General features: G+C 40.0%; 1 protein-coding gene across 2 annotated transcripts; it reads right to left on the bottom strand.

Moving 5' to 3' along the window:
• Positions 1-50,150: 50,150 nt before the first annotated feature.
• Positions 50,151-143,525, bottom strand: ANO6 (anoctamin 6). 2 transcript variants are annotated; one of them, XM_032688515.1, is made up of 20 exons: positions 143,371-143,525; positions 108,586-108,662; positions 99,856-99,984; positions 92,092-92,157; positions 90,192-90,470; positions 89,748-89,861; positions 87,819-87,934; positions 87,253-87,387; positions 85,844-85,949; positions 84,553-84,613; positions 80,941-81,086; positions 79,386-79,463; positions 77,702-77,927; positions 76,630-76,799; positions 75,982-76,079; positions 74,176-74,306; positions 73,176-73,381; positions 67,251-67,450; positions 66,691-66,796; positions 50,151-52,787 (listed from the first exon to the last, which is right to left on the bottom strand). In XM_032688515.1, exons 1-20 carry the CDS (start codon positions 143,447-143,449, stop codon positions 52,752-52,754), a joined length of 2,559 nt encoding a protein of 852 aa, XP_032544406.1. In that variant the 5' UTR covers positions 143,450-143,525; the 3' UTR covers positions 50,151-52,751. The 2 variants fall into 2 exon arrangements, with proteins under 2 accessions (XP_032544406.1, XP_032544405.1); XM_032688514.1 differs by lacking the exon at positions 50,151-52,787 and adding an exon at positions 61,226-65,774.
• Between the last annotated feature and the right edge of the window lie 654 nt (positions 143,526-144,179).

The following is a 144,179-nucleotide window of genomic DNA, read 5'->3' as shown; positions in this document are numbered from 1 at the left end:
ATTTGTTCCTCTGCTCTGCATAACTCTGCATAATTCTGGATGCCCTTTGCCTGGAGGAAGTCACAGCCCAGTTGAAGGTTCAGAGGTTTCCTTAGCAGTGTGGGAGAAGAAGTGGGAGTGGATTTCACAGAAACCTCTGATCAGGAAGCTGCCCCAGCAAGCTGGTGCGGAATGGCTGCATTCCAGGGGAATTTCTTAATTGCTATGCCACTGGGGCATGCTGGGGAGCATATTCTGGCCAATGTCAAGTACTCTTCTCTTCAGCTGCCTTTGCCCAAGCACTTGATGGAGGGCTTGTGCTTCAGCCCACAGGTGAGGCAGGTAGGGGGAATCTCATTCAGGCTTAAGGGGTGAGCTAGCAGGTTTCAAGGGCTGTCAATAAGACTATGATTCCTTGCCTTCTGGCAAAATTTTAGGTTCGTAGGAATGTAAGTAAGTGCCAACAAGTGCCTCACTCTGGAGATGGCGAAGCTCTGTGGTGCCTTTGAACCTTCCAAGAACTGGTGCCAAATAACGAAAAAGTTGTGTATCTACCTTGTACCCAAATTCATAGACTAAAGCAGGTTTTACACTTGCAGGGATATTTTTTTACTGTGCAAATTCAGTAGTCTGTTTTTGCACCTGTAAGAAGCTGGTGCGCTACTTGCCTTTTCCTTAGTCTTTAACTAACTGCAATTTGAAAAATATTGTTGTTCAATGTCCTTAATGTGGGCTTTATAGTGAGTAAGCATTACATCCTGTTTACATAGTAACATCCAGTAAAAAACAAATATTGAAATTTTTACAAATTTGTCCCACATTTTATGTAGTTGCATTATATGCATTCAATGTACTTAAGATTATTTAATTAAAATAATTTGTTACTGTGATTTAAGCAAAATTCATGGATTCTTTGTCCAGAATCTTTGTCTACTTTAGAAATGTGTCCCATTCCAAGAAATAGGTTTGAAAGCAAGAAAAAAATTGTAGAAAATGTGTTTGCATCTTTGCTGACTGTCTATCAATAGCTTTATGAAATTAATTTTATGAAGACAGAAGCTTGCTTACACCAAGTAAACAATTTTATGGGTAGAACAGAACTGTTATATACATAGTAAAAAAAAAGGCATGCTAAGTGGAGTGTTTTAAAAGTATAGTCAAATTCAAATAGGAATTGTGTCAAAATTGTGTAGTGTAACTACCAATAGTATGTGCATCTTCAAATAAGATCTCAAACTGCAGTTATTACTGATAGTCTGTGGTGTTTGTTAGATGTGAAATGAAAGTGGGTAACCCAGCCTACTTCTAACCTTTTCTACTTCTAGAAACTTTGACTATATGCCCAATTAAGGCCTATTGAAAGGAGAAAGTTCTCATGGCAAACAAGCTCTGCTTTGCTGGTTTGTTTGCGGAGACACCACACTTCTGCTCTGTGATGGATGTGATGGAATAGCTGATAAGTAGGCTACATCAGCTGTGTTGAAACGTGCATTTTCTAACAGTTAATTAATCTTGGGGCTGAGACACCGTTTCTACCTTTTTCCGCCAGCTGTGTATTCATCTGCCACAACCTTCCCAGCTTCTCTCAGTCTGCTCTAATACCAGTTCCTGTCCATGTGTCTTCCTCCAGTTCTCCTCAGTTAACCAATCCTGATTTAATTTATGATGTTGTTCATCTGGGCCTCTGTTTAACATCTTGTTTAGTAAAACCTTGACCTAGGAGTTCAAGGCTCCCATCCTTTTGCCAATCACTTCCAGTTCCTCCAGTAATATCCCAGTCCTTATCTCTGTTCTTAACCTAGCTAATTTTCTCTTTGCTTGCTATCCTATCTCTCTCTCTGCATGGTCCATTCTCCAGCCTGTCTTAGCAGCCTTGGCTCTGGTCTTTTTCTGACTTATTTGTCAGGTCAGTCACTGCTTGCTCTGTAGAAAATCTTTTCGTGAGATTTTATGCCTCTTCTGTTTTGTCTCCTGTCTACCCTTCACTGATTACATTAAGTACTGTGTTTTGAATGTCTAACTCTGGTAAAGAAAGAAAGGGAGTCCATGTCAAGTACCTAGTGTTGGATAGGCGATGGTGGGAATAATATCCAAAGTTCCTCTATAGTCACTGGTGGAAAAAGTAGATGCCTTTTAGATGTGGTTCATAATAGCAAAGACTGCTGCTTGAAACAAACAGTGTATATAGTCCTTGGTATCAAAGTTATCAGAGTAACCATAAGCAAATATGACATTTCCTCAATAGACTGAAGCAGATTCCTAAGGCTGATGTACTGTTCAAGTTTTACAACATTGTTCCTGACATCCACAGTATTCAACTTAACCTGAAATATCAAACACATCTTCAAATAGCAATTGTACAAAATATTGCCCGCTACAGAAGTTTTTCAAATTAATGCAAATAGAAATGCTACTACCCTCTTACTTATTTATGACCAAAATCCTAGACTCACAGTCATGAGTCTTTGCAATGGAATCACATCATTGGTGTCACAAGTAGTAGTCCTCAAGGAATGAATAAATAAACTGACCTTTTGTCACACATAATGAATATCCTACATAATCCTTGAGTGACTCCACCTAAATACAGCAGAGTTTATTACTTAAATCACTGCAAAACCAAAATAAATGACAGTGTGTTGAATGTTGGGATCCTGCTCTCAAGAGCATGGATCTTCTCTTGGGAGAAGAGTAGAGCAGTTAAATGAGAGAGGACAGAAAAGAAGAAAGAAAGGGAGCAGATGTTCTCACATGCATGTCTCATTTAAAACTTTAATATGTTTTAATAAAGTAACTTAATAAAATCAATACAGCAAGATTGTATTAAGGCATCGTTTATATAGTGCACAACAGTAGTAGGGAAACTATTTAGCTTGGTCTCTTTAAGAAGTAGGGCGGAAATCATGCTGTTCAGAATAGCTGGTGAGGTGGGCTTATGGTAGGGGCTGTTTTGTCAGAATCAACAGAAGTAGCTGTAAAATCACAGCCTAATTCCGAATGAGCTATTAAAACGTGCACCAGCAGTGTTTGGCCCAGACCCTGTCACCTCCTGGTCCTTCTTACACCCTCTACTCTAGCTGTCATCCAGAGGCTTGTACCTGGGCAGTTTCCCTGTTCGTGCATTCATGAATCTGGAAATATGATCTTACAAGCAGATAAATACCACTGAGGGAAAAACTTCATAGGAGTTTCATTCTTACTGGACACCAGAAAACTCATGTAAGTAGTATGATGCAAGTAAACTTAAATCAGAGTTTTTGTTTTCTTAGATGTTCAGTCAATCAAGCTTAAGACACAAATGCAAAAGGAAAAAAAGTTTCCTTAGATTGATTTTCACTGAACTGTGCTTTAATTAATCTAACTTTCAACTTGGATTTCCAGGAGGACAATTACTAGAATGACACCTTTGGTATCTTTCTCCTGGGAAATGATTAGCTTCATTATTTAAATAATCAGATGAAATCTGGGACTAAAAAAATCTTAATTTCATACTGAATTAGAATACCATGTCCAGTTTTAGACACCAAACTTGAAGAAAGAAGGGTATCAACTGGAGACAACCCAAAGGAGAGTAACAGGAAAGATCAGAAGTGTAGAAAAGAAAGAAATTGAATAAATTATGTTAGTTTAGTCTGACACAGAAAAGATAGAACAAAGACATTAAAATACAAGAGGTTGCTCCAAGGAGGAAGAGAACAATCTATTTCCTTTACCTGTGTTTGATAGAACAAGAAGTAATAGGCTTAAATTACAGCAGGGAAGATTTATTTTTAAAATTACAGAAAGCTTTAATGGTGAGGATAGGGAATAGATTGCTTGGCAAGCTTTTGGAGTTTCCATCTCAATTGGAGATCTGTAAGATCAGAGTACTTGAATAACTACTTCCTGCAGGCAGAAGGATGGATTAGGTGTTGTCTTGAGCTCTCTTCTAGTTCTTCTGTATATTTTATTCCTGTAGTAAAACTGTAGTTTAAAAGATAGAATTCATGTACACTTCTTACACTATCTCTTCCTGGTCTTCAAGCAGTGATAAAATCCTTCTGTAGAAGAGAGAGTAAACAATGCTATTACTCCAATGATATTGTAATGAAAAATGGAAATACATCTTGGAACAAAGTACTTTTTGATATACCTTCATTTAGATAATTGCACAGAAGTACTTGGAAAGTTGGCTGTAATAGGGGGAAGGCAGATAATGTGATAAAATTCATTTGTTTAAAATTACTTTTTCAGCACCTGTTACCGTTGTACTGAATGATATCACTGTAGATCACTCATGTGGGAAATTCAGAAATCAATTGAATAAAATTGCCCTAATTGCATTCAGAATACTAAATATAGTTTTAGATTTTTATTTTATCATTCCTTCTATTTTAAAGATTTCATTTAACTGGAAATATTAGAAGTAGCACTTCAGTTCTCAAAAATTGTATGTATCTGTGAAATCCATTAAAAAACTAAAAGAATAAATGTTAGACATTTCAGAGAGAACTTTAAAAGTCCTTATTACTGTCTCTGTGGTTGAATCTTCCAGAATAAAACAGTTGGGCCAGGGAGAATGACTGACAACTTGTAAATCACAACTCTCAAACACATGCTCCTGACACAGAGTTTAGAATTTTTTTATTTGTTTAAGTCTGGGCAGTCTTTATTTTTCATAGTTTACATTATAACTTCAATGCAGTTTCTTTACATTGTCTGTAATATGACTGAGGCATAGCACTCCTGCTGCAGAATGTCACAGAAATTGGACTTGACTGTTCTGTTTCTTTCCCCTTTAGCTGCTTAGACCTGAGGAGATCTTGATCCTGAAGAAGGACACTGTCAGCCATCAGACCTGAGCAGCAAACTGCCCCTGCTGCCACTGAGCCGTGTTCAGCTAGATCTTGGGTCCTGGCTTATGGGAAACACTATTCTTCCTCGGGTTTTTCAGATGCAGACCTTGGGAGACCACTGTGCCTACAGGTTCCAGATTTTCCAGAATCACAGAATATGCCAAGTTGGAAGGATCATCGAGTCCAGTTCCTAGCCCTGCCTAGGATAGTCCCCAAGGGTCCTACCATGTGCTTGATAGCACTGTCCAAATGCTTCTTGAACTCTGTCAGGCTTAGTATTGTGATCACTTCCCTGGGGAGCCTGTTCCAGTGCCCAACCACCCTCTGGGGGAAGAACCTTTTTCTAATAGCCAACCTAAATCTCCCCTGACACAACTTCAGGACATTCCTTTGGGTCCTGTCACTGGTCACCACAGAGGAGAGATGAGTACCTGTTGTAGAAGGAAGTTGTAGGCTGCAATGTCTCCCCTCAGTCTCCTCCAGGCTGAACAGACCAAGTGACCTCAGCCACTCCTTATACAGCTTCCTCTCCAGGCCCTTCACCACCTTCATTGCCCTCCTTTGGACACTCTCTAAGAGCTTAATCTCTTCCTTATATTGTGGTGCCCAAAACTGCACACAATATTCAAGATGAGGCTGCACCAGTGCAGAGCAGAGCGGGACAATCACCTCCCTCGACCAGCTGGTGATGCTTTACCTGATGCCCCCCAGGACATGGTTTATGGCACATGGACTGGACACTTCACCTCACCCCAGGCTTACATCAAACCTCCTTCGTCTCTTCCATTTTCTCATCAGAGACACAGATACATATACATACAAGGGGACCAGAAATGTGCCATTGGTACATGTATTTGCCATTATAATAGCTATGTTTGGGTACAGTGATATCCAAATTTAGGTGATTTTGTAAGCTGCAGCAGTAGAAATTGATGCACTGGAAGGATGTGGCTACTTGCTCAGTGAACAGGGAGCTGTGCCAAAATTTTGGAGGCTTCACCAGAGAGTAAATGTTAGACTTGGATACCTATACTCCTGCATACCTGCCCTGGAGATTTCAGCACAGGGTGGGGTTATCTGAAGTTAACTTTAAATAAAATTGGTCAGTTATTGGAAGGGATCTGGCCTCAGTAACAGGCTACTCTGTCCACAGAAGTTACTAAGTTACTAAGATGCTCTGCCTTCTCAAAACCATGTAGCTTCTACTGATTGAAGTGAATTGCCTAAAACAAACTCAACAGGACCTTGCCACTGGTATTTTTCAAACTTTACCCACAGCAAATTCCTGGGATGTGTTAAAATGTGGAGTGTTAGCAAGACAAGAGCTTATGGCTATCCATAAAAAAAGGATAAACGGTGGCCCAACCCACTGGCAATCTCTGCACTATTCAACAACTTGCTGACATGCTTGAATTTCCCATGACTGTAACCCTTGAGAAAGTTTTCATATGAAAAACACATGAAAATGAAAATAAGTTTAATAAATAGTCTTTTTTTTAATTGAGAAGCTCAAAAGGAAGTAGATAGTCATAAGAGGCAAGAATCTTCACAGATTTTTATTATATTTTTAAAACCAGTACCTCTATTCATGTTTTCTGATGGAGATAAGGCACATGTTCAAAGGAGTTTTACAGGTATACTTCCTTACATTCAATAGACACAATGGATTTTGAACAGTTTCATAGCAATGGATGGTTCATTATGACCATTAACCTAGATAAGGGAATATCAGTTTGGCACATCCATAATGGTCCATAATGGTCTGTGGGTAAAAAATTCTTTCTCTTCATCTGTTCCTAAGCCATGCTTTTTTGGTTTTGGTTTTTGGTTTTGTTTGTTTGTTTGTTTTTATTTTTTTTCCCCTAGACTTTGTTTTACAAATCAGGTTCATGTGAATTCTTGCATTCAGGAAAAAAAATTCGTACCCAAGAGCATTGTGTTAAGAACATTTACCGCAAAAAAAATTTATGTTTCTCTGGAATGTAGCAGCCACAGTTTATCCTTCTAGATAATCAAAACTTTTTAAAGTTGAATATATACCTTGACAGCAGCTAAACGGATATTCCTGAATTGCAGAGATTTTTAAATAACTGTTGCTATACCTGTTGAATTCAGAAAGGAGGTTTAACATACTGTTTTTAATATTAAATCCCGTTATGCTGCTGAGACATATCATAGTTCTTCTGTGAGACAAAATACTGCTAATGCCATGGTAGAGGAGGAAATCACTGCAATGCTTGATGGTGGAGCCAACACAAAGCCGTGGGAAGAGCAGAACCCAAGCTCTCCAGGAAGTGCAGATCTGGGATGTAAGGATTAGTGGTGGGATGTTGTGTTCCCCAGAGACGCAGGTGTCTCAGCACAAGAGCAGTTGTGTTGGCAGAGGCTTCTGGTAGAGGCATGGTGCTTGCTGTGGGAGGAAGACAGTACATCTTGGAGGAAATTACACCACCTCTCAGAATGGTGTAAGTTTGGCATAAGAACCTCACCCTGCCACTCTCACAGAGCATTGTGTCAGGCCACAGTTTGTAATCTAGGGCTCACGATTTACTTACCCCACACATGTGCCTTCAGTGAGTGGCTATGTAGGCAGACTTTTGCAGCACATGCCTATTTCCATCCCTGAGACTCTACTAAGGCTTACTAGATAGTAACATAAACACATGTTTTAAAAATAACGCTTTATAATATACTGTGATGCCCTACTTGATATTTCAGACTGATTCTATGCTGATGCATATTTGCATAAACCTTAGTGAGACTTACAAAAGTAAGTGCAAATTTTAGAGAAAATTGGATTAAATGGCTTAGTTCTCCATAGTAAAGACTTTAAATTATAATCAAATTTTCAGTTTGAGACTAGTAACTCTTAGACTGGATGCTAAAAATTACTAGAATTCCAAATAGTGCTCATTATCATCAATGTATTTGTATAGCAGTGAGTCCTAGAAGTATGAAACAAATTTCAAAAGTCAGCATTTTCCTTTCCCAAAACTCCAGGTTGGATTTTGTTCTATATTTTTTTTTCCCAGCTGTACCTAGAGTGCTACCCTGTGGTGCTGCAAACCCAGTCACCCCTGGGCAGACTTCTGTAAGACACCTGTGATGAACTGTATTGGTGCAGATCTTCCCAGTGATAGGGCAATGCAATACCAATCCTAATCTTGCTTAATATGTGGAACAGGCAGCAGGATGTTTGATTCTTTATTATCTGCCTGATATGCAATCTTTACAGAAAAAATGTGAAAGAGACAGGTTTGGATTCTGGTCTGTTATTCCCCATGACTGTGGTCACAATGCCTTCCCACTTCAGTGATATTCAGAACTTCATAAATACTACAAAGTTTATGGATTTCAAATTGTCCTCCAATTTGGGGTTTATTTTCCACATGGCTCTGTGGAACTCTGCATTAAATGGAATAGATCATTTATGGGTTGTGGAACTGGTGAGTCCCAGACCCTTTCGGGTTGTTCCAAACACTATTGAGCTATTAAGCTCTTCCTTAACTCACAAGGAGAGATTTTCACATCATATTTCACAGGACCGCGTAATGGTTGGGGTTGGAAACGACCTCTGGAGATCATCTAGTCCAACTGTCCTGCTAGAGCAGGTTCACCTTGAGCAGGTTGCACAGAATTGCATCTAGGCAATTTATGTATCTATAGAGGATCATGAGAATGCTTCAGTCATAAACAGTAAGGAGCTTTCAGTAAGACATTTTTGTAGTTAGGCAGTTTTGACTACAGTTTTAATAACCTTAGTGCAAACATCATATTTTTAAAATAATTAATAAATTTGTTGTGACCTTAACACATGACTAATATAGAATTATTTTAAAATAAATTCATTTATGTTGGACTAATGAAATAAGATATTCTGGAAGTGCTGTGGAATACCCAAGTATATAAGCAAAACAGTTTGAGTTTCATTATGCCTAAGAAATAATTCTCCAGACAGTTTCCCAAGATGACACCTTTACTTTCTGTGGATCAACTTTCCAGTCAGGGTGAAGATGCTGTGTCTATAGTGGTGTCATGGTTTAGGAATCCTATTCCCTAGCTTAGTGTTACCACTGAAACACTCCAAACCACATGGCACTCACTCACTCCCCTGTCCCCTCTCCCCTACCCTGTGGTGGGATGGAGAGAAGAATTGGAGGCACAAATGGTTAAGATCACGGGTTGAGATAAGAACAATTTACTGAAAACAACAATGAAATTAAAAAATGAATAGTAACAGCAGCAATATTAATAACAGAGTGTACCAGAGGTGAACGATTCACGCGCCAGTGCTCACCACATGGTGGTGCCATGGTGGTGACATGGAACCCCTGACAAAACCCAACCATGCCCTCTGCAATTCTGTGTGACCTGGAAGAGACCCCTTCCCCCACCCCCAGAAGTGATATGTAGTAGTATAGAATAACCTTCAGGTCCTAGCTAAGCCTCTTCTGGCTACTGCAAAAATTAGTCTTGGGCTGGCCGGAACCAGGACAAATGGGAATAAGAAACCTCTAGCAATTCCTTGCTTCCAGTCTACTTCTGGAGTTCTTTTTACTGAGTAGGGACGCATGCAACTAGCAAAGGCAGTAAGTGTCCATTAAAGTTCATATAATCTCAGTTGGATCTGGTGGTCAAAAGTCTTTAATACCTCTGTGACTTCCACTGTTCTTCTAGATTTGGTTGAAATTATACAAGAGATTGAAAAATTACCAGACAAATCAAAGTAACAGTTGAGTGAATGGATAATGAGCCTGCATAAACCTCATTTCCTTAGAACATTATACAACAAAGTGAACAATCTACTGGATGGGGGCATCTTCAATATTTAGCAGTATAGATGTTTTGTTTCCGTTGTTCATCTTACTGCCAGTTTGTGGAGAAAAGTTCTATTTGCTCAACAGAAAATATCCTAATCATTCTTCATCATCCTTGGCTTTTTCTTTGGAAAACGTGTAAGAGTTAAGCTGAAAATATTCCACCTCAAGTTATCTGTAGTTAGCATTTCTGATCAGAACATCCAGTTCTTTCTTCTCACTTTCCTTTTAAAATTATGTTTTTATTTCAACCACTTTCTAGCAGCAGGCAAAGCTGCTGTTACACTCTACCCAGCTGTGAAATCAATATGATTTTCATTACAAAGATAACAGAAACTCTCTTAGAAAGACTGTGAATTGCCAAAGGTCAAATAACAGTCAGTGGTAGAGCTTAGAATTTAGATATACTAATTAAAAAATCCTGTGGTATAAATATATTAATGAAATGCACCCTGAGAAATGTTTGCATTTAAGATGGCATCAATTTTAAGGTATTACAATGTTTCTTTATCTACCATAGTTCATGTGATTCACATCAAAATGTGATGAATTCTTTCTCTGGTTTATGATTATTTCTTATAAAAATAGGTATTAGCTCTTGTTTATTTTTTTAATTCACAAATATTCAAGTTTTGTTAGATTAGAAAGTGTAACAGTCGCAGAAAACAGAGCATATCTAATAAGATTTCTGTCATATTGAACTCTAAAAATTACCCATAAACTGAATGAATGGGTGTATCAGTTATTTTTGTGATATATGACTTCATTAGGAATAAGAGGAAGTGCACAGTCAAACTGAAAGCAGCACTTGAGTCTTTCAGCCAAAGCAGACAGTTCTATTTAAATTAAAATCAACATTTTAAAATAAATGTTATTACTCTTCCTAAGACTATCCTTAATCTCTTTTTTTAAAACCTTAATTTTTGCAGCAGTTAAATTGCATCTGCCTTATTATAGGTGAAAATAACAGTAAATAAATTATTTTGTTACTTGTTTGATATTTCTCTCTCATGTCTATTTTTATTTAAATTCTGTCTTTTCCATGCCATGTGCTAAAACTAAACTCAGATTGCCGAATATTGTGGATTTTAATAGAAAAAGTTCCTCACCTTACAGCTGAGGCTTTTTTGCGTTACCGTGCTCCCTCTGCTGGATAGTGCATGTTAATATTTTATTCCCTGAGCTGTGCTAGTATCCATGTTCTATAAACAAGCAATCACACTGCCTTAATGAAAGAGATATAAAAAGTGGGAATGCGTCATTTTTGTCTCAGATAACATGGAAAGTGACATCTGTAGGCTTGGAAAAATCCTGTTGTCTGGCAGCTCGAAAAGCCTTCAGTGGACATTTGAGGAAAAATAATTTACTATCTCTCTAAAACCAGATGGACACTAGATAACCTTCTTTCATTTGTATAACTTAGAGAGGATGATGTTGATTCTCATACCCTGGTAAGTACAACAGTATCCTCAGATGTCCCTGTAATGTTATTAGTGTCTCAGCCTTAGTGGCGTGTTTCTCATAACTTGCTTCACCCTTTGTTGAATCTTGCAAAGTAACTGGTGGGCGTTTGCTTCAATGGAGAAAGCAAATGTGCTCTCATGGTCAGTTCCAGCCCCATAGCAAAGTGGTGACAAATCAGTCCTTTGCCATCTCCACTGCAGTGAGGCAAAAAGGAAGAAGAGCAATACTAGAGGAGATTTTTGTTTCTAGAGGAGATTTTGATCTTTGTGGCCTTTGACTTCATAGGGTGTTTTGGGCTTGCTCTCCTGCTCACCTTTCTCCCACTGCTGTAACACAGTGAACCTGGCTTTGTCCTTCCTTCCTTCCTTCCTTCCTTCCGTCCTTCCTTCCTTCTTTCCTTCCTTCCTTCCTTCCTTCCTTCCTTCCTTCCTTCCTTCCTTCCTTCCTTCCTTCCTTTCGTCCTTCCCTCCTTCCTTCCCTCCCTCCCTCCCTCCCTCCCTCCCTCCCTCCCTCCCTCCCTTCCTCCCTTCCTTCCTTCCTTCCTCCCTCCCTCCCTCCCTCCCTTTCTTTCACCCTTCCTTCCCAGGGGGATGTGGCTTGGGTGGGCACCCTCAGCACAACTGATTCCATCTCTCAGCTCTCTCAAGTGGCCCTGGAACCTCCTAACCCAGGGGCCACCCAGGCTCCCCCATGGAGCACTGCCTGGATCAGCCAACTCCTGGGTTCCACAACCTCCCAGTTCTTCTCTCTGTGCTGGCTGACTCAAGAGGCCCTATGGAAAGAAGATGGAAACTCAGCATCCACTTCAGTTGCAGGTGATTTGCCAATCTAAGCTGCTCTTCCTGAATCTTGAGCCAAGTTTTTCCAGGGAAGCTGGATACCTTTGCAGTTTCCTTCAAATTTACTGTGATGTTATAAATGCCACTGCATATTAGTAATATCAAAATGGGAGCTTTTTTTCCAGCTTGGCTTGACTGCACTCACAGATTGGCCCGTTTGTCTCCCATATTTTAATATAGATCAGGCTAGTAGCATATTCTTGAAAATAAATAAAAAATTGCCAATTGTCAGGGGTAGTAACTTATTTTATAAAACCAGTAACTATTTGACTCCTGGTTTAACTGGGAGACTCATTTTGGGAAAAGGCATTATGGACAAATTCTAGTTAAGAATTGTTTTCCTAAGGTCGGTTTTATATTTCAATATCTGGATATGTAAAATAATATTTATTGTCTTTGATTGTCCTGAACAGTCCTACACTGAAGTAATCAGCATAATTATCTTCTCTATGATTCTCTCTAATAAATAAAACCAACTTCCATCTACATGTACATTTTCTTTTACAAAGGAAGTTGCTTTTTTAAACCACTTCTAAAAGAAAAAAATGGTTAAAAGAATAAATTTCCAGTTCCTAAAACCTTCAGTTCTTCCTGTTCAGAAGAAAAGACAGATGTTTAATACATTTTTCTTTTGTTAAAATAATAAAAGCTTATGCTGTTGAATAAATATTCTTCCTTAATTTAACAAGACGCAAATAGAATCAGTGTTACCATTTGCAGGGACAGCTTGTCATAGGGTGAATCAATGACAGTTCTGCTGATGCTGAGGCTAGGAAGGACTTCTGCAAAAGGGACCCTCCATGCAAGAGCTCCCAGGATCAGGATGAAAATCTTTTGCCTCAAATGTTTATTGAGTTATAGCAACTAAAATACTTGACAGTGCTTGTCTCAGCAAGAACACACACCATATGCTTTGGGAATATTCCCAAGCAGAATATTATCCTCCTAGTACCCGAGCAAGCTCATTAATACTCCAGTTATCCTGTTCAGTGGGACTAATCCAGCAGCCCTTGAAGTCAGTGAGGAGATTCAAGCTGTCTTTAGAATGCTTTGAATACAACCTTAGATGAAGTTTGTATGATTTAAGTCACACCAGTGGAATTATTTTCCAAAGTTACAAATGCCAGTTTCTTTATTCCAAGCTAATTGTTTTCCTCCATCTTATGAAAAGTAGTGATGTGAATTGGAAAAAGGAATGTGTTTTTATAGCCGGATTTGACTTTGTGTACATTCCAGCTATTTTCCTAAGTTTTTCCAGAGAAGGACTGGAATAAGCTTGTATTGGCATTCCATATAATACTAACTCAAATGCAAATTTATATATTGAGCAGGTCTTTTCTCCAAATATGTGATCAGTTCATGGGAAGAACTGTGGAAATTTCATAGTTGATGTCGATAAAGAAAGTGCCAGTTTAAGCTATTGTAGTAATTCTTTATTGCTCTCTGGCCACACAATACATTTAATAGAAAAATAATATTTTGCAAAATAACTTATTATATGTAAGAGAAGAAGAATTGAGCTTTGCCACTGCCCCCACCCCCGAGGTCTCCATATTTTGCCAGACTATATTTCCTCATTTGTTGTAAAATTTTCACTTCCATTCATTTTAACAGCAGATTTGAATTTTAATTTGGGGGGGAAAAAAAAGAATAGAATATGTGGGAAGTGAGAAAGAATGAAGTTAGAAAAAAACAGACAAAAGATACTATTTCAAATAGTATATTTGTGGTAGTGGGAGGGAAACTTAGATCAAACAAGAAGAAAAGACTGGAGAGGATCTACTCCAGATTCCACTGATGTGGTAACAACTGCTATTACAGTATCCAGCTTTTTGAATTAAATATTGCTGAAAATAAAGGAATAAAAGACTGAGTAAACAGAAATGCATATTCTGCCTTTGTAAAGCTTTTTTTTTCAGCATCTGGAGTACTACAATCAACACCCTTTTTACAATTAATAGTACTAAATAAGGACATCAGCTGACAGGAAATAAGAAAGTTCCTATGGCAACTAAAAATAAGCACAGGAGGAAAAATGCATCAAATGCTGTCAGCAGACAGCATAAAAGGCGGCTGTATGTAGATAATAGACCATGAGCATACACAGAAATAAATCCCACTTGTAAACATGAGCATTTTGATTGCTTTTACTGGCACTTTTTTTTTTGTTTTGTTTTTTTCTCCCCAAAATGGGAACGTGATACCTTAGTTACAGCGTCTACTTACCAATATCTCAGATTGTTTTGCTGAGATAGGCTCCTGGTTTTACAGCCTATGAAGCACAGGGATAGAGCCCTGCATCTTCAGGAGAGCAGCTATATCCCCTTGGATTTGTATGCTGTTTAAGAAAGCCTTTGGATGCTTCAAATCTCGTGCACTTCTGGCACTTTGTCTGCACGTTACTCTTTGGTTCCTGCGTACAAAATATTTGAGCAAACTTTTTGATAGAAGCCGAACGTCTGTTAGAGATGTGATTAGTGGAAGAAGCAGGGCTGTACATGTCATGTAGACATTACTTACATTAATTTAAAGTTACACTGAGCTTGAAAAGCTGTAGATGATAAAATTCCTGGTGGAGAGGAAACCTGAGGGTGCAGCTGCACTGCTGAGGCCACGTGCGTGCGAGCTGCTCCTTTCATCTCAGTGGTAGAACTAGTTTAGAAGAGAGTTTAACTCTTGAAATTCCTGACTTACCTGCTTTTCCTTCCTGTCTGATCTTCATATCTTCACCTCTTTCATAAAAAGCAAAACCAACACCCCTCCCACCCTTACCAGTCTTGTACATGGCAGAAAGCAATGTATCGCTTTCCCTTTGCTCTCCCTGTTCTGAAATTGTTGTTGCCCCTGCAGACACATCCAGGCTTCCCCTTCTGATGCACAGATGTTCAAGTTTTGGTAGTAAAACTCTTCTGCTGAGCACTATTGGACCCTGCCAGAGTGGCTCTGTTTGCCACAGGTTGGTGGGGAGACAAAACCACTGACTGTCTTGGCCAGCTCAGGAAGAGAGCGGAGAACATTCCACCCTGCAGGTAGCAATGGGACTGTATTTCTTCCCTGATGATTCTATCCTATTCAGTGATAAAAATGTGGAAGAATGCTAAAGCAAGACCAAAAGCAAGAACTGGAAGAAATGTGGTCGAACTGCCTTTATGCTAGTAGAGGCTCTTATCGTTATTCAGGGTGTTTATAATTTCTGATTTTTTATGTGTCTGTGCTGATTGCTGACCCAAATTTTGAATTCGGCGCTCAAATTGGAAAAGGAATTCCACTGTTCCAAAGACAACTTTGTTTTCAGTTTTAATATTATACAACTCAAAGGACTTTCTGGGGCAAGAAGGTCTCCTCAGCTATGGTGGGCAGCTTTGTCATATAATTGCTTCTATAAAATTAATTTGGATATGTTGCTATATATATTTATATATGCTTCCCAATCCTGTTGTTCCATGCTTATGTGATAGTGTATGTCAGATGTAACCCATCATTATGTGACTCAGTCTGCAAGTTGACACATGTAACCACAGGCATGTGAAGTATGAATAGATACCAGCCACTGATACTATTATAGCTTATTCTGCAGTTTGGGTACGTACAGGCTGTTCTGAACAATACCCAGCCCTGTTGGGACTATACTTGCACTGCCTGCAAGTCACTGCATGTACCACTCCAGAGAAATCTAGGAAGTGATCATTAGGTAGTCTAAACAAAACATCAGAAACTAGTTGATAGAGTCACTCAAAGGGAATCACTTTCTCAAACTGGCTGACGAGAACAAGCATAAGTGTCAGAGTGTTTGGCTCTGACATAATTAGCACAGCAAAGAAATTAGCTGTGTTCTGATTGAGTAAAGGTGTATACTACACGTAAGTACTCCAGCAAACAAAATGCTTCTGAAATTATCTGAACCAGGATGTCACTGTAAAGGGAAATTGCACATTATATTGTAGCAGAAATTCAGGGGATGGCAGCTGGGTGTTGTCAATTACCTTTGCATTCATAACAAACTCATTTTCATTCATGTCTTGTCTACCGGAGCAGAGCAGCCTGCGTCCGTGGGAGCTGCAGGTCTTGCGTTAGGGAACATTTGGTCTCTGAGCCACACGTTCCTGGTGGCAGTGTCAGGCAGGTACAGCCTGAAGCAGGAGGCAAGGCACAACCTGTTCTGTCCTTCCCTCCTGTCTGTGAGTACACTGTGCTCTTCAACAGCTAGAGGAACTTATTGACCACTTCCCTGGTGCTGCTACAGAGCTGGGTAATTGCAATGATTACAATGATTAGATTACAATGTAGTTTTTCCTACTGTGCTTGTGAAACACTGCAGCTCATCCCACCTTTTATTCGTGGCAGATGGTAGATTGGCTGAGTGTATGAATGGGTGCTGCAGGACTAATCCTCTTTTTCCACCCCCCACAGCTTGGTTATATTCTTCACCTTGTGTGAACTAGCAGGGCAGTAAAATAGACAGCATGTCTACTTTGTGCGAGTTGGACTTGACATTTAATTTACCCTCTCATGTTAAGTAGTTCTCTGATAAATGAATTGAAAAATAACAGCAACCAGTGACAAGCAAACAGAACATCAGTGACTTCATAATTTTTGTTCCTTGGATGAAGAGTTAGTTTTGATTGGCTGAAGAATCTAAACACAAGCATTAAGAAAGAATTAGAAGAAACTAAATATATAGTTTGAATATTGGCATTAAACAAGCCTTAGAGAAGACATTAGGACATTGGAATTAAAAAGTCTAAGTTGGGTTTTGTTTGTTTGTTTGTTTGTTTTAAATACATTTTTTCAAGTAGAAAATGCCAACGTATCTCTTACAAAATTAGTTTAGTTGTAACATAGAAGGAACTAAAGTATTGTACTTGTGCCTGTAAGACCTATACTAAAGGATGCTTTTAGTAGCTCAGAACATGATTGCTGAAATGCTGACTTCTCAAAATGCCAAAATTTATGTAGGTTTAAGTTTTAAAAATATCTACAAAGCACAAAAACCAGTTTTCATTTGAAAAATGTTCTTCAAACAATTGAAACACTAAAAGAATTTCAGAAGTCTTGTTTGTGGAAGGGATAAAAGAAATGTCTTTTTTCTCTGCTGTGATATTTGTCATCCTTCGCTCTAATAAAGTCCAGTTCCATTGGGCCTGGTGAACTTTTTGACAACAGTATTTGGCTTACCTACACTGACGAAAAATTTCTCCTCTAGCAACAGCAACAATTCTTTTGGCAAGTGCAATGCAGTCAGGTAAGCTGTTCAGGACTGGTGACTGGGTAGACCCAAAATATGAGAGGGCACCCGTGCTGATCATCACTATTTCAGCAAACTTGTTGAAACTGTGTGTCTGGTGTAGCATAGGGGAAGCAGAGGCACTCACACAGGGTCTGAAGTTCAGGTAATTCCTGCCGACCAAGAATGTGAACAACTTTCTAAAAGAAAAACACTTTTCAACTGGAAAGAAAAGTGAAAATGGCAAAAAAAGAAAGAGTAAACAGGAATGCCTTTGCAATATTAGTGTCTAGTGTAATGGATTTTTCCTTTATAGAATGACTACTGTTCTACTAAGAGCTTAATACTAACAGATCTCTTGTTTCGTGGATCACTTGCATATTATGAACGACAATTCTCTTTGCTTCATTGATCAAAATGCCAACAAACATTTTTGTTAGAAAATTATGTTAGTTTTTCTGGATAGTATACTCCAAATAAAACACTTTATGGTGACTTAGTGAGCACTCAGAACAAAAACTTCTGAAATAAAACAAAACTGGGCAGTGTACACAGAGCAAGTCAGTCTGTCTGGGTATGGGAGATTGCTCAGAAACTGAAGTAAATTCTGTGGGTCAAATGTTCTGTTGGCATAGTTATCCTATTCTGTTGGAAAGAACTTTTCTCATTAAAAACAAATGTAACATTTTTCATGAAACTGTTTTTCAGCTAATTTAGAGCAGGCTCTTTCATGTGCTTATTCCCAAGGGACTCAAAACACTCTTGGCTATTACTGAAATGAAAGTTAAAATTGTTTAGTACCTCACAGGACTGAGCTACAAGTAATCAGGGCTGATTGCACATTCGTGGGACCTCAGGCAATGATGTAATGCCATCTACTCAGTGACCTGCTATACTTCATAAATATAGCTGTCTCACAGGAAACTCACTGCATATATTTAACCTGAGAATAATAAAAAATATTTTATTGTATTAGTAAATTAAAAAGAAATCATTGCATCTTCAAAATTGAGAGTACTTTTTGCTTTGAGTACGTAGTTTTCTCCTTGTTCGATGTGTTTCTGTTTCTTCAGCAAGTGTAATTTGGAAGAGGAAAAGAAATATGTGACTGATGCATTAAAATCAATCATGCTAGCAACTGTAATAGTCAAAAAGTTCTTCAGATATTCTGGAAAAAACTCTAAGTGATGACAAAATGTAGCACGATGATTAGTAGTCATTGGCTATACTGAAGGCAGAAATATGTGGTAGCTTAATTTTGCTCATGATTATAAATGGCTTTTGACTTTACTGGAAAGTCCAAACTATACCACAGCTTTTGAGATAACCAGGTTATCTTGCACATGCAGCTTAAAATGCATGTGGCAAAAGGGCATGTGACATACATAAGTCACTGTCCAGAGCCCAGTGCTGTGCATAAATATCATTCACATTGCACAGAACATATTTATAATTTTATGCTAATATATGATAAAGAAATTTTTCAAAAAAGTCTTGCAGGAGTGTTTGAAATCTTCTTGTTGTAAGTCACAGGATTAATTTACTAAACACGGGCTCCAAATTCCTGTTCAAAGTTCGGGCCCTTCAGGGCTAGGCACACAGGGATGCTGAGTGCCTGGGAATCTCCTGATCACAATGGACCCAAGACGGAGGGGAAGCTGCCAGAAACCTCCTTTTTTTCGAAGGCTATGGTGATAAGAAGGATAAAAATCTTTGGGGCTTGTATTCATAATCAACTACTGATGGTTTGAGCTGAGGAAGGGAAGCTCCAAGGATGCCAGCTTGCCCAATGAGAGGCTTGAACTAGAGAAGAGGAGGTAGGAAGCCATTAGCATTCTGGTCCCTCGGATGGGTCAGGTTCCTTGGTTTTCCCCTGCACTGCTAAATGAAGCAAGATTAGAGAGGCTCCTCGGCCTGCTGGCCACCAGGTGCAGGCTGTCCATGTCCGCCCTGCACAGCCCTTGGCTCTGCATCTCTTCCAGGTGCCCAGTGGCATCACCATGACCCCAGCTGTCTGAAGTGATGCCGTTGCAGTGGTGTGAGGCTGAAGTTGCACCTTGGGTTCCCGAGGCCATGGCATGGGATGGGGAGGATGGCCAGGGGTTGCTAGTCTTCTGAGACAGTACTGGAGGTAGGTCTGGGAGATATTGGAAACATTAAATAGTATGGGTGATCTCCAGGCTGCTACCTTGGCCCTCTTATTTACCAGGCAACAGACTAAACCAAAGGACTGCTTTGGGTAAAGATTTAGCCTGACTCTTTTTCTCGGCTGTCACCCTGTGTTAATGGAAAACCTGCTGTTAAAGAGGACTGCTTTGTGAAATTGCATCAAAGAGGGATTTTTACTGTTTGTCATTGGATTGTATTTTGGTGCTAAATCACATCAATCCCAGAAGGAGGTCAGGAAAAAATGGAAAACATGTAGCTGCTGTCATCCCAAGTTTTGTTTACATTTCTTGACATTAAAGCTCTGATTTCTGTAAGGATTTTGAAATTGATCTCGTCTTTTCTATGTTTCTGGAATATATTGTTAGGTACTAAATCAAATCTTGGTGTTACTCGTAGTATGTTTTTGTATTGTAAAGTCATATGATATAAATGATGCTCCTAGAAAAGCATATCAACATTTAAAGCCATAATATTGTAATTTGCACTTCAGCCATTCTGCGTTTTGTTACTTTTTGCACGTGTTAACATTCTGTATTTTAAAAAATGTTAAAAGGACACAAAGCTTTGAAAGTCAAGCAGTAAAACATAATTCTGTTTCTTCCTAGCAGTAATCTGTGCAATTGTAACTAGCTTCCTTTGGATTTATACACTATGATCAGTCTTCAATTAAGAGAACGAACACTATTTTTTTGTTCTTATCAATAAACCTCTTCTGCTGAAACTCTTTAAAGTCATACACCTGGCATGGAAACATGCTTCATAGAGGTGGTACATTAATAAACTCAATATTTGATTTTATGCTTGTGTTAGCTGAGCATCCAATGCCTTATTCATTTCACAGTATGCAAACCTGCTGTCATGGCTAGGCTTCGCGAACGAAGATTTGAGAAACTTACTGTAATGTGGAATTATTTGTTTCCTTATGACTATTTGTTTCATGTTCATCATTAGTGTACCCAGCTGTTTCTTGAGCAGTAATGAACTTCTTGCCATACTCCTTTGCTGAAATGAAGAGTATTATTAGTCAAATTTTTCGGATAATAAGCTGGAGCAGAGGAATATAAATAATAACTTTAAGTACAACTTTTGGACAGTGAGTAAGAACACAGTAGACAACTATTCCTCAGAGTTTATTAGTTCATAGTGCAGCCCTCCCCACTGTCAGATGTGAATGTGAGAGCTCCACGCTTCTGCAAGACAACCACTGCCTTCTGCTCAATCTGAGCATGCAGCTAAGGGCCTGAGGAAGAATGCTTTGGAGAATGGCTTTGTGAAGTTAGCTAGGTAAAAGGTCTGGAAAGGAGACTAATGCCTTTCCCTTAGAAAACACAGGGAGTGGTCCCATCAATGCAGCCACCTTGTGCAACCTCCACCTTGGTTTTCTGTCTGGGCCTTGGGCCAGGACATCGGGGAAGAGCAATTGCAGAGACAGTTTGGACTTAGCCTCCTTTATCCCAGGGTCAGAAAGAAAATAGGCTTACCAAGGACAGAATGTTTGGAAATGCTACTTATCAACTGCTGCTAAATGTATCCAATCAGATATTTTCTGGATTATTTATAAATTGCCTACATTTGAGCATTATACCCCTCCACACACATAGATGCACAACAAAAGGCTTATCCATCACACAAAGACTATTCAATGCCAAATTTCAATTCCTTGCCTCAAGTCATCATACTGCCAGAAATTATTGACAAAACTGTTGTAGTAATCACTGGTAAATAGCCTGATTGGCAAATAATATATTTTCTGCTGATTTTATTATTGAAAATAACTGGACAATTTATGCTAATACTCTTTTGGAAAACAGACATGGAGCATTTCAGCCCCAACAGTTGAATTCTGGAAGAGTTTTGAACTACAGAAATGAAGGGTTTCTAATGGGAAGAGTTTGGCAGCATTAACTACAAAAGAGCCTTAGCCATTCAGTCTGCAATTGCTTCTCCCAAACCGTGAATTGCAAATCACCTCCACCCCTAATTCTTGCCAGAGTTACAGTACCTGGTAAGAACACTCAGGAGTTTTAATTTTTTTATTTTTTTTTTTAATTTGGGACATGGGGGTAGGGAGGTTCATACAAATACTATAGACAAAACTCTATAGTATTTCTATGAAGATCCCACTGCTAAAAGCATATATGGAAGTATATTAGGATAAAATAAGAAGTAGAAATTGTTTTTATGTACAACGTACACAATGCCTGTAATGAAATTTTCAGTTTATGCATCTTTCTGGAATGAGTAGGAATAACGTTATCTGTTATTTACATAGCTGATAACTTCCAGCTGTAGAATCCGTGTAAGGTATTTACTGTTTTGGTTTGGTTTGATTTTAGCTAAGTGAATTTAAAATGAGAAAGACACAGACTGTAATATCATTAAAATGATATTAAAATGTCCTGCCACAAATAAAAAAACCAGTGTGTACTTGTTAGGAGAAATAAGTTAAAAAGAGAGTGTACAGGGGGAGTATGTGTGATTATGGTACAAATGGGGTTTTTTTGACTTTGCTCATAGAAATCTCAAGTGCAACAATGCCATAGCTTCCTTTATAAGATTATCATTCTGGTAGCATGGCCTTAAGAAGAAAGCCAAAGGGCCTTATCTTTGAAGTGTTGCTGCAGCCTCAGGTAAAGACAGTACTATGTAGAATCCATGCAGGCACCCTTTTAACAGCATGGGGTTAAAATGTGCTTATTTTTACGTCTTTGGGAATTGTCAGTCATTTTGTACCTGTTTATTTCACAGTCAGATTCCAATTACAACCTGCTGCTAGGAAACCTGTCCTTAAAAGTTGGAAAATACAGCATGGAAGACTTTGTTATGTACTGAAGTATTCATCAGAATAGTTGGTATGTGTAATTGGGATGGGGTGAGGGAAAGCAGCAGCAAGGAAGTCTTTTTCTTACACTTGCTCGATGGGACCCAGTGAACTTCTTGTGACTGGGAAGCTTATGCCAGCACATTGCAGAAAACAGGTTTTCACTATGAGCACATTCATTCCCCAACTGCATGTGTTGGGGGACAATAGAGATTGACCCAATTGTTCCAAGAATCCCCAGATTGTTATGATTGATAATGCAGAGTTGATTGGACATGACAAAACCATAACAGTCAACATCCCGAGGCATGTTTTACCAATGTGGTCATAAAATTATTGATATTTAAGATTTGAGGGCTCTGGTTAAGAAGTTTATCCTAGCTAAAAGAACAGTCCTTTCAACTAGGAGCTTGCAGTCTCTGTTTGCTTCCCCTCCCTGCTGCGGACTGAAGGAAACACGAGGTTTGCCTCATCATACAGGCTCCACCAAGAGCCATCCCTCCATGTCCTCATCTATATGACGACTATATGAGTTCTTCTTGGAGCTATGGCAGCTAGCAAGCTAGTAAAGGAGTCTGTCACTGATGGAGATGGATACCTGGCTTTGTTAACAGTAAAATGACTATTTTTTCTCACCTCTTTTTTTTTCTCCAATTTTTTTTATTTCCTGACACAACCTATATTATAGGCTGCAATCACTTGGCAGAGCAAGGGGGAGCAGTGGGGTGATGCTGTCCAAATGTTCTCTCACTGTGATCATGGTTAATAAAGCTCCCATCTGACCTGTCCTAAATTGTACTTGTGTTATTACACACTTGGAATGCCCAGATCTCCCACTCCAACCTGTAGCCCCAAAATTAGATGATAGCAAGGTTCTTATGATAGGACAACAACGAAGTTACTTATGTATTAAAAAAAAAATCTCCTTTGTTTTTATTTTTTTTCTTCAGTTGTATGTCTTTTAGAGGTCATTTCAGTAATCTTTATCTTTAAGGATTCAAGCAGCTCTTGTAGCCCAAAGGAACAACTTTTAAAGATGCCTATTTTACTAGCAAGACCACATCCACTTGTAACAGAAACATATTATGTGGAAGTTATAATGTATTATTGTTTCTCCGAGTCATCATAATGAATCCACAATAGTTGATTATCACTTATGCTCAGTCCTGACACATTATCTAGATGATGTTGAGTAGCTTGTGTATCTGAACACTGAAGTCTACCCCATTGCTTCTATTGTCCTGTCCTGTGTTGCTTAAGGTAATAATTGCTGCTGCTGCTGCTGGACTAGTGCTGTTGTCGCTAGGCATGTACCCATAACTACATAACATCATCTACTCAGTGTGGAATTGGGTACATTTCAGATTTGTAGATATTATCACTTATGATTAAAATATTTATAATCTTGAGGTACAACCCATAAATGTCACAGTTTACGTTCGTGCTTACCAACAGAAAAAACCATCCTTTTTTCTTTAAATTGGAAGTTGTCAGTTTAAAATAAATACAGTTGTCTTTGAAAATGCTATTTATATTCATGGCAATGACAGTCTGTTCTAAGGCCTAAATTCACTCTTATTATTCTCAGATGTTAATGAGTTCAAAAGTGCATTTTGTCTTATAATATATGTTGCATTGAGTCTTCACGTTGTATAAGTCCTTCAGAAAAGAGGGTTTGTTTGGTGTGTTGTGGTTTGTTGATTTTTTTAAACTTTGGAGTTTTTTCAATTTCTGCTGTATTGGTTGAAGCTTTCCTGAGTTACTTCCAGTAGAATTTTTAGTTGTGAGATGCAAACATAATATTTGCTTCATTTGTGTTATTCCATCTAAAGCTGACAGACTGAGTTAAAAAAGCAGAAAAAAGTTTCTGTCTTCCAGTATACTAACCAGCTCTGAAATGGACGAGAAAAACATCAGTTGAATCTGAAAATTGAAGAATATCTGTATATATTTATAGTTATATTCTTGCACGTATGGCTGCTTTTCAGAAGTGCCTTGGCATCTTACTGGCACTGATTTTGACTGAGACAAAACAGCTGGCCTACTGCAGTAATTCTGAAATCCCTCAAGGTAATGAAGTGCTTTATTAGGCACTTTTGGAAGTCAGACCCATGATGACCAGAAGCAATATGTCAGTTCACTAACTACAATTAATATTTCTTTTGTATAATAATCTATTTTTAAATACAAAGCATAGTTCAAAAACTTCATTTCTGTGAAACAAGATTAAGGGTCATTTATTTTATTTGCAGAAACAATCTCAGCAAGGTCTTTTTCTGTGTTCTTAAAGTTTTAGTTCCAACTTTCATCTGTACTGCTTATAAAAATCTTAAGACAAAATTGATCACTGGAAAATGTGCCCATTGCTATTATCTGACATGTAGATAACTAATATCTGAATAACCAATTATCTGAATAAATGTATGTGGGACAGATGCAAAAAACATGAACAGGTTAAAAATAACAAGTTCAGCATAACTATAGCAAAAGTTGCAAATGATCTTGCCAATCAATGAAAACTAAACTTTGTGGTCTACTGTGGCACTACCCATAACTCAGAGCTGTTGGGGTGATGCAGAATGCAGCCCAAGCATGTTTGAGCCCAGCTGTGCACCCAGTGAGCCAGGACACTGCCAACTGCATCCTGCTGGGTACGAGGAGCACAGGCTGTCATGGGAAAGGGTGTGGGTGGTCTACAGTATATACAGGTCCACTGAATAACAGACCAGTTTTCATTTTTTTAGCTTCAAAAGGGACTTTCTTGTCAGTAAATCACTTGGGATTATTTTCAACATTTTATCGTTAGTGACATCTTTTTAAGGGGCGCAGAAAGGTAAAAATCAGAAGACATTTACCATTTATATATATACTCCATGCTTATTGCCCATAAGGAGCAATTGAAAGTGACAAATCACTATTATATAAATCAGATATAGACAGACAACTTGCTGGACTCCTTCCAACATACACTGAGACATGCACCAAAATACCAGAGTCTAATTACTTTCATTATGTATTCCAATTAATCTGAAAACAACTGAGACTGTAAAGATCACATCCTGCTAATTTTTACTCACATAAACTCCAATATTATTTATAGAATTGGTTGTCTTCTGTTTACTTGATTGAAATATGGACTAATCAAGCATTGCTTTTCTAGAAATAGTTCTTGAGTAGGATAAATTGCCATCTTTTGAAATTTTCTTTATTTAGCCAAAATACAAGTGCAATACTTGTGTTTGGCAATACTTTAGGCTTATGTCTTCTTTGGAACCAATGACTTAACTAAAAAAACTTAAACTAAAAGGCCATTTTTAACCTGTATCTGAAAGGCATATTCTCTTGCGAGCACCTTGTTCTACTTCTGATATTCCCAAGATGTTTTGTTGTTTGACCATAATGCTTCTCCAATTGGCATAAGCAATTTTTTAAAGTTGAAAATTATTTTGATAATGAACTCATTTTCACTTTTGATATTGCTTCATTTGGGGAAAGGATATATGGCAGTTGTGGGCATATAACTGTTTCTGACTCTGTATTGTCAATAATTTAGACATTCTTCTTTGTCTTTCAAAAGCAATTATTTTTCTGTCATTATTATTTGTTTCAAAACCTGTTTCCTTCTTCCTTTAAAATGGAGATTCATTTTTGTGTATCTAGAGTTCTCCATAAAGGGAAAAGAAATAGCATGAATCTTAAAATGTTGTAAGATATTAAAACATTAGCTAAGAAAATACTGTTAATGTAGCATATTTTAATAAAAACCCTTTAGCTCATAAAGGATTGGGAAGTTAAAGGAAAAAGCTTGATTACATCTCCTTGGAAAGGCAACCCATGTTGTGAGTGGATGGAGGAGAAATGTAAATCAAAACCTGAGTCCTGGAGTGTTCAAATTAGGCTGAGAACACTCATCCACCCTTGGGGCAGTTGAGCGGGTGAGACTTTCATGGAAGTTGGTTGCAGTGTGTGGGTGGGCTCACGGTGGCCCTGCTTTGGTAGGTCGGTTCTCCCTGGGCAAGTGTTACCTGTACAGAGATGAACACTGAAGACAAGGATGTCTTGCCTTGGTGGGCAGTGTGCAGCAGGTCCCAGAGCTCTTCTACAGAGGGAGGAAGGATATAGCTTTTGCCTACTGCTAAATTCTCCAGCTTCCCAAACCCTGAATTAATTAATTATGTTTGTAATCCTCTCCTCCTTTATCAGTTTAAGTCTTCTCTTCTGACAGTGTTCCTCCCTCTTGGCCCTTTCTTCATTGGCACCATTTTTTATTCAGTACTTAATTACTCCACTGCACTTCGTGCTCTCAAGCTTGGAGACTCTGCTTTTTGTTTTGTCATATTCTGGTAATGCAAATAATCCCCTTTCTTTGAAGGTGTTTATATTCTGTGATCTTGTCTCTCCTGAGCCTTCTCTTTGGCAGACTGTAGAAATTGAGTTTTGTCTGTCTAACCTAACTTAGCCTTTTAATGCTGTTTTCTCTGTGTGTGTTTTCTGTACTTTCATGGCCCTTCCAAGCTGTGGGGAGCAGAGTGGAACCAAAACAAGGTCACAGTGTACTTACCTACATAAAGCATGCCATAGCCTGTATTATTTTTACAAATTAGCAGTGTACAAGCACTCATCGCCCCTGAACTTTTTCTGTAACTCTTCACATGAAGGGAAGTATCAAAGAAAAGGGGTACCCATTAACTTATCAACAATTTGTCAGTTTAAAATCTGTGCCCAGTCTAAAACCCGTGAGTCTGTGATCCACCGTGCAAGGCAGTACTGAGACTGGATTACAGTTAAGAGTCTCCTTTTGGCTGTGCCTTATCTAAACTGCACTGACTGAATACATTGATTCTAATGAAGTTATTTGTGGCTTACATTGACTAATTTAAAGCCTTTGTCTTTCATAAATCTATTCTTACAGAGGTAAAGTTGATGGTAAGTCTTGTGATTAGTTGCAGTGGGGATACATTAGAGAAGATAACCAGAACTGCTGAGGATCTTTCACGTCCCAAAACCTCCTCAGCAAGGGATTGTGTAATGATTTACAGAAAGACTTAATTGAAGAAGCTATGGAAGTGCAGCGATCAGAAAATTTACACTGGTTTCTGATGCACAAAGGTACTGTCATCAAGCACTAATGCATCAGCTGGTTTTCCTCCATCATCTTATGAGCTATTTAATTCTAGACCCTGATGGTTTAATCAGTGCCATAAGGACTGAATGCTCCATGTGCCTGGAGCTCATGGAGGGTTACAACAGCAGGTTGCAAGAGCCTCATGGCAATGACTGTCATTCAGCCCTGTGTAATCTGTTTTTATTGGAAATTATTTGTTACAATCAGATATCTCAAATCCTCGAACATTTTAAATCCCTCTTGGTCTGAGATACCTTGCATCCACTAGTTGTGACTCCAAAAGTGAAAGAATAAAACCTATGCAGAAAAATACTTCACTTTTTTCTGCACACCTCTTGTTGTTTACCAAGTATCTCTGGAAAAACAGAAGTAAACTTAGAACAATGCTTTTTCCAGAACACTTGTTTATCTCAGTACCTCCTCTTTTTGCTTTAATATAATAAGTGATAATTGCACCCCTTTGGTACATCTTGGCTGATGTCTAAATCATATCTAGAGCTGTTTTCATATTACTATGAAAAACTCTGTGAGATGAGAGGCTACAAATGCTTTAATACCAGGACCACAAAATGAGCCATCAATAAACCTCTATCATTTAAAAAAGATAAGTTATGCTGAGATTTATTAAATACCAAATATAATTTCATTGGCACATAGCCTCATTCTGTTGCATTAAAAACAAAGGAGAAAATATAAAAACAATTAGCTTTATGCATTCAGAAATCTCATAGATCCCAGATAATAACTCCAGTCTTGACTTGGTAGTGCACAAAAGATCTACCCTGTGCCACAGAATTTCCCAAAAACTTGATGGTACTAATAGTGCCTAATGGCTTCAGTGGAACTAGAATTTCTCCTTAAGAAAATTACTTTCTCCTACTGTTATTGCAAAGGAAGTCCAAACCAAATAACTTAATTAAAATTATGTTGTGCTTTCTAGCACATATGGTACTATATTTTGTAGGCTTCTCCAAAAGAGGTAAGCAGCATGATGGATCTTACCTAGTACTTGCAGGAGAGACAACCTGGGAATTCCACAAGGTGCAATAGGCATAGCACAATAAACCATGACTAATCATCTGACAAACAGGAAGCCACAGCAGACAAATAAACTGGAAAACACCATTTGGCTGTAACACAGGTCTTCGGGGGACAAGAAGGGAAAAACAAAGAAAGCACAGCAGGTAAATTCATGTTTGCAAAATGATCCTCTTCCAAGCCTGGATCTCATGTCATAAAGCAGTTCAAGCTGCCCATAAGTGCCCCACAGGCTTTGTGCAGGCTCATCACAAGGATATGTCGAGTGTGAAGAAGATACCCTAAAAATATAAATACCAGTAATCATTCTCAGTCTCTGTCTTCTAAAACTATAGGCATTTCTAATTGAACAGAGTTGAAATACTCTTTACATGCTAGTCTAAATAAATTCAGATTTACTATGGAAAAATGTAAAGTAGCTTTTCCTTATGTACACAAGACCCCCATGGATTCCCAAGACAATGGTATCAAGTTCCACAGCAGTGATCTTTTAATTTCAAGATGACATTAATTTATTAGAAATACTTGCCATAATCTTCTTTCCTGGCCCAAGAAGAAGCTCATGCAACCAAAGTTTGTGGTTAAATGTGTTTGTTGACATGACATTTGTTAATGATTTTCCACCATCCTTCACTTTGAAGATAGTTTTTTCTTAAGATTTATGTACTACTTGGCTTCAATTCTTAGTTCTGTACAAAAGCAGGTATTTTTGTCAAATACCACCTGGCACAGTGGAGAAGAGCAATGGAGAGGAGCACGGGGTTGCAGCTATACAGACCACATCTCCAAGGTGTTTGGAGTCAAAATGCATGTTTGTGCTGTGCATGAAAGAGTGGGACAGAGATCCCTGATCTCCCTGGTCCCTCCAAAGACAATGCAGAAGGTGGCTGGGCAGAGTTATTGTCTGGGATATGGAAGCTGCAGACTGCATTTCCTGGTAGCACTGAGCCTGAGCCTGGCACACTTCCAGGCAACTGGGCATTACCTGGCACCATCCTGCAGTCCCAGCTCGGGATGTCCACAGGGAGAAAGCATCTCTGCTTTTTACAGCTAGTTTGTGCTTCTGAGGTTTTCTTTTGCTAGAAGGTCCAAAACCATTACAGAAAAAAAAATAAAATCCAAAACCACAATTAAAATTTTATATGTTAAACATTACATTTTGATACAATGAGTTAGCAGGAAATTTGTGGATTCTTGCAACTCATTTCTTATGCAAGAAGATGAAAACTTGCATGTATCTGATGTCAGCCTTTAACAGGTTGTTTAATGCAATGGGAAAACATTCTCAAGAATGCAAAGGGCAATGCCAACAACCTGCATTTGTAATGCAGCAGTCCACTATCTGTTTGCTAAGTAATGATATGTTGTAGAAACTAATCTCATGCATACATGCATACAACTCTAAGAGTACAAGAGGAAAGAAGCAAAACAGGTATGGGAGGAGTGGGGAAAATGTGAAAAGAAAATACAATTTTGTATTCTGTACATTGCAGTTCTTAAAAGCTGTCTGAGCAAAACATCTACTGTTAGCTGCCCTATGAAGAAGAATGGGAAATAGGTGGCTGAATTATGTGAAAGTAACAATAGTCTAAAAGCTAATTGCTCTTATTTCCATATAATTCAAAAATATAAAATTGTCTGAGGAATATGAAATAGGACAGAAGTAATTTACTCCCAGCCTGTGAATAACCTAAGGTTCACGTTTCCCTATTCTAGAAAAACTTGCATAGAAGAACTGAAACAGAGACCTCATGTATGCATTTCTTTCCAGGGTGAGCTTTGCTATTTAAAGATGGTACATAGCTCTCAAGCCTGAGCAGGGACAGGTCTTACCTGAAGATGCACCCTTCCCTTGCACAGGGTTCAGATCCCTTGCCACAGCTTAAAAGTGAGCGCACTCCCCCCTTTTATACTAGGAAGAACTCCTGCTGTCCCCAAAAGCCTCCTGGAGAGGGTCTTTGTGCCTGACTGTGTGTTGTACTGTCTCCCTACAGGAGTGGTATATAAGATGACTGTGAAGCTGAAGGTTTGTAGTGCCAGAGCTTCACTCAGCACTGATCCATCAACCTGAATTGCTGGATCTCTGCCTTGTCTTACGAAAGCAGAGGACAGCACCTCCTGCCCTAGCAGGAGACTCCAGTAACAGGAAACATTGCTGTAACTGTAAGTAGCAATTAAACTCGATTCTGGCAGTGTTACACAGCAGGACTTCAAGTTTAATAGCTAAAATATTGGGACAGTAAAAGTAATCATCACACATCAAAATGTATTTCTTTGAAAAACTAAATCAATTAATCTAAAATCACCAGGATAGAAAAAATAATTAATTCTATAGAACTGAGTGAAAAAGAAGTATTGTCACTACTATCATAGCATCATAGGCTCATAGCACATTTCGGGAGGAAAAGGACCTCAGAAGGTCACTAGGCCAGCTTCTTGCTCAAAGCAGGTTCACCTCTGAGCCCAGACCAGGTTGCTCAGGGATCTGACCAATTAGGTCAAACTATGACTTTGTCTCATAATGCTGAATCTGATGGTGATGAATGTAGGATGCCTGTATTTTGAGTTTTAGAAAGAATGCAAATGAAAAATTCTCTTGTGTGGAACATCTGGTACAACATGACACCATCTCATCTTCAGCAGTCATTGGGTTTGAGCTGTTGGGGCTATTGATTGCACCTAAACCACTCTGCTAAACAGTCCTGGTAATCCCATCCTTTACCAAATCATCTAAATTCTTTTATAGCTCATTATAACTTTGGTAGCAATAAATTACACAATTAAATTATATATTATGTTGAAACGATGCTTCCTTTTGTTTGTCTTAAACTTACAGTTGAAGCTGTCCCCTAGCTCTTGTGTAATAGGAAACAATGAACAACAATTCCCCACTCACCTTCTTTCCACTGTATGCAGTTTTCTTAGATCCCATAAAAGCTGCTCTCGAGCATTATCTTTCCTGAACTTCCTTTGGGATACATCTCATATGTCCATCTATCTCTCTTCCCCTTCCCACGTGTCTCTCCCACAAACACCAATTTGAGAACTATTTACAAAGCAGTCCACAGATCTCCTGGCAGACTCTTAAGCAAAACACAGTCTCTAGCCAAAGTCTGTGTTTTGCAAACTGTATTTCCTTAGTAAGTAGAGTTTCATTTTTATTTGGTTATCTCCATTTGTTAAATGGGGTTAGCTAGCATTTTGCAACAGCTATATTTCATCAGCTGGAAAGACAGGGAGGACTCTGATGCTGTATTTGGAAATGGGAGTGAAAGATGTCAGGAATGGCCTTCACCAATGTCTTTCAAGTTCTGTGTATACAGAAGACTCCGCTCATCCCACATCAATGTGACTGCCCTGTGGAGGTCACCACTGCCACTCAGGAATTCAGGTGGGAGACTTCGGAGGAAGAACTGGAGTTTGTCAGGGAGAGGCAGGACAGGGATGATGCGGTGTTAGTGCCTGCACACAGCACCTGCTTGCGTTTGCCCTCTGGGCTGTGGGCATCTTGCTAGAGCAGTGCCTGGGCCTGGCCACCTCATACCCTCAGGAGCTGGGCTTATGCCTTTTGTGCTACCACCGTTTGCCTCTGCCTGGGGCGGGGAGCAGCATCTTTGCCGTGCCAGCCCAGGACACAACCCTTCTTCTATGTCAAGGCTCCTGCAAAGCACAAGGCAATCTTAAAATATTACCGTCATTGCAGTCAGTATCTCAGCTTTAGTGACCTTAGGAGCAATAGTCATATCAATCAGAGCCAGAAAATTATTTCTTGCTCTGAAGGTAGAGGTTCAGCACACAGAGGTGATGAAGCAGCATGTTCTGGACCAAATTCCCCCACAACTCCCTCCACTGCTGTATGGAGCTTTACTATTCAATATATGGCAAAGCACCTTCTTTCCATTTTTTTCCTGTGGAGCTCGCAAAGGTGCAGGTCCACTAATAATTTTAATTCTCAGAAGAGGACTTACTTTGGGGGTAACTTTTCTAGTAATTCAGTTCAGAGCTGCATGTGTTGTCCTTAAAAAACAAACTCCTTTCCCTGCCTCTCATCCTCTCTCCTGTAAACACAAACCCCACCAACTAAAGACATTATTCTAAATAAAGTTGGGACAGGAAAATGTCTTGTTTTTTGCTGCGGCCAACAATGGTGATGGAGATTAAAAAAGGAAAGAAAAACAAGACAAAGCTATCGATTCTTTCTTGGGTGATGTTTGGCTTTAGCTAGGCTTTGGAAACCTACTGAAGTTTCCTCAAGTTTATTATATTTTATGTCTATCTAACTTGTTTCTCAGGTTTGAGTTTAAGCAGAAGTCTTGGCTGGCAGACACATATTTGCAGTTTGTGGATGGACAGAACCATTGGGCAACTTTGTCATATACAGCCTCTGAATTTTCAGTTTAAAGAGTCATACACTGTTTAACCTTTTTTTATGTAGTATAGTAGAGTAAAGCTGGGGCTGTTCAGCCTAGAGGGGAGAAGGTTGCATGGAGACCTCATAGCAACCTCCAGTATATAAAGGGGTCTACAAGGAAGCTGGAGAGGGACTCTTCATCAAGAACTGTAGTGCTAGGACAAGGGAGAAAGGCTTCAAACTGAAAGAGAGTAGGTTTAGATTAGGTTAGGAAGAAATTCTTTACTGTAAGGATGGTGAGGCAGTGCAACAAGTTTCCCAGAGAAGCTGTGGATGCCCCATCTCTAGAAGTGTTCAAGACCAGGTTGAATGGGGCTTTGAACAGTCTGGTCTAGAGGGAGATGTCCCTGCCCATGGCAGTGGCGTTGGAACTAGGAAATCATTGAAGTCCTTTCCAGCCCAAACCAATCTATGATTCTAAATCAACACTCCAACACTCATGTTTTCTTTTCCACAAATAAAGCCTTTTGTTTTCTAGCACCTGCTTTGCTGCAGCACACTGCACAGATGGATAGTTCTTTTTCTAACTATTTTCACACCACAATAAAAGGAGCAACCTGAAGGTACTTAATGAAGTTGATGGGCTTCCTTTGGCAGTAGTGTCAATACTTTGAAGATCCTTCACTTTCTTTTGATTCAACCATTTAGTACATTGTTTTAGTTTTCTCTAATACCATTATGTGCTAGACCTTTTCTTCTTATCTGTCCAGACTTCTCTGCTAATGGCCACAAGCCTTAATTGTGTAAAGTTAAGAAGAGAAAAACATAATGCAATACTTTTGCCAGAGCAGATAGCATGCAGGAGATAACAACATTTACCTATGACTTACTCCAGCATAATCTCTTACAGGCAATACTGAAAATACGCAGACAGGCAATCTGCTCAAAGTTTCTGTGAGTGTTCTGGACAATATTTCTGACTAGATCCTCAGCTAATTTAAGTTGGCATCAGTGTGTAGACCACACTTTTGAATTATTTCAGTTATGTGCACTGAACATGCTTATCTCAAATTTAAACAAAATTTAAAAGTGGCCAAAAATCACAATCTCTATAACCAAGAACCCATTTATTCCTGCTTGAGTGACAGAAATTTTAAAGCTAAAAGTTAAAACTGCCATGCAGCCAGACACTTTTCACTGGGCAAACCAAAAAACGTGGTTCAGAAATACTTCCAGCATATGCTTCAGTCTCTTTAATACTCTGTACAAAGAATTAATATGGTAGGAAAAGTTCCAGAAGTTTTCAGGAAAAAAATTCCCTATTTATTCCAGGGAACTTATGTGATGAAAAAAAAAAAGGAGAATTTGATTTAAAATAAATTTTCATGTGAACCATTAAATTACAAATTTACTGGTGAAAGAAACTGACAAATATTTTAAATGTGCTTTCTGTAGGCAATATTTCAGATTATAATACCTTATTTCAAAATTTATTGTTGTGGAGTTACACTTCCTATGTACTGTTACTCTTTAATATTATTCTATTTTAACTACATGATGATGAATACTAATAGGAATACCATGGGTATTTTGAAAAATGTTCTCTATGAAGGTCTGTGTTCCATGTTAAAAATTATTGATGGTTTCTGTTTTCAAATTTTTTCAAGAGATGAATCAAATTAATATACCTTAGTTCATAGTACATCTTCATCTCTAATACTAAATTTATAATTCATTAAATAGAAGTAATAATGTAACATTTCTTTTACGTACTATCTAATTGCACTTACTTTATGCTATCCAAATTACACATGCTATTTTTTTTCCTTTGAGATATACATAAAATTTAGTTTTAACTTTGGTTGGTTATATTCAGCAAGTAACTATTACAGATTTTATTTCTTCTCATCTCTGTTTTTTGGTGAGGGTATTTTCTTCTCAAAACTACACTCACTCACTTTTCCATGTGTAGCTGTAGATGGACCTGTACTGCTGGAGAGATCAAAAAAGTTGTGTTCTCCTTTATTGATGACCTTGGTAGTCATACTTTATTTTTATGAGATTTGTAGAAAATGTGGATATAATTTAATAGGAAACAATCAGTTTAGGATTTAGACTTTCAGTTAGACCTTGAAAATAGTTTGAGGAAACTAGAGTACTTAATCAAACTGCTTGAAAATTCTATTTCCTAAAGCATGAGGAAAAAAGAAATCAATATTTTATTAAATAAGCTGTTAACCACGAAGGTTTAGATCATCCAGCATGGGTTTCTGAATATGGGAGAGGCAAAAAAATAAAAATGCAGAGACTTTGTGCTCTGTGTTCCCATGGAGGGGATGGGCAAATTCCTGGGATGTGCTGAACGTTTCAGTGTCAGCAGCGGCATGGTGGGATCCAGGGAGAAATAGAGTCACCACAACCAATGCCACTACCATTGTTGTCCCTGCCCAGCCTCTGCTCTCTCTACTTCTCTGGGAACAAGTACTACAGGGTCCATAAAGAAAATTAAGCTTGTACCTCTTTCCAGCAAGGATTATGTCTGCATTTCTCCAATCTCTGCAAAGGTTGTGGTTTGCATATTATGTTTAATCCCACATTAGTACAGGTCTGTTGAATATTGAGTCAGCTCTGTTATTTTCTTTCAAGCAGGACAGAATATAATGTTTTTCTAAGTGGTTGCAACATCTGGAAATACATCTACTTTCTTTCTTGCATGAAGCTGTTGCATACCTGTTCTGAAGGGCTTGGAAGATGATTTCTATTTGGTTTTAATTTTTCTTCTGATATTTTTCATACTCTTACTCTGTTTGGAAAGTCTCCAACATGGAAACTGTTAATTCACAGTTTTTTTGTTGCATGTTGTTGGATTTGCAGTTTTGGCAGTTCTGAAGAATCTATCTTCAATCAACGGCTTAGACATTTTCCCAAATGCCTATATTCAGACTGTTAAAATATTCTATATTTATATATAAATATGTATTTATAAAACATAATCTAGTTTTGCAGGGTTTTTCTGAGGTCATTTGCTGTGGAAAGATCACAGTTCTGATCAATCTGTTAGATCTACAGTGTTTCCTACCCTTTGTCACAGTTTTCCATTTCAGTGTGCATTACTAGGACCCTTTTAAACTTTTCCCCTTAAATGATGCCCCAGGTGATTACTCACTGGCCAGGTGTTAAAGGTATCTCTGGACACTCTACCTCCATCAAGGGAACATGCTTCCCTGGGATTCACACTAGGCAGCTGGGCAAGTATGCTGTCTTTCTACTTTGACACTGCTATTAGAGGATTAAGAAACCATGTTTATTTGATTTATCTTCCATTACACACAGGTATTCTCTAAGGTCTATGTCTCCCTCAGCTCTCTGTCTAAATCCTTCACTCTGCACAGCCTCTCTCAGCTGTCCCCTGCCTCTCCAATTGCATGTTGTACGGTGAGTGACAACTCTTCTCTCTCTGTTTGCTCTCTCACCTCTAGTTTTCCCTGAAGGTCTTCCTTCTGATGTTCCCACCCACACTCACACCCCACCCCTCCTGCTGGGGGCTGGCTGCAGTGCAGTAGTGTTTCATGGCTTTTACTGCTTTAGGTACCGACTGATGCTGTTGTCCACATGCCTGTGATGACAAGCCAGTTCTAGCATGGAATTGCAACAGAATGAGTAAGCAAGCAACTTATCCTGACCACTCCTGATTTTATTGACCTTAAATGTCTTTTCCCACATAATGAGTCCGGCTGATTTGATATTTCCCCATTTGGAAGGTGTTCCCACCTTTGGACCATCCCCACTGTCTTTCTCCTACCATTTCTTCAAGGATTTTTTAAATAACGGGACCTGAACGGTCACCAGTGAGGCAGGGTTATTTCACACCATCATTACATTTCTGGTTTGATTTTTATTCCTTTCCTACATACTGACACAGTCTATAGACTGGATCTCTGCAATCACTTGGCAGCACACAGGGGAGCAGAGAAAGCAATGCTGTCCAAATGTTTTTTCCCTATGATCACAGTTAATAAAGCTCCCACCTGACCTGTCCTAAATTGTACTTGTGTTGTTAAGCACTCGATGTCCCCAGATATCTGACACTTGACAAAGCTGTGTGTCCTTCTGACCACTGTTAACAGTGAACTGAGAGCTTCCCACAAACCTACCAGCAGCGACTCCTAGTTCCCTTTTCTGTAAGGTAATAGCCAATTTAAAATCCATTAAGTTATATATGTCTAGTTAAAGTTGTTTCCCTCAATATTCATTACTTTACATTTATTGGCATTGAATTTTGTCTGTTATTTTACTACCTGTATACTCAGACACTGTTCATCAGACTAAATGCAGATAAACATCATCTGAGCCAGTCACCATGTAATCCCATTACAGGTAGCAGAGAGAAAGAGGCATCTCCAGGGCTATGATTCCTCCAAACAGACCAGGTGAATCAAGCCTTAAAAGTGCCTATTTCTCTCCACTGAATATGAAATGAGCCTCAGGTGGTTCTTGGTTTCTTTACCAGCTATGCTTTGGTTAGGTAAGATTAATCCCATGTGTGTTGGATGGCAAGCTGTCTCTGTCACATTGCAGACACCCTTTGTTTATATTACCCTAAACTATTTTGTATCATCCACAAACTCTGTCATGCTGCTATTCACTTTTTTCAGATGATTTATGAGTAAATGGAGCACACAGATTCATAGATGCTGGTGGAACTGCCCTGGAAATCACTTTTCTGAAAAAAAAAATTGAAAAAAAATGACCTTTTGTTCCTACTCTTCCTTTTTTACTACAGGAGCTTTATTTATTTAGGAATCTTTTGGGAGGGGCCTTGTCAAAACCTCTTTGGAAACACAAGCATGCTGCATTGACAGCACCACCACAGTTTGTGGTCTCAGTGGCTCTTTCCAAGGAGCTCAGTGGATATATGAGCTAAGATTTTCTCCCTACAGAAGTCATAGTATTTTTTCCAATTGTATCATGTTTGCCCAGTGTCTCTTAGTTCTAGGCTTTATCATAAGTTCCCCATGTCAGTGTTCCCAAATCAGAATTACAGGTCTATAGATCTCTGAACCTTTTCTAATTTTCTTTTCCAAAACTGAGTTCACATCTACCTTTTTATCCCCTTAGCACCTTTTAAGGGGTAGGTTGTGCCCTGCAGTTAGCAGTTCTTTTGCAATTGTGGAGAAATACCATACAGTCCCGCTGATTCATTACTACCTATTTCATTGTTTTGTCCTAAATATTCCCCTACTACATTTGAGCTGCTCCTCTTTGTTCTCACGAGGAAAGCCCATGCAGGGGGAATGTCCCTGAGATCCTGTTTGTGGCTACCATGCCCACCTAGCATGGTAGCCACATTTCTGTGGGCCTTGTTGAATCCCTGGCAGGCTGACAGCTCACAGCATGTTTGAGAGAGGTTTGACTATGTCTTTTGCTTCTTTTAGCAAATAGTCTTTTAAAATGTTTAGCTGACCTGAATCCTTATGATCTGATGTTCTGCTAACGAGAACCTAATCTTTACCTGCCTTCTAGAGATTTGTTCTTGTTTGTATTGATTTGATGTTGTTGACACTGGTAAAATTTTTTTTTTTTTGGTAAAAGAACAGTATTCTGATCACAGGGGATTAGATTCAGTGAAGCGATGACCTACATTAGGCACATATTCTTTTCCAGTCATTATGGTGAATATGTAGTTTGCCTATTTCTGCTCACAGTCTGTAGTTTCGGCAAAAAGAAAGAGAATAATTTCCATTGGTCTGCAATGGCTGAATATAGGCAGCAGAGGTATTTGTGCTCTGGTACCCTTTCTTTTCACACCATTTTTGGAATGCTTTCTGCTTCATTAAAAATAGAGGAAACACCTTCCATTTTTAAATTAACTGAGTTACTACTGTTTTCACAAGAGACGAGATTCCTCAGAGGAAGGTCAATAACATAATTAGCAAAGCATAATTAAGACAGTCATGCTGAAGAACCAAGTTGCTGGTCAGATGCTTCCCTCAATACAGCTGGTGGGCTGGGTCTATCCTTTGGCTAGGCTTGTGAATATCCGCCACTTGAAATTCAGCACATACTATGATTTGGTTTTCTACGATTTTTTGCAACTTTGCATCATGAGAATGCAAAAAAGGCATCATTTATGTTCTTTGCTTCAAAAGTTAATTTTACATCACATATTCATTTGTGATATTAAATGCTATCAATTTTCCCTTTGATATTTATTTGCAGATAGGAGCCTGACTGAAGCCTGAAACAACATATAGCCTACTAACGCAGTCCATACTCTCAATTTTTTTATCTTAATAAGTATTCTAATCTCTGGGAGATTTTTATAGAGGGAATAAAATCTAATTTTGAATAATAACCATATTTGAAAGTTTGAACTTTTGTCGGTGACAGTTCATAAAGATAAAAATCAACAGTTATCCAGCAGATTACTGGTAATGAATTATTGTCCTTGCTCTATTAGTTATAACAGGAACAGAAGAATTGCCATATTTTAACAGACCTCTAGTCTGATGAAGCTGTTACCATTTCTTGCACAGTTAGCAACTCCCTAGGTTCCAAAGAAATATTATATAGTGGCCCACCCACAGGAACAGTTCTTAATCTCTGGAAACTAGTGCCTGATTTATGGCCTAAACATGTCATGAAGTGTTTTAACACGTCTTTTTTCAAAACGACCCCTGTGAGTACCTGAAAGACCAACATCTGGGCTCCACCTGCACATTGTGGTTTTGGTTGTCTTTTTATTTTTTAAGGAAGAGTTAATGGCATTTCAGGTATTTACTTGGTTCTTTAGAAAAGGACATATGTATTTATCTCTGCAACAGACATTGGAAAGGCAGTGGCAGAAGGAATTTTGCCACTGTTCTATTGGGGCAGTTTAACAGAGAGAAGGAAATCTATCTTACCTCCTCAGTTTGGCTTTTCAAACTCCAGCCCTTGTTCCATAAGAACACAAGAGTGTTTAATAATACAGCTACTTTCTCACTGCTACTAACTGGATTAAGAGCAACAACTAATATTACACACAAGAATGTCATTTTCCAATTGCTAAACACTGTTATCTTTCAGTCACTACTATGATCTTTTAGTTACTACTGCGCAGAATTGTTTTTATTGAGAAGTGAAAATCTCTGGGTATTTTTTAATTGCTTGCGACCCTTTTTCTTCCCATGATCCAATTTTCCTTTGGTATGTAATACCAGAAAGACTGTAAACTCTAATGATTTCATCATGTGGTGTGCATCTTTAGGTGTTTGAATGCTCTAAGCATGGTTTGTCTGAAGTTCATTGACTAACACAGATTTTATTTGGTGGCCTATGATTGTTTCTATAAATACATGTTAGGGTATGGCTTTAATTCATTTGGAAACCCTATTTAGGCATGGCTGACTGATGGACCATGACAAGTCAATGACTGCGGAGGTAAATCAGATCTTCTCATTAACCTGAATCTGATCTCCTCCTTATTACTGAAAGCCAGATAATTTACATTTTCACAGTGAAGTTAAAGAATGAGTTATCATATTATAAAATATGTTTATATATTATGTGTGCAGTTTATATGAGAGCTTTATAAAATAAAGAATATAGTGCACAAAAGCATTTTGTTAAAGCTCTGTAATCAGAAAAAAACCCTAGTACATGGGAAGGAATAGAAGACAGTTCTTTTCCAGTGCATTAAAATGCTTTTCAGAGACATCTTTGCCTGCTGGTGACCTTGATGGCTCTTCTTCTTTTCTATATTTTTTCTATTTTCTGTGTTCCTTAATTGCCTTTTATTTTCATCTTGCCCACTTTTTAATTGTTTTATGTTGATGTTTTATTTTCTTCAGGTTGCTTACTTGCTTAAATACATGATTTTCCACTCCCTTCAGTGGTGATCCTCATATAATTTTGTCTAGTTTCTTCCTGATCTTGAACATGATCTCATAGGTGGCACAATGTTGTCTTCCAATCTGTTTACATTTTAAAACAGATCTGCCCATTGTGAGATTTATTTCTCAGACTAATAGGTAAACCCCTATTTATTTATCTTATTTGGCCAACATGCTATGCCAATATGCCATGGTGAGTGGTAGGTAGATAGCAGGCCAGCTCATTCCTCATGTCAATGACATACTTATTTATATAATTTTGAAATAAGAATGGTAGTATGCTACATGTGTGCCTCCATCTATATGTGGGACAGGGAACAAGACTAAATGAGTCCAGTGTATCCTCTTTCTTTGCAGTCATTGGACTTCCCTCTGGAATTTATGTCATAGAGAAAGCTGGGAGCAATAGTATCTCTAGCACATCCTACATGCTTACAAGGATATCAAACCATAATTAAATACTTAAAATTTCTTTTCTCTTGCTAGCTGACCCTTACAGGATCATAAGTCTCTAGGCATCTATGTTTCTTCCAGAAAAGTCCTTAATTTTTCGAATGATAGATTGGGAACATGACCAACACGATCTCCTTGCTGAGAGTAGGTAGGTATTTTCAGATATCCACTAAACAAGACCATTTCTTTTGTCAGATCAATGTTTTGATTTCTTCTCCAATCAATGTTTCATATCAAATAACCAAACAGTCTGTAATGAAATGCTCTTCCATACCTACTCCAAGTGACTAGATTAGACAGGCATTTTCTGGTTTGCTAGCCCAACAGACACGCAATCATTTCATAAAAACTGCAAAAATTAACCTGGAGACACTGGAGAGCAACATCCAATTATATGCTGGTAGCTACAAAAAGATGTAGGTTAAAATTGCCTTGGGCAGAGAGTGGTGGCCAAGGTTCCCTCAGACCTGGATGGGTATCCTCACTGCTCCTAGAAAGCAGGGAAACCGAGAAGGTTGCATCAGCAGCTTCCTGGGACTGAGGGTGAAAAGGTTTTCACCCCCAGCTCTTTAGTGCCAGCTAGGTGAGATGGTTCCCGTTCCCTTCTGGTGGTTTTCCTAGATCCCATTCAGAGGCACGTGGATGTCTCCACATATTCAATGGGGATCCTAGTATATAACCCACGGCTTGTTATTTCTCTGGGGGCCAAGATCTTGGATTTATCTCATGTAACAGTCAGCCCGAATTATTGCCTGGAGTTCTCCATTAACTTCAGAGGAGCTCTGCAAGATTTTTGTTCCTGGCTAAGGTTCCCAAAGTTAGTAGCATGAAGCAGTTGAAAGTGTCAAAAGTTCAGAATTGCAACACTTGATATTGCAACTTCTAAAACCTTTTGTGGAGTGATCTGATGGAGAAATTTTGGTGAGGTAAACGCAGTGCTGTTTTACAATTGACTTTAATAACCCTGGAAGTAATTTAAAGAATTCTGTAAAAAAGCTACTGTTCCTGCTCTAGAAGTAGGTATTAACTGCCTTTGCTCCAATAATATTGAGGGATCAAAGCCATTCCTCCTGGGTCTTGCTGTAATGAAAGATGGGGTTTTAACCATTCTTTAAAAGCAGTGAATCTTTTCAATTCTTTTTCTCCTGAAAGCTCTTTCTATCAGATGTATTTTGATAGAGTTAGAATCATGTCCCTGTTTTCTTACTAAATGTTCCTATTTATATGTTAAAAAAGCTGGCAGGTTTGCAAGTACTGAAAAAAAATCTCAAGGGGACAGCATTCAAAGTGAGAATTCATGAATATCCCTTTGGCTGGCTATGCCTGCAAATCTTACAGAGATCTGTGACACTCTTATTCAGAGGAGTCTGACTGGGAACTGGCATGTTCTGTCTGTGTAGCCCTTTGCTCTCTGCATCAGTAGAGAAGGAAGTCATCCTTGAGCCCCATGGAGGGGAAGGACGTGGGTGCTCTGGTGCAGTTAGGGGAGGAGTTGTGATTATAGCTGGAGAGTAGGCTCTCTGTAGGAATTCATAAAACCTGGATCACTTGCATGAAATTGGGCTACTGCCAGTGTTTTCATTGGTTCTTGATGAAGAAATTTAGGATTGGGGAAACCTTTCTGAGCTCAGCACTAATACAGACCACTAGAAATCTGTTTCGGCTTTTGCTGGTTTCTTCTTTTTTAACACTGACTTACAAAATACAAATCACCGTATTGCACTGTGCATCCTTAATACAGAAAGCAATTATAGTCGCTGCCAAATCAAAAGCATCTGCCTGAGGGAAGATCTTGCAGGTCCAAGCTGGGAAGGTGTTGCTGTGAGGTAGAGCAGTGATGGGTTATTCCAGTAGTGTTCTGTTATGTGGCTCAGCTCAGTTCACTACTTCTGATCATGCCTGTTTGGTTCCCTACACCTCCATCTTACATTTTTTCTACATTCCCCTAAATTCTTGGATGAAAAAGGCCTCAGAAGCTGAGAAGGTCTGGAAGAACTACTGTCACCTGTCACAGATCGCATAAAGCACTGCAAGGGCTGTAGGGTGTAGGAAGAATGGCACCACTCAAGATACTGATCCAAATTTTTTTACCTGACTGGAAGTCACTAAAGCCTGAGAACATACACAAAGAAAACTCATTATACTTAATGGGCAGTTGGTTTTGTATCGCGTCAGGTTTCCTTTATGTTACAGTGTAGTTGGACAAAGCAGAATCTTGCCATACCAACACACATCATCTAAAAGCCTGGAAATATTTCCATATAAAGAGAGATGGAGGGACCACAGCTGCTTGATTCAGAAAGCAAATAAAAAAGGTAAATGTATGAATAGAGTCAATAGGGAGTGGAAGATGCACAATATAATAAATGTTTTAGAAAATCAAGGTCTCCTATTTATTCTTGAGCACAATGCCAAAACAAGGCAATCTGAAATGGAAGTGAAAAGCAGCGTATCCTGAGTGGTATATTATTAATTTATGGTATTGACTGATGCCTCAAAATGAAGGATTTAGTAAAAATGAAAACAAGGAAAAATCTGTGTATGGAGAGCAAGAAGATCTAAAACCTGATAGACAGCACTGGATGACACAAGCCATGGGAACAGAAGGCAGGGCCCTAGTTAATTGGCAGTGGGTTTCTTGTCCCTTCCTTTTGGTAGTAATCTGAACAGGAGTCTGAGATGGCCAGTTCATTTCTCTGGTCATGTGTTGCAATGCTGTACAGACAGGTTTAGGCATGATTTTGCTAAAATGTTTAGTATGGTTTGTGTGTATCCACATTTCCAGCTAAAATATGTGTGATGTGACTTCAGTTGCATGCACTATGGACAAGGTGTTGTCAACAATAGTTGCTTTTCACAGCCTAAGCCGTACTAGGGAACATGAATTTGGCAAGAAACAACTGAAGAGGAGTATACTCATTCCTAAGGTAACTCCACTGACCTTGCTAGAGCTGATTCAGAGTTCAGTCTAGCCTTGACCTGTTTTTCTGTAGTTTGCAAGTCATGTGGCTGGAGAACTGTTTCTGCTGTTCCAACCATCTTTGTTCAAGGTAATAACAAAACAAGTAAAAATAGTATGGGGAAGGGTGACAAACATGTTTGGAGGAGAGAAAAACTCTCACATCAAGCGAAATTAATAAGGTTGGAGTTGTTTCCCTTAGAGATAAGTAAAAAGGAGACATAAAAAAGGAGAAAAAATAATAAGTAGTCTAGAAGGACTCATCCACGTACCCCTTGCGATCCACTAAAGGGCCTTTAGAGGTCCACAACCATATAATCAAAGGAAGTTGCTGCTACCTACAGCTCTCTGCCAGCTGACTGCACAGCTGGGCTCTCTGCCCTGTGCCTTTTGGGGTACAAAGGCTGAAAATCATTAGTATAGGGAAGGCCGGGCAGGTGCAGCTGTTGTCTGTATTTCCCACCCATGAAAATAGAGGTAGTCACAGAAAGTCTGAGAATATTCCAAGTCAGAGGAAAGGGAGATACTTTTCAACATAATTCACAAACATCCTTGGAACCAGGCAACAAATAACGTTTGAGGAGATCATGGTTTGCAACAACACTTTCCTGGGTTATAATAGTTGCTGGTAAAGCTGGGTGCAGCTGTGCAGGCTAGGGGAGGCTGCATGCTGGTTTCTCCATCCTGTGAGCCAGGCTGGGTACTCCAGTGGGTGGTGATAATTAGAGGGCTACTACCCTCAGCCTGATGCTGTGAATCTGACCCTGGTTATGCTAACAGGCATGTTAGCATGTTTTCAACGGCTTACAGTAGTTAAGGCTTAGGAGGAGTCCTGATGTGGCACATTCATTATGCCACCTCTGCTTAATGCAGGGATCTCATGCCTAATGCTGACCATCTGTCTGCTGTTAGGGTGGGATGGACAGGATGAGATGGACTGTGGCTGCAGCTCCTGTGCTCCTGGGTCTGTATCTGCAAGCACCAGGGCCCTATGACCACCCTGAAACAACAACAATTAATTTTTTTCCCCAACAGGGAAATAGCTCCTACCTTGACTCAAAACCAGCTATGTGTTATTCTGAAGAGAAGTTTTTGTGAATAATTTCATTTTAAAAAGGAGTCAATGCTCTTAAAAGGGATCCTCCCATGCTGTTTTAAACTCTATCCTTTCTTAGTTGCATCTCATTCCTATGGCTAAGAAGACCACCTAGTAGCCTTTCATATCAATCAGGAACGAATGTAACACCAAAGTCATAGAGGTCTGAAAGCTAGAAATGGAAATAGACTACAATTATATGACATGTATTGAACTTTTCTAGCAGTAGTTTATTAAATGAGTGAGTGCTCCTCAACCTGACATTCTCACCTCCTGCCTACCTGCCTACCCTACTGTTTGCCTTTGGCTTGGCACAACTTAGAATCTTTTCTATATCTGTGTTTTACAACCACTTTGATAAGCAGGTAGGTGATATGGCATTGTGCGATGCAGCTTTCCCAACTAATCCAGTCTCCCTGTTTAAAATTAGCATCAGTCTCACAGGAACACATACAGCCTAGAGCAGGCTGACTGTAGCTGCTGGCTGGGGCACTCAGGCTGGTGGAGATCTAGGCTATTGTTTCTGTGTCAGTGTTTCAATATTATATAGTAAGTTGCTTTTATTTGCATGAGCAGTTTGATAATTGATGAACTGAATAAGAATCTCCTGCTCTGTTGACGCTGCTTGCTTTACAAGAATGAAATTTGTAGTCGCTCGCTCTTTTACAGCTCTGAGTACCTTGTTTGACACTTATAGAGTTATAACACAAAGCTGGGAAGTGGAAGACCTGCCTCCACTGCCTTCACTGCTGAAGGACAACTTCATTTCCCTTAATCGCCTTTCACTGACGAAAAGCCTGAGCCAGCAGGTGGAAAGACGCCTGGCTGCTTCTGCAGGATGCACAGTTTACTGGATGGGAAACTGGATACACAAAGAGTGGCAGCAAGCATGCTTCCCAGGAAAAGGCAAGGCTAAGGTGACTGAGCCTTCAGCCATGCTGGGGAGTTAGCTGCCTGAGTCAAGTTGTTATCCTGCCATGAGAGTCAACCCAGCTTTTGTATGTAGCCTGTGGTCAGCGTGGAAAGCAGCATTCACAGAGGGGTGAAACTGGGTCAGAGTGAACATGGTTTCACATGGATTTGCAGTAGACAGGCAGCAGAAACAAGTAATCAGTTACCATGGTTCAACTGGTGTTTAGTAACTCTGAGGGTGATGGTGAGATATCATGAGACAAAGTCCTAAACACGTCACCTCATGCCTCTGTGTTTCACAGGCAACAACCATCGTAACAACCTCTGAGAACTCACCCAAACGAGTTCCCTAAGCAGCTGATAATAGTGGTGTACTTTCTCAGTAAATTAAATTTCATGTCAGTGTACCTCATTCAATGACTATTACTTTTTTTGCTGCACATCTTCATCAGCGGGGATGGAGACTGCCACGTCCCCCCTGTTTGCTCAGTGGTTCACTCACAGCACACCTGGGTTTGTAACCCAGCAAGCCCCAGAAATGGTAAAAATGCATTTATCGTGCCTGGGCTGAGTACTCTGGTGGGTCCCTTACTGGCCAGCAAACACCCACAGACATGTCTGTCATTTGGGATAATGGGAAGGACCAAGGCAGTTGCTGAGGCATCTCAGGGGCCAAGCCCTGGCGATGGCAGTGGATCCCTGCTGCCAAGCCTGGTAGGAGATCTGAGTCTCTGGGACTTTTTTTTTAACTTCTCTTTCTTCCTTATAGAGTATTTGAATTCCAGGAGTTTATTGTTCTCTTAGTATAAGGGAATCTACACAGATCATTCTTGTTAACAGCTGTTAATGGGAATTTTATTCTTAAATCTCCTGTGTTTGGAAGCACCATTTAGTTTTCAGAGCAAACTCAAATGTGTAAGCATTCATGGGGAGAAAAAGAAACAAGACCAGTCTCTGCACTTCCTAGCTGATATTACACAGCCTTCTCTGATTAGCTTTTAAAAACTATTTTTAGCTTAAGTATGTAGCATAGAGCCCTAGACACAAAGCTTGATGGTGCTTATCACTTCAAATGCAGTATCAACAACCTTCTCCCCAAAAGAACAGACTGTGGGTGTATAAGGGACTCCCTTTTTATATCAAAGGGTTTGACTGCAGCAAATCCCCCAGCTGCTTCAGCCTGACTCCAGAGATGGCTGAGGCTGCAGGTGAGCTCCCTGCAAAAACTGGGGCACCCCCCGAGTTCAAAGTGAAGCAGCTGGAGCTGGATGGAGTGTGCTCAACAAACGCTTTTCCTTTCGTTATTTTTTTGAAATTCCCTTTACTGTATTATATTACTATATTCCTGTTCTGTTTTACTTCTATTTTTTTCTGACCCAATTAATATCTTTTCACTTAAAATGATTTGTACAGTTGTTAGAGAGGATTTAAGGAAAGAGATAGCAGCTGTAATGCTAAAAAAACTGGGATGCTTTACCTTGTAGCCCTCTGTGACTGCCACTCTTTGTGTTCTCAGAGGCCTTTGTACACGCTAACCTTACTTAGGGGAGTTTATCTAAGGAATTTAGGCTGTCATACAGGTCTCAGTTATTAGGGGGGTTGGGTGGATTTGGGATAATTATGTGAAATTGAGTATATATGTGGGCAAAAATACTAGTAGAATAAAAGACTATGTAAAGGAATTGCTTTTCTAATGCCCAGACAAAAATAACAGGTTTGTTAAACCTAAAGCACATAGGATGAACTTTCTGATGACTAAGTGTAGGAATGCTTACTTAGGCCCCAAATATCAGGTTACCTTTTCTTTTTTTATTATTTTTAATGTATATGAACATCATTTGCAAAGTCAAGTGTTAAAAATAATAGTATTGTGCAAAAACTGCAATATTTTTTCAGGTGAGCTTGGAAATTTAGTGTTTGTGTATATAGTTAAGAACATATAAGTTTTTCCACCCCAGCCTCTGTCTCACATCTATTGAGCTCATGTCTTGCGTATTCACTCTTTTCTAAATTAAAAGTTGCTTTTAGACTGAGAAAAATTTTCTCGAGGGGTCTTCGGTAGAAAAATTATAGAAAAGATGGCATAATCATTTTTGTATCTTGGAGATTTTCCAAATTTGAAAAATTCTTAAGCCACACTTCAGAATATGGATGCAAAGGATAAATTATAGAGATATCTGGCAAATTATTTTTATAATAGCTTTAGAAAACTGCCCTGTGTTGCTGCAATTGAGGAGGAATGGCTATTTACCATTTCTGCCATACCAACCAATCTCTAGAAAGGAGTCTGGCTATTCTGTCTTCCTTCTTCTGACAAAATAAGGAAGACAAGTGTAACAATCTGTATTTGTATTTTATTAACATTCAGAGTGGATTGGCTTTTCATATTAATAGCCTTTTAATGATATTCCATGGGAGAATATCCTGTTTAAAGAAAGAGGGAACAGCTGATAAGTTCAAATATAGGAAAAATAATTTAATGTAACTCATGTAGCATGGCAGCATATTGAAATTTATAATGTAACTTGTGCTGCCTCAGTTGGGAAGTGCCCTCATCTTTATTCCATTCCATACAGTTTAGTACTCAGCTGAAAGACTGTTATTAATGACTGTTTATCTTTAAAACCTTCAATAACACTATTATTATGCAGCCCATTTTCAACATTAACTGCATTTTAGAAATAGACTCTGCATTAGATCCCATCAGATTGGCCTCTATCCCAGAGGGCAGATATAAGCTGCTTAAATAACTTCATTATTGCCTGTGTGAATCCTTGTGCAGGCCACTTTGAGACCTGTCAGATGATGGGGCTGGATTGCTGGAGCATGGGCAGGTGGTTGTGTCTGTTCACTGTGAGCAGCCACAATGGAAACTCTGGTGGAGAGGGTTTCCTCACGACCACCCCCCCCATAGCCCCTAGCAAGGTTTGCCCCACTGTCCTTAGCTCTGCTTCACTTGGGAACATGTTTATGGATGACAGCACATTTACCTCTGATGTATAGGCAATTTACTAAAGCTGCCTGTCACCTGAGCTAAGGGGAGGAAGGATTGAGAGCTGCAGGGCCACTAAATTCACTAAAAAGGAAGCACCTAAAAGAATCACAATACATAAATGAGTACAGAAAAAATAATTCAGTTGCTGCCTTGCTCCTGTTCACCCTGTCTTTCAAAAGAACAATGAAACGTCACACTGCATCTTCGCATGAAGAGCAAAGCTCTCTGTGACTTATGGGATTTACCTTACACGAGGAGAAATTACTCTCCTAATCCATCAGACAGATGCATTTAGCCAATAAAAGGTGGATATTGGAGGAAATAGCCCATTAAATTACCATTACCGTGTCCTAGAGAGATGTTTCTGAAGAAACAGATCACAAAGGTGTGAGAGAGCAACCAAGTCTATCATCAGCTCCTGGTTTTGAGTTTGGAAAACAGACAGAAGCAGTTCCTGTCTCTGGGTGACTCACTCAGCTTAGAGTAAGAACTTTTAAAATCTTCTTATCCATTACTGCACAGACGAGAGACACGTGTGCTACACCTGTTGTGTGTTATGTGCGAGTGGTATATTGGATGCTGCAGGGGACTTTTCCACAACTGAACCCCCCAAATGCCTCCTGATAAGTGGGATCAGACCCAAGGGCAGAGGAGAGGAGGCCTGTGCCCCAGGACAGCCTGAAGCATGTGCATCTGCCCTCAGCTGCCCCTTCTTCACACCTGGAAGTAAAATGAGGTCATTCACTCTCTACTGTTTTTGAGTTTGTGGTGTTTCAAATCCCAGCACAGGCTGGGTGAGGTGGTGGGGCTGTTGCGTGGTTCATTGAAGGCTTCAGGTGAGGTGCTGTGGAAGGGCTGGAGCTGGGCTGGCAGTGTGGGGCTGCCTTTCTGCCCCAGAAGTTTTTCGTCCTGGAAGCAGCCTGGCCCTCAGACCTGCTCAGCCTCACCTCGGCTCTCTCAGGAACCCCTTAACTCATTAATGTAGCAGAAGACTAATCAAGCAATTGCAATGCCTTCATATCTATCTGTAGGGAAAAAAAGCCCTAACAACTTAATTTGGATTCTGGTTTGGTGACTGGCTTTACAATGAAGAAAATAGGTTTTAAAATAAATTCAGTCTTTACAAAGCAATGAAAATCAGTACTTCATTTCACACAGTATTGTACATCTCATTTTATTTTGAAGCTAAACCATCACTAACAAATGTAAGCTAGATATCAGAAAATATTGCATACCTTTGTAACTGATGTAAACCCCGAGGTGTTGGGGTTTTGTTGTTTTTTAATTGCAAGATTTTTTGTGAACTGTGTCTTTTCCTAATTTAAAGTCACGAACATGACTAAATTTGAATTTGGTACATTCCTAGGATCCAGATCCAAAAGTACTCAGGTGTCTTAACTGAAAATTCCTCTAACACTTAAGTTTACAAACTGTGAATCTTAAAACCCACCTAGCACCTATGTAGCCTTTTTACTAATCAATACAAAAGGGATGGAACTTTTCCACTTCTACAAGTTATAATACACATACAGAGCTCCGATCAGGTTTTCATCAAACATCCCATCAAGGACAAAACCAAACATGCGTCTTGATAGATACAAAGCAGTGAAAACCAGCCTAAAAGCAAAATGAAAATAACCATAGAATCAACTCTGTTTGACAACTAAAATTTTCAGTCCTAGCCAATAGCAGCTTTTGGATTGCAAATGGTCTCAATACATAAATTGATGTCACTAAGTGGAAAGGGTCACATAAAAACTGGATTTTTTTTTATTTCCATCAAATTGCATGACAAAGCTAGGAAAACCTAGGCATCGGGTGTTACCTGCTGCATGTTATGGATTTAGATACATTTTAGCAGCTCTACTTCGGTCTTAGGGCTTTGAAAAATTACCTTAATTTTCACACAGTGAGATCTATAGATTGATATGAATTTATTTTTTTTTTTGCTCATTCACACACTTTCTATGGATTGAATATCTTTCAATTCTTTTCTTTTTTTTTTCATCAATTAAACTGATTATTCTAAATTGAATCTGTTAAGGAAAAATATTCCTTTTTCTGTGAGCACTTACAAATCCTTACAGAAAGGTTCTTGGCTAGAGTATGGTGTTTCTGGTCCAAGTTAGGAGGAAGAAGGAGGAGGAGTAGGGAACATTTCTTCTCTTCCTCCCACCATGGGGGAGTGTCCAGGGCCCATCCTAGGATAATGAAAGCTTTGACTCCAGTCAGGCCTCCCTGGTTTCAAACTTGGCAGTAGTGTATCCAGATACTGGATGGTAACTGGGATAAGACTTAGCTGGGAAGGACTCACTGAATTTCTTCTAATGAAATAATTTCATACTGTCATTTTATGTAATTACACACTGGCGTAGGGACCTCAGTCTGCTTTCCCCAAACCCCTGGTGAAAAGGCTTTACTCCATTCTTTTCTAGGCTTTTAAATACGTTTGTGGAAAAATTCCCAAGGTTTTGGGGTTGCCTTTGGTTGCAAAATAGAAAAGTTTGGATTCTTAGAAACTACCTGGGGAGGAAAAACATTTCCCATTTGGCTCTTGTAACAAAACAAATCAATCAAAAAACCAAAAAATTTTCCTTTTTTACTTAATTTTAAATGTTGCTAAGAGATAGATACTTCATTCCTTAAAATTGCTTTTTCATGGAACAATTGTTAGTAGACTAAGCAAGCTGATCCTGCTGTATTGTAAGGTGCTGCAGACAGGAGGCTCATAAATAGATTGAAAAGAAAAAAACGCTGGGAAATTATTCTTATGAAATTAATTCGGTATTTAAATAGGAGGAGCTCATTTCTGTAAAATCAAGAGTATTTCTGTAAAACCAAGAGTGCTTTTTAATCTTTCAGAGATTCAGTCCTAGAGTGGAACAAGTTCTAGAGGGCAGCTCTCATGTCTTGATAAGCGAAAAACATGGAATAAGTGAATAAGGCAGCAGTATCTGTTTTATAAATACATAGAGATAGCTTCATCTCTATAATGTATTCATCATGCAGCAGTAAAACCAGTTTGGCCCCATGTCTTGAGGAACATTAAAGTTTTACTATTACTGCAGTGCATTGGCTGTCCTGCTTAGTGTTACTGTACACTCAATATATATTTTGGGCTTGTAATTGGGGTGTGTTGTGGGGTATTTCTTTATATTTAAATAATTATAGGCCAGATTTTCAAGGAGTGTTAATATATCTGGCTGAAATGGAATCAATGGGGCCAAATTCATTTGTATGAGCTAAGGATCTGGTCCTGTATGCTTAAAAATAGCCTAACGAGAGAAGGACCCATCTACCTACTGAGAGGTTTTGTAACCTACTTCTGCAGCTCTTCTGTTCATTTGGGGAAGCTCTGCTGGGCTTCTGGTTCTTCATCTCCTTGGTCTCCCCCATTGCTCACCAGAGAGTGAGCAGCTTCTGCATATATTAATAATACACAGCTTAAATTGAGCACTGCATATATCAGACAGGATCATGCAGCTGATTGTGACACACCAGAGAGGCCTTGCCCACCACATGGGTAGTCAAAATCAGAAAGATCAGTTCTTCAAATTGCTTTAATATGTGTCTGTCTGTGGGAATGCTGTCAGCCATAGCCTGTGAGGGCTCCATCCTTTGACGTACTGGGAATCTAGAGCTGGTCCAAAGAGTGTTTAAACTTGGGATCATATTTAATTTAATAACATGTGCAGACAGTCTGGTGGATCCTAATGCCTAGTGCAGAGCAAAATCCTACTGCTCCTCTGGTGATGGATGTGTTCACATTGTGTTTCTCCATCTGTTTACTCCATGGAAAGTCACTGCACTCTCTGCTGTGCCTCTTCGAGTTCTCCCTAAAAAGGATATAATTAATTTTTAAAAAGCTTTGCAAATATGTGATTGTATTTAAAAACAAACAAACAAATAAACCCCCAAACTAAGAAGCTGGAGGGTTGCTGAGTAGCTGTGAGCTTAGTGAAAGAAATTGTCCATGGGAGAGAGAAAACAGAAGCAGAAATACTACCCTACCTGGCCACCTATAAAACAACTCAACCAGTTCTCGTTTACTTCCAGGTAATTCACCACATCCCAGTGTCAATCAAAATGGATCAAAAGGATCACAACTGAATAGTGCCAGTTTTTCTCAAAGGGATCCTGGGGTGCCTTGTTTGGGTATAGATGTCTATGCTCCAGAGCCCTAAAACCTGGAGAGGTGAGGCTTAGCTTTTAAATGCCTGTATTCCCCATCCTCTGTAGCATTCTGTTAGGCTGCCAGTACTCAGAAGAGTGAAAGGCCACAGTCATCCCTAACATCCTGATAATCAAATAATATTCAGTGTTAAAATGGTGTCGTTGAGAAGTGACTCTGCTCATATGGAGCTTGTAGGAGTGTAAAATCCCCACAGAAACCTTGTCTCTCATGATGGCTGCAAATGGGAGGTGGAAAATCTGATTGGGTTGTTGCAGATGGATGGCTAAACACCAAAGTATTTAGATCCACAAGTGAGACCTCCCTCCTTCTCAGAGAATATGGGGCTCCAGGAAGGAGTTTGGTGCCTTTGTGCTAGTTTTGGAGTTAAACCAACCTTTCAAGGGAAACAATGCTAATAGACTCATTGCTTTGGCACATGAGCCCTGCTGGAAAGAAAGTCTGTTAATCCCCTCTATAGTCTCTCTATTTATACCCTAAGGCTGCACATAAACTGGCCAAGTACAGGAACAAAAGCTGACTAGTAATATCTCCTGTAGTTGTTCTCATGAGTTATTATCCCTTTCATTAAGGAGCAGGCTAAGAACAACCTCTGTTAAGGACAATGCTCTGAAAAGAAATGTGATTATCGTGCTGATTTAGGTGAAACTTGGTCCTGTGGCTTGCCTCTCCCTGTGCCCTGACTGCCCATTTAAGTGGTGATGTCATCAGCCAAGTTGAAGGAATGCCCTGTCCCTTGGTCCTCAGCGAGATCAGCATCAGCCTACAAGTGAATTTTGTCTTCTCATCCATTACATTAAAGCATTTGGTACTTTAAGACATTTGGTAATATAATTTTTACAATAAAAAGGAAAAATTTCTTGGACTATGTATTTGTATGTCACCTTAGAGAAGGGATCTTCTAGAGAAGGGTAAGGTGTGGGACTGCTCACCAGATTACTAATGTCCTTTCTGGTATTTCTTTACTTATGATAATTTTAGAAATTAATATATATGATAATTCATATATATTACTAATTGGGATTATCTTCCCTTCGGTTTTTATTTAATGAAAATAAAAATCTACACCAATGTCCTCTTTCACTGTGACTGGAGATGTACCTTCTTGATCTGGAAGGCAATACAGCCGAGGTTCTTGTGTGTCAGTCAAATTAAAAGAGGAAAACAGACCAAAGATGGCTTTTCTGATCTTTCTGCAAAGTACATTTCCAGAGGCTCTTGGAAAACCTCATCCTTCATTGAAATGCAACATGCACTTGACTGAGAAGATGCTTTGAAAATGTAGAGTGCAAACAACTCCTCCAGTGATTTTGTTGGAGAAAAAGGAGCAGGGGGAATCCATCATACTTGGTTATACCGAGCATGAAATGTTCTCTTTAGAAAGCTGTTTGTCTGCATCAAGAATAACTGTGTTGTACCTTATGTTCCTGCATTTAGAATTGTTAAAAAGATCAGGCTAGACTTATCTGTAAGAGTTTTACAAATGCTGACCAAATGTAACATTTCCATTCACATATTACCAGTATGATTGAGAATAATTCATTAGATAATGTGGACTTAAGGGGTCTATTAGCAGACTCATGGAGATTCTTGAAGTAAAGTAGTAAATTACTTTTTCAGACCATGTGTTTACAATTTTCCCACCTTTCCAGTGTTGGGCAATCAAAAATTTTATCTACAGTATACCCTGACCTTTCAAGTCACAATCCCATTTAAGGCCAGACAACAGCAATTAATGAAATCAATGCAAAGAGTCATACATTAATTTGTGGGATTTTTTTTGTACTCCTTAAGCTATTTGTGAAAGGAGAGTAAGCTACTCTAATAATAGCTTAATTATAGGTTGGCCAGATGAGGCTGTTGGTGTTTAAAGACATAGAAGGTTTCTATTAAAGAGATGAAACTCCTGTCACACTGGAAAGATAAAGAAAAAAAGGATGATGAGATGAAGAGTGGTAAGTGTTTAAGCTCATGTCTGAGGCTGACTGGGGCCAGATGTTGGACTTAGATGTGGTAGTTGCTGGATTCTTATGAGCTTTCAGCTGCTGAGAGATCACACTAGTATGGGGCAGAGTACTGCCCTCATGTAATTTTGACCATAAGCTCCAAAGTACAAGTATAGGCAGTCCTCCTTCTTTGGAAAACCAAGTGAAAACCAGAAGCAGCGGGAGAAAGCAGAGATTTGGGAATTTTTGCACAAATGTGATTTATTATGAGATTACAAAGTGGGTGTATTGGGTATTTCTAACTTTTGTAAAAGCAAGACAAACTAGAGTATGTTTATTAGGTCATGTACACAGATTGGGCAATTCTGAAGCTGGAGGGGGAAAAAGCTATCCACCTCAAAATCAAGGTTTGGGCATATTTTTATCTTATTCCTGGGCAAAGAAGAGGGAATTTGGAGACCCTCTTGGCCACCACACTGAATATAGTCTCTTTGGGCTTGGCTGTCTGAACTCATAGATCATCTCCTGTGCGTTAAATTAAATTGCACAGAGCCACTAACGCCCATATAGGACCTATGGTAGCAAATAGGAGAGAAGAACTACTGGGAATGTCCTGACTGGTTATTGTAAGAATTTCTTTCTCTATTAAAATGTCTATTTAAATATTTAATAAGTTTTTATTTTCCTGAGAATTCAGCTTTAATTGAAGAGGGATATCTGGAAAAAGGAAGCGGTATATTCCTGAGCCAGCTGTTTGCCAGCATTATTAGAAGCTTTTGAGAAGCCACTTGTGAGAACTAGCCTTGCTCTGCCACAGGTCCTCTAAATTCTTCCTGGCCAAGCCTTGGTGGATGTTCAGCTTCCTCAAGGAGTTAGAATTTGGCCCCCTTCCACTTTCCTCCTGGCTCCACCTCTGCATTTAGAAGATGCATACTCCCAAGTTAAGACATCACATATTGCTCACTCCTGCTCTAGCACAGGTAGGATTTAGTATTAGTCTTTCTTTACTCAACAGTAGAAGTTGTATTTAATATAAGATCTGTTAAATTTAATACTGATAAATTGAGCACTTTCTTAATGTATGTTCACATTCTGTCTTAGCCTGTTATATATGTGCTATATAGATGTGATGCATTGGCTTTGTAAATACACAAATAAAGACAAGAATAAAAAATGCATTTGCAGAACAAGTTACTGTTCTGTGAAGCAATGGAACTTTGAGAGCTGCAGTTCATTCCATGCAAGGCTGAGGATGACTCAGTTGATCTAATACATCATTACCCCTGAGAGGACAGGTTTGATCCCCCAGCTTCTGGGACTGTGTGTTCCCTCACCCCTTGCTCTGGTTGTGGTGCTGTTTGGATCTGTAATGAGCCAGGTTGACTCAATGATCCAGAATAAGACTGAATAAATAAAAATGGGGTAATTTTCTGATGGGTTGGTGAGTTGAATTATCTTCACAAAGGGCCTGAGGAATGCTGTGTGTAGCGCAGATTGATGGAGAGGGAGAATGATGACCTTTTGTCAGCAGAGATCTGTTAGACCCACTCAACTGCCTCTTCCAACCTCCCAGTCAGGATGCCAGGACACAGGACCATGAGAGTTTGAAGCATTCCAAATGGGTCCTGCGTTCTTACCCTGCTATGCCGTGACATAGTGCCCTGCTCTTTCTGTGCACCAGCACTTTGTTCACTGGCCTTGTGATGAGCTGGTAGAAGACTATTCAGTATTTGTATGATTTTAGTTAGGTCTCCCAGTTTTGCATCTTGAGCTGGTCTTTCAGGATGTCAAGTGAACGGAAGTGATAGTGGAAAAATGTGCAGGAAAGCTTACTTGGGGACACAGCAGGTGATTGAGCTATGGCAGGGGTGGCTTAGCTAACTTGAAGCTGTAGGCTTCAGCGCTACAACACACCTGTTTTCTGCATTTTTGTTCCCCTTTTGTTTGGGTGAATTTGAGAGGCACAGTTACATTTTCTATCTGACAGATTTTTAATCTGTACAAAGCCATATGTGTACTATGGACCTAACTCTGATACCTAGGTTGCAAAAGTCTCTTCTTACCCACAAGATATTGAGAGGATGCTACAAGAAGAAGAATCTATCCAAAGAACAAAGGTACATCAATAATCTTAATAAGTTTATACATAGACATGACAACAACCCCCCAAATCACTAACTCATGTTTGTTTGTCAAAAATGTCCACAGCTGGTCCAATTAATTTGATAAGGTAGAAAAATTAGCAAATAACTTGTCGTAGATTCTGATACGGCTAAACCAGCCTGTAAGAAATGGATGGACCTATATTTCAAGGTCCATCCATGTATCAAGTACAGTGTTCAGGACAAATTCCAGTACTGTTCCCATATGTACCATAGATCATACTTTAACTGCTTGCTACTTTGGGCATACTTATTGTAGTAAGGTCCCCCTACTTGACTGAGTTTGTAGTGCGGGTGATACCTCGGTGAGCTATGCACAACTTCTGTGTACCTGGGACTGCTAAAGGCTATTGGAGAACTAGAGCAGACATTATCTTTGATTCAGCGTCAAAACCTGTTTTCATTACTTGGTCTCAACTGCTGAGGACAGCCCAAATCCTCCAGCACTGGAGCTTTCAATAGGACATTGTTTGTTCTGCTGCACTGTCAATAAGATGTCATTACTTTAGCTGCAAGATAAGAAAGGATTTGTTAATGGCTCCTCTTGGGGGATGGTGACATTTTTTTTCCCCTTATAGATCAGGGAAAAGTATGGGAGCATGCTGACAAGGAAAGAAAATCAGTGTGGTTTATTTTTTTGTATTTGCACCTCTCAGTTAAAGCTTTAAGTTATGAAGAGCACAAATGCAGCCTTTTTCTTTTATTTGTAGCCATGTGCAAAAACAGTGATATAATGATTGGCATGCATAATGTATATACCTTTCTAAGACATAAAAAGAGATACTTTAGAGTCTTTTAAAAAGAAAACTGCTGTGAGCTGTAACAGGTCTGTAACCTATTGTTAATCCGGAATTACAGTACTCTAGGAGAGGCAGATCACTTTTTGCCTTTTCCAGATCTAACTAATTAGTTACTAATTAACAGCAGATATGGAAAGAATTTTTCAGCTCTTGCTTTGGCATAGCTGTCAGTGCTGTAACCTAGAGGCTACATGGCTGGGAATGGGGCTGCTGCTGCCATCACGCTGCAACCTCTGCCTCTGGCCAAAACCTCCTGCAAATACCCCTGTCTGGTGTCACCTCTGTCCTCAGCTGCATGGCAGGCTCCTGCAGGCTGCTGTCATGAAAATCCCTGGTTGTCCTGCATTTTTTTGGCAATCTCTGAAATAACAATGTGGTATTTGTTGCAAAACCACATTTAGGACAATGGTTAAGGGCCCGATTCTGCAAATTTTTAGCCATCCATATAATCTTCTATATAGTTAAAGACATGAACACCCAGAGAGCATGCCTGAACTTGGAAAATTCACTTGGCTTCAGGTGAAGCATGAGCTCAAGGTACAATAGTTACCCCTGAATAGGGATATTCAGGGACCCAGACCAGGTGCCAAGACCAGTCCAACTTGTTTGCAGTTGTGCAGGGCATTGTTAAAGACACAACCCTGCCACTTCAGCTGTGTAACCAGCTCAAGTAGGCAGGCAAGTCCTTCTTTTTTAAACTCACTAAAATAGCTGTGGGATGAGGAGCACATTTAGTCACATTTTGGTAGACTTCTTGAGGCAGAGGCTTCCCCACTGCTGGGCTGCCTCTCCCACTGCCTTGTCCCTACTTTCCACCCTGCATGACCCTCTGTTGGGCTAGCTGTGTGGCCACAGCCATCTGTGCCAGTACAGGCATGTGTGTGGCTGCACTGCCCCACCCAGCAGACAGCTGCACAAAGGGGTTGGCAAGAGGCAGAGGGAGAAGGCAGGGAGAAGGCAGGGAGAAGGCTTATGCTGGCATGGCTGCCAAAATATTTTCACAGAACAAGTAACCTTAATCCTTGGCTCACCTCTTGGTAGCCAGGGTGCTCCAAGCTCTGTAAAACCTCATAACATGACAAACCCCAAGCGTCATTGATCCTCAGAGGAGGAGGTGAATGTTCAGGGCTGAATGCTGGGCTGGGGGGGTATTGGTCACAATTTCCACTGACTTGCCAGGCTCCAGCAAGTGAGGATCCTGCAGTGCCCTCACCACAGAGACTTACAAGATACTGTTCCCTCAGAGCAGCCAGACTGGTTTAGAAAATGACTGCATGAATGAGCACAATATGGCTGTAACAGGAGACCAAATAGGATCCCAGAGAATGGGGAGGTAAGGCGATAGCCACAGGTGGCTGTGGCTCCCACCACAGCTTATTTAGCCACTTATTGTGAGAGGTCCATCCAAAAGCTGAGAAATTACGTGAGACATGGATACTATGTGAATACCTAAAACCACCACCACCAACAAACCAAAAAAACGTTATGCTATCATGGTTGGCTGTAATTTCTCCTGTGTTGCATAATTTAGTATATGAGTTTCTTCCTCCCACCCTCCCTGGTGTTCCCCCCTCACTACAAATATGCTCTTCATATGCTAGAGGTGGCTTTTTGGTGTCCTGGCCTGTGCATGCTGCACCATGGAATGCAGTGGGATTTTCTCTGTGGTCTGTGATGTGTACTTTTTCTTATTTTTCTTCAGCATTTAGGATATTACCATAACCTACATATTTGTAGAGAATAGTATATCTTGACACGATTGATGCAATTACTGACCAATAAACTGTAACTTTAATCCTAGCAATTAGCATTGCTTTTACAGGATAGTTGTATGAGAGAATGCAATAGAAATTGTAGAAAGTAACTTTAAAAGGCTCTTCTTTGATGCACTTCCTGCTTGCAAATAAAAACCACTTTCTTCAACTTTCCTGAAAAGGATTTTTTACTATTATCAGGCTACTAAGACATATTATTTTCTTATGAGGAAAGTATTAGTCGAAGCCATGTGGAGGTTATTTATGACTAATTACATCCATATCTTTTCAGTGTTTTTTGTACCTGCTATGGGTCCATGGTTGAGGTCCATATAAATGCAAGTAAATACAAAGCTTGTAGCCAACAACACTTGCTCCCCTGTATTGGAAAAGCAGCCTTATTTAGTAGACAGGAAATGATAGAGGGGTATACCAGAGAAAAATCTTGACTTGGCGTGAATTGCTGATACCTTTGCTGATATATCTGGTGATCTGCAGGCAGAGCACACTAACAAGGTAGAGTGAACCAGTCACTGAAGTGAGACTGGCAGGCATGTAGTTTCCAGGGTCCTGCTTTTTAGCCTTTTTGAAAACTGGGACAACATTTGCCAGCTTTCAGTCAGCTAGGACCTCCCCAGATTCCCAAGACCACTCAAAAATCGAGTATAGGCTTTGCCATGACATCAGCCAGCAATTTGAGGATTCTTGGATGAATCCCATCAGGCCCTATAGATTGGTAAGGATCCAGCTGGAGCAGATTCCGCACAATTTCAGGGTCAACTGGGAGTTGATCATTCTCGGAGTCATGGTCTTCCAGCTCAGGGCACTGTGACTTGGTCCGTCATCCATGTTGAAGACAGAGGCAAAGAAAGTGCTAAACACCTCTGTCTTGTTTCCGTCCCTATTTGTGAGGTGACCATCCTCATCCTGTAACAGGCCAACAATATTTATACACTGCCTATTGCCATTGATATATTAGAAAAAACTCTTTGTATTGTCCCCCACACTTCTGGCAGCTTCAACTCCACTTGAGCTTTGATCACACAAATTTTCTCCCTACAGTGGCAAGCAGCATTTCTGTATTCTTCCCATGCCACTTGACCTTGCTTCCACTGGCGATACACCTTCCTTTTTTGCCTTATTTCCAAGAGAAAATCCCTGCTCAGCCAAGCTGACCTTCTTCCTCACCTGCTTGACTTCTGACATTTGGAATTGCCTTCTCCTGTGCCCTTAGGAGGTAATGTTTAAAAAGTGACCTCAGATGGACCCCAGCACCTGCAAAAACAGCAGAAGCAGAAGAGAACTGACAGCTGGCTGTATGGATGGCAAGGAGAGACAGAGTGGACTGCCTGGAGGTGGGAGCACCACAGACTCAGTCAAGATGAAGAAATAAATGATGACTCTGAAACACAAGACAGGGTTTATCATGACATGAGTGAAAGGGTACAAAGACCTAAACTGTTTATTTGTATGAGAACATAATGGTCCTTGTCATCAACTTGGTGTTGGAAGGAATGACTTCCATCTAGGAGATGCATTAAAAAGCAGGAGATAAATTTCAGCAATAGTAACAGTTTAACAGAAAAAGATTGAAAAAGAGGATGAATATGGAAATTAGACGGGGATGACATTGTAATAATTTAAATGTGGCATTTGGCAGCAGAAGTATCGTTCACATAAAAACACACAATGCTAACCAACATCAGATGTACTGTTATTTTAAAATAGACTTTAATGACAATAAATACAAAGAAATCTTAATATTCAGAAACTAATAGCGAACATTCTTAGAAAAAATACAAAACATACATTCTTACATTCTGAATTTTATCGTCATATACACAGTCTAAAATAGTGACAATAGTCTGTAACTTATGGTTCTTGTTAATGCAGTGAAACTATCACTGGTCCAAATTCACCCTGACTTCAATAGATCTGTACAAAGTAAGAGTCTGGCCTACATATCAAGTGTGAAAAAAAAAAAAAAGGTAACACCAATTTAAAACAAATGTTAGTTTTCCCTTCAAGCAGATCTTTAATTAAAATGACCCAGCCTAAAAAAAAAGTTAAAAATACTCATTTTTTGGCAACTGCCTCCCCCAGCATTTTGTTCTGATGCCTCTGCAGAGCTCCCTGTGTACAAGCAAAGCACATTTCAGCACTTGGAAGTAGAGGCTACAGAAATTGCACAGCTTAAATCAAGCTATTAAAATGCAATTATTACGCACTCTGTTGATTTTCTCTTCTCACTCAGAAATCTGCTGTGGATAACACTGTGCACATGGCAAACTGAACAGAATTCCTGATGTAATGTCTTCTGAAATGAAATGTTACAGCCACATTAGCAAGGAGCATGGCATTTCAGAAGCAAATCACTAGAGCAAAAAGTTAATGTTGACTAGGTGATGCCCACGCAGCACTCACTGCTCTCTTCAGCCTAGCTCTGGTTTCAGCTCTGCAGACTGAGTGCCTGACAGTGACAATTAAGTGCATATCTAAACCCTGCTTTCTGGTTCAGTTTAAACCAAGAGGAAGTCAGTCCATGTGCACTGAGACCAGTCTGTGATGGGGAGAACTTCTCAGAAAATGGGGACAAGTGGAAGACCACTTTCAAAAGCACACTTGTCATTTGAACAAAAATGGTTATGTAGAAACACATTCAAAGCTGATTAGGATTTTATTATGGGAGGAGCTCAAGTCACAGATACACATGCTTTGCTGATGTAGCGTGGTTTTTTAAATCCTTATTTTAAAGGCAGGAATATAAACTCCGGATGACACTGAGGGCCAACTCTCCCTTATGGAAATGGTGCCAACCAATGTAAAAAGGAACAACTCGGAGACTCCACAGGAATCAAACAAGGAGCAAAAGACCAGGCACTCCTGAAAATCAGCCTGAAGCTCTGCCATTGCTCACAGTATGACCCCAGGCAAGACACTCAATTCCTTTTTTCCTAGTCTCTTTACCTCTCAAAGAAGGCTACAAATGCTACCAGAAGACCAAATAATTACCTGAAATGGTCCACTTTGCCCTGCATTTTTCCCTCCCTTACCACAGGATGCCTTCTTTCCTGCCCCAGCCTTCTAAAATAGCATCTGGAAAGGTATTAAAGGCACACTAGTGCTGTGATCACTGACGGAAGAATGAAAATGGCATCTCTCATCTGAATGCCACTGCACATGGGAAAGGGCCAGCTGAAAGCTAAAATCAAAAGCTCCAAGTACGAAAGGAGCTGACTGTCCTTTCTAACCCAACTCATTTTGCACAAGAAAGTCCTGAGTATTTCAATAAAATTGTTCCTTGAAACAGTTGAAACAGTTTTTTGGAAAGAAACACTCTTTTAACCAAAAATTTGGTATGCCATGTGCAGTGACAGGACCAGAAGCAGTGGTCACAAACCAAAACACTTTTTCATGGTGACTGAACACTGGCACAGGTTGCCCAGGGAGGTTGTGGAGTCTCCATCCTTGGAAATACTAAAAAGAAGAAAAGAAGACTGACCTGGCTGAACAGAGAGCTTTGGCTGGTATCATGCAAGAAAGGAGAGTTTAAAACCTTTGGAAGAAGGGGCAGGCAGCTCAGGAGGACTACCAAAGATGTTGTGAGGTTATACAGGGAGAAAATTAGAAGGGCCAAAGCACAGCTAGAACTTCATCTGGCTACTGCTGTAAAAGACAATGAAAAATGTTTCTATAAATATATTAGCAACAAAAGGAGGACTAAGGAGACTCTTCATCTTTTATTGGATATGGGGGAGGAATACAGTAACAATGAAGGAGGAAAAGGCTGAGGTACTTAAAGCTACCTTTGGCTCAGTCTTTAGTAGTCAAACTAGTTGCTCCTCGAGTACTCAACTGCCTGAGCTGGGAGACAGGGACAGGGAGCAGAATGAAGTCCCCGTGATCCAAGGGGAAATGGTCAGTAACCTGCTGCACCACTTAGACACAGACAAGTCTCTGGGGTCGGACAGGATCCATCCAAGGGTACTGAGCTGATGCTCATGGTTTGGACAGACATACTGTTCACTGGGTAAAAAACTGGCGGCATGGCTGGGCCCAGAGAGTGTTACTTAAAAGACGTGTAAATGTGGCACTCAAGGACATGGTTAAGTTATGGATTTGGCAGTCTTGGTTTGATGGTTGGATGATCTTCCAGGTCTTTTCCAACCTAAATGATCCTATGGTTCTGTACGTTTCTCTTCAAAAGACAGGCTTGAGCTACACAGCAGCCAGTATTTGGAAGTTTTGCTACAAAATTCAAAGGTTTGATTCCTTCTGATTATTAATGGAATAATATTTATCTTATAAATGCTACTTAGTTTCTGCAAATGAACTTCTTAATAAGTAAAAAGCTATATAAATAATGTGCCTAAAAATTCTGCCAATCTATTGCATTTAAGAAGAGTACAAAATTACAAACACAAAGCAATCACCTGGTTTATAGATTACAAGCATAGTTTTGCTTTTTTAACAAGATTTGGGTTTTTGTGATTTACAGAAATTTATAGAAATTGGTCCATTAAAACTGTTAAAAGAGAAAGCAAGTTAATAATCTGGAATATCACTGCTGCAGACACATAGCAGCACTCTACTTCCCTATTTCCCAGATTGCAGCTGGTCCCAAAATAGCCAAACAGATCTGAAGCCTAATTTGAAGACGACTGATAGCTGCAGCCCATGCCTCCACGCCTCTAACATCCTCCCCTGTTATTTAAAGCTTCATAGCATGGTTAAGGCCTACTAAATGGTTTATTCCAATCTCCAGTTTCAATAGATTCACAGTCTTGTCAGAATTCACTTTATCACACTATGTTGTATCATAACAGGTCCAGTTGCACTTTCGTCCCATGTCAAAATCTCAGGGAAGAGCGCAGTGCTCCTGGTGTGAGAGAAATGCAAAAGACAGCCCTCCACAAATATCGATTTAGTACGTGAAAAGACTTTTAACACTTATTGCTTTTATAGGTAGGAGACCTTCAAGGCTTTGGGCACTTAGTGTAGAACGGGCAAGTCAACTAATGAAAATACATGGACTGGGGAAAGATAAAATGCCTGAGTTTTTACTCACTTGGAGTGCTGTAAAGTTAGTTTGTATGCATTGATTTCAAAGGCAATTCTCCTGTTTACACTGAGATTGATGAACAGGATGGGCTTACAGTCCTGTTGCTTCTTGTGATCCAAGTCCATGATTAATTGAAATATCTTGTTATCCATTTAAGTCTCAGTATGCATAGGTAATTCAGGGTAGCAAACAACTGCTCTTAGCCTGTCAATTCCAATGGCTTAACAACATGATTTTGAGTTGTATTTTCTTTCTCTTCCTTCATATTTTGGCTTTTCCTCTTCATTTTATAGCTGAAGTTTGTATTAGCAAGCAATCAAAACTCCTTCATTAGATGTGATGATATTCTTATCACAAATCATTTGTATTCCATTCAAACTAGTTATCTAGTAGCTGATGCCTAAAAAAAGTACAAAGCACTCTATGTATTTGGGAGTTAATCTGCATTGCCTTTAGATGATAAGTAATTTTTATCTTCACGTGTTAAAAAAAAGTCCCACTAAAGCTGTTTTAAAAATTGGTAACTCTAATCAGAGTTGCAGTGGTTGCATTTGTCTGAGGGAAACTGGTAAATGAGTAGGTAACAGTTACAAGAAATAATGTTTAGTAAAGAGAATGAATCTAGAGTGTTTTATTAGCTATAGGTAATATCTGGACAGGTCGTAGTTGGCTAAATACTGTTATTCTATATGAAAATTACTTATTCAGCTTTAGGTCGGAAAGTGCTGTCTGCTCCTTTGGTAACTTTGTCAGCTATTTTACCCATGTTTTTTTTCACAACTTTGAGATTGTTCTCGTGCAAGAGTTTTTGTGTGAGGTACTTCTCTCGTTTGACCTTGCTCTTGGTCTTTTGTGATACATCCGGAATTGCATATGAAATAATAAACTTCACAAAATATATGACATGCTGGGAAAGATGAAAATGAAAAAATGTCAGTCAGGCTGAACAGGACATTATTATGATTATAAATGAAATGTCACATTATCTCTTAAGACTCTAAGCTGATTCAGTACCAGTATCTATCACAGCAGAACAGTATTTTAAAAAGATATGACTAATCAATAGAATAATTATCTGATAAACAAGAATTTCTGATTTTCTAACTCTGATTTAAGCAAGGACTTCTCTACCTGTTTTGGGGCAACCTTGGTACCCAGTGCTTCCGCCCTGCTTGGAAAAATTGGTTACAGTTTCTTATAAGATTTTTTAGGTTTGTTCAAATGACTCTGGGGCAATTACTTTGCTATGGGAACTCTGCTCTAACCAGCTGCATGTTTCTGACGACTTCAGTAATCCTTGGATCAGACCCTAAGCACATTTTATAATTAAATAATACCTAATATTTCTCTCCCTTCATTTTGGACTGACTCTCATCTTTCATAAGCCAAGTAGAGGAAAGAGCAATTGTTTTTTGACAATCACCTAGAGACTCACCTCTTGCAGTGACTGTTTCTATAGACTTCAGTCTGCTAGTGCACATGTATTATGTATATACATTCATGAGGCTGTGTGCAAATTTCCTCTCAGTACATGTGAAAATATTTTTGGTGCAACTATCCCTTCTATTTCTGCTACTGAAAATAATTTCACAGCTCTTGAGAAAAGAAGCTGCAAACACGTGGGGCAATCCTCAGCCGATATCATAACTTCAGGGACTTTTTTTTCTAATGGTGCTACACTTAATTTACAGCTCCCAAGCTCTGGCCCATGATAGCACACATCACCAGCTCTGATAGCTGTGCCTGGACAGAATGTCTCTGAAGGATTTTCTGCCAGGAGGGAAGAGACTAAATAAGTAATGCTCAAAACCCTGTACACTGACCTCCATGACAATGATGAAAGCCAGCTTGGCTGCAATGACATGCCAGTAGTATATGTTGTGCTCATATTGGTGTTGGTGACCAGGAGGGTAGCGGAGATCCCGGTATCTGAAAGCAACGTGGGAAAGTCAGGAGCTTGTCTCCGGCATCTCTGCAGTACAACACTGTGGCCAGAGGATGGAGCAAGACATGTCGCTGCTTAATGTATCCAGGAACAGTTAGCTCAGGAAACTACCGTAGTGGGTAAAATCATTTCTACAGATGAGCTACATTTGGCTGAAATATCCTATTTTTGCCACTTCATTAAGAATTACTTATAAAAAATTAAAGGTGCTTTTTTGGAAGACTATCAATTATGAGAAAACCAAATCAAAGTAAGAATTTTCTGAGTAGCACAAACTTATGGATGAATACTTCATCTCAGTTCTGCCATTCAAAATATGATGGCTTTTCCTGTGTTTTAACATTTCTTACTGGATATTGTTAATTGAATTACATGATTTGGATATCAAAAAAATTATTTTTGTCATTGGAAAATGACAAATGCTTATTTGATACTTGCCTGCATGTCGTTTGGTTCCCAAACCAAGGGGAAAATGGCTTGCTTGCATTCTTGAAGTCTGATATATTGAAGATAGAAAGCGTGCTGTTTATATACCCTTTCATAGTGTGACTGCTGTGACTCCCATAAGGAGGGACCGAAAAGGACCAGTAATAAACCAGACGAGGAATCATGTCAGATGTAAAAGCAATGATCATAGCCTGCGTTTCAGAAAGACAAGACAAAAAAGCAGAACGGCATTAAAGAAATAAGCCTTAATATACATTCCTTTGCCATATATTTAGTATCTCAAAAGTTAGAGTATAAGCTAAAAATAGAAAATATGTGCTTTTCCAGTCAGTGGTTGTTCATTCTGTAAATGAGCATATAGTCTCTCACAGGCACAAAACAATCTCTTTCTGGCATGTGCACTCTGTAGAGTTTTTAAATTACACTAGCTCTTCTGGATGCCTTAAAAAAAGTTATACTATAAAACGTTTTCTTTTTCTCATGAGCATGCAAAGGACATTAGCAGCCAAACTCACCTTAAAGTACTCTAGGGTAACCTTAAAAAGATGTGCTTGTTATCAAAAGTATTGATGAGATACTTAAAAGAAATCCTGCCTGATGAAACTCATGGAAACAATAGAAGAGTTCTTCAGTAATAGAACACTAAATTTCACTAGGATCCCCGATGTTCGAGTAAAGGAATTAAATAAATTAGATATATACCTGATCCATCTCTGACCCTACAAACACATCACTCTATCCGAGGGGCTATCAAGTCCAAATTCATCTTGTTGAAACTTAGGAGTTGTTGCCTCCTAAGTTTCAGTGTTGTACACGTGGAAACTGCTCTTGATGCCAAAATAATTTTTTTAGTAGCAGCTGTATAGTGTTGTTTTATGTATGACGTGACCATTTGTTTTTATGTTGCTTCCAAGAGAGTTCCTGTCCTACTCAGTCTGCTAGTCACAAACTGGGTAGGAAATTTGATCTGTGTGTTTGTTGTGGGAAGTGTTTTCTGAACTCATGAACTTCCCAAAACATCCTATTCTGGAGGACAGGTTAACTATGTTTAATCCAGTCTCCTCCCCTGCAACTGCAAGTTCAAAGGGTTTCCCTGTAAAGAAGACTTTCCACTGGCAAGATCTGCAGCTGAGTGCCTAGCAAGAGGCTGCCCATCTCTGATGCCCAGCACCTTGGAAGGAGCGACCAGCTGCACTCCAGGACTGAAAGAGAACTGTTTTGCCCCATGCCAGGGTAAAAAAATTACTAGACAACATGGTTGGAAAGAACCAGGGCAGAGACATGGAGGAGAAATGTGTGAAGTAGGGATCTAATGAGATCAGGGGAAGGGAGCTTTAGGCAGAGATGTATAAAAGGTGTAGAAAAAAGCTACAGGAAAATCATGGGACAGAGGTAGGGTCAAAGTTAAGCAGTAATGGGTAACAGAGGAGCATAAAAGCTCCTGTGTATTTTATTCCTGGGTATTTTATTCCTTTTCATGCCAGTCCAGAATTCATGAAGTCTATATTTCCTTATTTTCATGACATGGGGCAAAAATTGTCAACATTTGTGCAGCATTCCCAGCCAGACAGCCCCAGCCTGAGGAGGTATTTGTAACACTTGTCAAAAAAGGGAAGGGGAGAGAGGAGAAAGGGTGAAAAAACCCAATGCAGATATCTCTTCTACAGTTCCTTGAGCAATGCATTGATGGCAGTGCTAGATAAAACAAACTCCTGCCTCTGCCTCTAGCAGTTCACTTGTGCCCTGTGCTGGCTTGGGCATTCCTGGCCCTGTGCAGCAGATCAGAATCGTGGTGCTGATCTACAAACTACAAATTGGGAATCTCTGCTGGATCCTTTCCCTGATCTGGTTCATCGTGTGTTGATCAAAATGCTGGTGCCGGCACAACACAAGAGACAGTAAAAAGGGGAAAAGACAGAAAAGGGAAGGGAAAGGGCAGGGAGTTGAAAAGGGTACAAGATCCACCCTACCTCAAGTAGCATCACTGCCAAATGACAAACACTGTCCTACTGTCTTACCTTTTGAGTTGGCTTTGAAAAACCTGAGAAGCTAAACTGTACTTAAGATAAAAGTTGCAGAAACAATCTTTTTGAGACTGTGGTCCAAGATCAATATTTGGTTCTCCAGAATATTGTTACGAGTGAGTTCAGCTGAGAGAAAGTTAATTTGGCTGATGAGAAAGAAAAGGGAGGCATCCTAAGACTAAAATAAACTCACTGAAAATTTTCAAGGATAGGGTGTTTTTGTTGTACTGCATTTTGGCTTAAAGCAAATGTGGTTGGCATGCACTTTTAAATACTGTTTTTAAGCATTACATACCAGTATGAAATGAAGTGAAAATTACGTGTTGTTTATATTTACATGCTGAGTAGGTGTTTTTGACTGACAAGAAATATATATCACTGTGTCTTGCAGTTGCAGGGAGACGACCCCACAGCTAAATTATTGTTTTTATCTCTGAAGAAGAGTTAAAAGTAGGGTACAAGTAGAGTACTTGTACTTTGAGCTACAAGCACAGAAATTTTTTGTTAAATATATTTTCTTTCTGTTCATTAGTTCATCTAGTCAGACCATAAATGAACTATTAGCAACTTAACATTAAAGCAAAAAAATCCCTGCTTCCTTTCAGCAAAATGAGTTTGATGGTGCTTTTTGTATCCTTTAGAAAGATGCTGGAATATGGTATTTACACAGCTTAATCTTGATCTTACTGATTTTTTTTTTTTTTTTTGCAAGGCCCCAGGTTTCTCATCATCCTACATCTGAACACTGTCTCACTCTCCTCCCTCTCTTGAAATGATCTCCAGATGTGCTCTGGAGAGCTTCAAGGACAGAAATATGAAAGCTAATCCTGCGGCATGCTCTCAAAGGAAAATTTTTTCCTCTTGAATTATGGGCTGCATTTCAGAGTATTGCGCTGGAGAACTACAAACAAACAGCACATTCTTTGCTTCTCAAGCTTTACTGCACACAGTTTTCCATTTACACCATAACTAATTAAAAGCAGTCTTCAAATCAACAACAGATGCTTTGGTATCATGCAATAGCAAGTCCAGTGCCTGAGTGGCAACTCTCAAAACTGATAGCTTTGCGCAAAAGTTGCTTACAAGTTACGAGCAGGTGTTACAAAGGTTATGCATGAAGGAGATGACACACCACTGAAGTCTAATCAGCTGTAGCAAGTCATGTAGAAGAGAAGAAACAGTTTCTGTGTACTAAGGAAAAATCAAGTCAAGGATGGTAAAGGAACGACCTATATTAGATCCTGGATGTCAACCAACTAAACAAACATACTTAAAGGAAGAAAACTGCTTCTAGCATTTGGTCTAGCACATGACTTTATAGCCCACACTTCATTAGCAAGAAAGGTCCACAACACCTGCAGCAGGGCTGTTTGAACATGACAGTCTTTGGTGCTGAGCCCTTTGCACACCAACAGCCCCACTGAGGTCATCAGCAGATACCTTGTGTTCACACTGACATTAACTGCAGAAAGCTGGGCATGAACACATTCCTAACAGGAGCCTACACAGGTTCGAGTTACCATAAGGTCACCAAAGCCACTTTAAGTCTGACCTGAATAGTGTAAGAACTACGACTGAGGTATAAGATTTTAAATTAATCTCGAGATGTATATTCAACTTCTAATTTCATCTTGGTATTACAAGATCCACCTGGATTGACTAGGAAAAAGTTAGTTTATCCAATAGCATAACATATTTGTTTTTCTTCCAGAGCACAAAAAATTTTTCTTCCTTTTATTTTACAAGTTTTCTAGCGGTATTTTTCAAAAGAGAATATTACTGATCCAATAAGTTGCCTCTACTTGTAACAATGCTAGATCAAGCTATGCTTCATCTGTGAATTTGCATTATCTGCTGGAATTTGCATAACTTGCTGGGATAGTTATAATTAACTATTTTTTGCAGAAGGACTAAACCAAGAGCCCCAAAGTATCTCTGGTGCCACCTGATTTTGCTAACAATCTGAACACATTACCAAAGTTGCATCTATTTTTTAATTTTTTAATCTTAACACCAGATTTACTAGTAGGCCTTGGATGTTCACCTGCCTATGGAACAACTGGATTTATGTTTGGCTTGCCTCAGCAGAGCAGCGCAAAACAGACTGAGCGTATGCTCAAGCTTGCTGTCTGTCTCCTAGATTCTCTTGTAAATTTTCCATCCTTAAGTTCCCTTTTTCCCTTTGACATTTCTCTGTACTTAATTCTCTGCCTTTATGTCCTTCTGAGACTCCTTTCTACATCCTAACTGTGTTTACCATACCTGTTCAATTGTTATAGTGCCAAATAAAGTTCTGAACAAGAACAATTGCCATTTTGGGAGATCTTCAAATATCTGAAAATACATCTGGTAGCTGAGGCTTACATACAAAATTTTCCTGACCACTGAAATCCACTGTAGACTCTTATTTCTATATGGAACTTCCCTAAGCCACTGATATAATGAAAACAAGCCACTGAGACCATGATAACCCAAAAGGAAGTCAGGTCATCGAAGCTCATATATCCTTTTTTTAAAATTAGACTTGCACTTTCAGGGGCAAAGCAAAGACTTAAAGCAGAGGGGAAAAAATATGCAGGGATACTCATCTGGGTGCAGGAAAAGGCAGCACATATATCTGTCCCTATATTATTTCAGAAAAGCAGAACCCCTGGGGTTGAGACCTCAGATGAGCCCAAGCATTACAGAAGATGCCTGAGATACAGGAATATAAGTTTATTTCTTATTTAAATTTGAATTGCCCTTTTACTTGAAATAAGTCTCCTAACTATCATGTTAATATCTATAATAGAGTGCTCAGTTTCATCTCTCTCCTCTTTCCCAAAGTCCACTATTCTCCAAACAGACAGAGCCTCCTGTGAAAGCGTGGGCTAAGATGAACTCTTGTCTTCAGACTCAACTGCTTTCTCCAGAAAATCCTACCGAGTCAGTAAGGTTCTGTTACTGCAAGGACCAGGTCCTGGAGGAAGTGACACACCTTTCAGTGAATTGGAAGGAATCCCTGATCTCACTGATAAACAGCAGAAAACACTGACCTCGTTGAAAAAGGTTATTCACCATGGATAGTCTGTGGTGCAGAGGAAACCAATGGTCACTGCTCCTCTAATAGGCCATCAGTGACAATTTTTTTATAAGTTAATACATACTAGTTACTGTTTAAGAATAAGCAATCAAATAATCCACAGTGGTAAAGTCCAATGGCTTATTTGGACACAGCCTATGAATAAGATCTTGGTGAATTAATGATATAGGAAATTTGAAAGGTCTGAATTTCATTGTTAGTAGTATATTCATCAGACTTTTTCCTTAAATATTTTAAAGAAACTTGTTTAAAATTTAACTTCTTTCCTGTGTACTTAAAAATTTTAAGTACAACTGAAGAACACATTAGTTTGCAAATTCTCAGAAAATTCATGATCTGCAATTTTGAGTGCACAATTTTTAAATACACAAGAAAGGAGCTGAATTTCTGTTTTAAGAAATAACAATCAATTATAACATAGTTAAACTTCAACTTTCTTTTTTTTTTTTTTTTTCAAAATTCATGCATTTAGCTATGGACTGTCAAAAACCCCTCTGCACTATATGCTATAATTTTAGGAAAGATGTGCTACATTCTTCACAAGTAACAGATTTTTCTGAAGATGCTAGCAACTCTAAACACACCTTTTTCTTTAGGTATAATATTTTAGGCAGCAGACATATTCTGTTTCTAAAACTCCTGGAAAGTAACTGAGAGACTATTTACATGGGCTGAAGCCTTAAGCAACTGATGTTTGTAAATCATTTACGATTATTTAAATTACATTACCACATGCAGCATTCCCACATTTGGACATAGGACCTGCAGTGAAGGCATTTTATCTTTTGCAATTGTTGGCATTGTACTTACATTGGTGACCACAGCCAGAATGGCTATGCCCTGCAGGATGGGTTGCCAGGCACCAATGTCTTGTGCCTTCTGTGGAACCATGCGCCTGAATTGGGTTGTCAGCTTCCATGCATCCAACCGGATTTCCAACATGTTGTTAATAAGAGCCAGAAGAGGAGCCAGGGGGAATGATGCCACGAACAGAGTCACAAAGCCAAACTGTATAACTGAGAGGGAGAGGTTATATACATCGGTGAGGCTTTCACTTACTGGAGATAAGCATGTATGAGCATGTATAGTTTATATACTCCCACTGCAGGAAAGAGAAACAAGAAAGAGTAGCTGGGTTCCAAGTGAATCTTCTGTATGAGAAGATAGGAGCACAACAGTACTGAAAAAACCTGCTAGGCAAAGGGGACAGGAAAATGTTACAAGTCACAACACACCAGGACGAACTATTCTGGATATTTAAACATCCATTTCTTTCTGATGTCTTCATCATGAAGACCTGAAAATCTAGTGACTATCTGTCTTGGTGTTGTGCTGGAAAGCCCAAACCAACAATCATGTTATTGGTGTCTGGGTGCTGCCACAAGTACACTGGAAATGCTGTGATAGAATGGACGGTGGCAACAAACTGGAGCTCTGCCAACTCCCAAGTGACCAGCAACAAATCCTGGTGACTGAAGACCTCTAGGAGAGCAGTCTGACACGGGGTTCTTCTGTACAACACCAGAACATGATGGTGGTCTGCCTTCTGGGTGCATTCCTCAGAGAATGGGGCAAGGAAGCAACAGTACCCCTTGCACAATCATGTGCTCTTTCCTAGTTATAAAGTGGGTTGAGGCTTAGCTGCTTAATAAAAGCTTGTAAAATCACCTGTAATGGCTCATCAAAACTTGCCTTTGAAAACATTCATGTCTCCTCTGTCTACCTTATTAAGCATTGCTTGTATGAAGATTTTTTTAGAACATGTTCGTATCCAGCAGTGGTAAGGAATACAAACTAAACTGCTACTTACCCATTTCAAGATACTCATAAAACAATCCAAGTTTTCCAATGGGCTGCAGGTGGTAGTCTTCTTCCCAGCGTGGAACAACTTTTTCTGATCTAGCAGCTGCAGAGTATCTTCCAATTAGGTTCTTGACCAAGCTATCAGCCAGGGAGAAAAAGAACACTAACACTGGTAAAATAACCTAAAAAGTTCAGTAAATGAAAAAAAATGACATTTCTGCTGTTACAGCTTTAAACATAGGATATAGTTATTTCTGAACTACTGAAAACTTCCTTCAAACATGAGTATAATCTTTGGTTGCCTTATCCTAAAAGTGGTTATTTACAAACCATAAATAAAAGTGTAAAGGAGTGATATATCAGCATCATAGTGATTTATACTTAAGTTGTAGAGGAAAATCATCACATAAAATTCAAGGTAACAAAAAATCAAGTTAAATGTAGGATGGTGGCTAGAACGATTAATTCTTTCTGATCACACAATTCACAGAATCACAGAATGGTTGAGGTTGGAAGGCATCTCTGCCTTGTGCAGGCAGGGCCACCTAAAGCCAGTTGCCCAGGACCATGTTCAGGTGGCTTTTCAGTATCTCTAATGATAGAGACCGCACAACCTCCTTTGGCAATGTGTGCCAGTACTTGGTCACCCTCACAGTAAAAAAAGAGGGGCTGGGGGCGAATGTGTACCAACAGAGAAAAAGCCAAAATGGTTCTCTTTATACTTGCAGACATACAGAATGAGAGAGCAGCTAAGAACTAGATCCAGAAGGGGTATTCAGCATTTCAACATGTAAATGTCACCCTGGGAAGTGAATTAAAAATTCCGGTCAGATGAATATATTTTCTGTACACAGATAGGGAAGTCAATTGTCTATGGCTGGAGCTCACATCTGCAGGCGTGCTCAGTGTGGGAACCCTTTCTCAGGTAAAAGAAGATGTTGAAAACAAGGATGAGTCTACAGGTCTACAGGTCTACTCCACAACCATTAGCGTATACAGAGCATTGTGGTCTGGAGGTGCTGTATCTCAACAGAGCATCCTAGTCTCAACCCTACACAGTATTTATGACACACTTTGTAGTGGGGTTACTGTGCAGTCAAGGAAGACAATTTGTGGGCTTGGAAGAACCACAGCCAGAAGGCTGTGCTTATGGGCTGGTGCCTATGGCATTCAGGAGTGTATGAGCAAACTGGGAGCTCCCTACTCCAAGCAACATAACACTCACTGATTAGCACGAAATAAAGAATAAGTCATGGGAGAAGGAACAGAGTCCTTGATAGTATCTTAACCTAAATTAAATCGAGGGCATTCGTGGTTAGCACTCTGCTTATTGCTTGCATTAAAACATGAGAGATCTAGAGATCTACTCCAATGAAAGAGAATGTATAGGCATTAGGAATGTCAAATATGACTGTAAAACTAAATGAGTTAAATTAGTAACTTATACATGACTTTTAAAAGCCCAGTGTAAAACAACAAATCATTCTAATCAATATTAAGCAACAGTCTTCAGTTTAATATTTTCAGAGCTTCTATGGCTTCAGTTTTAAATATTCAACCTGAAACCCATTGAGTTTGACTTGCTGAGGAAGGAAGAATTTCTGATTAGAACTAAAATGAGTCAAAACAACAGAGACAGGACTCAGACTACAGACCAAAATATCCAAATTGTCTAAAAAGGCCCCAAAGTATGTCTTATTCTTTTTGACTACAATATGCACTTACCAAACTTAGTGACCAAGTCCCTGAAGGCACCAAGAAAACAGTATCTTTCAATTATGAAATAGCAGATTACTTAGTAGTTTGAACTTACGGAAGAAGCACTTCTTGAATATTGTTCCAGATAGCTTTACCTCCTACTATGATGGCAAGCTGGGTTGTGAGCTCAAGAAGACATCCACCTGGATCACACTGAAGGTTGGGAGAGACATGAAAAACTTTTGAAGTTGGGTAACTTTTCAGGCATGAATGAAACATTTAAAATAATGCATTCCTGGTTTATTATATTAACATTTCTTAAAGTAATCCAAGAAGACTGTCTAGGCAAATCTTTCCAGTAAGGTATGCAAAAACCAATTCCAGGCCACATATAGTCACATTTGGTAGGTTGACAGGACACTACTGAAAGAGTGAAATACCAGGTGAAGTCATGCAGCTCTGTGCTTTCACCAGGTGGGGGTCAACCAGCAGAATAGGAATGCTTCTACTGATGTTCTCCCCTTCCTGTGTGCCAATTCACAGATTGTAGGACCATGGTAAAATATGTTTTTCTGGATATGTGTAATACATTTTACATTTCTAAGCCCAACTGGTCTTGTGTCATATTCTATGCTAAGGGCTACTGAGGAGGCAATTGGCTTGGAAGGCAGGCACCTTTTAAACCCTTATGTTAAATATGCATAACTATGTTTCATGTTATACACTCTGCAGAAGAATACCTGGACTAATTATACATTCTTACCTCTTCATTACGATACTTTCCCAGCCAATAAACTGGATTTCCAGGGTGACCTACAAATTTACCCTTAAAGAAGGCTATGTAGAAGCATGAAGAATAGTAGTTGACAAATTGGAACAAGAACATCTTTGTGGTCAGACTGTTTTCATAATCGGTCTGTGTCCTTGGAAGTTCTGCAATGAAAGAAAAGTAAATAAATAAAATAATAATAACCCCCCCCCAGCCTACAAGTAACCTACAAGTTGCTTTAGAGTCTCAGCTGCAAAGTATCTGTATGCCTCGTATTCCTTAATATGACTGAGAGCACTATAAATTAGATTGTGCATAATCCTCATGTATACTAATATACTATACCATTATGCTAATTCTAAAACTACGTGGATTGTAAAAAGGAAAGAACTAGCTCCCCAACAATAAAGAAAAAGAAGCAGCAAAAATTCTGGTAACTCAGGGGAAAAAAAAGCAGCCAAATCCAGCACACTCAGGAAAGATGCAAATGTAACACTTTGAACTGATGAAAAAGTATTAAATGAAATTATATTAAAACAACACACTACTTCACATATCTAAAGTAAAATAGCTACTTTAATGTTGATGGACCGGATAGAAAGAATAATATTATTTGTGACTGTTTATCTGTTTAAAAACATCAGAATGGTATGTAGCTTTGGAACTGTGACCTTATTTCACTTATTACAAGATAGATATTTTCCCCATAAACAAAAGTTAATGTAATTGAATGTGTTATGCCTTCTGATCTCTTTTCATAAAGCTTGGTTGTTATAGTAATTTTCTTTGCTTTGTCTGTTTCACAAGCACAAAAACTGTAAACAATTGATCTTTCATGCTGCCTATACAGGGACTTTTCAGGCAAAGAGCTGAATATCATATTCCTTTGATATTAAGAAAATCCATATTGGAAAATTTCTGGGTGGTACTGTGTGATCTGGTGGGAAAATTCTGAAATATGTAGTCCAGGTTTTCATTTATCAAAATACTTATTATATATATAAATGCTAATTTTTTTCTAGCTATTTTACCCCAAGTTTCTATCTGAGGTACAGCAGCTGCATACCAAAGTCAGTAATCAGGATTGCCACTTTTTCATAGATGATGTTGAGAATCATAATGACTACAAAGCTGATGACAGAAGCGGTTACTGAAGTGGCTGTCTGTGGAGTCAGGTACTTGCGGATCGCCTCGGTTCCACTAAGGTGCTGTGACAATGTTGCAGAGAACACCAGGAAAACTGAGAGCCTGTAGACAATGATTCCAATAACTGAAGCAATAATCAAAAGGATCTGCCAAGGGAATGCAAGAAATATGTTAATGTTCAACCATTGGCTTTAGGAAAATGTGAGTTTGAAACACTCTTTACAATGGGCAAAAGGAAAGCAATTTTGTGCCTGTTGTTCCATTGCAAGAGGATGGTCAAATAAGATAGAAGGCAATAAAAAGAGAATCCATAAAAGAAGCCTTTTTTCACGGATCATAGTCAATCTGCAGGAAAGATGGTCTGTTTTATGGCTAATAACAAGGTTTGGACTGATGTGAGCATAATGATATCTGTAATCAAATCTTACACCTTAAGACATGATGGGAGAAAACTCCCTCTTTTGACATTGAGCAATTGGCAGAACAGCAAAATGTACTAGCAAGTCTGCAGTGATTATGGAGGGGGCTGCACATTCTCTTCCATGTGATACTATTACAGACTACAGACCTCTCAAAGGAATAGACAAATTTTAAGCCGTCATGTAGTCTGCAGGAGTTGTAATAATGATCCATGCACCCCATCTTGCTTGTCATCTCTTTCTGCTTCTCCTCCTGCTTTTATTTCTTCATAGTTCTCTAGCTATTATTCAGTTTGAGGTCCACAGAGATGTGTATCTTTTTTTCACTATCTCAGCAAACTATCATGAACTACCTCCCCTGACTCTGCACACACTAAGAGTGCAGTAACACAAATGATAAACACAGACCAAATATCCCCTCCAATCTGAAGTCTTACCCATTTAAATCCAATTGCAAGTCAGTATTCCTTCCTTTGTGTTTCAACTGTGTCAACACTGAGGCTCTCCTGGGCTGCCAGACACCACTCTATCTCCTCTCACCTAGGATGAGGTCTTTTTCAGCTGCTGTTTGTGCTACAGAGGAGGAGGACATGCAGGATGCTAAAACACAGAGCTTTTCAAGGCGATCTCTCTGGGCCAGCTCACTGTGTTACGTGTTGTTTCATGGGTAACTGTACGGCTTTCAAGGTTTGGTTGTAAATAAAGTAGCATTTCTAGAAAATTAGAAAGCACGTAGCTTTGCTCGGTTAAGTGAAAAAAACCCAAAACTGAAAGAGGTCATGGACTATGAAACACAATATGGAAGCACACAGATGGAACAAGAAGGATAGAAACTAGCAGGGAGAAGAGCATATAAACCAAAGTCCTTCCCTTACTCCCCCACGCCACAAAATGTAAAGCCATTTGCCTTAAAATAATGAGGGAAAAACCAATGGACCACATTGACAAGCATAACTCACAAGCTACAGCTGCAGGATATTTTGATACCGTATGGTAATGAGTACTGGGTGACTACAGCTACCTTCTCCTTGTGGGTCCATACCTTATGGGCTTGATTTATGCATCAGATGGAAATTCAACTGAGCCTGTTCCATTGTCATTTTTTGTTCAGTTCAGAGGATCACTTTTTAGACACTTACTAGAAAAGTGAATTCATGAAGGGAAAGAGTAAGAGAAGAACTTTACCCAGAAGAAGATGGCACTTGTACAGAAAGTCATCCGTATGCACTTCCCACAGGCAGTGTATGGCACATGTTCTTCTTGCTGTAAAAGAAAGAAATAGATGAAGGATGCACCCAGTCTTTCCTTCCTATTTTTTTCTGTGCTCCAATTAAACTCTTTATGATATTGAGGACAGAAAAAAAAAAAGGAAAAAAGGATCTTGCTTTGTTTCCTTTTCTGCTCTGTTATCCTAGAAATTCAACATTTATTCATGATTTCAGAAGTCTTGCCTGATTACAAATGTCTTTTCTTGCTACCCATTCTAAGATAAAAATTACTTCCATACAGGCCGAGTGTCCTCAGCTCTTACTGGCTTCGGCCATGACAGGATGCATAGTCCTTTTGAATGGATCCATCCTTCTTGGCTGATTATGGCATCCAAGGTCATTGTCTTTCAAACTTCAATGACTAATTTAGCAGGTACTAAAATTTTAGTCCTTGATATCTGTATTTCTCAATTTATTCCATAGGAACAATTGGATGGCTTCTCCAAGGAAAATGCCTACCTCAATGTGGTGCTGTGAAAATTCAGAATCTTTATAGTATCTCTGAGGATCAAAATAAAATACTTTAGCATATTCTTCACTCTTTGAACTCTCTGAAAGGAACTTTCTAGCTATGACTTCATACATTCAAGGTGGCATAGGTTTATGAGCTTTTAAACAGAATGAGTTTTTTGATAGTACAAGATATAAAAAGAACACCTATATAGGATAGTTTCAATTGAGGCAGTTAATTTTGAAACTTTTCAAGTGCCCTCTAATAAACACTAGTATAACGCAGATGGAATGTGAAAGCAATGCAAATGATCAGATAAACAACAGAGTAATATCTTGAAAGAGAACAGTAAAAAGTGAAGCTGAGCTTGAGTGAGCTGCTGAAGCTAAAGCTACTCAAAATGTATAGTAAATAGAGATCTAAACTAAGATCCTCATAAATACAAATCCTATTTCATTGAAATTAGAATTATCCTTGTCTCTGCGAGTTATTAATCTCTGTTATTAATCGTAATTACATCCACATGCATTCAGCAACACCAGCTATTTGTACATGTTTCAAACAGAAACATCTTAGATTTAAAAAAGTCTTGGCATGATATATAACAATGGAACATGTTTCCCTCTATTTCATCTTTTTTTTCCTGATGCATTCATAGGCAAAGATAGCAAAAGTTCTGTGACCTTGGGCTCTGGCAGCAACATTGAATCGTTTCTTGGGGTATTTAATAAAGTAGACTTAGTTTCATAAGCTGGGGAAAATGCCTACTTCTGTTTATTTATAACGGGAACCTCAGCAGTGCAAGTTGCTCAAGCAGGCAACTACTTTAAGGTGCTTACAATTCAGTACAAATTCCCTCCCCAAGCATTTGTACTTTATAAGTTCACTATTTTCAGCCCAGTTTATCAACTTGAAGCACTGCTGATTTACAGGTTCTAGTCCAGATTCACCATTTTCATAGTGTTTGCTCACAAACATATCTATTGCAGTAACCATCACCAGTTATCACAGTATTCCTTACCTGTGTGATTTCATTCATTACTACATGAGTGCACCGAGCTTCATATTCTGGGCGAATTTGTTCTTCTTGCTCCAAGTACTCAACTGTGTCCCACTCATACTCCAGTTCAGCCTGCCGTCGCTTCCAAAACTCCAAAAACAAAGTAACTGTCCAAAAGACAGACAAAATGAGCAATACCATGTGAGTATTAGACACTGCTTGACCCCCTGGACTAAAACATGTGGCTCAGTTTTCCATACAGCCTTCCACAGACATGGAATAAAAACCCTTACTGGCTAATGCAATGGTGAAAACAAATGGATCTACTTCTTTATGCAACTATGGTTTTGGATATATGTGTACTTTAATAAGAGAAACCTGAGGTGTAATAACCACATGCTAAAGAATGTATACACTTTTTTAATATATTTGTTTTCTGTATAAGGCTAGAATACGAACACTTGGAATTTCCTATTACAAATTGCTTTTAAAAAGGTTTATCATGGGATGCTTAAGAAAGCAATTTGGTTGAGTAGGTGAAGACAAAATGCTAGAGAGTGCAGGACTTCTAGAAAAATAAAACTTACTATGCCAAAAATTATTACAGGGAAGAGCTCATATTCATTCGAGCTGTGATTTTTGTGTGGACAAATTATCACTTCGCAGACTACAAGAAACAAGGATGGTTCAGGTAAAGCAGCTTAGACACAGCTGCCCTTCCTCCTCTGATAGCATGAATCTGAAGGGACTGCAGCTCTTTTGCATGGCATGGAGCTTAGAAACTCTCTGGGCTGGACCAGCACTTTCCTTGGTCTGTGCTCCTCAACTGGAAGCACTGAGGGACCAGGTACACAGATGCCTCAGTGGTACTGGCTAGACATAGAATCATAGAATCATAGAATAGATTGGGTTGGAAAAGACCTCCAAGATCATCAAGTCCAACCCCTGATCCAACTCCAATTACTATATCATGGTACTAAGGGCCACGTCCAATCTCTTTTTAAAAACCTCCAGGGATGGTGAATCCACTACCTCTCTGGGTAGGCTGTTCCATGAATCCAGTCAAACTCATTACTTTGTCTCAAAACATTAGGCAGATCTGGCAGCAGAGGCAATAATAAACCCGGCTGGTAAGGCTGGGAGGAGCTCAGGATGATGGGTGTCAGTACCATGCTCTCCAGTACACCTGGATGCTTCATTACTGAAAACAGCTCATCCTCAGATTAAATGAGTGGTGTGACTCTGAAGTACTGGTTCCAGGAGGAGTTAGTATACCAACACTGCACTCATTACTCTCATTGTCTGGGACTAATTAACCTTAAAATAGTTTTTTTTTAATTAGGTTGGCCCCCTCATCCTGAATGATGAAACCTTAATGGCATGCAGTTACAAGTCCAAACATTAAAGGTTATGTCCAAAATCTGGTGTGGTTGATAATCCTCAAACTGAAATATTTATAACCCAGGAAAATTTATGGCCTGGGCTGTGAGATGACCTTGGCATTGCACACTGGCAAAACCCCAGGAAACCCTGCTCCCCTGGCTATTCAGGGGCCTCTTTCATAAGGACTTTTCATCTACTTTATGATTAATAGAATCCGCAAGGACATTTCAAGCAGTGGACCAGAGGATCTCATCTGCTTTCATAAACCTCTAACTGCTGCCTAGCCCAAAGCACAGGAAACTACAGGCTATAGTAATTTGGTCCAGCTGCAAATTCAGCTGCTACTGGAGAGCCCAGAAGTGCAGGGACTTCTTCTGTTATGATAGCCTCATGTGCTAACAGTGAAAGAAGGGCACATAACACAGGAACAGCTCTCCCAGCCCTGATACAAAGACAATTTCTGCTTGCCAAGTTGTGTCTTTCAGAGCAGGAAAGGAGCTGCTGCTGGATTTGACATTTTCCTTTTATTTTGAAGCAACATTGCTTTAACGGTGGAAAGAAATGATGTTTCGGAATCAGATCAGAACATTAATTCCACCTCATGCTGTTAATTTCTGGTGCCCTCTTTTGTGTATCCCTCAACACTGCCACTTAGTATGGCCCAGGTATTCTGCCTCTGAAGCTTGTCACCAAGGTCTGAAAAGAAATGCCTCCATCAGAGAATATTGGTTTAACTGATCTTGCTCAGGGACGGGATCCAAGGAAGGCAGCAAGTGAAGCGGAAGCTGCCTCTCGTCCATGACCTTTGCCAGTCGTACCATCACAGAAGAATTGGCAGAGCATTAATGTACAGAGGGCTAATTCCTCAGGCCAAATTCTCTGGTGTTTTATAGTGCATTAAAATTTCTGAAGGGAATACACACACATACGCATACGAAACTGCAATTATTAGAAGTGTATTGATGATAATGATGCAATAATATATCTAAAAGTCTAATATTATTTTAATTGTTTTGGACCAGAAGGTCTACAAAAGTATTAGAGCAAGATGAAAATTACAGCTGGAATTGCACCAGGACCATGGGTCATTTGGATCCAGTACAATTTTGGCTGAATTTCTGTGATATGATTCACCTCTTTATATAGTGGGCTTACAACAAGAATACTAATAGACCTTGCAGCCATCACTATAGCCATGAAGCTTAACTTTGTAATTATTGCTCTTGGAACCATTCTTCAAAATAGGCAACACAATTGTAATTAAAAACAACATTGCAAATAAATTAACTATTGACATGACAGGGTAGATTACATTGGTATCAAACTTCTAATAACTTTTTATTTAGTGAATTTCCTGCCGGTATTTTGATTTTAGCATATGTTTTGAAAGAAAACTTATTTTTGAAATTATACATTTCATCTTACATTTCTTTAAAGCAAGAGTTATTTTAAAGCACTTTAGGTCATCCTAGGGAAATAAAAATACAGTGCATTTTACAAAGAAAGCAAATTGTATATTCTTGTCAGCCTGTATATAACTTCAAAATATTACATGAGTTATTTTCTCTATAGTACCCTGTATACAGTGCTAATGTTCAACTTAGTTTTATAGTTACTGGATAAGACTGTGCAACAAAAGCTAGTTAACACAGCTGCTATATGTTTCCAGGAAAATAAACCTTGTCTAATACCTTGAATACAGTACCAAATGGTTTCAGCTGTGGGAAGCATCCTGGTTTCAGATACATTTTAGCTGCTAAAAGACAAGTGTAGTGCTTGTAACTACCACACTTTTTACAATCAGTTTCTTAAATAAAGACAGGAACAAAAAATTCCTGGGAAATACAATAAATTACTATTTTTCAATTGCCTTGTGTAGTCACACAGCTCTTAATAGCACAGGCAGCTCCAAAACTCTTTGGAAAAACACCCAGCTTCTCTGACAAATATACTTAAGCATGTGGCTGGCTCCTGCTGGATGAACATGAGCCGTAACCACTTCTCTCAGACTTTTCTCCAAGTGAAACAAAACCAAACAGATGCTGAAGACCAACTTTTAAGTCAACAATTTTTCTGTTTTCCTATGATGCTAAAAACCAGTTCCGGTGCATATTTTCTACGGAACTACTTACCAGTGAATTCCTAAGTGCTAGAAAATGAAGTCATTGCAAATTTATGCATGTTTTCTTGGCTGGTGCTGGAGCCATGGCCAAAATTAGATAACAAACCACAGTTGTGAAATTGACTTACCCCATATCCCCATAAATACTGCAAATACCAGTGTTCCAAAGCTATCAAATATACAGAGTTTCTGGAAAACATGGAAAAGGTGAAAAAAAAAGGCTTAAAATATAATTGACCATTTTTATTTTTCTACACTGATCCAGAAGAGAAGTTGCTTACTGAACATGTTGATTTTTAGCTTTTATGTAGTTTCATAAACAATCTGTATTGATAGTGTTTCCTCAATTTCTGTCCATGTACATCATCCTTCCGTAAATTAAGGAAATTAAATGCAAAGCTTAGAATTTAAAATATAAGCCAAATATGCAGTAAGAAGGATAGTAAAATGGTGTGCTATCAAACTCCTTCCATCTGTTCCATAGGAAGAGTAAAAACAGTGCTTCTGGTCTGGGAACTCAGTATAGAGTTATGTATTTTTAATACGGTCACAAAAAGGCAGTGCATACATCTGGTTCTCATAAGCAGGATGACAAATAAGTTAGTAAAAACACATTCTGATGAGATACCTCTTTAGGCACAATTTGCCTTTTTCATTTTTCCATCATAGCCTTTTGCCTGCATTCTTATTTCTTTTACCCTTTCAGTGTGCCCATTAAAGCTGGGCAAAATATTTTTGATGCACAGCTGAAAAATCACAGTTTTGGGGCTGAATCTACGGAGAGGAATGACAAAAGGCTAACATTAGTGAGACAAGGTAATGGAGAAAGAAAGTCAGGTTTCTCTAGGCAGGAACAAAGAGCAAGACTCTGGCTGTGTCACAGCCAACAGGACATGGCTGCGTCACAGCCTCTGTCATGGCCAACACCAGCCTCTCCTTGTACCCATCTCCTCCTTAACAACACAGATCACATTCAAGGCACAGATCCAGGTAACTTCTTTATGGAGGGAGGGGGTAGAATTTAGAAATGCCAAAACAATTTTTAAACATTTCCTTAGCAAAATTGATTCAGAGCTACTGAATCATGGCTTTAGTAACTGAATCCTTCTCTCCCCCAAAAGGAAGAAGCACCTCCAAATGAAACCAATTTTCAACTAAAATAACACTTCAGTCCCATATCAAATAACCAGCACCTAGGTGACATTAAAAAAAATAAATTTAATTTTAGATCAAATTAGAGCAATTAATGTTGTTGGGTTTACTTTTCAAAGTTGTCACTGTATCAAAAGGAACAACTATTTGCAAATTTCTAGTGATTCTGTCGGACATTAGCAGAGGAACAACATTGTTTTATATGTAGTACTAGAGAAAGTGCAAGTAAAGTTCAATATCATGTCTATAAGCTATAAATGTAGTTACCTTGGATGATTCACAAGTGATGGTGAGGTTCCAGTAGGTACATACTTTATCACACTGAGGGCACATTATGATATTACCTCCTATGTTGGGATCACATACTTCTTGGCTAAAAACAAAACTAGTCAGTCACTCACCAACACTGAATTCTTTAGTCCTTTTTCTCACATGAGGTCAGTGCAATAATCTCAGGGAATTAAGAAGTAATTTACTAGTGATCTGCTCTCAAGAATTCCACCCCCACCCCTCACCCTGGCAACGTATTTCCATTCTTAGTCCTCATCTCAAAAATGGATGACATAGGAGGAAAATAATTTTCATCCCTTGTACGTGGTGGTAATTCTCAAAACTGCCCACATTAAAAATAAAACAGCTCTTCAAAGATCTCACACTCTTCACTAGGGAACCCAAAGTTGCATGCTCAATCCTATTGTAGCAAACCTGAGGGGAGAAGAAAGAGGAACACTGCCTACCAGAACAAGGAATAGCTGCAGAGCCAAAGGGCTACCCTGTGGTCTTCAAAGAGGATCAGACTGGAAATTGTGCAGAGGGGAGCTGCCAAGATGATTCAAGGAATGGCAGATCTGCCTCCTAAGAGATGGCAAAAGAGTTGCCATCTAACTAATACATACTACCCTAATATGGTGGTGGCTGAAAGGTAACATGAATGCTTTCTACACATACATTGGGGGGTAAACACCAGAGAGGAGAGATGAGCTGTTTAACTAAATTATAATACTGGCTAAAGGCTGAATGTGTATAAATTTGCCACAGGAGTGGAGCTCCGGAACAGCCCTTTAGCATGGGTTATGAACATCCTGCCAGGAGGTGGTATACAGCATAATGGCCTATAGACCATTTGACACAATGACGCCTGTTCATTCTTTTTCCTGAGTCATTTTGCCATGGATTAATTATGGATTAATTTTGTTGTGTTCTGATGAGGAAATGTGTGTGCCTTGCCTCCCAATGTATCCTGGGCAGCTCAAGGCCCCTGTGCAGTTACTCTTTCTCTATTCTCCCAAAATAGAGGAAGGAAATAATCAAGATCTTTGGATATCTCCTTTAAGGATTACCACAGGGAAAATTATGTGTTATGGCAATTTGTATTCAATTTCGATTGTCACTCTTTTCTTCATGTTTCTACATTAGGTGTGGTGAACCTAGCAGAAAATATAAAAAATGATGAAATAACAAACTCCCAGATGTCTATCACTGTAATGGTCCCTGAACATCTGTTACTCTTCTCATCTCATATTTTATACCTTTACCTTCAAATCCACAATGTTAGTTGATCTCAGGCCCTTTAATTTAGTCTCTTTTATTGTGCAGTGTCTTGCAAACCCTCTCCAGTCCTCCTCTGTACAGGATTGATCAAAATTGCACGTGATATTAAAACAGGCCTGATGTACCTCCATGTGCAGTTGTCCTTTGTCAGGAATCCATAAAGAAAACAGCCAACTCCTACAACCGCAGCCACAGTCAGCATATTGGTGTAAAAGCCCAGCCACGCAAAGTAAATGCCAATTTTCTCTCCATAGTATTTCCTGTGGAGGGGAAAGAGGTTTTTTTTTTTTTCTGAAATGCAAGTAAATTCACATTTCTGTTTCAAATGGCTCTTCATTTCATATATTTTGTGCCAACCCATATTGTCATATTCCTCTGGTTTGAACTTTGGGATTGCAGCAGTATTACTGCTGGGTATTTTTATCACCACTTCTATGCTTTTGTAAGAGGATAGAAATGACAAAAAAAAAAGAAAAAAGAGAGAAAGATCATACCCCGCAAAGAAAAAATTTAAGTGGTTGACTTTTCATGAATTGCCTTATCATGAAAGCAAGCTCAAAGTATGCTCCTGTGCATGAGCTGATCTGGGTGTATGTATCATCCCTCAAAACTGCCCTATGTCTCTTTGACATCCCCAAAACCAGACCCGTTATGTAAATTTCTGCATTAGTCCAGGCCCACTCACACAAACCTGATGAAATCCAGGGGTTGCAGTTTGAAGATGTTTTTAGGATGAGCCCATTCTCTGTAAAGAAGATATCGTTCATTTGGGCAGTTGGGATCGGTTGAGAGGTGCTTAAAATTAGACTGCAAAACAAAAAGAGCATGAGAATAAGATAGCACTAATCCAACCAGCACAGCTCAGCTCTCATCTCTGTGAGACAGACTGTCCCTATGCCATGAAGCCAGAATAGCCTTTTAGACCAGTCTCACTGCAAGGCAGGAAAAGGAGCAGGAAGGCAGCTCTGAGAAGGCACCAGGATTCAGGACAGAACGTTGTCAGAAAGATATTGAATACTAAAACTAACACTGTACATATGTGAGCTGTAAATAACAGAGACTTGTCATGAACTTAAATTTAAGCACATGTCAGCATCTTGGCACTTAGGAATAGAAAACAAAAAAGGATCCAATCTAATTAGAGAACAGGGCTGAATTAAAATGTATTTTAACTAGCTTTAACATGCTAGCTTGCTTTGCTTCAAAATAATACTGTATTAGAGTGCAGGTGGGAGAGTCTGTGGGACAAATCCAGGGTCTCCAGTCTCTGTTTTAAATTTAAAAGAGAGTTTGCATGGAGATAATCCTTGTTGTTTTTACTAGGCTATTTAAAAAGCTATTTCAATAAAACCTACTTTATTTGAGAGAATTTTCTATCTCTGTGATGCAATGTTTGTAGAAATCTACAGGCTACTTTTGATTTTCAGTGCAGCTCAGATACATAATTTTAATTGTACAAAAAGACAGTCATTAATTATTAGTCATACTGAGTCTGAATTCCCCATGCTATGAGAGGAATAGCCTGCAAGACAGGTTTTAAACCTTTAAAAAGAATCCTTAAAAATGGATAGTCACAGATTATATTAATTCTATCCCGTAAAGCTTTATTTACTTACAAGAATCATGTTTTGTCTTGATTCTGCCTAAAGATTTCTTTGAAATCCTTGGAGGCCTCCTGAATATTTTAAGACAAGTCCAAGCAGCTGCAGGAGTTAATGACCTCTCATGTTCTCAATGTCTCCTCAACACAACACACCTTGGACCCCGAATGGTGGCTCTGATGCAGAGGAGGTGTGGGGGTGTGGGTTTGTAATAGAATGCAGAAAATCAGCTCGCAGTCTTTGGACACTGTATTGCATTTACAGCTTCACACAGAGCTTTTCCTTAGTCAAATACTCTGAAATCTGATTTTTTTCTCCTTCTTCCTTTCTCCTATTGCTGTGCTATTGCTAACCTTGGTATACAAAACAATTTTCAGTATAACTTTCTTCTTTAAATTATGTAACTTAAAAAGTTTCAGAAGTGTAGCTACAAAAGCTGGATTTGTTATTATTGTAAGGTGAAATTCAAACCAGCGAAGCTTCTCTCTGCAGGACTCTGATATCACTTATCAGGCACTGGACTGGCTGGGCAGTCTTCCTGCACTGTTTGGGAACCATGGGAATGTTTCTCACTCTGCAAGACTTTCATACATTCTAAGATGAGATTTGTAGTCTACATCTTTATCAACAATGTTGATATTTGATTGGAATTTTAATACTGAAAAACTGAATATTAATGAAAGAGAAAGTGTTAAAATTGATTTAGAACTGATGGATACAGTGTGTCATGGAAACCATCACTCAGGTCAGGTACTTTACTGAACACCTCCCAGAGAATACAAATTTAACAACTCTCAAGTGAAATATATTGTTTTTCAGTTATAGAACTACATTTTTAACTAACAGTGGCTTGGAAGAAAATCTCTTCAGCCAAACCATGTCTTATTCTTCTATGTGGATATAATAACCAGTCAAGGAATAAGACAATGAATAGTGCTTTTATCTTTTGATATAAACCCCTCAGATACACTTCAGACCTCTGTTTCAAAGTGCATTTTAGTTAAAAGCACCGGACTTACGTCATGAAGGGGAAATGCGGCTTTGTAGATTCCAGTGTCCAGTAATTTGTTAATGCCAAACTTTTTCACATTATTTTTGGTTGCATATTCCACACGGGACAGGATAAAATGAACCTGAAATTTATAAAATATTTTTTGGAATCTGAAAGTAATCATACACAGCTATAACTGTCTCAACATACAGCTAAGGGTAAGCAGTGCAGACAAAATTAATTGCATGGGTATACATATTATTCAAATCCCTCCTTTAAATTTAGGTGGAACAGAAAAGGAACAAATGTAAGGAATGTTTTCCTTCTAGATTGTCCAGGCTACTTCATAAATACCACAGGACTATGGCATCCCAAACATTTTCAATTTTTCAGGATGTTTTAATGAAGGTAATTACATTGATTTGATTAAAGGAATATTAAACTAAATGCTAGAAATACTCCATGGACTTACAATTCGGCTTCTGGTTGCAGGATTGAAAAATGTGTCTTTGTCATGGATATAAAAGTTTGTCAAATGTTCCTTTTGAAAAGGGGCAGTGAAAAACTCTTGCTCGGGTTTGATGATATTTTCATCCACACTGAAGAGTCTACTAAACCAGTTGAAAGCTGAGTCTCGGGTTTTCAGATCATTGTGTTGCAGAGGCAATTTGATGTGCATAACCTCGGCATATGTGCACAGCACTTCCCAAGGTGCATGCACTTTCACAAAAATAAGTTTCTCATCCAAAACCTGAAAGAATATTCAAAATATGTGTGTAAGAAAATGAAAGCAAGGAACTTTACATAACAATTCTTGAACTACCTAGAATTTTCTTTCTGCAGCTCATCAATGACCTACTCAAAGTCGCATTCATTGTCCATCTTAGCAAATATATCATTAGGTTCTGTAAAAGCGCTGGCATGAGGTGGAAACACTCACATATAAAAGTATATCAAAAACCAGTGAAAACCCTTAGTGCTTACATCTCTGCAAAGTATTTTACAAAGCAATTAAAGTTTAACAACATTTCCCCCATTAGGAATATTTGTACTTGTAGCTGGACAGGGCAGCTGCGGCTCTGGAGCTGTCAGTGACTTCCCAGGAGCTCGAGTACAACCCTAGAGTGATGCAACTTGATGGGAGCAGGCTAGGCACCCATGGGATGCTCCTGGGCAACAAGAATTTCAAGCTTCATACGGAGAATGGAAAGGGAAATCAGATGAGTCTGCTGAAAAAGACAGCACGGGGCACATTTGCTCCCAGTGGCCTGCCCAAACCAGCACCAGTACGCAGTGGGAAACCTGACAGCCACTCCTGCCTCTTGTAGTCATGGCCTGTAGACTTTCTATTTCTGCCCTGCATTAGTTAAGTCTCAACCACTTGAAATTACATTATGTATCTCATTGGCTTGGGAACATTGGTCAGATATCTCATCTAGACTGGGGAAATTTCCAGTTTCAAATGTTTTTTAGTCATGATCATGGCAGAACTACTGAAAACTGCAGTATGTAAGTATAGCAGAAGGTCTGCAGCAGCCTTCCAGCAAGCATTTGCTTTCCTATGAATGTGAAGACCCAGATTGCATCCTTGGCCATGCAGCAGGAGTCTCCACTACATAAATCAAATACTGTGATGCCATGGATTCTGAGTCTAATTTGGGAGGAAGGGGCAAACTGACCTTTTCTGGAGCTCACTGTAGAACTACCAAACAACAAATTTAAACAGAAAGTGATTGTCCTGGACAGGAAGACACAGATGGAATGCTGCAGCCCTTCAGGGTGGGAAGGAAGAGAAGGGAGTTGGAGGGGCTCTAACTCTCCCTGGAAGAGACAGCAGCTCCAGCAGCTGGTGTGCTTTATCAAAGTGCTCTTGAACTGCCCGAAGGCAACATCACAGCCCAAAATATACAAACCATGATAGTTAGAACCACTTGCACAGTGCCAGCCTCTGTGAGGAACAGTGTCATGTGCAGGAGCCCTGCACTGCTCCTTTGGCAGGGGCATTCTGCTCTGGACACACACTGCCTTCCCACATGTACTACACAACCAGAGCAGGGGAACAACCTCTCTGCAGGGCACAGACTGTAATTTTTATCTTCCAAGCTCTGAGCAAACATGACCTGTGTAATCTCCCCGTTTCATGATGTAATCTCCCAGCTTCCCATCTTTTATTTTGCAGAGGAAGGTAGACACATAAAGTTTAAAAAGATTTGACATCCGATCACAAAGACACTACTAACAGAAAAAAGGTGGGCCTTTTTCTCCTGAGAGGAGAGACATGCTACATGTCAAGTCATATATCCAGTTTCCTTATTTCCATAGGGGCAGCTCTTCTCTCAGACACAGCCATTCACACAGGGAAGAGCACTCACCGACCTCGTTGCTTCTAGTTGCAAGCCGTTGTTTATCAGGTTTGATTCATATACTTGTCTCTTCCTCTGTTAAAAAGTATTGGACACTGTAAAACATCTGTTCCAAATTTTGCAAATATATATGCATAAAAGAATGGAATTGCCTCCCAAAACACAGAATCATTGGGTTGTTAACTCCATAGCCCACGTGATAGCTACAGTGGTGATAGGTTCAGTCCTACCTGCTAATTAATCCTGATTGTCTGATATACAATATTGCCCTCAAATGTAACTGTGGAGAATTCTTCCTCTTAGTTTCTAGAGGTAAAAACATGCCCCAGATTTTGAAGAACTTGAAAATTTTGAAAGCTATCCCTGAAACTTGTGATCTCTTTCACCTTTAATCACTAACTGAACTACTAACAGCAGCCTCCCTCCCCCTATTAATCTGCCCTTTAGAAAGTCTTCTGTGAGCAGTTTGCTGGAAGGAGACAAGTTCAATGCACTGTGGTCTGATAGCTTTATAGCTGTGCCAGGTTAGGCTAGGCATGCAGTGAGGTTCTTGGAGTAACTTGGTGACACTACTTTCTTACTCCCAGATTGGTGTCATGCCACTGGCCAATTTCTTTGTTGTTTATATGTGCTTTACCACCACAGGAACTTAAAAGAAGAATGGCCCAGTTTTTTGTCATGTGGTTCTCTATAGCCAGACTAACTGCTTAAAGATCCGTGCTTAAGATCCAGGCCTGTTGCTACTGTGAAGGACCATAGTCAGCAAATAAGCCTGTAGATAAACTCTTAGGAACTTTGATAGGTACATGGAAACTGGTCTTCAGGACTAAACCCAAGGCCCATCCACTCTAGGGGCAAAACCCAGACGCTTCAGCAAAAAGGGCAAAAATCTTCAGAAGTTTCCATAGGAACAGGTCAGTTGTATATTCATGTAAGTTTCATCCAATTCTTGAATATTTAAAGACGGTTTTAAGTCCCCAAGCAAGAAAAAGCTATTTTTCCAAAACTCTAGCAAGTCTTGGAATTAATAATTATAACACTTAATATGAACAGCCTACCCCATTTATAGTTTGTTAGTTCTCAGCTGCAGCAGCTGCATGTGGCAATGGTCACAATGGCCTAATTTCATATTTTGTTAAAAGGTATTTTTCTTATCTCTTTTGGCTTTTCTGACTTTTTTTTCCAGTGAATATCACCTTCTACTCAAGTTAGGGACAAGAAGAGCCAAATATTTGAATCTGTTTTCTTCTCTCATCAATACTTATCACCTTTCTCCTTCCTTGTTTTTCTCAGGATAAAACTTGGGTAGCACTCTTCATGGAAGTATCTCTCCATGTCTTGTTAATTCACTTGGTTATTGGTGACAATATAATGTTCTTTATATTTTTTCACTGTATAAATAATATTGTATATATATATGTAATATATAAGTTTATAATTGTAGCGGATTTCTGTGGCTGGGTTTTGATGGCGGGGGAGGGTTACAGGGGTGGCTTCTGTTAGAAGCTGCCAGAAGCTTCCCCTGTCCCATGGAGCCAATGCCAGCTGGCTCTAGCACAGACTTCCTGCCGCTGGCCAAGGCTGAGCCAATCAGGAGTCATAGTAACACCTCTGTGATAACATACATAAGAACAAAAGATTGTTGCGCAGAAGAAATTGCAGCCGGGGAAGAGAGGAGTGAGAACATGGGAATAACGTAGACACCAAGGTCAGTGCAGAAGGAGGGGGAGGAGGTGCTTCAGGCACCGGAGCTGAGGCCCCTGCAGCCCGTGGTGCAGACCATGGTGGAGCAGCTGTGCCCCTGCAGCCCACAGAGGACCATCGGGGTGCAGAGACCCACCTGCAGCCCATGGAGGAGCCCATGCTGGAGCAGGTGGATGCATGAAAGAAGCTGTGACCCTGTGAGAGGCCCAGGATGGAGCAGGGTCCTGCTGGAGACCTGTGTCCTGTGGAGAGGGAAGCCCACCCTGGAGCAGGTTTTTCCCTGGTAGGACTTGTGGCCCCTGTGGGGGACCCACATCGGTACAGCTCATTTGTGAAGGACTGCACCCCATGGAGGAGTGACCCACAGAACAGCACTTTGGGAAGAACTGCTGCCCAAGGGATGGACTGATATGCTGGAGAGGTCCATCAAGGACTGTCTCCCGTGGGAGGGACCCCACGGGAGCAGGGGTAGGACTCCTCTCCCTGAACAACAGCAGAAACAACAACTGACTGTAACCCCCATTCCTCGTCCCCCTGCACTGCTGGGGGGGAGGAGGGAGAATATGGAAGGAAGGAGGGGTAGGGGGAAGGTGTTTTTAAGACTGTTTTATTTCTCACTCTTTGGCTCTTATCCTGTTAGTAATAAATTTAAGTACTATCTCCACTTTGAGTCTCTTTTGCCGTGAAGGTAATCGGTAACTGACCTCTCCCAGTTCTTATCTCTACTCATGAATTCTTAGCTGGTTTTTTTCTCTCTCCTCTGTCCAATTGCAGAGGGGAGAGTGAGAGAGCGTCTTTAGTGGGTACCTGGTATCTGGCCAGGGTCAACCCATTACAATAATGTATACATCCAATTATCTTCCTTGTACTAACAGCTCTAACTTAGAATCCCCAATGTGAATGAGTGTTTTCCTTGCAGTAACATATTTCCTTGCATTTTTCAATATTTCATAGGTAATGGTGCTCTCCAGTCTCCTTCAAAGGTAAAGGTTCAGTCTTGGCTTCTAAGTAAATTAATATATATAGTACACAACAAAGGATTTGTTTGTTACTCCAGTAGTAACTCCTCTGCCATTTTATCCCACCTCTTTGTTTCTTCCATATTCACGTGTTTCATTCTAAAGTGAATAATACTGAATCATGAAAACATTTCAACTTGCTTTCTGCTTTGTTTCAGCAAATAAAAAACGGCAGGGGGCTAAATACCTGTTTTATTTTCTTCCTAAATAGCAAAAAGATAGATTCAATTCTCATTTGTAGAAGTCTAATACTATTTTTTTAAAATCTTTTTATCAGATTCCTTTAATAATTTATTATGCCAAGGAGTTCCCAAAATTAATTTTGCCCTCAAAATCTTAGAGGAATGTTGACAATATTAAGGGTTCTAATAATGCATTAATGCAAGTAGTGAGAAACAAAGCCCCTGGGAGGCTTTGCTAATTAGGAGCTTTGCTATTTTATATAAATGATTGAATTATGCATACAATGATCTATGGAGGAACTAGACTTCTACCCAGAGGAGTCTATAGTGGTTTTGCATTGACTAGGGAATAGAGTGTATAGATGTGATGGCTTATTAGGCTGGAAGGTGGAGACCATCCAAAGTTTATTTTAGTATCCAGCATTTTGCTCGGCCACCTGCAAGGCTAAGTTATGATAATAAAGTAATCATGGTAATGTTGCTGATCTAAACTTGATACAGGTTTTGATGACTGAATGGCTAGTTGACAGACTAAGACACAATAGGATGCATAGTCATATATAGTCTCAAGAAAGTGAAAGCAGAGTGTAAGTAAATGACAAGTATTATAGGCACATAGAAGGGTCAGCTCTTGGGAGCTGCTTCTTTCACCATAGTGTTTTCAATGTCTGATGATTGTCTTGCCAAGCTGAGGAGACTGAAAAGATTGTGGGTCTGGAAATCAGTAGCAGACCAGTTGCAGTTTTCCCCCTGTGTTTTGTAAATGGTAGGGAGGTTTTGCTTTGATTACAATGACAGAAGAATGCCAACTCAAATCTTCGTTAAGTTCCTTTTGTGCAAAGAGAAAAGTTTCCTAGAACAATTTCCAAGTGGTTTCAGGGGAAAAATCTTAACAAGAAAAGAGTGCTTGAGTAGCCACCTCTGTCTTACCTGACAGGCAACAGATGAATCACAGCCACTAAGAGAAAAAGCATGGGGCTCAAAGCCTCCCCTATGGAAATCAGCTGAATGGAGTGGAGAGGATCACTGCTAGCTGCCAACCCTCACAGTTTTTTTGATGATATTTGGAACTGTCCTCAAAGTCTCAGTTGTCAGCATCAGAAAATTAATTGATTGAGAGGCTCTGCTCTGTAAGCTTCTTTCCCTTATGCTTGAAGATAATCATAAAAATGTGAAGCCGGACATGCTATAAAAGATGATACAAAAAAACCCCCAAACCCAAAGAACTCCAAATATATATTTTCTGAGATACTCTCTGATTTTAAGCCAGCCTCATGGTTTTCTGAAACCTGATCCATGACCACACAGAACTGGCAACACTGCAGTCGAGCCTCGTCCTCAACAGTGGCTTCTAGTCACCTTGTTTGGAAAGACCCATTTCTGGTCCTATGAATGTATGTAGTAACTTCAGTGTAACTCCCTCCTTCCATCTGTGTTTGTATCCTTCTGTCACCCTTCCTTCCATTAGGTAAAGAAGTAATATTTGGATTTTTGGTTGCCTCAAATCACTACATAAAATCGCATTGAGGTATCCTTTTTTCTGTAAACACAAGTATTGTTTTTTCACCACAGGTATGACACATGCTAAGCAGTGGGATAAGTACAATTTGTGCTTGAGAAGTTACTTAAGCGTATTTTTGTTTTGTTTAGCAATTGGGTTTTTTTGGTGTGTGTTTTTTGTTTTTGTTTGTTTGTTTGTTTTTTGTTTTATGTTGGTTATCTGAACTGAACAACTCTAGAGGCAGGAACTGTTCGTTTGTTTATGAAGACAAACTTCTGAAACCCTGCTGAAGTTCCCAGTATAAGTACTTTAAAAAGCCCCCAACAAGATGTGTGTAATATTCTCCAAGAATTATAGTTTTCATTAAATTTGGAAAAAAAATATGTCTATTTCTGTGAAGCACAAATTCCTTCATGGTTGGAAATGAAGATTTCGCCCACATTCCTACTTAAATGACTGACAGTCTTTCTGTATATTTCTGTTGGAGGGAAGTAGATGGATGAGAATGACACTCTGCATTGATTTATTTTGAATTTACCTTTCCGCCCCTGAACGTTTGACTTTCAACAGTGAGCTCCTTGAGGACCCCAAAAGATAGAAGTGGCATTTGGGAGCATTTTTGAAAAGACTGGTGATATTTAAATTCTAATCTGATAGTAACCTATCCTTATAAATACGGAACATAAATTGTAGGTTTAAAAACCATGTTTTGGGCAGGAATTTCAATTGCTTGCAAGGTACAGTTTCTGGAGTCTGCTTCTGGCAGTTTGATTTTTGCTAGTGCTTGCAAAATTAATTGTATACCATCTTAAAAAGGTTTGGAGTTTGAATTGAATTGCATATATGAAACTTACCTGCTAACTTTCAGATCTATATATTATGTTGGAAACTTCCATAAGGTTGCCATTTCATTAGTTTGACTTTGCCTCCAGATCTCAGAAGCAAATGGAAATGAGAGAAGTACAGTGCCACTGTGCATCTCTGAGAGCTTCAGAGTCCCATATATTTATTCTTACTATCCAAATCACACCCGTGCTTTTAGTTATTTCCTTCTGTCCTCTGAGATGTTTTCCCAAGAATAGTGCTAATGAACATAAACTAATGTTACACTCATGCAATTCTTTTGAAAAAGGACAGAAAGTCATTAAAATCCAATATAATGATAATCCCAGGATCTGATTCTTCTCTTGCTGCAGAAGAACAGGTGGATCTGTGCCTTTTTTCTCTTAATCCAGTAAATTGGATATGTAGGTTGTGGTCTGATTTTCAAATCCTTCTGTCTAAATTCAGTAAGTGTTTGGGGACTCCTGTATGCTCAGTATCATACAAAACCACCAAGTGCAGCACCTAAACAATCTACAGATGTCCACTAATAATTTAAATTCTGAAATGACTTCCATGTCATGTGGTCAGGTGGGGTGGTGCGTGCATCAGACAGAATTTGTCCCAGCGACTGCACTCCTGATCCCTAGATTTCACAGATCAGTAATGTTGCACATGGCCAGTGTAGACCTTGCTCCTGAGTTCAGTGATGTGAGGATGTCACCCTACGAGAACAGACTTCACTGGATTTCCTATTTTTTAGTAACCTAATTTGGAGTTTCCAAATTCTGTGCACAATAAAGCTCTGGCTCTGAAAACTGATATCACTGCTGTTTTCAGCTTCCTTCTGACATACATCCACGTCACACCAGTTATGTGTCTCACTCTCCTGGCAGTACGTCTGCCCACATAGGCTTTGTTGGCCATTTTGCTGTCAGGCTGCACAGCTGGTGCCTGTTCAGCTTGCTCTCCACAATGACCATCAGGGCCTCTTCCACAGAACTGCTCTCCAGCCACTCAGTCTTCACCTTATCATTTGGGTAATATGCTCTTGTTCTCGCATTCGTTCCATGTAGGTAGACTGCTTTTTCTTCCTCAGCATGCCACAGGTTCAGTGTGGATCTTTGTGGGACTAAGACCTTCAAAAGTGAAGTTTTTTGCAAGCACCTAGCTCATTACCCACAATCTTCTGGTCTAATTATTCATAGTTTTTTTCTGGCTAATGTCTACCATTAAAGCTACACTAAAAATACTACTCCATTGCTCACATTTAATTTCCATCACTGTTTGGAAAAGATGCTCATTATATTTTTAAATACATTTGGGCAACGGCCAAATATTACAAACAGAAATGTAAAATGCTAATTGATAAAAACAATTCTTTCCAAAGGGGCAGCTTTTTGTTTCTAATTACCTCTTTCAATTAATTTTTATTGCTGATCCTGTGAATGCAACATCCACCCACAGCAGGACTCCCTCAAACCCTGCAAACGATATTCCTTATGGCTGTCCCGTTAATGCCAACGACAACATTGTGTAATCAGTATCAACCAACTTAGCTACAGGCTTTTTTACTCCTACTCTTCTCTTTCCTAACTGCAAATCATTATTTGTATATGAGTTGCTTTCAGTGATATCTGTGTCCTGGCCTGTCTCTACCAGAACCTGCTGCTGGAACATGGACTGCTGCTGAATCAGAGAAGGATGTGGGTGGGTGAGTAGAGGTGCCAAGGGGCCTACAATCTCATGGATGTATATTTCTCTGACAGGTCACGATTAAAATAGCTTGGGTTTGTGACCCTGGGTGCCATAATGAATGTAGGCCACTGGTGGAACTGATGAAATGATTAAAAAATAATAATTAAATATAATCTATTATTGTGGTTCATAGCTGCTAAGGAGCATCAAGAAGTCACTGGCTATAGTCAGAAATTTTTTGCAAGGTCTCTAGAGAGGGCCAAGCTGTTGAAGTGTCAAGGGAAGGAGTGGTACAGGGAGAAATTCTGGTGGCAACATAATGTACAATCATTTCCCATAAAGAACTTAGCTACTTTATTGGGCAGAATGTCAGCAGCTGTGCTCATAACTGTGATCTGGAGCACCTGGTCAGCTGCCTCCTTTGGGTTCTTCTGAATACTCTGGTCAGCTGCCTCCTTTGGGTTCTTCTGAATACTCTGATTTTAATACCAAAGTCCATTAGGGATCTAACTGAATTACTGTAGGTACAGAAATTGCCCCAGTTTGAAGAACTTGGTGTCTAGTTCTAACCAGGAACCTGATACCAGCATTTTTCTGCTCAAATCTCCTAAAGGGTTCCCTCCCAGGAAGATGCTCTGAGGTCACCAAGAACACACTGACAGAGATGATATGCAGAGCTCTGCCTATTTACACAGCAATCTACTGGTTTGAGCCCTATTCCCTGCTCAGTTTGATGGGCTTCAGTTTCCCAGCTCTGAAAAGTAAGGCAATGAAATTGCTGTTCTGGTTGAGGGCACTGTCCTTTTTGCCCATGGCTCTAACACCCACTATATGAAAAATAACTCACCTTATGCTTTTTACGATCACTCCTCTTATGAGTAATTTTTTTACTTTCATCTTCATATACCAAAACAAAGTCAATTCTTCGCTGCCCATCACTGAAGAACAAGGAGTCAGGCTTATCATCAAAATCCACCTGGAAGGCAGGTAGCATAGGTTAATATGAGGATCTTTACTTGCTAGTTTCTTACTTGCTTCCTGTTATACAGTATTTCAGTGAACATAGAAATTCAAGGTGTATCAGCCTTGTGTAACAAGAAGCCCAAAATGACAAAGCTGAAGAAAAAAAATATCCAGAGGAATTTGTCAAGTCTCTACATGAGACTACCATTTCTTCTTTAAAAATGGTACAGTAGCTTTTCACATTGGGAGAAGCAGTGCGATGCAGCACCAGTACCACATAATGTGTATGTCCAGTAATTTGTATGCCATCATGGACACACTGTTAGAGCAAAATATGTTGCTGCTTGATGGGAGTCTCAGAATTAGTGCATTCCCATCTGTCCCCTTACCTGCCCGAAGTTTAAGCATCTCTGCAATTCTTAGGGAAAAAAAAAGCAGCAGTTTCATGCACACTTATACCTGAACCCACCACTGCCCAGAGAACAAAGAACGTGGCCAGGCTGGAGATGAACTCTCAAAACAGACAGATACTACGTGGATTTATTTCTCATTTTATTCACAACACGCAAAAAACCATTGTTGTATGCCACTCATCCATCATGTTATAATAGATGCCAAAATCAGAAGTTTTAATAAATCCATAAGCCATTATCTAGTCCCTGGAGGAAAGTTGAATAGATTGTCATATCCACTAACAACATCTTAATGTGTTATTTCATGTGTGAAACAATACAGACACATTGATGACAGGCAAACCTGAATGCTTGAGTAATGATTTATAGTTTCTTACTGAGGGCACTATCACGCATTAACAACCCCCTCCTTTCAGGTAATGTATAGCCATAATGTTATCAGAATCCCTCTATGTAATGAGCACCAACCTCTCAGGCACTTGGCCAAATCCACCCATGGTGTTAATGGGGGCAGTGCCATTGAAATTGATAGATATCAAAAGTCTGAAATGGGTCTTAGCATGGCATTAGAGAAGGTAAGATCTCCAAATCTGGCAAGAACTGCAGAGGAGCAGAGGACACACAATAATCTCTTGTGTTTGCTGTGGACATGGAAAAGATCCCCAGATGTCCCATCCCTGGAATTTCCCTGTCAGTGCAGACCAAACTTCATGAGGCATGCTAGGTTAGGTTTTGGGAGCTCTGGGATGTCTGTTCCACACAAAGGCCATGGAAATGTGGTTATGGTGTCAGAATCCCCTGAAATGCAGCCTGAAATAATCGTTCTTCAACTGTGAAGAATTGAGAAGAATGTAGTCTTCAGTCAGGAGCACCTGAGTTCCAGGGAGCATACAGTGTTTTAGGAACCATGTGTCAGTGTTTCCAAAACAAAATTTCCCATGGGTTTTTTTCTAAATCTCTCCCTGTAGATTATTTTGTTACTATTTACTGGTTGAGCCAAAACAGTTGACCAAGATGTGTCTCTCCATAATTATGACAAAATTTCCATATTTTAAATAAGCTCGGGGGAGTTTAAACTCACTATTTTTTACATCATATGAGCAAAGGCTAGGACCTGCTGTAAAGAGGTCCTGTTAACTTAGTTGCTTCAAAAGTCTTAGCAGATTCTTGAATAGAACAGTTTTCTTTGAATCCTACCTGTGTGTCAGGATTTGTGACAAACCTGACAGCAAGCAGCTGCTGACATACATGCACGCACACACACACACGCACACACACACATATACATACACACACTGACATATGGCCAATAGAGACACATGCTGTACGTTAGTTTCACAGCCTGGGCTAGGATTCAGAGACTACCTGGGCAGTCACCAAATCAACATACAACCGCCTACTATGAACAAAGTTTTAGAGGAAAAAACTTTCAGATGGCATCACCAGATCACAATGACACTAAGTATCTCTATCACCTGAAGCAAGTCACAGGTGTGAATTTCTAAATTGTTGAGAGCTGAAGTTAGCATAGTCCCATCAAGAATCAGAACTGGCCCTGACAAATTTTCCTTCTGCTGAGGACTAGTCATGGGTGTGAAATACAGCCCTTCTGCGACCATCTCCAGTCTCATTTAAAACATAACCATGATGATTTAATGTTGACTAGATTCTTATTGGGAGGAAAGCATTAACAACAGCCAACAGCTCCTGCTGGGAGACAGCTTGGGAGGTGCTGGAGTAGCAGCAGAAGGGAGGTGTGGAGGGCGGAGCCCAGCAGGCACAGAGCCCAGTTCAGCAGCTTCTGCTCTCCCCTGGAACCTCAACAGGCTCCAGTACAAGCTAAAATGGCTTCATGTTGCAATGCTGGAAACAGAGCCCAAATCTTGAGGTAATGAATAACAGGGGGAAGGGTTGCCACTGCATAAAGCACAAGATTTTTTAATTAGGATTTTTCCTCTTTGGAATCATAGGAATATCATTATAATAACTTCTGTTTAAAGAGACAGAGTTTAGTTGTGAAATTCAAGCATTTGAAATCATAAAAGTAGCAATAGCTTTGAGGGATTTTTTGCTATACCTTTTAGAACTTCTTCCACAGCGTAGAGAAGAAAGAAATGGAAAACAGCAAACATAAAATCAAGTTCTGATACAACAAGATTTGATCATAATTTGTGTTGGCATAACTTCACTAAATAATTTTCCTTTAATTGTAGTCTTCTTTAAACTTATAAAAGCAGCAATAACTGCCTTAACTGGATTATCAATAATAATATAGTAAAAACTATATAAAATAGTTATAAAAAACTATATATAAAATAGATATAAAAGCTACCTGTTAATCAGTATTCTGACTCATGAAGTTACTCACATATGTGTTTTCATTCACATGTGTGTATAAATATTATCGATCATACACATACACCTTTATATCTCTCTCTCTCTCTTTCTCAAACTATGCATATATAAATGGAATACAGCTAAAAGATTAGTAAATATTGGACTGCACAAACCTAGGTACACAGAAATTCATACTTATGAAGCTAACTTCTTAAATGTAATCACTATTGCTTTTAATCACAAGGATGTCATTCAGTTGACCTATCCATAGACACTTTACATATCAATAATAAAGAATTGTCTCATTAAGCCTGAATACTTGAGATCACAATTAAGATCCACATAAATCAATTGTAATGTAACATTAAATGTTGCTCAATTAAAAGTAAGAAGTAAAATGCAAAAGGGAAAGTAATAGCCAAGTGTCTGACAGCCACATTAAATCACATGTGTGGTATATCTTGTAATCCCTACTGGATAGTTCATAATGGGAAAGCACGTATTATTCAACAAAATTATCAGGGGAAAAACAGGACTGGAAACCAAAAAGATGTGGTGTGTTTTAAAGTTAGTAATTCCTTTGAGACAATGTTTGGTTTTGTTGTTTGTTTGTTTTTAATATGTAATATTATTTGACAATATTACAAACATTATCATCATACAAATACACACAAGCTTGCATGCATAGACATAGAAGTTAATGGTGCTGAAATTCCAATACGTAATTTTTCTTAAGTATCAGTAGCAAATTATAACCCAAAATAATGAACAGGCCCACTGACACCTCTTTATTTTGTAAGAAACAAACACGGGGTCCATTTACTGCACTAATTTTCTTAGCCGCAGCATAATCACATTTTAAGTACTGATGGAGGCAATTGGTTGTGCACTCTACTGTTTTAATAATATCCTAGTGGACAGCAAGTTAATATTGATTAACATCATTAATAAATAAAAAAATATAATATAAATAGTTGTGAAATACTAATTATATTTAGCACACAGTCCACAATGCTTCAGAACTATGTGCTGTACAACCAACTGCTTGCCTACCAACAGGAGACAGGGAACCATTAGTTGCTTTATTAACAGATGAAATCTGAAGGAGAGGAGGACCTGGCTGTAACTAAAGCTTTTTGGAACACTGATGTTACACCTACATGGGTTAGCCCAGAAACAGCCTGACCGCATCCATGTGGATGTATCTCTGCAATTGAATTTGGAACAGGTCAGGTCAGGTGAGCATCGGAGGCTTTTCACTCCAAGGAATAAGACTGGAAGGAGCCTGCGGTAACAAAAAGCCCAGAAACATGTATAAGTGCAGACACCACCTTCTCAGCTCCAAATGCTTGTTGCACATCCCCACTGCTTGGGCCCTTGCTGCCAGCAGAGGTACACAGAGATTTTGGAATCCTGCTGGAGCTGGGAAGTGCTGCAATGATGTAGTCACACTGGAGGTGTTGGCCATAAGAGGTCCTCTGCCATGCAAACCCCTTCCCTTCCCTTCCCTTCCCGAACCTTCCCTTCCCGAACCTTCCCTTCCAGAACCTTCCCTTCCAGAACCTTCCCTTCCAGAACCTTCCCTTCCCTTCCAGAACCTTCCCTTCCAGAACCTTCCCTTCTAGAACCTTCCAGAACCTTCCCCACCTTCTCTTCATCCTCCCTGATCCCATCCCCCAGCAGCCACCTCAGCAGAGGAATAAGGAGCTTCCTGCACTCTTTGGTAATCCAGCACAAGTAGTCGCCAGCCTACGGCATCTGCTCTCCCAACCCCTGGGACACAGCGGCACTCAGAGAAGGGGCAAGTGGGACATGAAGACAAGCTTGCCCCTCCACACAGGGCTGTAAAGGCTGAAGCAACTGGTTTGGCTTCAAATGCCCACATTATGGAACACCCAAACACCCTCTTGACTCAGAGCTCCTCAGGAGGGAGATTTCCGTGTGCCCCTCCACAAGTATAACCAGGCTTGCTGGTATCTAAGGGGAGTTGCCATGTCTCACTCTTGAGACCGCTCCTGTAGTCATGGCTACATGTGATGCCTGCAGTAGAAGATGAAAGGAGACCATGCAAGTGGAAAGCTCCTTTCAGAAACAGCAATGCTTCATGCCAGATGAGGAAAAACAGTTGCACTACTGAGAAACCTGATCACTTTTCCAGGGTTCTCTAGGCATTATATAGTTAAACATTCAGTGGGGATAATGGGAGGGAAGGGCAGCACCAAGACAAGCATAAAAAAAAATATGTGCACATGAATTGCAGTTATTTATTGTTTACTACACCCTGAACAAGCACAGTATTGTAAGCTGATTTTTTTTAATAACAAGAGATTTTGCGGGGATGATTTATCTAACTGAAAGGATAAAAGAAGTGTTTTATTTTGCCTGCATGAATCTTTGGTGTGACTGTCAATAGCAGCAAATGTAATCATTACTGGAGGGATAAACTACTTGTCTGCAACCTCACATAATTTTCAGATATGCTTCAGAACAGTTTCCTGTGGCATGCCAGGGAATAAATCAGTACTGCGAAAGAAGAGAGTAGAGCAAAGCCTGTGCAATATTGCCTCTGCTGACAAGGCACCTGCAAAAAATCCTTCTGCAGGGGCACAGTGACAGTCCCACGGGGACAGCAGGTTGCACTTCAGTTGTGGGTTTTACAAAGGTGAAAAATTCAGTGTGTTTGTTCAGGAGCACAGTTATTTCTCTCTACCCACCTCAGGAAACTTCAAATCAAGTAAATGAAAAGAAAAAATTATATTAGCAGGATATCATGAAACATCATTATTTGTAAAGGATTTTGAGATCATTTGAAGAAAATGTTACAGAAATAGGAAGTTCTTCTTACTATCACAGACATATAACAAGATTTTTTATTACTTTATCTTCTGAGCAACTAATAGACACAACTTTCTGACATTAGGACTAACACAAGCATTTATTTCTGGATGCCATTGATACATATAATATATAAGATCATACTGGAAGAGGTATGTTATTTGCATATTGCATAATAATGCTAGTTTGTGTCTGTAGGGCCATAAAACTGTTGTGCCTTTAATATTTTCCCTTGTTACTCATATTTGTTAATAACAATAGAGGACTGTTTTAGTTCTCTTTTTAGCAACAATGAGAATATTAGGAAGCACTTAATCAGAAGAAGGTTTTTCTTTCACTTCCTCAACATGCAAAGGAATTTTTGCTATGTAAAAAATTGAAATGACTAAAGACAATTAGAAAAAATATGGGGTGTCATTACAGTCACACATTTCTGTCAGCAGCAAGCAGCTGGTAACTGGCCAGACATTGGGATGCCTTGTCCCCTGAGCTAAGTTTGGACCAGACACCCACTTGACTTCCTGTCTAAGCGTCAGGTTGCTGCTGGCTGCAGGACAAATTCCAGTCGCTCCTGACTGGAGAGAGACCAAATGGCCTTACTTTTAAATAAAATGAAGAAAGTGCACTGCTGAAAAACCTGCTTTTCAGCAACTCCCATCTTTCTGGAGATGCAAGAGTTGGGAAATTCACTCTCTTGAACTTCCCAGAAGCCTTCTTGTGGAAGAAATTGTATGTGAGGGGCAGCAGTAGTAGACAGTTTGAAGAAGTTAACCTCCTCTCTGAAGATGTTGACTCTCAAAAAAAATCTTATTGTTACACACAAATTCAAACTATGTACCTATAAAGCAGACAAACTATAAAATAAAACATGAGCTAGAAAAGGCTTGAATTACTGATGTCTATGCAATTTTGTCTTCCTTGTACATACTGTTTATGATATATGATTTAATTTACAATCACATGACATACTTCTATGGTTCCTTGTAGTTATGGAATCTGCTCCTATTTATGGAATACTCCTTATTATCTTCTTTATTTAATGTCTTTTTTTTTTTTACACCACATCTAAATAGCCCAAATGCTTAAAATAGAGATTTTTTTCTGACTATGCCTGTGGTATTCTTCTCATTGAATCCCAATGTTCTGCAGATGTTGAAAAATTTAATTTTAAAAGAACCACCAGGACAGAAAGTAACAGTATAACACTCATTTTAACAGTGATCACATAAGGCATCTAGACATCAATGCCAAAACCTGTCCACTGTCTCCTAAATTTAGAGTTCAGCTTGAGACACCAGGACAGTGACTTTTCCCAGAGAGCTCAGCAATTCTCTCTCTTCAAAGAGAGAGTCACTACTTTGAACTAACGCAAACAGGGGCCAGAGATGGTCTCCTTTGACACTCAGGAAACAAACAAAAGCTGGCTGTGACTTCACAAGTCCAGTTATCTAGAACTGAACTCAGCTTCACTGGTCATAAGAGCCTTTAATTCCTTCACTGTAATTTCCTGCCACATTTACACCTTGCTGAAGTAGTACAAACAACATTCGCACAGAATTTGGGCTTCTTGAAGATAATTGTCCTATTCATGTGTCAAATGTGGCAGGGATCTTGTGGCAAACTTAGCATATGACCCTGTAATTAGAGACAGTACCATAAGAAGAACAGGACTGCTTCTATTAGCCAATAATTTACTTAGTTTTGGCTACTCCAGAATGACTTGCAAAATGAAATAAAATTTCCAGAATACTTCCAGGTGCAAAGCATTATCTAGGTTTATACAAAAGGCATAGTACTTCCCTTCTATTCAATCATTTAAGGTTAGGCTTCCTCTTTGGTTTCCATTTCTACCTGAAATTCGCCCTCATTCATTTAGCAATCAGGTTCAGCATATCTCAATTTTATCTTTCTGGCTCCTCCAACTCACTGAAACTACCCAGTGAATGACAAGGGAGGCCTGACACGGAAGTAGCAATGCAGAGAAGATGCTGCTAAAACTGAGCATCTTTGCTAGTAAACATGAGTTTACTAGCAAAATAAAAATTATATATATATATAAAAATACCCAAAAATAAAAATTGATTTTGACCATCAATTTTCAGGAGAAATAAAAATAAATTCTATGAAGATTGCTAGAAGAGACTGTTCTTAACCACAAGGTATATGACAGTCCAGCTGTTTTGATGCTATTCTACTTCCTATAAATACATAAAAAAAATTCAATGAACCACACGGAGGGTCTAAGAAGGAGGGCACTCAGCTGGGAAATGAAAGCTCTTGGTTGGCACCTCATGCTTCCAAAAATGTTTTAAACATTTTTCCAGAGACTGAAGCAGCTTCAAATGAAGCTGCAAAAACACAGAGGCAGGGGAGGCAAGGGTATACACCTCCCAGAACAAACTCATTTCCGTTACCGTGGGTATTGTTTTCTATGAGATTTGAGGCTAGAGCCAGCAGCCTGTTAACTGCAGAGAACATTAGGCAAGCTGGCAAATTTGAACTTTGGTAAAGGGAACAGACACCTCTTGGTCTTTTTCCTTCTTGTCACTTCAGTATCTGGAGTAAGGAATTTCCTGATGTCTCCAAGCTTTCTGTAAAAATGAATCTTGAACTCACATGTCAGCCAACTAATACCTGGGTGTGTACGAATTTACAGGGTATGTGTGTTTATATGTAGGGTGTGTTCAGAACTATTTATCTTTGTATACACACACAAACCCTATACATTTGTGAACAAAATTACATAGAGAGAGGAGGTCTATGTGTATGTATTGGTTTACAGTGAATATAAATGTGTCACTCTTAAATGAGTCCCGTGCCTGTGACAGCCTGTACTTTCACATCTGAGTCAATGACTTCAGGTAACTTTAGGGAAATGGGGATAACAGCAACTCAGATTAAATGACACAGATGAACTGCATGTGCTGCAAATGCAAAGGAATGCTAGTTTTCTGGAACAGCTGCTGTCTGCTGCATATCTATGTGAGCATATATTACAGGCAATCAAGTTAAAGTAAAGAAGTACCCACCCATTCAGCAGTATGAAGGTTTTGCTGATCCGGCACAGTTCCGTAAGTAGGAATAATCACCTGGTTCAGTTCCAAGACTAAAATTAAACATAAGAAATTAAAACATTTTAGCATTTTGTGTGGTAGGTTTTTTGGTTTTGTTTGTTTGTTTTGTTGGGTTTTTTTGGTATGTGGGGTTTTTTTTGTTTGTTTTGGGTTTTTTTTTGTTGTTGGTTTGGGTTGGGTTTTTATTTATTTTATTTTTATTTTTAATTAATGGTTTGTGGAGAAACCACTTCATTGCACTTATTTAGTGTTTCAGAAATGGAATGACTGTGTCTCACACTTCAGTTACAATCAGAAGGTGGCAAGAGAACAAAACACCAGGTAATGCTAGGAGAGCATCCTGCCATTCTACAGTAATGCAAGCATCCCTTACTATTATGTGCTATTTAGTGTTTCAGAAACTCTGTGCACGCTCTAGCAGAAGTTACTTTATCTTTCAGTGAAAGATAAACTAGAACTGGGTAACTAGAACTGGCTCCACCTGCACAAATAACCCTACAGTCATGCTGACTGTACTTCTCAGGCAATAACGAATAACAGTACCAGAGAACTCTTCACAAGTCCTGAAATAGGTGTGGTAGATCACAGTGATACTGTACACTGTTACAGTGATACTGTAACATTGATTCTATAACACATAACACATATAAAACCACACCTATACTTCAATCACGTAGCTAAAGGGAGAAGACTGCTTCCTGCCTATGCATGGCAGGCAGATGGATCCCATCTGTTATTTTCATATCCTTAAAACAGAGATATGTCTTAGCTAAGTCTGTCCTGCACTGAGGAATGGTCATGGATAACAATGGTACCTGAAAGTCAGTGTTGTCTGGAAAGGATAGCTTCAATGTAACAAAAAGTCTATAATACTTTAAGAAAATCCCCTAGCTCTAAAATAATCTAATCTATAGTACTTTTAGGATAGCTAAACACCAATTAGATACAATGCCAGGGACAAACATAACTGATATGCCTGGTTTGTTTTGATTCGTGTTTTTTTGTTTGGTTGAGTTGGGTTGGTTTGGTTTTGGTGGGTTTTTTTTTTTTGTTTGTGTGGGTTTTTTTTCATTTGTTTGTTTTGTTTTGTTTTGTTTTGTTTTTTTTGGCTTGAAAACTTCATTGATATATGGCCAAATTCTCAAGCAAATTCAAGAGGCTTTTTTTTTTTTCACTGATGGTGCTTATTTATACCAGCTGAAGATCTGTCAAAATACTTAGAGCACAACAAGCTTACTCTTTACAAATCAACAGAATTCTCTCATGGCATTTAAGCAGCTGAATTCTTCAGTTTAATAGAGTTGGTAGGGACTTTGTTCCAGGTGTTGAGTTGTCAGTTTCCACATCTCTTCTGTGGTGATAGTATATGCCTCCAGGAGAAGACAAAAGCAAGTCCATGTATTTTTTCTGAAGCATTTCAGCCACAACCCAGATCTGCCCAGGGGAATAATCAACATCTGTGAGCTATCAAAACATTAAGATCTTCAGAAATGTTTCCCAGCATTTAAAAAAAGTGCAGGAAAATGCAGAGGAGTGCAGCACACAAACATCACATGGTGAGACCATAACATGAGGATTCAGAGGACACAAGTATCTCTCAGCAGCTACTGCAAAATTGCTGAATATGTGGATCATTATGTTTTAATGGATTCACCTTAGACTAGGGTGAGAAGGGCAAATACATATTCTTGACATCAGTGTAACGGGTATCCCCCCACATTTGTTAGGGCATTCTTTATTCTCTATCTGGACACAAAGATATCCAAAGTACATCTGAAAACCCACAGAAGAGAGAATGTTTCTGCCCACATATAATGGGCAGAGGGAAGGAGAAATATAAGCATCTTGCTCTGAAATATAAACATTTGCTCTGAAACTCTATGTGCCATTACAAAAACCCCAAATATGTGGATAGAGACAGGACAGATACGTAGTTACAAAGACTTCTGTCAGCCACTGAACTGCAGAATCAGGAGCTAAAATCGCCTTTTTACTAAGTAAGCACACCCCATCATTGCTGCTGTCCAGGAAACCCTTCAGACAGAAGTGAAGGTTGAAGTGTGGAATTCACAGCAGGCAGAATAACTCCACTTATCCCGAATCCTGATGGGTCTGAGGCCAGTCAGAAATATCCTTGAGAAATTTTATGTGAGTACAATTTGCTTCTGCCTCAGTGTCTCTGGCTAGCATCATCTTCCACCTGATATAGTATCACAGAAACTTTTATAATTTTATCAATAGTTAGCATCTTAACACAGTTGTACTTGAATAGTAGTGCTCAGTACAGTCCCCTCGTCATTGTCCCAACAAATAAACTATACAAAAGGGACCTGTGACTCTATTTTTTATGGGTACGTAGCCAGAACTTCTCTCAAATTAACTACAGATTAATGTATGTGTGAAGCCAAAAATACAAAGCCTTGACACTACTGAATATGTAATTAGATAAGCTTTGTACGGGCTATGCCAATTTGTGCGGTTTTAGTCTGGAAGAGACCATTTTAGTCTCTCAAAATACAGAAGTGGTACCTGTAAAACTCAGCTATGCCAGAAAAAGTTGCACCCACACGAAGTGTTTTTATACCCACAAAATCACTTCATTTATTTCTACCACCTCCCTGTGAGCATTATGGTAAAGGCAGTTTTAAGTATGGAGGAGAAGAAAAAAGTTGCAGCACAAAAGTTTGCAGCTAGACATTAGGAAAAGCTTTCTAACAGCAAAAACAGTAGAAGGAAGTGCTGGAGAAGGCAGGTGAGGTCATGTGAGATCTTCAACATCAGAGATTATTCTGTACAGATGTATTAAGTATCCTGGAACAATCTAGGCCAAGTTGAATCTGGCATGAACCTTGAGAGGATGGCCTAGATGAGCTTTTGAGGTCTTTCCCAGACCCAGTTTCTTCTGAGCATAAGCTTGGTCAAAGTGTTCTTGTAGTTACAAAGGCCACTGTGCTGAGATTTTATATTAAAATAATAGTTCTGCTTACCTATATCTTCTTCAGAAACACTATCATTCCTGTTAATGTTTGGGTCAGAGTACATCAAGTGTAGATGTTTGTGTTATACCACCCAACCAAGTAAAGCAAAGAAGGTACAAGGGAACAAAGAAATCTACTGGGTTGGTGACAGCATACTCAGATTATAATTGACCGATGCATCAAGTTCTATCTTCAAGCAATCTTGGCAAGATATGTTTTTGTCAGAACATGTAACCTAATTTCTTTGAATTGTAATTGTAATTTTGAGTGCCCCCTTAGTGATACCAGTTGGTCTTTGATCTAGTCCTCTCAAAAGATGCTGTTGTAAAAATTTTAAGTACTGAATATGTGCAAGCTACTTTACAAGAACATCTCTGTGGTATCTGAGCTGCCAATATATCACAGGTATTTCCAGCTGTCTGAACTGAGCTGTCAGCACATCACACTTACCTCAAATATACCTATACAGAAGCACTATGTTAATCCCGCATTACTTCTTTATAACCTATGTATATCCCATGGTTTTGGCCAGGTGTCGCAGTCACGGTGAGACTGGACTGTTTGCTAAAGAGGATGAGCTATGAGGTAGACCAAAACTCCTCTCTCTCTGCAATTGTAATGTCAAATTAAGGGGCTTTACTCGAGGAAAATGTGGAAAAACAGAAGAAATAACAACCCTTTATTAAAAGATGTATGTATGTTAGCAAAAACAGTAACAAGAAACAACAATAACAACAACAAGTCTAAATGGATACTCCTCTGTCCGTTAGCACAGTCCTAATTGTGGCCTGCCGGGGATGTTGTTGGGTCGCTGGAAGGTGCAGGGTCTGCAACACCCGGTGGTGGCCTGCAGGGGCGCTGTGGGATCGCTGGAAGGTGCAGGGCCTGCAGTGCCTGGTCGTGGTCGGTAGGGGGCGCTGTGGGATCGCTGGAAGGTGCAGGGCCTGCAGTACCCAGTTGTGGTCGGCAGGGGGCGCTGTGGGCTCCGGCAGCCACCGCGTGGGCAGAGGGGTCTGGAGGGAGCAGCCCCGGCCCACAGGAGAAACCGAGAGGGAAACAGGGAGGGGGGACCCCCTCTCCTCAATGGAGGGAAGGGGTGAGAGGAGAAAAAAACAAAGTTCACCCCCCTCAAGAGGACTCACTGTTCCCAGATGACAGTACTTCCAAGGTTCTCCGCCCTTCAGCTAGCATGGACCTCTCTGATGAAAAGAAGCAACAAAGACTCGTCGGCCCCGGTGGGAATGATACGGCACTGGCAGCGTAGCGTCGGCAGGCAGGTCCCACCAGGACGGAAAAACCAGGGAAGAGAGTTGGCTCCCAGACCCTCCTCCGGAGATGCCCGAAGAAAACAGTCCCCGTCCCTGTCCCGGTCCGAACACCCCGCCGTCTCTCCTGTCCTCCCCTCTCAGTCTCCCACATTCCCCCATCCCCCGGCAGTTAAAGGCCCATTAACTGATCGGCCAGTTCCTTTGTAAGGCTAATCGACTCCCTTCCCCCCTTCGAACTCTGTTTCTCTTACAGGGAAAGCAGGGGAAGGGAAAATTCCTCTCTCAGATTTATAACCCATAACATTATCCACCCCTAATTTTCTCTCCCATGCTTTCACACGTTATCAGATTAAATCTTTGAACTCCCTACGTACATGCATCATCCTAACTAAGTACATATCCGCTAGTAGGTAGATACAGATACAGTGTCACATACGGATACAAGTATACAGTTGCAGCCAGTTTATCCAAGAATAAGGTCCCCTTGAGGTATGCACCGAGTTTCTCCATCTTCCTGCATCACCCACCAGGTGCAACCAGGCCCTTGGGCAAAAACAATCCCACGAATGGGTTTGCGTTTGCCCGAGGCAGGGTTAATCCAAACCTTTTTCCCTAACATGCCCCTTATGTGAATCACTGGGACCTTGTCTCCATCCACGGTGTGGAGGGACTCTGATTGGGCAGGGCCAGCTCGGTTGATGGAGCCTCTGGTGTTAACCAGCCATGTAGCCTCTGCTAGATGCTGATCCCAGTGCTTGTCTGTCCCTCCACCCAGTGCTTTCAGGGTGGTTTTCAATAGTCCATTATGCCGTTCAACTTTCCCTGCGGCTGCTGCATGGTATGGGATGTGGTACACCCACTTGATGCCATGCTCCTCTGCCCAGGTGGCAACTAAGCTGTTTTTGAAATGAGTTCCGTTATCTGATTCGATGCGCTCTGGGGTGCCATGTCGCCACAAGACTTGCTTTTCAAGGCCCAGGATGGTATTTCGGGCGGTAGCATGAGGCACCGGATACGTCTCCAGCCATCCAGTGGTGGCTTCCACCATGGTAAGCACATAGCACTTACCTTGGCGGGTTCGTGGCAGTGTGATGTAATCAACTTGCCAGGCCTCTCCATACCTATACTTACTCCAACGTCCACCATACCATAGGGGCTTCAGTCTCTTAGCCTGTTTAATGGCAGCACAGGTCTCACAGTCATGAATAATCTGGGAAATAATGTCCTTGGTTAAGTCCACCCCTCGGTCTCGTGCCCATCTATGGGTAGCATCTCTGCCCTGATGGCCTGAGGCATCATGGGCCCACCGTGCTAGGAACAACTCTCCTTTGTGCTGCCAGTCCAGGTCCACCTGGGACACCTTGACTTGTGCAGCTCGGTCTGCCTGTTCATTGTTGCGGTGCTCCTCATTGGCTCGGCCTTTGCGCACATGGGCGTCTACGTGGCGGACTCTCACAGTCAACTTCTCTGTCCGGGTGGCAATGTCTTGCCACGTATCAGCGGCCCAGATGGGTTTTCCCCTGCGTTCCCAATTGGCCTTCTTCCATCTGTCCAGCCATCCCCACAGAGCATTGGCCACCATCCATGAGTCGGTGTAGATGTAAAGCTTTGGCCACTTCTCCCGTTCAGCAATGTCCAATGCTAACTGGACAGCTTTGAGCTCTGCGAATTGGCTCGATTCTCCTTCTCCCTCAGTAGCTTCTGAAACTTGTCGGGTGGGGCTCCATACAGCTGCTTTCCATTTACGTTCATTCCTACAAGGCGACAGGAACCATCAGTAAAGAGGGCGTAGCGCATTTCCTCTTTTGGTAGTTTATCGAATTCTGGGGCTTCCTCAGCCCGTACCACCTGCTTTTCTTCCTCTTCATCTGCTAGACCAAAACTCTCACCTTCCGGCCAGTTTGTGATGATTTCTAGGATCCCAGGGCGATTCAGATTTCCAATACGGGCGCGCTGCGTGAGCAGAGCGATCCACTTACTCCATGTAGCATCAGTGGCATGATGTGTGGTGGGTGCCTTTCCCTTAAACATCCAGTTCAGCACTGGTAGTCGAGGTGCCAGGAGCAGCTGTTCTTCTGTGCCAATCACCTCGGAGGCAGCTTGTACTCCTTCATAAGCCGCTAGGATCTCCTTCTCTGTTGGGGTGTAGTTGGCTTCAGATCCTCTGTAGCTTCGACTCCAGAACCCAAGTGGGCGGCCTCGAGTCTCACCAGGTACCTTTTGCCAGAGGCTCCAGGAGAGACCTTTATTCCCAGCTGCAGAATAGAGCACATTTTTTACATCTGTCCCTGTCCTGACTGGTCCAAGGGCTACAGCGTGTGCAATCTCTTGTTTAATCTGTTCGAATGCCTGTTGCTGTTCAGGGCCCCACTGAAAATCATTCTTTTTCCGAGTTACCAGATAGAGGGGACTTACGATTTGACTGTACTCCGGGATGTGCATCCTCCAGAAACCTATGGCACCCAGAAAAGCTTGCGTTTCCTTCTTGCTGGTTGGTGGGGCCATTGCTGTGATCTTATCAATGACTTCTGTCGGAATCTGACGACGCCCATCTTGCCATTTCACCCCCAGGAACTGAATCTCTCGGGCAGGCCCCTTAACTTTACTCTTCTTTATGGCAAAACCGGCTCCCAGGAGGATCTGGATGATTCTCTTCCCTTTCTCGGAAACCTCCTCTGCTGTGTCCCCCCATATGATGATGTCATCAATGTATTGCAGGTGTTCTGGAGCCTCACCCTTCTCTAATGTGGCCTGGATCAGTCCGTGACAGATGGTGGGACTGTGTTTCCACCCCTGGGGCAGTTGGTTCCAAGTATACTGCACGCCCCTCCAGGTGAAAGCAAACTGTGGTCTACACTCTGCTGCTAAGGGAATGGAGAAGAATGCATTTGCAATGTCAATAGTAGCATACCACTTCGCTGTCTTGGACTCCAGCTCATACTGGAGCTCCAACATGTCTGGAACAGCGGCGCTCAGCGGCGGGGTGACTTCATTCAGGCCACGATAGTCCACAGTCAGTCTCCATTCTCCGTTAGACTTACGCACAGGCCAGATGGGACTGTTGAAGGGTGAATGGGTCTTGCTGATCACCCCTTGGCGCTCCAGCTCACGGATCATCTTATGGATGGGGATCACAGAGTCTCGGTTCGTCCGGTACTGCCGGCGATGCACTATTGTAGTGGCGATTGGCACTTGCTGTTCCTCGACTTTCAGCAACCCTACGGCCGAAGGGCTCTCCGAGAGGCCGGGCAACAAGTTCAACTGTTTAGCCGCCTCGGTCTCCACAGCAGCTATTCCAAAAGCCCATCTATGTCCCTTGGGGTCCTTGAAGTACCCGTTCTTGAGATAGTCAATGCCCAGGATACATGGGGCATCTGGACCAGTCACAATGGGGTGTTTCTGCCAGTCTTTCCCGGTCAAGCTCACCTCAGCTTCCACCATGGTCAACTCTTGAGATCCTCCAGTCACCCCAGAAATGGAAATAGTCTCTGGTCCCACATGTCCCGAGGGCATTAACGTACACTGAGCGCCAGTATCAACCAAAGCCTGATATTTCTGTGGGTCTGATGTGCCAGGCCATCTGATCCACACAGTCCAATAGACACGGTTGTCCCGTGCCTCTACCTGGCTAGAGGCAGGGCCCCTCTAACACTCGTCTTCATCCTGCCAGTCACCGTTTCCCTCTTGTGAATGTCGACAGGAGGAACCCTCTAGCGGATCAGATCCCTGCCCGCAGGATACTGGTACGGCACTCACTTTCGCAGACTTCCCCTTTTCTTTCTCCTTCAGCTCTTGCACTCGGGCTGCTAGGGCACGGGTAGGTTTCCTGTCCCACCGTCTCATGTCTTCTCCATGGTCAGTTAGGAAGTACCACAACTCAGTTCGTGAGGTCTGTCCACTCTCTCTAGCTGGAGGGCGTCTGGTTTTCACTGGGGCCATATGGAAATTGTTTCCCTCAATCTTCTCTTTCAAGCCCGTAGTTAATTCCTTGAGTTCATTAATCATTGTCTCTACAGAGGAGATACGGGCCTGTAGTGGTCCTTCGATCATACTGTCGTACAATCGAAGTTTGTTTATTACAGACATCACTGGCTCCCGCTTCTCCCCAGCCTGCAAGGATGTCAGGTAACCTTTATGTGTGGACGGCCCCATACGTGTGAAGCTCCACCACATCTGTGGTGTACACTTGACCTTGTCAGGATCGTTGGTAGGTTGCCCATCCCTTCCAAACAATACTTCCAGCAATGCCAGTTCTCTCAACCGTAGGATTCCTTCTTCTATGGTCTTCCAGTTCTTGGTATAATGATCTGACTGCAAGGACTCTCTGTAAATGAACCTCTCCCTCACACCATCCAAAGCCGTGCCCAGAGAGACAGGGGCTTCGATTCCTTCACAAATGCCTCCTCAATGCCCACATCTTGGGCAATAGATCTCAGGAACCTCGCTTCACCGCCGTCAAGGTTTACAGCATCGCCTGTAGAGTCCCAAACTCGGATCATCCAGGCCAGAACGGGCTCACTCGGACGACGAGCAACGTCTGTCCGTAAATTCCGGAGGTTATTGTACGATAAAGACTCAGTGATGATTTCTGGCTCTGGAGCAGCCGTTTGTGGAGACCCTGACTCTCCATCATCGTCAACTGGGCGAACTGATTTGGCTTTATATTTCTTCCTTTGGATAGGGGCAACCTCCGTTGGCTTAGTCTGCCCCTTAGTTTTGGCCTTATCCTGAGTCACCTTGGTACCAGGCATCTTGTTCTCATCTTTCCCTTTCCCCTGGAAGTGCTGCACCATACCGAGCAACTTCCTGTAGGCAATGGCCAAGGCCCCACATGCAGCTGCCAACTGCCTTTCCATGGATCCATCACGACCTCTCTCCCTCACGGCTTTCATTATTTTTGTAGGGTTCAGGAGTTGTTCAAGGGTAAGCTTCCATGTTATGGGAGCTGAGCAACTTTCTAGGAATTTACCCATGTCCTCCCATAACCCATGCCACTCGAGGTTTTCCGCCCCTGGGACAGGCTCCTGAATGCCTTCTCGGTAATTCTTGGCCTTGGCTTGGTATATCAGATATACTATAATGGCACAAACTAGGATGAAAAGCCCAACAATTGAAATGTCTCTGACATCTAAAAAAGATTTAAACTTCCCAGAGGCCATTGTGTTGTACCCAAAAGGGAACTGAATAAAAGGTTGGGCGCATGCATTCTCCTGTGTGTCTCCATAGGAATTGGTGCTATTATCCTTAAAACCCCAGAGGAAACAGCTTAGGCTAGAGCAGTAGTGCATCCTCGAGGACATATTCCGGATGAAAATCACAGGTGCTGAGTTTGCCGTGTCATATACCCAATGCACAAACTCAAAGGTACTTATCGCAATGAGGGTCCTAGTATCTGAACTGAAATACATTGACAGGTGGGACAGATATCTTGGCATGGTTATATACCAGAGGACAGCAGCAACCCCTGACATCATGGTGCCTACAAGTTCAAAACGCGTGTCAATCACACAAGGGGTTCAAACTGCGTGTAACTCACACAAAGGGTAGTTATTCTTTTTCCACCTTTCCTCTTTCGGGCCCCACGTTGGGCGCCAAAAATGTCGCAGTCACGGTGAGACTGGACTGTTTGCTAAAGAGGATGAGCTATGAGGTAGACCAAAACTCCTCTCTCTCTGCAATTGTAATGTCAAATTAAGGGGCTTTACTCGAGGAAAATGTGGAAAAACAGAAGAAATAACAACCCTTTATTAAAAGATGTATGTATGTTAGCAAAAACAGTAACAAGAAACAACAATAACAACAACAAGTCTAAATGGATACTCCTCTGTCCGTTAGCACAGTCCTAATTGTGGCCTGCCGGGGATGTTGTTGGGTCGCTGGAAGGTGCAGGGTCTGCAACACCCGGTGGTGGCCTGCAGGGGCGCTGTGGGATCGCTGGAAGGTGCAGGGCCTGCAGTGCCTGGTCGTGGTCGGTAGGGGGCGCTGTGGGATCGCTGGAAGGTGCAGGGCCTGCAGTACCCAGTTGTGGTCGGCAGGGGGCGCTGTGGGCTCCGGCAGCCACCGCGTGGGCAGAGGGGTCTGGAGGGAGCAGCCCCGGCCCACAGGAGAAACCGAGAGGGAAACAGGGAGGGGGGACCCCCTCTCCTCAATGGAGGGAAGGGGTGAGAGGAGAAAAAAACAAAGTTCACCCCCCTCAAGAGGACTCACTGTTCCCAGATGACAGTACTTCCAAGGTTCTCCGCCCTTCAGCTAGCATGGACCTCTCTGATGAAAAGAAGCAACAAAGACTCGTCGGCCCCGGTGGGAATGATACGGCACTGGCAGCGTAGCGTCGGCAGGCAGGTCCCACCAGGACGGAAAAACCAGGGAAGAGAGTTGGCTCCCAGACCCTCCTCCGGAGATGCCCGAAGAAAACAGTCCCCGTCCCTGTCCCGGTCCGAACACCCCGCCGTCTCTCCTGTCCTCCCCTCTCAGTCTCCCACATTCCCCCATCCCCTGGCAGTTAAAGGCCCATTAACTGATCGGCCAGTTCCTTTGTAAGGCTAATCGACTCCCTTCCCCCCTTCGAACTCTGTTTCTCTTACAGGGAAAGCAGGGGAAGGGAAAATTCCTCTCTCAGATTTATAACCCATAACACCAGGCCATGGGAGATGAATCCTGCTGTTGATTCTACCAGAGATTTATTTTATGACTTTCCTCTACAGCTTTGCTTTCTCAGAGGTGAGCAACCATTTTCGACTGGATTGAATAAAGAGCCTAAAAATCCCTTGATAGCCAACGCAAAATGTCTTGTCTTTTAATTATTTGATATTAACCGTGAATGGTTTTGCAAGTTCAGTGACTTCTCATTGAATAATTCAAATTTAAAGGTTTTAATGAACATTACTACTTGCAATCTCTACCTATTGCTATAGGTGAGAGGCTATGGCCCACTGATAGGTATGTAAGACACTCTCCCCTTGCAAGAAATACAGTTTCCTTGAGGTCTGAATAGTGAAATAATGAAAGCTGTTCAAAGCACAGGCAGTAGGGATGAAACAGGTTTTTCGAGTTTATAAATTAAAAAGAAAGAGAATGGGGGAAAAAAAAAAAGGCAGTATCCAGAAGTGAAAAAAAAGATGCTGTCCAAAAGAACATTAATGACAAGAAAATAACAAAAATATTGGATAAGCTGATGTTTGAAAAAATGGTCTTGGCTCTGTAACAAGGACATTGTCAAACACGCCTGAAGACGTTAAACTTTTTGTGACAAAGAAATTCCTGGCTATCACTGATTTCCTCTCAAATGAAAATAATTAGAGGTGAAAAAGGGCAGCAGCACTCTTTAAGCTTGTAAATCACTTACTTTAAGCCAAATAATTAGGAACTAAATTATTTTGAGAAGTCAAAAAGATTTTACAACACTAAACTCACAGTACCTGGTAATTCAATAAGCCTGCAAGGCATTGCTAAGAACAAGATCTCAGCCCTGGCACTGAACATGCATGGTATCTCATGAGCAATCATGAATGCAAAGCAGGAAACGATGCCTGAAATCTGCAGGCTTTGCTGCTTTGCTATAGACATCATATCACCTCTTTTTTTGTAAAGTATTTTGTAAGAGTACTGACTGTCTGTCACAGCAGTTTAAAAAAGTCTAAGTCCCAAATCCTGTTCTTAGAGGGTGAAAAATAAATTAATGGAACATTGTGTTCTCTTAAGTACAAAACTGATGTGCTCAAGAACATTCACTCAGCCCCTTGGTGAATTTGCCCGCAGCATGGAGTGTCTCCTCCACAAACAGGGAAGTTTACAGTATGGTTACAGAAAATGAGATGTTGCAGTGCTGGGGCACATACTCTTATCTGCATTTCCTGGCTCCATGCACGGTGCTGTCCCACCACAGTGCAGGTGGAAAGCATAAGAGGAAAGGGTAGCAGGAGTTACCAAAGCAGAACACTCTAGCTTCGCTCACAGCCCTGCCCTCATGTAGCCCTGCCGTAGCAACAACATTCACTGCACACAGAAATGGACAAATGTTAAATACACAATTAGTCTCACTTGGGTGTTTTAGGCCTCAAATAGATTGTGAAGAAAATTAGTATAATAACAAAATATCTCACTGACTGGAAAATAACAGGAAATATTTACACGCAATTTGTATCTGAATTGACACATTTCCTGATATGTTTGACAGTACTGTCACTATGTTAGAAAAGAAAAAATAGTAATTAGTAAAGACTATGTGTTCTAATGAAAATCAAATTAAAAGATCATATCAGGTTCACCACTGTGAGGCTCAGAGAACTGGATGGAGTCAGATTGTTCCCATCTGCTGGGATAAACAAGAAGATCCAAACGTTGTAGGCTTTGCCCAAATACTGCTTTCTAAGCAGAGCTGATTCTGCATTACACGCCTCCTCAGAAAACACACAAAGATTGTGGTAATACCTCCCCATCTCAGCAGGCTGCAGTCGTGGTAGCAAAAGATCAGTTTCACGACATTGTCAGGCATGGCACACAAGAGGCAAACAAGCAAAGAGCCTCACCTCATAAGTACTGTCTCAGAAGCAATGAAAAGGCATGACATAACATACTAGATACGAACTGAGTCCTGGAACGAATGAAAACTACTCTGAAGCCCATCATCTAACCAAGTTTGTACTGGTTTTGGCTGGAAGACAGCAAAGCACAAACTACTAAGAAAAAAACTAACTCTATACCAGACAAAAGGAGGAGAAAGTCAAATTACTTTCACCTTATTTCAGAAAAAATAAAAAAGAACAAACTACTCCTGTCTAAAAATAACACTAATGCTTCAGAGAGATACCTCTTCTCAAACCATACCCAAGATAGGGTACCACATAAAGAGAGGGCAATCACTGTATCAAAACTGTGGAAATAAAAATAAGGGGAGAGCAGGTCAATCAGTCTAAAGATCCAGTCATTCCTAAACACCTGCTGGGGACTTAAGAACATACAGCCTTCTGTCTCTTGCTCTAAAAATAATAAAATTATAGTGGATTTCCTGGCTTTTGGGGAAAGAAGGGGGGAGAGGAGGGGTACAAATTTATGCCATGTTGTTTTAAATACTCTAGAAGATTAAAAAGTGAAAAACTGACAACACAAAGGAGTTTCCCCACTGAGCAAAGATTTTGCTTTTCCAAATCGCTACAATTACCCAGAAAGCAAAGATACTGTTATAAACATGACTACAAGCTCTGAGGCAATGAAAAAATAAAACTATGTATAATTTTATATAGTATATAAGATAAATTATTACATACAAATAGTTAATGAATAGTGTATAAATTAATATATTAAAATATTAATAATTAAAATATCATACATAAAAGTACAAATTAATCTAATAGCTATTCCTTAAAAAAAGCCTATCAGAACAGATCACAAACTATTTTAAGGGGCTGATCATAGAACAAATATTTTTTCATTTGCATGTAAACTATTCAAGCCATATATATAATACTTGCTGAAATCAAGTGAAGCAAAGTAAAACCTTCGCAAAAATCAAGTCAAATTTTTCTGGAAACAGAAACTGTTGGATTGATATACCGGTTTTTTGAAAGTTACAGTCTTTTGGTGGTGCAAAATATTTCTTTTTTGTAGTTTTTTTCATATGTTTAGTTCCTTGTACAGGAGTACTCTCAGAGCTAACAAGCTATTTAGGAATTGAAAAAGCAAGAGTATGGATTTTCCTTTTAAAATATTTGAATCAAAAAAAGACAGAGACAATGAGATCAATGGCTACAAAATAAAATTAGTCAAGGCCATTAAGTTCCTTGAACTACTTTCTTTGTTGAAAAAAATAATTTTAAAATGTAAGATATCCTCCTTATTATCAGGAACTTTTTGATGATTAAAGGTCTGTCTGGGTTGAAGTGACTTTTCCAGACTAGTGCTTCTCTGGGATACAGTCTTTTCTCCATGCACATATGAGAGCAGACATTATAAACACAAATTATCAATGGTTTCACATCATTCCACCCAAGTACTGTAGGCTTGCATTTAGTAGCATTCATTCTGTTAAGTTCAGTTCTGTGATTAGAATGTGTTTAAATTATTTTATTTCATATTTGTAGATCTCATTTGAAGAATACATGCTACTGAACTCCACATTCTTCACTTTCAGAAAAGTTATGTATTTTAAATGAAAATTATTTTAATGTCAAACTATGGCTTATTTATAGCTAATAAGAGATGTATACAGCTGCCTGTCTTGTTCTCTTGTAGTCACCTGCAGGCTTACAGTGCATGAGGAAACTGGACACAACTAGTAATACTAAAATGTAGTAATGCTAAAATGGCTTTCCAGTTGTCAATAAATTACATTCTTTGTGCACTCACACAGTGCCGATCTTCAGGTATCATCAATCTAAAACCTAATCTATACCACATAATAAGAAGACATTGATTTTAATTTCAGATGCCCAAGCAAACCTAATATGAAGCTATAGCTAATACGAAGCCATGAAGCTGCTGGATCACAAAGCAATTGAAATGGCTGTCTTGGAAGATGATTCTTTCTTGCTGGAAAGACTGTTCTTTCCATGAAGTTATCTTCTCTTACAGCTGTGCAAACAAAGGATGGGAACATGTGGTATGTGTTTCAAAATGAAATGCTCTTTCATGACTAACTCTAAACAGGAAAACATTCAGTTGGGAATACAAGAGAGGGTAAACCCCCCATGTCCTGAAACAGCCAGCTCAGAGTCAGGGTAGCTCACCAAAAATAATAAAGTAAATAGCAGGCAGTTATAAAACAAGAAATTTGATTTTGTGGAAATGATTTTGCTCATAGCAGGGCCTAAATATTTAAGAGGCACTGAACTGGAATGCTTAAGGGGCTCAGTAACCAAATTGTCAAACAGTTCTAGTACGTTCAGCTCAGAGTGGGACAATTGCCTAAAACCTGTGGCAAAAATCCTAAAACATTTCAGCGAGACCCAGACCAGCCCCAACTTCAGTTTCTAAAACAAACACTGGGCTAATGACGTTTTAGTTACAATTCTGTGATTCCAGAGTAAACAGCTGAAAAGCAAATGTTGGCTCCTGGTTTTCACTGCTGCAATGCATGCCAGAACCAACCTGGCTACATCCAGTATGCATGTCTGACACCAGCTGACTGTAAATTACTGCAAAACTCAGTTGCTAATTGGAATATTTAAAACGTGTTTTCTGAAGCTAAATAATTTACCCACCTTCAGCTCAAACGGCTGTCAGAAAGAATTATGTTGGCTCTCATCTGTCAATATGCAATATATAGATAAACAACCTTTGGTTTTAGAATGTATTAACACATCTACCTGCTATAATTTTAAACAGTATTTGGTGTGCTTTTTCATTGTAAACTGATTGTATACATGGCAAACACCTAGCTCACTTTGTCAGAGTACAAAATAACGGAATAAAGTGACTAAGCAGGCTTCAGACTGATAATCTTCTCAGACATTAATCTCAGGTTGGAATATGGGCAACAAATGAGTCTTCTAAAATTTTTCAATTAAAGCCTGCTTTGGTTTAATTATATATGGAATCAGGTAGCAAACTACTGTAATGTTGACTGCCAAATGAGCCTGTTCCATGATTCAGTCAACCTATGCCACATTCTTACAAACTGAGGTGTACATATATATATATATATTATTTATTTTTTTTGTTTGTTTTTAAAAACAGTGCAAACATTGTCATACCTGCTGTGAAAAAATCAAGTTCTTAGTTTATAGGGTTAAGAAAAATAATGATCTCAGTTACATTAAGAACATAAGGGATCAGCTGGATTACTGAATCCAGCACCAGCTTACACAAAACTTTGATTTTCAATTTTGTTAGTAGGTTCTCAGAGAAAATTTTCTTTCCTTGGAATAATATATTTTAGTCTGAAAAAGGGATCAAGAAAGCCAGATTGCTGCTTTTCTGCTGCGGCAAATAAAATCCAGGTGGCAGAGGATGAGATACAGTAATTTAAAAAACCCAAAGGGCATTGGGACAGATCTGCAGAAGGTATTAGGCATATAAAGTTCCAGATAAATTCTTGCTGATGTATTTAAAAGTGTTCAAGCAGACTGAGAGTTTTTAGGCCAAATTATATCAAACACAGCATATGGCCCTTAGTGACCAGAAGGAATCAATCAATTTCATTAACTGATACATCAATTTCATTACTACAGTTAATACTTCCCTTGCCTAATAAATTAAGTGCAAAATATTTCATAATTGCACTTTTTTCTTATGTATACAGCATATTTGAGACAACTAATAAACATGTTTACATGTTGTTTTTCTCTACGGTTAATTAACTCTACTTACCAATAAGATGCATCTGTATACAAGTTCAGAGTAAATAGGAACTATCTAGTAGATAAGAAAGAAAATATCCTGCAACAAATGAAAAATCAGAGTAAGTCTGCATTGAGCTATATACTTGCTAAAAATCAATGTGTATCTATGAAATGTCTATGTAGGTCCCTAAAACAGGATTAGGGAGTAACCAAATAATTCAGTTCCAGAAGTGCAAACCAAAATCACAACTTTGCAGCTGCAGGCTAACAGGAACTTCCTGCCTTGCTGTCATGCACTGTGGGCATTTCTCTAGGGGTCATCAGGGTCTCTTTGAAAGCCTTTAAAATAAAAATTCAGGTAACTACATATTACAAAATGTAAATTAAATCAGTAACTGCAATCATTCCACTTTGGTTAATACTGGTCTACACAGTAGAAACTGGTTTTCAGGGTTCTTCCAAAAAAGAGAGATTTATCAACAAAAGGGGCAAGAAAACAGATCAATGAGATTTCAAACTCAAACTCACAAACACTGAAATAGTCCTGGTTCAAGAACTGTTTGTCATTGCTGAATCCTTATTTTAAAGAAGACAAAGGAAAGGACTGAATCCTGGTCTTTCTGTTTCGGAATGATTTCTGACTACAAAAAAGGTAAAAGGTACAGAGCAATACCACTTAATCTAGCACAGGAGATAATGGTGGATTTTAAAGCAAAGGAAACAATTTTTCATTATAAAACCCAAACTATTCTTTTTTCTTCAGGACCCTCCCTCCTTTTGCATACAGGATGGGGCTGCAATGACGATGACTCCAGGTTTCACTAAAAAAAAACTTGTCTGTCTAGACCTTTAACTTACTTTTGCAAAAGACAGATAGTATATTGGGCTGTGGGAAGATGGAAAGGAAGAAAGATTATCTGATCATCAAAGAATTTGCATGTGGCCTTGGAGAAGTGGCCTGTGCTCCAGCTTCAGGATTTTATACATGTGATGCTGAGCAAGCTGCTCAGAAAAAGTTTTGCCCAGCTTTTCATGGTAGAGTTTTCAAGCTAATTGCCCAGGTTGTTACTGCCAGGAAGCTCAGCACTTTTGCACCAGAGGTGGGCACTTGTCACTAGGAGAGACTATTTATAAGAGCAAGTTTGGATTAGATATCAGAAAAAATTCCTTACTGTGAAGGTAGTGAGGCACTGGAACAAGTTGCCCAGAGAAGCTGTGGATGCCCCATTCCTGGAGGTTTTTAAGGAGCTCTGAGCAATGTGGTCCAATGAAAAAGGTCCCTGCTCATGGTAGAGGGGTTGGAACTAGATGATCTTTAAAGTCCCTTCTAACCGAAACCATTCTATGATTCTGTGATGAAGTATGGTGTGGTATTTGGAACAGCAAGATGGGGAAACGCTCTTATTTCTGAAAAAAAGCATTCCAAAGCTTTTGTCATTCGTAAGCATTTTTCAGACAACTTTGTACAAAAAGTAGAGTTTATCAACCATAAACCCAGAATGGTGTTAAGACCTGACTGTACAAAAGTGATTAAAAATGAATTATTTTCTTGCAGCCCTACAGAAAGTGCATTCTAGGTATGCTTTCCAGTGGGATCTGGATCTCCCTGTTCAGTGTTTTGTCTTTGCACAACCCATTCAGAAGTGTTTTACATTCCCCACATCTTATCACTTCCGTAGCCCACATTCCTATCACAAGGGTCTGGATTCCTGAAACTCCAGGTCTCCCTAAAAACAGAGTTATGCAACCTGACACTCACATCCTTGTTGGATATAGTGCTCAGTTGTGGTAAAAGCACCATAGAAACACAGAGGAGTAAAGGAATGAAAATATTCTGAGCAAGGCTTTGATAATTTGAGTTAAACAATGCTAGGAGTCATGATCTTAATGAGGAAGATAAAAAGAAATCTGTAATTACTACCAGTTCACTGAATGAGGCAGTGGACTTAAGAGGAAAAAAGAACACTGATTGTTTAATTAAAAACTGTAACATGCATGCAAACAAATGGCAAGAAAATGGAAGTTGCCTGGACAACGTTAATGCTGACATTGCCCAACTTCTAAATGCTTGACTTCATAATCTTAAAGTTAACATTTTTTAGACATAATATATATTAGCTGCAACCAATGGCTCCTACTGGTAACCGGTAATATTTACATTTAAATATGGAGAAAGATTACTGCTGGCTATACTGTATTATTTAATTATACAGTCAGTTTAGAAACAAAATTATATCTGAAGCATTTGAGAGATTCCCTTGAGCAGAAATGATGTAACAATTATTACTGCAATTTAGCATGACTAAACTTTGCTGAAAGTCTAGAATTTCACCTAATCAGGCAATTTGATTTGTGGTCCATATGTAGGAGCACTCTGTGCTGCTGCAGAGTAATTTCAAAATGCACTGCAAGAAAAGTAATCATAATAACTGTAGACACTTTTTCTCATGGATCAAACTTATTAAGTTTTTAAAAGTCAGTTTAGAATAATGCAATTAGTGTAAATTCAGCACCATGATGGAAAAAACCCACAACCAACCAGCGTGTTTCGCTTATTACAATCACTATGAATAAAAGTTCTGGTTTCTGCTGAAAATTCAATTCATGATGACCATGACTACAGCTGAGTAAGGTCTGACAACTTCATGCAGGCAGCTGTGGCTTTGAAGCCACAGAGGTTTCTAAATTACTTTCTGGGAAAAGAGGCATTAACAAGAAGGACCGTGTGCACACAGCTTTCTAATAACAGTAATGTGGGCAGATGATGGAAAATAAGAATATGCTCCCTCCTCCTGGCATGAAAAGTCATTCTTCAACTAAAGTTAAAAAATAATAATGCATGTGAAATACCAGCTTAACAAATCTGTACACAAATACATTTGGCAAACATGAGGCAATAAAATAAACTCCAGAGTGATCCCTAGACATTTTTCCCTAGACTTTGAGAACCTGGAAGTAGAAGGAGGTAAGATTTCAACAGTCATTACAGTCTCCTAACAAGACCAAGGATGGAAAAAATGCAGAGGGAGAAAAATGGAGAGAGAATGTCATACTGGAGGTCCTGGTCATCTCAGTCCCTGGTAAAGAGCCTCCACCTTTAGGTGATGTGAGTGCATAAATCAGGTACTGCATATCTACCAGACCAAGCCTTGAGATTAGGCAGGGTTGACAATGCTATAAACTTTCCAAGGTAATGCCACCATCAGGCTCCACCTTTGGCTGCAGTCAGCCTCTTATTGGGCTGGGTGATCTGTAATCTGACTTGTGAGCCCAACTGGTGGCTTATCCTTTCTGTTAGATGAGGAAGGAAACAGTCTACTGCCTTGTGGTCATTCAGCTGCAGGGTTTAGCACTAGTTCCTGGCTTTTGTCCTTGGACAGACTGCCTGCTCCCAGTCCTTGACTTTAAGCTACAGTGGAGTCACTGGCCTACAGCTTGCCTTCTGTCCATGTTCTTGCCTTGCCTTTTCACCACTAAGGGAATACTAAGGCTGTTCACCACAAGGTCGGTGGTCCACGTACCCCAGCCTCCTGGCACCAAGAGAATCCAGTGCTGCTTTGGGTCAAAACCACCAGTCAGTATTCTGAAGTGTAAGATGAGGGCACAGAGGCAGTGAAGGTCCCACAGTATATAATTAGACAAAAGCAGTATATTTTGGTTTAGATCATCTTAAATGCTTTTGAAACTGCAACTGCTTCTTACACTTGACACTTGGAAAAGTGTCAAGAAGGAGGAGCAGCAAGGTTTTAATCACTTCCATTCCATGAGGTGGCACATTAGAAATCTTCTCAAATATATTACAAAGTACTACATACCCTGAGGCAGATGTCACAGACACCTGAGAAAATATGTGAACAGTGCTGCACATGAGACAGCGAGAGCTTTTTGACTGCTTGATGTGCAATGATATTAATAATGTATCGGGTATCTACCTTAAGATTTGTGCTTATAAGCAATAGATATAGGAGGATTATTCCCTGGGGAGTGTCATACTTCAGATTTCAGTATGCTCATCCACCACCATTGTGAACAAGTCTTTCAGAGTAAGAACAGTGGAAGCAGCTTTAGACCCAGCAAAGTAAGCACATGATAGTCAGTCCTGAAGGGCCATTTCTAGTTTTCTCTAACAATTGCTGCACCTTCATAGAAAATTAGCCATCCCAGAATGAGTAAATTCACTCTAAGAACCTGTCAGGAAAGAATACGGGTGCATTTAAAAGTACAAGCCTCCTTTTGATTGGCAGAGAGAACAAAAATATGAAAAATAGGTATTTTGATAGCTTATCTCAGGAGGAAGCAAAAGAACTCAGGACTATAATGACTGATGAAAAATTACTAGCTTTGATTCTTAGATACCATTCAGCTATAACAAAACCATGCAGCAAGAGTAATGAGGAAAAAGCCAAACAGAAATTATCTTTTTTTCGTCCTATCTCACCTACACCACAGTGTAATTCCATGAAATCTTAAAAAAAGCCCACAGAAGAAGAAATGAAAGCTCTGCTTTGGAAATCATGGAAGGAGATTTTACTCTGGTGTCTATAAAGAATTCTGCTAAACTGTTTTACAATGTTATGACCATACCAGATGCCAGTAACACAGGAACAATCACAGGGTGTGCTCATTTTTTACAGCATTATAGATCTTTATGAGAGTACAACCAGTGCTGAGCAACCCAGCAATATCACTCTTCACAACCCCATTGCCACTGAGATTCTAATCCATTTCTTCAAAACTGTGGAATTGAGGAGATGCAAAAAATCAGTTTTCCAATGAAAAAACCCAAAACCAACAAGCAGCCTCTACAGAGCTGTTTTTCATTTAAGCTGAGGTAAGACTGCTTACGCGCCTCATTATAAAACAGGGAAAATGCAAGTATGATGGGCTGTTAGGAGGCTAGGACCCTTGGTATTGGCTGTGCTGAGTTTTGTTCTGTTTTTCAAGAGGAGACAACAGTGAATTTACTGCAGATTCTGGTTTTTGTGTCAAAGGTAAGAAGAATGACCTTTTGAAATGTGTGAATACAGCTCTTAGACTGTAAGACAAGAAGATACCAGTGAAGTCATCCAGTCTGATCCCTGTAACATAAGCCAGAAGATTTCATCTCCAGATTTTCATTTAGTTTAGTATCTGCAACCTGGAGCAATACAGAAACATGAAATCACTGAATGACTTCTCTGTTCCTGCTTGCTGCAGGCTGACACTTCACCTTTGCAGTCTGGAGCTGAGGAGCATCTTATGCCACTTCTCAGTGACATTTCTCTTCTGCATGAGCCAGATCTGTGAATATGAACTCAAACTTGACATTCCAGAGGTCAAGAGAATGACTGGCCCTAAAAATGACACAATAAAACTGCAATGAAAATAGTGAAGGATATGAAAAGAATTGAAAGATTCATCATGAAAGCAAATAGGACTTCTCTAGTGTTTATTTTTGCATGCAAGGCGTTCCTAAGGAACATCCTGATGAGAAGAATGGTTAATGGGTTTGTTCAGTGAACTGTACACAGAGAGAGATACAGAAGCTCTTCTGATGGACACATTTGTTCTTAGAGCTCAGGATAAACATCTATCCCCAAAGAATTTACTTAAACTCTCCTCCATTCAAAGAAAAGGAACAAAAACAAAGACAAGGATACACCAAGCACAACTGATAAATAGAGTATTGTTGTTTAGAGAGATATTTGTGCTTTCATCATGAATAGCTTTGGAAAATAAACAACTGAAAAAACCCACACATACTGAAAAAAAACCCACTTGGAATAGCAACCGCCAGTCTCTGGGGATAGAGATTGCAACATTTACACACTTAAATAACTTCATGGATGCTGCTGGTTCCACTCATCTGAAAAGGATCGTTCTCATATTTGTGTCACATTTGGTTTGTACTATGTGCCTACATAGATTAGTGCATAGAAAGGAGATGCAGCCTGACACCTTAGAAGTTTATGGTGTGAGGACTACAGGAGCAACCTGCAGGTAATCCTGTAAAAATCAAGATTCCTACCACAGGCTAAGTATGTGAGACTGTGGCAATGTAACAGCTATCAGAATTACTACTTGGGCACAAACTTCATAAAACCTCACTGGTCGTATGATTTTTTTCTGAGAAATTTCAGACAAGTTGGTGAGATCCGACCTAAATCAGCTCTGTTAAATGACAGTATTGCTTATATTTTAAGAAGTACAAAGGGTAAAATCAAGAAGCACAAGCTGTTTATTATTCTTGTGTGAAACCCTCCCTCCCCTGCCTCAGTCTCATGCATGACCAGAACCTGGACTGATAAACATGCATATCTCTGAAGACTGACTTTCTGCAAGACTGTGACGTAACACTTTGGAGGGCACTGTAGAGTTAGATCTCTGGTCAAAAGTTTGATAAGCTGTTTTATACCTGTTCCAGTGTTGAAGGACCCTGAGTGCCTTCTTGAATTGGAAGATATTTTCTTCATTGCTTAAAATAAGGTGATTTTTTTCTGTTTGTTTTTTATCGCAGATCTACTAACACAAATCAGCTGTCCTTAGGCAGGAAACATAAAGAAGACAAACCACTTCTACTTTTGTTATGAGACAGACTTGCCAAGCTCAACCTTGAGCATACAGTCAAAATTACTGTTCTATTACAGGGCGAATGAGCATACCATGCCTTACCTATGTTTTACAGGAGGGCAGCCCACATACAGCAGTTGCCCCAAGCTCCAAATAGAGCTTTTTTAGCAGGCAAGCTGATCCCTTGGTGTTCCTCACAAATGCCAAGCCTCCAGGCAGTTATGGAGCCTTTTCATTGGGAACTGAAATGATCAACCCAATTGTAATTGCAGATGGCTGTTTGGTTAGACTTCAATGCCTATGGATCAATGAGCTATCTAATTAGAAATCTTAAGTTTGAAATATATTTATAAAACTATACCCATTGCTATTAAATTTACATGTCTCAAAGGAGATACATTTGAATTTCTGTAATGAGTTTCTCAGCATGTTTGCTTTAAAGTACTTCCTACACTCAGCTGTTATAGAGTGTGTTCACAGGAGGGTCCTAAAAAGATATTTTTAATTACTTTGACAGTGAAAATATTAAGTTTAAAGTCAAAACCTACAGGCATTTTTTAAACTATTTTGTGTGTGTAGGTGTAAAAACTCCTGCTTGTAAGCATTCCAGGTGTTGGACCCAGAGCTTAGAAACAAACTGTGCTTTTGTTTCCTAATCAGGAAAACAAAGCAGTTTTGGCAGTTGAAGGAGTCTTCAGATTTTACTTCTAAAGTAAAAGCTGCAGCTTAACAATCAACTTCTACCTAAACCCACCTTCTTCTGTCCATAAAAGGTCTAAAACAGAGCTTTGCTCTTCCTGCAAATTCCAATAAACTTACAAAACATCTGGAGTTCTATTTGGCTGGACTGCATTGCCCAGGAAGCTTTTTCTCTACTCACTTGGTTATCAGCAAGGAACAGTTTAAAAAAAATAGTCCAGCCCTGACTTTTATTTTTTGGGTCATTAATTTCTTTCTTTCTTTCTTTCTTTCTTTTTTTTTTTTTTTTTAATAATATATTACATGTTTAAGTCTTACAAAATATTGTAAGAGTTTTTGCTGGGCTGTTTGTCTTAAGTACTGCCATGAGTTTATAGATTAAATTGTGCTTTAGTGCAAATTCTTTCTTGTATTTTATAGACAGCAGAATAATTAATGAATTTAATTATTTTTCCTAGAATAAATCAGTATATGCAGAGATGATGAAAGATTTACTAGAGATATTTCTTCCATTAGGGACTAATTCTGCATTTTCTACTATGAATAGCATTTACAAAAATAATGCTATTCCCACTCTAGTCAAAGGGACTGCTCACAAGGGTAAAGAGTACATTACTTGACCTCATCCTTGTTCATTAATGCCTATAAAAACTCCATTAAACTACTTAAGGAAAAAAGCACATAGAAAAAGAACACTATTAAATTTACTAATATTGCACACAAACTAATAAAATTCTCTGGCAATGCTAGAGACCTCTGGATTATCAACTCAGACTTCTTATTATGTCTAACTGCAGTGCCAAACCTAGAGCAGTGGAATTGTTTTTGCAAATAATTAATGAAATAAAGATGGAATTTTCTTCCTGTTAGATAAATTACCTATGAACACAAAGTATATTTTACTATATATTAAAAATATGCATGAAAATGCCACAGATTAATTTTTTCAATTCGGCCACAGCTATATTACCTTAATCTCTTGTTATATCTTATTTTCCTGATAAACTCAATTGGAAGAAACTTTATGCCACTGCTTAATGAGTTCCTGACCAGATAAAAAGGTGAATAGAATCACAGAATCACAGAATCGTAGAATGGCCTAGGTCAGAAGGGATTTTAAACATCATCTAGTTCCAACCCCCAGCTGTGAGCATGGATACCTTTCACTGGACCAGGTTGCTCAGAGCTCCATCCAACTTGGCCTAAAACACCTCTGGGATTGGGGCATCCACAGCTTCTCTGGGCAACCTGTTCCAGTGCCTCACCACTCTCACAATAAAGAATTTCTTCCTGACAGCTGCACTGGCCAGCTCTCCCTGTATGAATACTGTCAAGAGTTCCTCCTCTTTCACTTTTAATTACTTACTTTCTTAGTCTGTACACAAATATCAACAGGTGTTTTGCATTCACTTCCATTTCCTTACTCTTTCCATCTCTTCAACACTTATTTTACCAGACACTCCAGTCAAGACCCTGCTTTGAGCTATGTGAATCTCTTCACTGGTCTAAGTTCAAGTGTACTTATCTCAGGCTTCCTCCACTGACAGCAACAGACTCCAGCTTCTCACAGGCAGGATGTGGCTCTTCAACTCCTCCACTGTGTCAGCACACCCTTGGATTACTAATATCAGTTTCCAGCATCTTTAGCAGCGTTGCTACACTGCCAATATTTTATAATCACTTCTCATACTTTCCAACCTGGTCTGCAATCCAGATGACATTTTTTAGTTACCATTCCTCCCACAAAGAAAGGAAAGAATCCACAATATTTCATCCACTGGGAAGTCACTAATCTCATCCCCTTCTCCTGACACAAGTCCTACAGCATCATCACAGCATAGGAGGTGCAGGGCATCTCAACACAAGTGCTGCTTGCTCCTGCTCTCCCCTATAGAGTGAAGATTCTCTATCTGACTGTAATTTCTCAAAGTAGTAATAGTTGAGGGATAGGTCACAGGTCTCTGCTGCAGCCATGGAACAAGAACTATGATCTTTCAGCCTGAAGAGAAGGTTCTGGGGAAACCTTACAGTGTCATTTCAGACTTTTTAGTAGGGCCTGTAGAGACAGGACAAAGCATGATGATTTTAGACTAAAAGATGGTAGATTCAGTCTAGATATAAGGAACAAGATCTTAACAATGAGGGTAGTGACACACTGGAACAGGTTTCTCAGAGAGGTGGTGGATGCTCTATCCCTGGAAACATCCAAGCTCTGACCAGACAGGGCCCTGAGCAACAGGATCTAGTTGAAGATGTCCCTGCTCATTGCAGGAGGGTTGGACTAGATGAGCTTTAAAGGTCCCTTCCAACCCAAACGACTTAGGATTCTGTGATCTTCCTGTAGATATTGTGAAAGTCTTGTGATGCCTTGGCAAAAGATCCACCTAAGCTAGAAGCCCACAAGATAGAGACACATCATAGACACTCAAGTTCACCAGGCATTTAGCCTGCTGCACCAGCTGGTCTCAAACAGCACTGAACAGAAAAAGGTGGTGGCTATTTCCTGCAGAAGAACACTGGTGCAGCAGCTCATTCTGATGACTAAACTGTAAGCAATCTACTATGCAAATATTTAATGTCCCATGATAAATCACGTCTAAAAAATGCTGGAGAACCTGACTAACCAGTTTAATGGGGCCAGGGGAAATCCATCATCAAAAAAATGAAAGGAAGGGAAACTATAAAAGCAAAGCAAAATCTGCTACTGATGGCAGTTCTTACAAACTTGCATTTTCAATTATGTCTAAAGAATATTGATGAATAGTGGTTTAGTTGGAAATTATTTAATGTAAACACTTAATTGAAGGGCTAAATCTTATTCAGCCTTTATACAATATTATGAAACTAAGCTGCTGTTTCTACCATGAGGCAGAAAATCAAATAAAGAATGTTTATGCTCCAGCAGACTTGTAACTACACTTCTTAAAGTTCGGTTTCTGTTTTAATATATTTATTAATTTTCCAATCTCATTTTGGTATTCATTAAAGATGTTTAAATGTGATCTCTTTCCAAAACCGCTTGACCTTCCTCGTTCTTCCTGCTAAGGAGATTTGTGTTGTTATGAATCTCACCTTTTTAAAACATAACACACAGATTTTATTAATAATGTCTATTTTCATTAGCAAAGCTATCTGGGCCCTGCCTATTTTGCATTCAGTAATATTATACCTTTCAATAGGTCATTTGCTGCACAGAAGATGGACCATCTATATTGATAAGGTTTGGAACTAAAAGGCTAGTGAAGAAGGAAGCTGCTCTGACAAGGATACAGGATAGAAACGGGAACAAAGGATTACAGTACCAATCGATGATATCCTGCAATGGAAGAATATGTGCAGGGCTGCCTTATGGTAATGAAAAGTCTTCTCCTTTCCCTACCATTTGCTACTCAGCAGCCCAACCCTAATAAACCAACAACTGTGCTGGGTGAGTTATCCTCTCACATACAGAGTATGAAACCATGTATACACAAATGTGGGGCCTAGGCACACCTCTTACAGTCTTAAGCTGTGCCAGGGGAGGTTTAGGTTGGATATTAGGAAGAAATTTTTTTTACAGAGAGAGTAATGAGACACTGGAATGGGCTGCCCAGGGAGGTGGTGGATTCACCGTCTCTGGAGGTTTTTAAGATGAGACTGGATGTGGCACTTAGTGCCATGGTCTAGTAACCACAGCAGTGTTGGATCAAGGGTTGGGTTTGATGATCTTGGACGTCCTTTCTAACCCAGTTGATTCAATGATTGTATGATTCTTGATGTCCTTGGGGAGGGTATCTTGTGTACATAATGATTTCGGGGTGTAATTCTGCATCTTGCAGAGGAGACAGAACTGCTCAAATATTAAATCAGGCCATCTTGAGGTTGAGGATTTTTGTTTTCAATTAGCCCTAGCATTGCTTCAGGAGCTCACTTCTCAAATCCATACAGGGAACTGTGCCCACATGTTTACTGCTGTTATCAAATGCTTGAGTATGGGCAGCTGAAAAGAAAGTAATTCCACTGAATCAAGTAAAATTATATTTCGGATGTCTGTATATTTTCTTGGAAAGTAAGGACAAGACACTCCAGTCACGAAGCCTTCAGAGAGATGTGGGATGCCTGAGTAAAGTGTGAGGGGTGGATAAGACAAAAGATTCTGTGCTCAGATTTTTGCATTCTTAGACTTACTATCAAACACAATCTATTGTTTGATGACAATTCACAAGACTGCCAGTTTTCATTTCCCACAGATGCCAGCAATAAGAACATAAAGTGTACAGTGTCCTTCTTTACAGCTTTGCATTCCTACCACGCTGATGCTGATACACCCCGAATTAAAATAAGGCCAAAATGCCACAAAGACTTAGGCTGCTGCTGTGGGGTGGTTGTGGGGGAGAGTACTTCTTTCAATAGCCAAGCCAATTTGTGCTGCTTGACATGTTTGTAACACAACAGACTACAGTTGTCATTTCAACTTCCACATCCATCAGACTTGAACCATAACCCCAAATGGTAGCAATGTCCTAGCAGTCTCTCCTCATGGCCAGTGCAGCGGATGAACATACCCTCTTCAGAGGTAAAACTGTTCCACCTATATTCACGCTAAGTCTAGATTTGACTTTTTTTGGAGGATACAAGACTGTTTGATTTATACCATACAATTGCTCTTATACAAAAACAGCCTTGTGTTTGTTTCTGGGATTTTTTACCACAGCAGAAAACACCCATTTTAGTATCAGATCACCTTCAGGGTTTGCAACATGCCTAGTGGCAAACGAGACCTTAATTCCACAGCATGCAACCCCATCAGTTCCTAGGAAATGGCAGGTACCAAGAAATTCTAGGATGAGGTGATTTAAATGATAACAATTTTATTGAATGACATACATGATAACAACTTTATCAACAACACAAAGTTGGAGGAGTGGCCTATACCCCAGAGTGCTGTGCAGCCCTTCAGAAGGAAGGAACATCTTCTCTATTTGGAGAGATGGGCAGAGAAGAACTGTCTGAAATTCAACAACAAATGCAAGGTCCTGCACCTGGGGAGGAACAACTCTTGGCATCAAGATAGGCTGGGGACTGACCTATTGGAAAGCAGCTCTGCAGAGAAGAACCTGGGGGTCATGGTGGACAACAAGCTGTCCATGAGCCAGCAGTGTGCCCTGGTGGCCAAGAAGACCAACGGTATCCTGAGGTGTATTAGAAAGAGCATTGCCAGCAGGTCAAGGGAGGTGATTCTGCCCCTCTCCTCAGCCCTAGTGAGGCCACATCTGAAGTGCTGTGTCCAGTTCTGGGCTCCCAAGTATGAGAGAGACATGGAGATCCTGGAGCGGGTCCAGCAGAGGGCAACAAAGATGGATAAGAGACTGGAGTCTCTATCTTACGTGGAAAGACAGAGTTGGGCCTGTTCAACTGCAAGAAGATACAACTGAGAGGGGACCTCATCAATGTCCATAAGTATCTGAAGGGAAGGTGTCAAAAAAATGGTGCCAAGCAATAGGACAAGAGGCAACAGCAGGAAGAATTTCTTTACTATGTGGGTGACCGTGTACTGGAACAGATTGCCCAGAGAGGTTGTAGCATCTCCCTCCCTGGAGATATTCAAGACCTGTCTGGACACAATCCTGTGCAATGTGCTCTAGGATGACCCTGCTTGAGCAGGGAGGTTGGACCAGATGACCCTCAGTGGTCCCTTCCAATCTCACCCATTCTGTGCTTCTGTGAATTTCCCATGCATATCGTATCAGATGTTATTAATAATCCTTCATTAATTACTTTTGAAAGGTCCATTTGTGCAGAAACATGTCTGTTATGGTATGTATACATGTCCACTTCCATGTCTTTTGTCTCCTGAAATTCAAGCTCTCTACCTGCAATTTGACACAATGCATAAAATGCAAATCAAGTGGTATTAGGGCATTTTTTGTGAGTTTTTTATTGCATTACTTTCAGTAACTGTAACACTATGGAACTGCTGGAGTCCTGTACCACATAGCAAAAGTCTGGCTGTTTCCTACATATTGATTTTAATAAGTTTTCTTTTTTACAAATGAACATGGTTGAAAAGTTATTTTAAAAAAAATCTAAGTTTCTGAGCATAAATGTGTATAGAGTATTTTTCCTTTTAAAAGAACTTGTGGGTTGTGTAAATAGTGGAAAAATTTCAAGGAATGACTCATGATAAATATTCAACATAAAATTTATTATTTGATAGCCAGAAAAAACCCAAAACTATTACTATTAAAGATGTGCAAATGGTACAAGTTGATACAGCGGCAGATAACAAGTCCTCTTACAGCTTGTACACTTATCTGTAAACAGGACTCATATGTTCAGTACAGTTAAATTCAAAATACAGGAACAAAGAATACTTTCAAAGTACAGGATGTTTCTTAGGGACAACTGCGAACTCAGTCATGGTAAAAAACCCTCTAAATAGGTGAAAATCGGGTACATTTGTTGTAAGTATATAGGCTTTAAGTTTCCTCAATTCCTGCCTGATTCTTTGATCTCCCTCATAATTTATGTATTATAAATAGCTGTAAAATTGTAATTATATTGTAATGAAATATTTTTATACTCACTGTTTGTTTTTTAGTAGTTTTGCAGAAAAATCATTAAATAAGAATTAAAAAGTTAGTGGTACCAGCAGTGTACTTTCAAATGCAACCATACTTGGTGACAAGATGGATGTCACTGTGTGGTTTGGATTGTGTACTCCTCTGTGGCTTGAATTCTGTGAAAATGACATGGGCAGAAATTCAGGAGATAAAATTACTAAAATATGAAGAGAAGAAGAAATGTAGGTAAACTAGGATAGCAGATATATGTAGGGTAACAGATATAAGAGAAAAGACATGAAGGCATGAAAAGTAGGTTAAATGTTGACTGCTATTAAAGGCCAGTATTTTCTAAACTTGTACCAGTTCCAGTTCCCCACAAAGAGTCTCTCACTGCCATAATAGTAAATCACAATAAAGAAGAATGTGTCTACACTCCTGCTCATTCCTGTTCCTCGTCTCCTAGATATACATGCACAAGAACGCTGTCACAAACAGAACAAAGGGAACAGAAATTCTTGATTCTCAGCTCATCAGACATTCCCATCCCACAGCTATCTTCAGCACAGTAGAGGACTGCAACATGCCCCAGTCATTTTTAGGTTGTTTACAAGACTGAGAAGCAAAAGAGAAGAAAACCTTGTGTGAAAAGAGTGGACTGGGGTAGCTTTACTCATTATTGCAGATAGACTGAAAAGGAATATAGTGTCCTTTCAGAAACAGAACCACATTTTTTTAAAGAATCTGCTTATAAAGCCTTGCACGTTATAAAATTATTGATATCTGCACCTACTGTCAAGCAGACCCTTTCAAATTTCCCACAGGGTGGGGATTACACTTAATAAATTAGAGAACAAAGCCACATTTCTCAAATAAAGCTTCTAACTGTTAAGACTTCCCATTGCACTTAGAAGACTTCCATAGAGAATAGACCATTTCACAGCATCATGAAGGCAAACTGGAGTAATTTGTAGAACACTGTTGGTGTGCTGTACATTCATACTGGAGTACAGTATATGATATCAATAATATTTGTAAGGTCATACAAGAAGCAGCAAGTTAATGAAGCTATTGAATAGGAAAAAAATAAGAGCTCTAGGCAGGCAGCATGACGAAATTCAGCATATGCCATGAGGAAACAAGCACAGAACAGAGCAGTGAACAAAAGTAATGAGGTGAAGAACAGCTATGCCTGTTCTACATCATTTACATTATTACATCATCCCTTAGGGCAGGGTTCCAGTTGTACAGTGGGCTGCACAAAACTGGTTATTTTAGGCTGCAACTCCACAATAAATGTTACCTGAACAAGCCAGTACTGTTGTATATGTTTTGTACTGTAGTTGGTAAAAACATATCTTGAACAATAGCATGAAAGCCCTTTCAGAAAGAGGAGCTGGAATCTTCATCAGCACAGTATCTACATTGTGTGACAATAAAAAGGTTGACATACGAACATCCTTTTCACAGTCATCTATAAAACATGGCCTGATCATTACTGCAGCAGTATCAAAAGGTGAGAAGATGTTGTACACTCAAGGCTCAAGGAACAACTAGGATATATATTTGAGTAAAACCAAGACAACAGTGAGTAAGTTAATAACATATCCCAGTGAAGACAAAAGTATTTCTTGCAGGCTGGTTAGTCATGGTGGATGCCTCTGGATATTGTCTGCAGAAGTTAATTTTTCTGGAAAGTGCACTCAGATATTCTGTAAATCCCCAAACACAAGTAAACCAATGGTATGAGGCTTGGCACCAGGGAAAGAAAAACTTTACAATTTATGGAACTGCCTGACAGTTTCCAGGCAGAAAATAAGGAGTTTGGAGAATTTTAAATGCTGCGGCAACCACAGGTTAATGCCCTTCCCACCTTTCCTGCCTGGTAACAAGGTATCTCAGACACAAATTGATGCCACTGATGTAACAATCGTCTTGAAAACAGTCTGACTCCAAAAGAAAAAGTTGTCTGTCTTGTTTAAGCACTGGATAAAAAGGTTTCAACTTGTCAAAAATCCTAACCTTAGGATAAGACTTTCTTCCCTAAGCACAACTCTGACCCAAACAAGCCTAAGCTTGTTTCTGATGTGAGCAGTTTGCTAGTCGTCAGCATGGATAACCAAAACCAACGGTGTGCCAATATGAGACAGATCATTCCCTTTATGTGACATGGCTACAGACTTTGATATTCCATAACAATGCTTTTCTGATGAGCCTTTAACACTTTGAATGGATCTTGAATAGAACTGGAAAGAGTTCAGAAATCCTGCTTACTTGCTGAAGCAGGGATGGTGTCCTTGGGAAAAATGCAGATGCAAGTGGTACAATAAAACTGGAGATAGGTAGATGATTTACAAGTTTGTCCTGTAATTATATGTAACATAAAAACCTTGAAATGGTTACACATGCATTTTGCAAGGCAGAGAGGCAAATGTGACAGAGCCAGGTGCTGTGTAACAGGCTTTGCATAACAACTCACGAAATCATCACTGCACGATTTTTAGTCAGTTTTGCCACATAGCATGAGTTGTTCCAAACTGTTGTATCCTGCAAGCAGAATATGCAGCTCATGATCTGCTGGCTCTGGGAGCTGAACTAACCCCAAGTTCGATAGAGAGTCATGACTAGGAAACAATTTAGTTGTTCTCTGGGGTGAAGAATGGAAGGAAAAGGCATCTGTTGATTAATACACTGCAGTGCTGATCCACCCTTTAATTTGGGGAGTGGAGTCAAACAATACCTCTGCCTCACTTCATATGGAAAACTGATTTTTTCTTTGGACTATTACTGTAAATCAAAAGATACTCCCATCTGAAACAAAGGCTAGTAATGTTGGAGGAAAGACATTCCCTTATTTCCACAGACGTTGGGTGAGGCTCGAACTTTATACACTTTTGGAGTGAGCTAACTGAAAAATGAGGCAGGCTGTATTTGCCATTGTTAAGGATTACTATTTAGAGGCAATAAGAGTATCAGAGAGAGTCAATGTCACTAGAATTTTTTACAAATGCAGAAATTCTGTCCCAGTATTAAAAAAATTATCAAAATTATGTACTTCTCAGTGAAAACCTTTTGAACAATAATAAGCAGGAACCCTTTTTATTTGATGAAATTTATATATACAGATCTAGCTTCTACTTACTTGTCTAATTGACATTTGCCTGCATTCCTTATGAGTTAGATCCATTTTAACAAGTTAACCAGAAATAAAAGACTTTAGAATATCTTGGCTACTGCAGCTGAAAACAGCTTCTGAACTGAAGTCAATCTGTGTCTCTTCAGTGAAATGAATAGACCCCTTCTGTCTGAACTAGCTGAGAACCAACCCCTTTTGGGCTGTTTTTTGGAAATACTTTAATAAAATTCATTCCCACGGTAAATACAATGTCATAGTCCTGGGCTGCTGATGCTGGAACAAGGCTAACACACACTTTGAATTTAAAACTCTCTGTCCATTTTACTGTCTGCTTTTCTTGCAGACAGACTATGCTCTTTTTTTCCCCAGCAAAATCATGGTCTTTCTCTGCTTTGCCAATTTTCCCCTTACATTTTTTTTTGCTTTCTTTTTTGTGTTCATATGTATGGGGGGGGGGGGGGGTGATGTCCCTGAAGAAGAGTAGGTTTAGATATTAGGAAGAAATTCTTTACTGTGCAGATGGTGAGGCACTGGAACAGGTTGCCCAGAGAAGCTGTGGATGCCTTATTCGTGGAAGTGTTCAAGGCCAGGTTGGATGGGGCTCTGAGCAACTTGATCTAGTGGAAGGTGTCCCTGTCCTTGGCAGGGGGTTGGAACTAGGTGATTTTCAAGGTCACTCCAACCAAAACCATTCTATGATTATCCTCCTCTTCTGCTCGGGTATCAAGCTAAGGCACACCAGTCAGGCAGCACAGGGAGAAACGGGACTCACCGGGGCGTGCAGAGGCGAACGAATACTTTGCATTTCCCCAAGGACCAAGGCACAGAGGCACGAGTTGTGCCTGTGATGGGAGATTCCTGCGACACCAAAGACCTCCAGCATCGCACCTACTGCAAAGTGCTGCTTCTGTCCCCTCTCGCGCGTTTCCCTCCCGGGAGAGGGAAAGGAACAAGTAAAGTTTTCGGTGCTTCTCTGCCTACCGAGCCTTCCGATGCTATGGAAGCAGGACCATCGCCACGCCGCTCCAACGAGGCAGCCACATCTGGCACACGCCGGCAGCACGGATAGAGACATCCCGTATTTTACACGGGAAAACCATCAGTAGTTGTAGCAGGAGGAGGTGAGAGACGGTGCGGGCGCCCTGCCTGCCAGTCCCTCCGGCTCCCGGCGGCCACAGCCCCGGCGAGGCGCCGGCAGCACCACGGACCTCCGCGGCTGTAGCCTCCGCCGAGCTACAGGATGAACCCGCTGTCCCGCGGGGACCCATCCCGCCCCGGCTCCCTACTCACCGATCTCCCCATCATCATCATCTTCCTCCTCCTCCTCCCCCTCCAAATCCAGCAGTACATCTTGGTTCTTCACATTCATCTTCCCGAAGTTGCGGCCCCTCTCACCCGCTCCCCCGCCGCCGGGGAACCGAGCCCGCCACGAGCCCTGCCTGCCCCGGGGGCGGAGCGGCAGCGGGGCCGGGGTGAAAGCGGGGGGCGGGCGAGGGGCGGCCACCGACATCTTCCCGGCAGGAGGGTCCGCCCCCGACTCGCCGGGCACTGCCGGGCATCCCCCGGCGCGGGGCTCAGCCCTGCACAGCGCCCGACCCAACCACTGCAGCGCGGGCAAGATGAGCGCCGGGCCTTTTTGAAGCGCCGGGTCTTTTTGAAGCACTGGGTCTTTTAAAAACGTTATGCACCCAAGCATTGAAGGACTCACTATTGCTAAATATTGCTGTAAATGTGAAGCCCACATACGCAAAAAAATCCCCAAAGCAATAAGTATCGGCAGAGTTATTTGGAAAAAGAAACGGAAATTGGGTGGGAATGCTCAAGGACTGAATAAAAAGCCCGTCTCTAGAGCTCTACTGATGTATTCAACTTCTTGTTGACTGTTTCACAAGTAAGAGGTTGTCCTCATCTCCATCTTTGCCTCCAGACACAACCTAGGAGAATTTTGCAACACAGGGAATGCAGAATTGTCACTGTGCAGGAATATTGTGGAGGCAGAAGTATTCAGAAAAAGGGATTTGAGTGCTCAGCAATATAGTCATTTACTCACATGTATTGTTTCCAATTGGTTCCATTGGTTCCAAGATATCTAGAAGAGT

This window comes from Chiroxiphia lanceolata, chromosome 5 (assembly GCF_009829145.1).
Source record: "Chiroxiphia lanceolata isolate bChiLan1 chromosome 5, bChiLan1.pri, whole genome shotgun sequence".
NCBI lineage: Eukaryota > Metazoa > Chordata > Aves > Passeriformes > Pipridae > Chiroxiphia > Chiroxiphia lanceolata.
Note: the sequence above shows the minus strand (reverse complement) of the source record. Positions and strands in the feature narration are given on the sequence as shown.

Coding starts and splice junctions, on each gene's coding strand:
- ANO6 (XM_032688514.1), bottom strand. CDS start 143,449: ATGAATGTGAAGAACCAAGATGTACTGCTGGATTTGGAGGGGGAGGAG. Junction 67,451..73,175: donor TTCTGGCTGTGGTCACCAAT/GTAAGTACAATG, acceptor TCTGAAACGCAG/GCTATGATCATTGCTTTTAC. Junction 65,775..66,690: donor CTTTCATCATTGTCATGGAG/GTCAGTGTACAG, acceptor CATCTTTCCCAG/CATGTCATATATTTTGTGAA.